General features: G+C 48.8%; 15 protein-coding genes across 15 annotated transcripts; 11 read left to right on the top strand and 4 right to left on the bottom strand.

Moving 5' to 3' along the window:
- Positions 1-43383: 43383 nt before the first annotated feature.
- On the bottom strand, positions 43384-44363 carry LOC128728869 (BTB/POZ domain-containing protein KCTD9). The gene is made up of 2 exons (XM_053822519.1): positions 43656-44363; positions 43384-43597 (listed from the first exon to the last, which is right to left on the bottom strand). The coding sequence occupies exons 1-2, from the start codon at positions 44346-44348 to the stop codon at positions 43478-43480; spliced, it is 813 nt and encodes a 270-aa protein (XP_053678494.1). The 5' UTR covers positions 44349-44363; the 3' UTR covers positions 43384-43477.
- A 1187-nt stretch (positions 44364-45550) lies between these two features.
- On the top strand, positions 45551-46557 carry LOC128728521 (WD repeat-containing protein 82-like). Its single transcript, XM_053822148.1, has 2 exons — positions 45551-46250; positions 46313-46557. Exons 1-2 carry the CDS (start codon positions 45551-45553, stop codon positions 46555-46557), a joined length of 945 nt encoding a protein of 314 aa, XP_053678123.1.
- A 1461-nt stretch (positions 46558-48018) lies between these two features.
- LOC128728520 (uncharacterized) lies at positions 48019-56166 on the top strand. Its single transcript, XM_053822147.1, has 5 exons — positions 48019-48078; positions 48626-48790; positions 52883-53068; positions 53151-53372; positions 53601-56166. The coding sequence occupies exons 2-5, from the start codon at positions 48739-48741 to the stop codon at positions 55337-55339; spliced, it is 2199 nt and encodes a 732-aa protein (XP_053678122.1). The 5' UTR covers positions 48019-48078; positions 48626-48738; the 3' UTR covers positions 55340-56166.
- Positions 56167-57322: 1156 nt separating this feature from the next.
- LOC128728519 (DNA ligase 4) lies at positions 57323-60089 on the bottom strand. Its single transcript, XM_053822146.1, has 2 exons — positions 59958-60089; positions 57323-59896 (listed from the first exon to the last, which is right to left on the bottom strand). The coding sequence occupies exons 1-2, from the start codon at positions 60087-60089 to the stop codon at positions 57323-57325; spliced, it is 2706 nt and encodes a 901-aa protein (XP_053678121.1).
- Positions 60090-60464: 375 nt separating this feature from the next.
- LOC128728853 (UPF0184 protein AAEL002161-like) lies at positions 60465-61112 on the top strand. The gene is made up of 2 exons (XM_053822502.1): positions 60465-60701; positions 60768-61112. Exons 1-2 carry the CDS (start codon positions 60569-60571, stop codon positions 60971-60973), a joined length of 339 nt encoding a protein of 112 aa, XP_053678477.1. The 5' UTR covers positions 60465-60568; the 3' UTR covers positions 60974-61112.
- A 229-nt stretch (positions 61113-61341) lies between these two features.
- On the bottom strand, positions 61342-62313 carry LOC128728518 (inosine-uridine preferring nucleoside hydrolase-like). Its single transcript, XM_053822144.1, has one exon. It carries the CDS (start codon positions 62311-62313, stop codon positions 61342-61344), a length of 972 nt encoding a protein of 323 aa, XP_053678119.1.
- An 8413-nt stretch (positions 62314-70726) lies between these two features.
- LOC128728635 (branched-chain-amino-acid aminotransferase, cytosolic) lies at positions 70727-76953 on the top strand. The gene is made up of 8 exons (XM_053822264.1): positions 70727-70950; positions 71654-71806; positions 74805-75029; positions 75577-75786; positions 75861-76091; positions 76155-76458; positions 76531-76685; positions 76765-76953. The coding sequence occupies exons 2-8, from the start codon at positions 71789-71791 to the stop codon at positions 76951-76953; spliced, it is 1332 nt and encodes a 443-aa protein (XP_053678239.1). The 5' UTR covers positions 70727-70950; positions 71654-71788.
- Positions 76954-80290: 3337 nt separating this feature from the next.
- Positions 80291-82873, top strand: LOC128728517 (ethanolamine kinase). The gene is made up of 4 exons (XM_053822143.1): positions 80291-80446; positions 81300-81748; positions 81823-82266; positions 82348-82873. The coding sequence occupies exons 1-4, from the start codon at positions 80291-80293 to the stop codon at positions 82418-82420; spliced, it is 1122 nt and encodes a 373-aa protein (XP_053678118.1). The 3' UTR covers positions 82421-82873.
- A 667-nt stretch (positions 82874-83540) lies between these two features.
- LOC128728516 (protein timeless homolog) lies at positions 83541-88025 on the top strand. The gene is made up of 16 exons (XM_053822142.1): positions 83541-83966; positions 84041-84807; positions 84873-84996; positions 85064-85227; positions 85306-85462; positions 85524-85669; positions 85740-85820; positions 85887-85987; positions 86066-86143; positions 86320-86371; positions 86448-86589; positions 86659-86891; positions 86960-87057; positions 87126-87775; positions 87845-87974; positions 88006-88025. The coding sequence occupies exons 1-16, from the start codon at positions 83541-83543 to the stop codon at positions 88023-88025; spliced, it is 3369 nt and encodes a 1122-aa protein (XP_053678117.1).
- Positions 88026-88329: 304 nt separating this feature from the next.
- LOC128729151 (uncharacterized) lies at positions 88330-89159 on the top strand. The gene is made up of 2 exons (XM_053822804.1): positions 88330-88627; positions 88714-89159. Exons 1-2 carry the CDS (start codon positions 88475-88477, stop codon positions 88996-88998), a joined length of 438 nt encoding a protein of 145 aa, XP_053678779.1. The 5' UTR covers positions 88330-88474; the 3' UTR covers positions 88999-89159.
- Positions 89160-90984: 1825 nt separating this feature from the next.
- Positions 90985-95431, top strand: LOC128728514 (protein timeless homolog). The gene is made up of 16 exons (XM_053822141.1): positions 90985-91410; positions 91485-92251; positions 92317-92440; positions 92508-92671; positions 92750-92906; positions 92968-93113; positions 93184-93264; positions 93331-93449; positions 93510-93587; positions 93764-93815; positions 93892-94033; positions 94103-94335; positions 94405-94502; positions 94571-95181; positions 95251-95380; positions 95412-95431. The coding sequence occupies exons 1-16, from the start codon at positions 90985-90987 to the stop codon at positions 95429-95431; spliced, it is 3348 nt and encodes a 1115-aa protein (XP_053678116.1).
- Positions 95432-95654: 223 nt separating this feature from the next.
- Positions 95655-96323, top strand: LOC128729211 (uncharacterized). The gene is made up of 2 exons (XM_053822869.1): positions 95655-95952; positions 96039-96323. Exons 1-2 carry the CDS (start codon positions 95800-95802, stop codon positions 96321-96323), a joined length of 438 nt encoding a protein of 145 aa, XP_053678844.1. The 5' UTR covers positions 95655-95799.
- Positions 96324-100844: 4521 nt separating this feature from the next.
- LOC128729185 (syntaxin-binding protein 5) lies at positions 100845-114815 on the top strand. Its single transcript, XM_053822841.1, has 23 exons — positions 100845-100994; positions 104004-104101; positions 104192-104380; positions 104457-104591; positions 104711-104774; positions 104902-105109; positions 105188-105263; positions 105349-105509; positions 105587-106052; positions 106151-106229; positions 106296-106418; positions 106501-106637; positions 106725-106911; positions 108208-108556; positions 110870-110986; positions 111053-111175; positions 111264-111389; positions 111464-111655; positions 111718-111826; positions 112228-112314; positions 112858-112953; positions 113046-113170; positions 113263-114815. Exons 1-23 carry the CDS (start codon positions 100845-100847, stop codon positions 113523-113525), a joined length of 3660 nt encoding a protein of 1219 aa, XP_053678816.1. The 3' UTR covers positions 113526-114815.
- A 256-nt stretch (positions 114816-115071) lies between these two features.
- LOC128729319 (dnaJ homolog subfamily A member 1-like) lies at positions 115072-119722 on the bottom strand. The gene is made up of 4 exons (XM_053822989.1): positions 119654-119722; positions 118741-119073; positions 117875-118664; positions 115072-116511 (listed from the first exon to the last, which is right to left on the bottom strand). Exons 2-4 carry the CDS (start codon positions 119040-119042, stop codon positions 116371-116373), a joined length of 1233 nt encoding a protein of 410 aa, XP_053678964.1. The 5' UTR covers positions 119043-119073; positions 119654-119722; the 3' UTR covers positions 115072-116370.
- A 931-nt stretch (positions 119723-120653) lies between these two features.
- Positions 120654-125551, top strand: LOC128728513 (contactin). Its single transcript, XM_053822140.1, has 4 exons — positions 120654-124004; positions 124078-124480; positions 124550-124633; positions 124797-125551. Exons 1-4 carry the CDS (start codon positions 120654-120656, stop codon positions 124889-124891), a joined length of 3933 nt encoding a protein of 1310 aa, XP_053678115.1. The 3' UTR covers positions 124892-125551.
- The last annotated feature ends 12559 nt before the right edge of the window (positions 125552-138110 follow it).

The raw sequence follows: 138110 nt of genomic DNA, 5'->3' as shown, positions 1-138110 counted from the left end.
GCTCATATTTTTCTGCACACTACGTCCGGTGGTTCGCGATCGGTGTTGGGTTCGAAAAACGGTTTCTTTCACCGCGCGCTGCCTCGTGCCTATTTTTCCCATGCTTCCACCGCCGGCTGGGCGAGATTGGCGCCAGCAGGGGGCTTGGGATTCGCCGGAAACGCACTATGCGCGGCTGAACTACCGACCGCTTAGTGAGAGGGCTTCAGCTGCACACCTGAAGCTCTGCACTGGACACCAGCCACACTGGAGCCTTTCGGGGGGAGTCTTTGATCATCTTTTAAATCGATTTCCGCTCCACTCGGTCGGGCGAACTGTCTGGCCAATCGAGTGGTGCACTATCGCCCTATCCGGTGGCAAGTTGGCACGGAAAATACGGCCAGCACGCTTGGGCCGATGAGATTTGGAAGGAAGGAAATCAAAGCTTTATCGAATGGCGGCCACAACAAGACGAACGTGTTCATTCGCTTCACTGCACGGCCTCGGAGCGAAAGGTGCGCCGGTATCGAATCAGCTATCGGTGCTCCCGCATGTATGCAATGTTTCAATCAATTTCCAATTCGCTCGAGCCGCTCCCACGGCACGCTGCTTTTGAAGGGCCATCCATCGAGTGAGCCACCCCGAGGGGCAATAGGTGCTTGGGTATGTTGAGAAGTAATGGTAGGGAAGGCATTTTATTTCATTGTACAATACAAGTAGGTTGGCCGATTCGAGCGGCTCGTAGGGCGGCTCGTCAAGGAAGGCGAACTAATCGTGCGCCATAATGGTGGTCCCGGCTGGCTGAAGTGGTGATAGATAGGATTCCGGGGTAGCAGGCTAAAGATCAATCAATGCTGGTAATACTTTAAGCCCATCGAAGTCAAACCATCTTCGCGAGAGCTACCATTGTGCCCATCTGCTATAAGTTTAAAGGAGTCCCCAAGTTTAATCTTAGCCACCCTAACAATCGACTCTTTCTCCAGACGTCAACGAGGAAACGATTCTGGCTTCTAATCGAAAAGAGAATCTCACCGCTAGTTGTTCGAGGAAACAACGTTTATTTAAGCTGTTGAAGGAACGGATATACCCCCGAGAGAGGGCTGTTTGAGAACGTCTCTTCGACCTTTACTTTTAACGCCAGGAACTGTCGAGGCGTTCCCTCGCTCTACTACTTAACAACCTAAAGATAGACGATGAGGTTTCGGTGCCAGTTTGTCTGATAGCAGCCGGCAGCGAGCACGAAACTTATCCTCAGTTTAATTTCATCCCATTTTGGGACGAAAACAAACGCACAGAAAAACACACACAACCACCAGCGGCACAAGTAATTGTGATGAAAGTGGCCCCAATGTCGTACTTCTGCTAGCGGAACCAATCTGGTGTACCGAGCTGGGTCGTCTTGTGGTGGAGTGGCTGTTCCGGGCCTCTCTAAGACCGGCTGTGTTTACTTTCCTCATCCACTGACCGGCTAGGGGTCGAGCACCGGAATCTACCCACGCCCTCGTGGTCACTGCTGGACGATGACCCTATTTCGATCGCCGACCACCAGCAGTGCAGGAGGAAAGCGCTTCCGGAAGTGAAGTAAAAGTAAACACCCTTTTCCTGACCAGTCCCGTCACCGGCCCAACCGATCGGCTTGTGATTAACAACGCACCTTAAAAACAAGAAAAAACTGTAAAAAAAAGGAAAAATCGACCAAAGATACGAAAGCTAGATTAAATTGGAGTACCGGCGAGCCGGATTACTTTCCCACCGGTGAACGTGAGCCGGGATTAGTTGACAGTTGTGTCCACGTTCCGGCCGGCCGGAAGGCTCACCGGCTGACATTACACCACAGCGGTTGTTTACATTTTTGACAGCTCAGAAAACCCCGGGTTCTTGGGGATCTACCGGTCCAGCGGTTCCTGACCCTGTTGCGATAAAGGTGTGTTTTTGTGCGCTTAAAGCCGAGTCGGTACCTTTGTTGCATTATGCCAAGGTAAGCATCGCGTTGGATGAGGATTTTACGGTAGAGTATCGAATAACCGGAACCAACACTTAAGCGGATGTTGCCAGCCGAGAAATCCACTAATGAGCATCGGTATGGTGGGGCATTGCTCGTTTAATTAGCAGATCCTCTCATTTCTACCAGGAATTGTTTGTTTGCCAGCTAGATGGAGCTGTCTTGTAGCGAAATTAGTGCATTCGGGTCACATTAAATCACGCAGAATTATCGTTGGGAATTGCTAAACATTTGCAAATTTTCATCCAATAAAACGTGTGTGTTATTAACAAGATTTTGGGTTTTAACGGTTCCATGTCGAAGAATAGAATTATCCTGATTATTCTATGATATTGAAAAGGCAAATTGAAAGAAAAGCTATTGGTTGTACTTCCATCTAAGTTATACCTTGAGCCTTTTGAGTATGTAAGAAAGTTTCCTGAGCTTTGTAGCAATAATCCAATGAACTAAATTAAAACTGCAACAATTCCTGGACAATACCTTGATAAACTGTTACCCTGAAAAGACACTAAATAAGATTCATCCTTTCGCATGACTTTACCAACCATTCCGAAAGTTTCTCAGACTTCCAAGGCTGCTTTTAAAGTTAGTCGTCTTACAACAGCCCAAAAAACAGGTACTAGAAGCTCGAATGTTTGCAATAGACCGACATCGCAATCGAAAGCTCGGTAGAAGTTCTGATGCAACCAAAAACACGTCAACTCACATCCCAAAATCGACACACCAACTCACAAACGTTAATCCCCTCCTCCACCCAGCTCACTGACAGCTCCCACCAAGTACGGCATTGCTAATGAAGTGTCAGCTAGCTCGAGAGCGTTGGCAAACATCTTCTTCGGTAGCGTTGGAATAATGCAGCGAAATGATGCTTCCCACCGGAAGCCGGGAGGCCCCACCAGCGCACAATGGAAACGTAAAACCTCTTACCCTCACCCTTCTCCTCTTTTCCACAACGTGCGCTACCCCCTTTCCGGCTCTTCGAAGGACAAGTTCGCTTCCCAAACAGGCGAGCAACGCCGCAATATCAATTCGTAATTGTGCGGAAGTAAATTTGAAATCGCTCACCACTGTTACCCCTGCACACACACACACACACTCTCTCACCCTCTGCTGTGGGTTTGCAGCCAGCAATAATGGCGCGACGAATCTATCCGTCTCGGTAAGCGCAAAGAAGTTCGTTAGGCGGAGTGAAAAAACAAAAAAAATATATATACATATATATCGCCGCTTCAATAAATGTGATGCGAAGAAACATGAGCATGTCCCGGGAATCCCCGGCTTCCAGCCCCTTCTCCGCTTTTCTTCCAACCCGCCCTAACGCGTGTGTCAAGGACAGCGCTTTTTTTTTTATTTTTCCACCGCCCGATTGCAGCGCACGCGAACGATACGCTCGTATCCTTTCGCCATCCCATCTCGCCTTGTCCACGATCATGCCGTGTCTTTATGAAACATTTTTCGTTCGTTTGATTTGCGTTTCCTTCCCGGCGAGAGCGTGCCCCACGGTGGCATGGGGAATTAATTGACGAGCGAGCGAAAAGAAAAGCGCGCCCGCCCGGAGGGAAAACCAACCCGAACGCGGTCCACATCGTGTTGCGCAAAAGCCACTGCGCTCGAACGGGTGCATGGATGCTTTCACTCCCACAAAGAAAGCTTCGGTGGCGTGTGCGAACCTTTCATGCCCTCAGCCCGAGATAATCATCCGGTGCAATTATGCACTGGAGTGTTCCCGAACCGACTCACCAGCCTTCTTGCCTTTGATGCTTCCCATCCTGCAGGAAGAATGCGCGTGCCTTCATTGTATTTTTTTTTGTGTGTTTTGCTCCAGTTTTAATGACAGCACGGCCTATCCACTCACTTGGTGCCTTTGATGCCTTTGCTTACTCCTCGGGGGGAGGTTTCCGTGCGATGTGATATGACACCTGCAGGCTGGTTCGTGACATGTTCACTTGCATTGGCTGATTGCAGTGTGGGTGGCTTCAGCAACATGAAAAAAAAACGCGAAAAACCTACCCGCGGGTGATCGGTCATGGAAACAATGCCTACTGCCAGCGTGTGAAATGAGGTGGTTCTTTTGTGAAGGGAGCGCATATTGTTCTACGGCAGGGGTTCGTGTGGTGGTACAAATTACTGGGCGCCTCCATTTCAATACGAGGCGAGTGTGAAACAAAACAAAGCAATATCCTTTCATTCGCGCCCGGCTGCAATTTGATAGTTATGATATATAATGAGCACTGCTTTGAGTTGATGATCTAACTTCAATGCAGAAAGATAACTGGATGGTGCTTAAAATACACATAATACTGGGATATATGAGAGCTTTCATTCATTTCATCATTTCTTTGGATACCAGTTGAATCACTATGTGGCAATTTTTATCATCTTAAATAGTCTGTAAAAAGGAAAAGAAGTTCTACATTATTTTTTTAAAAAATTGATACAATTTTGATTATTTTTAATTTATTTTTTGAATGATATTTTGAGAGAGAAAAAAACAATAAGTTATCTTTGAAATGCCAAAAAGAAAATATCAAATCGATTAATAAAGCAACTTGAGCAGCATTTAAAGTTCTAACAATCAAATAATCTACATTAATTCTTCACCAGTCGTTATTAAACCACCAACCAATCAAAGATCATTTATAAAACAGTAACTAATTGACGTCGGAACATTCTACACTTTTGCAAATGTTTGTTCTGTTTTACTCTGCGATCATCTTCAACCCTCCCGACCCACAATTAGTCCCCTTAAATACCACGACCAGACATCTAATGTCTGTTCGCTTCCGCATCAAAACCTCCATCCAACGGAAACGCGAATTTCCACCCAAACAACGGAGAGAAATGGAGCAAAACAAAACTGAAACGCGATCCAACGCAATGGACACTCTCCAAGAAGTGACCCTCTCAGGGCGCTTAATTTTTCGTCCTTCCACCGCTCAACGATGTTGACGTGCCGGTAATCGGTATGCACCGGTCCTGTCCTTGCCATCCTTCCCAAGCCAACCGCACCACAATATCCGTAATGAGCCAATTAAGAGCGCCCGAGGGGCCGCACTGGGACGCCCGGCCAGTTTGTCACACAAACCTCTAATCCACAGCACGTCGGACCATCAAATCCGGCCACCGGTCGCGCTAATGATGCGAAGCTGGTCGGTTTAATTACGGTCCACCAGACGCTCGGTGGTGCAATCAAAACTGCACTCGCAAATTGAATGGAATACATCGCGGATTGCGATTGACGGAGGCGAAGGCGTGGGTGGGAAGGAGGAGGAGGAGGAGGAGGAGGAGGGTGCATACCTGAGGGCGAACGGGACGAATACACACCCCTCGTGGGCGGATGACAGGCGGAAAATCCCCGGAAAACCCTAATTACCGTCGGCATCTGATGGGCGGCATTCCATTGAGGGATCGGGAAAAGCTGAATAAGCAACCGGCTGGACCGTGATGCGAGAAAAACCAGCGCTGGGAGAGTAAATGAGTGAGAGGTCAGAGAGGGCGGGCGAGACAAAGATTTCCAAACCGGGCAAGGAATGCACCGGCTTCAAAGAAGAAAAAATGTTTCACCCAAAACCAACCGGAATGCTACTGATTGACTTGACTTTTGGGGAGGCCCGATTACCCGTGCTTGGGATGTCCGCCATGTTGGTTTCGTTTCGGTATTCTCTTTCGGTATTCTGTCCCGCTATCGTGCCGCGACGTACTGCTTGGCAAATGCCCTAGGGTACGAGAAAAAACACCGTCTCAAACGTAAAAAAGCTCTTTCTCTCTCTTGCGGCAAACTCCCAGACGAATTGCAAGCTTGTTTCCAAGCTGCAGCAGTTTCTTTCTTGCCTCCATTTTGCTCGTGAAGGGGATTAGTTTGGGGTGTTGTTTTTTCTTTGTTACTTCCTTTAAATCAACTCAGCCGTTGTTTGCACTTGCTGCGCTCAACTGACGTTAATGCGTTCTCCTCTTTGCTCTCGGTTCGATCCGAAACAAATCAACGTCAGCTCAGATTTTGGAACCGGCAAAATCCTGGGTCTGAGGCCGGTGCACTATTAAATGGCTCATGACGCATTAACGTCACGGTGATGATAAATCACTAACGAGTGGAGTATTTACCGTGACGAGTTGCGCAACCAATTTTGCTTCGCTTGTCGAATCCGAGCGACGCTGATCGTCCACACTTATAGCCGACATTGGAGAAGGGTGTTGAGTTATCGCGAAAAACTGCAGGACAGTAGAAAGATGTGGTCTATTTATTACTTTCAGCACTACGGGGCAGTATTATTGTAAGCAAGAGTATTTCCCACATTCAATTAGGAATAATATAGTTTCCGAGACATTCTTGATTTTACAAGGATAAATAGTTCCGAAAATTTCCTGCAAACTTTAACATAACATGCATTGTGATGTTGATTTTCAAAACACCATTTTGCTAAAGACCCTGCTTATGAAAATACTAAAACATTTGTCCACATTGCTTCTAAAATTGAATGTGAAAATACTGGAAATATAATTCACATCCATCAGATGGCTGAAAGTACGAAGGCGTACAAAATGCTCAGACTGACATTGACTTATATAGCATTATCGATCAACATGCTATAAAGGTAATAAAACAAGGTTAACATATGAAGAGTCAACATGCAATGCGTTGCTATACCGTAGAGTTTTCCAGAACGGACGTACAAGCCCGTGTACCATAGTTTCTATGACTTCTAACAATGTCAGTACTCTACAAACTGCTACTCCACAAAAAAAGCTCACAAAGGACTATCACTGCCATTTCGTCGGTTTTTTTGCCTGAGTTGATTCGTATGCAAGTTATATTAGATTGAATTATTCCACGCGAAACTCTTCCAAGTGGGTCCGGGTCGACATTGCACTCCCAATGTGAGGTATTGGACTGGGTAGTAGCTGCTTTACGACCACCTCCTAGATATCCTCGTTTGCCCTTATTCAAAGCTCAAGAACCTATCCCTAGTGGTGCAATTAGCTCTCAGTCGCGTCCTGGTGTAGTAACTTCACCGGTTCGTCAGCCACTTTTAATTGCAGCGTTTTATACAGTGAGAAAGTTCGCTGCTCTACCTTCCTCGCTTTAAAACAACCACCTTACCCAGCGATAGAACCGTAGTCGATCCAGTACCCTGACGACACTCAACAGCAGGTCATTACCTCCTCACGTCGTGTTTCTTTAGCCAAATTGGCAGTTAATCCCACTTTCACCCGGGGATGTTGTGCGGCTGAGGACATTTATACCGGATACCGGCGCAAGGGCTAGCTGACAAAAAAGGGACAAGGCACCTCTCCGACGTCCCCAAACTTTGCTTCTCACCAGGGGGCGCTGCACCGAAACGATCTCAACGAGAGTGTATAAACACTCTACGGCGCAACGGATATGGTCACAAAAAAGCTGCTGCAATTAGCTACTCCCAGGGAAGCAGAGAACGAAGCAGGCAAATTATGGCATTGCATTGCAGTGAACTATTCGGCTGACTTCGCTTTCTACCAACTTCCACCGTCACTGTCGGAGTCAGCCAAGCATCCGCTTGGACGGAGATGATTTATATCGACTCCCTCCAACCGGAACAGGCAAAACTTTGAAGTTTTTTTTTTTTTAATCCGGCCTACCAAGGCTCGTCTCAGGCTGGTTGCGGCGTGTCCCCTGCTGGGCTCTTGAAAAACTAGTCGGGAAACCACAGGAGCCAAATCTCGTGTCCGTCTGAGCCTCCTGGGGTGGGTCGACGATTCCAGCGTACGTTAGCAAAACTTTTCGACCATCTCAATTACCGACGCCCTTATTTGGGGTGAATTGCCGCAGGACCGGATCTTCCTGAGCTTGCAAGTCCATAATCGAAAGTAATTAATTTAATCCTCCGACACCAGGGCTATAAATTCGAGAGCTCCCCTGTCCGGGTGAAAGCGGCTCATGCGTGCCAACTGCAGTGAAACCCTCCAACGTGCTGTCGGGCATATTCGCGAGAATCCGTGGCTCCATTTCTCACAAACGCCAATTTCATCGATTGTTGCGAACCACCAGGTTGGGCTTCTGTACCTTCCGCCGAAAGCTAATTAATGTGCCGTATCACCCAAGCGACGCGAAGGTCACACAATAGAGCACGCTCGCAGAGTGCTTTAACGCCCTCGCAAATGCACGACACCGCGAACCAGCACGCAACGGAGTTGTTATTTGACAGCTGAAGAGCACCGAAGCGAAATGGTTATTGTTTCGTGCGAACCGACACTGCGTGAAGTGGCACTTTCCGCTTTACATACCGCGTTAACCGGGGCAACCTCGAAGCCGTGTGTCATGTGGGCTCAACCTGAGCTAAACGAACCGAATCCAACTGGATGGTACGCCTATATGCATGTTGTTTCATTCGCTACGCCACCTGGAGGAGCTGACGCAGCGTTTCCTGGCATTGTTTGGTGGAAATTAAATCAAGACTCGCGTGGAAGAGAGACCACGGAAATTGTCGATTCCGGAAGCTCCAAAACTTGCCGTTTCAACCTCACTTTCAAATATACCGGCATTTTTACAAATAGGCTGAAATACAAGAGGCCAGTCCCGGAAAATGTAAATGATAATGTGAGCCACACAACCCAATGGCACGCTTTTCAAAATAATAGCGCCTTTTACAAGCTCCACAAAGTTTTTTAATCTAGAAATCAATATCATCCATAAAATGTTCATCATTTCTATGAATTTGCTAGACTATAGAAGAGTAACGAATCGAGCAGCCTAAACATGATACTACCATTCCATTGGAAAAGAGTCCTTCTAAACTGCATATTGAACAGCACACCCACATTTACCGATAATTCACCCCCACACCCTTACAGCGGGTTGGCGCATCGTTAAAATACAATAAATCGAAACCGACAAAAAACACGACAAACATCAACCGGCAACTGAGGGAATTGGAAATTATATTCCATAATTGATACCTTGTGCCCATTACGGGGTCGAGCGAAGCCCATTAGCCCTGTTCGGTTGCGCACACGTAAAGGGTCCTGGGGTTCCGACGAGTCCCTACACCACCCAGGAACGCCAGCCAGCCCTTCGACGTGTGGTTAAAGGCTCGTTGGAGCAGGGATGGAATTGCCGGAAATAAATATGTGAGAATAATTAAATTCGTCGCGCATGAATAAGTATCCCGAACACGAACCCTCCATCCCCATCGACAGCCAACTCGAAAATGGTGGTGCGTTCCAGTAACCGGAGATATTTTGAGCACATGCAAATGAAATCGGGTGCTGGAAAACGGGAGCGCAACAAGTTCCCCGGCTGATGGTGGCGTTTCGCGCTAGTTCTGGCGAACATGCGTGCGGTTCGTATTACAGTACGTCGGTTTTGCGGGAAAAGTAGCGCCAGTTTTGGATGGATTGTGTTTGGTAATTAAATTAAACTCATGTTGGAAACCCGATGAAACAAAGACGAGTTAATGCACACGGTTTTCTCTCAAATTTGCTCGGTTGTTCCCGGGAGATACCTAAAAAGCACTCCCCAAAGCAGTACATCAACTCTGCACTGTTATTAGGTGTTCATGGAAATGATATCACAGCGCATTATATTTTATTATAGCTCATTAATATCCTCCCAGTGCTGTAATACGATTTAAAAGAGCTTCCGATGAATATTGTTTCATTGCGGATAATTACAGACCGTTTCATTCATTTGAGCTTTAGATATTGCTGATGATATTCCATCATATGAGTTTCAATTATTGTCGAGTACATTTTCAATTGACGTGGATTTTTAATGCCATCATATACTATTTCTTTGAAGTAGGATTGTTTCCATAACCACGAGGAGTGTACAACATAGTCTCTGATTGAACAAACGTGTAATGGCGCAGTGAAGCCCAATATATGGCTTTACAATAAATTATTCTCAGCCCACATCGCAGCTGAAAAAAAATTTCTTTAAATATTAAGAGTCACAAGTATATAAAGTTATATCTGAATTTTCCCATCATTCTCAATAAATTCATTCCACAATCACTGCACATCTTTGCGGATGGCTGGCAAGACTATTAGCAAATGGAAAAGGTATTAGCTAAAGCAAAGCTACAGCTTGTTCAATGAAGAGCGATGCTTTACGCTCCCTGCCGCTTTCTAAACGACAGAGGATTAAAAATGCCGGCTAGAGTACAGATGAATATTTTAATTATCCGAACCACCCATCACCCACCCGGCATCCGGCTGCCGGCGACGATTCCCTATCCGAAGCTGCAGCAAATGAAGATTCCAATCCCTTACGGCCATCTCTCTGAAGGGAACGTTGGAATCAACCAGCTGCACGCGATTCGACATCCGCAATGCAACCCGTACTGGGCAGAAATTGTGTACATAAAAGAGCGTTTTCAGCTGAGCTTCCGGCAACTCTGCCTTCGGAGACTCCCAACCGATTCAGCATCGCTGGTCAGTGAGTTTCATTGGATCGTTTCGCATTCGAAATGTCCAGTGGACGTGCAAAAGGCAACTCCATTCGATTTCGTGCCATTTTCTCAGCCCAAGACAATCACCGCACGAGGAAGAAGACAATACACCAGCAGCACACAGTGCGCTCCGGAGCCTGATCCGACCACAAACACAAGAGCTCGGTGGCTAGGGACAGTTAATCTGCACTAACTGCTGTTTACCACTTTGCCGGCAAGTGTCTCTTAGATGGGCAACAAAAACCCTCACCGTGTTCAATTCCATCATCCGTAAGAGACGAGAACGGGGTTGTTTCCACGCACCGAGCTTCACATGCGTGGTATCCTACAGCGATGTTCAAGCAACACAGCCGGAGCGGTTGCGAACTCTCGAACAAAGCTGATTTACATCCCACCGCGGCGCAAGGTGCACTTTCACGCTGCCGGAAAGCGATACGATGTTTGGGAAATAATTAACGGTCGACCCGTTCCCCGTCAAGTGGCCCGCCTCGGGAAAGCTAAAAAGGCACACCGTGGGGCCGTGTTTCATTCGCTCGACGGCAGTCTATTTGATCAGATCGTACGCCCGCATCCGGGCCGGAGACCGGGTAAAGGTATGAAATATATACCATCTAATTAAAGCGGGCCAGCATCCATTACCCTCGCAGAAAATTATGACCAAACTGTTGCCGGACGGCTCTCCTTCGGGCTTTTGCTTGGTTTTGCACCAAACATATGGGGTGCGCAATGGGGGCTGAGGGGGTGGAACAACCGCGCGCCCGCTGGAAACCATAATGGAATCTTAAACCCCGACATCGTACCATCCAGCAAGCGAAGCGGTAGTGTCCACTGGTCTGGTGGGACGTCCTCACCACCGGTCCAATTAAAAGAAATTTATTAACACTCATTAATTTCTGACGCTCAGCGAAACTGTATCGCTGTCCTGCATCGAGTGTGCGCCTGGAAGGTAGGCACACCGTGCGGCACCATCGGCAACGCGAGACGCCAGATGATAATGAAGTGCCAGGATGTTAGGCTGGGTGGGTGTGAGTATGTGTGTGTGTGTGTTTTTCCCCCTATTTCCTTTATTACAGCCACGGGCAAGCTGCCAGCTAAACAAGGCAACCTGGGTCAATGGTCAATCGAGTGGTGCTGCGCGAACCGCATACCATTCAGGCGCCGGCCAATTTAAATTAGCATACTTGCTACCGTGCGGCCTTTTAGGCACGGAAAGGTCGCACCAAATCTGGCGAAATCACTCCCACATGTATACTCATAGCATGGCTTCCGTCCGGCTCTTCGTGCTGTCGACCTGAACCCCCATGCTATCCTCCAGCAGTAGCTAAAATGGTCAAGGTACACCGACCAGCTGGAAACCGTCCGGCAGCTAATCGTTCATATTTTCTCGTTCACCCTCGGGTTATTGCGCGTTGCTCGAACGCGGTAATGGCAGGAACGTCGAAGGTGCTCAAGGTTTGGTTTGGTGACGCTCGCACCGAAAATCAGCCCCACCACCCTTAAAGTACCCCCCCCCCTCCCTCCTCCCTCTCCATCCTTCTTCCATCACGCGCTCGCTCCAATACGCGCTAGGTTCGCGAGAAAAGTGAAATATTGAATTACGGCCATTACCTTGGCCATTTATCAGACCGAGCCGCGCACCGGTAGATCTTTCCGTCCTGTTGTGTTGCTGCCTCTCCTCGACCAACTCTGCGTGTCCTGAGGCGCGTTGTGCGAGAAGACATAATGGCGGAAAACCCGTCGACGTCCTGCCCGCGAGGGAATACGAGGTACCGAGAAGTGCCGTTTCCGTCATCTGGCCGAGCACCCTGCCCGGTTGGAAGCCGTGTCCACGGGGATACGGGTGAGCGAAAATGCAAATCTATTTCCCGAACCCCCCCCCCCTCCCCCCCCTCCGTCTTCGTCACCCAACTTTTCCGTCCCATTGGAAGCCGAGCAAATGAGCGGTGAAGAGACCGTACATCCGCAATCCCCCTGTCCCGGGGCGAATTAGGGCCAAATTGGATGCGACTTTGACATCGCGATTTTTGTCTCGCCATTTTTTTTTTTTGCTGCCAACCCACACCCCTGCCCAGTTGCTCGATGCCAGCAGACAATGCGAGCCGGGTGTATTTATAGCAAATCGAAGCCAAAAGAAAAGCGCAACCACTCGGGGTGGAGCAACCTTGCGATGGCAGCTCGAGGAAATGGATGGTCGAGTCAAATCGGATCGATCGATTTGGCGGTCGAATGGAAGACGTCAGGACGATTCGCCGTAATGAAGCTCGGTCGCAAACCCAAACCACGAGCAGTGAGCTGAGCGAAAAACGAAATAACTGCCTTCAAAAAAAAAAAAAAAAGGCCCTCTTGATCAAAGGCAGACTCGCAGCTGACGTATTCGTTGCTGCCTCATCTACATTTATGATTAATTCCGCTACACCAATCGATATAATGGTTGGACTTCACCCCACACTGAAAGACGAATCGAATTTCGCGGAAGGCCTCCCCCCTCTGAGCGGGCAAAGTGAAGGCATTTTCCATTTCCCGAGGCCACCCTCGGTGCGCCTAATTGCCACCGCCCTTTTGGGCGGTGTAATTGATGGCCCAACCTGAAGGCGCAACGCTTTGTGACAGTTGATGCAGCTCGGCTTTGGGATGGTACGTCCACCCGGAGCCGCACCGGAAACCACCGGAAATAGCCCATTTAGCACGTACTTTGCGCGAGATTAGAGCCAAAACTTTGCCCAACCGACTCGAGAGGGTGGTAAATTTGGCGCACGAAACGAAACTGACACTTGGCGGTGCGTTTTGTCCGGAAGTCCGCCATTGCGAGCGCCTCGGTTTGGCCGCGTGTCAACAGGTAGCGCAAACTGGCGACTTACGAACAGCTTCAACCAACAGCAACAGCGTTACAGGTACGGTGGGAGTCAAACACCCACAACGAAGCGATTATGGCGACCAGCGCGATCGATGCCGACAAATTGCGCGGCACCCGGTGAAGACGGTACGTCAGCTGTCAGTGTCAGTGTTGCCGCTGGCGGCCCATTCCTCGTGCGCTGTTTATTGTTTACCGTTGCTGTCGAGCGCTCGAGTGATTGAGGTTTATTTGCGGGCGAAGCAGAGTTTCCCAAGTAGCGGGGAAAGCAACGAAAACGAGTGGAAGGGGGGGGGGCTGTCTCGTTTCGTAATGCACGAACAAAAGGGCCCTTTTTTTGGGGGGGTTGGGGAAGGAAGACGACGTGCCACCAGGCTGGCAGGGAGCAACGTGTTGAATGATGGACGTGAAATGAGGGTCGCTTCGTGTTTGCTGCGGTGATCCAGGTCGCGGTGAGGCTTCGGCGAGCTGACGTATCAATTCGGACACGATTTTTATGGCCCGCCTTCGACGAGGTACTGGTGTGGACGTACTTCTACGACCCAGTCACCCATTTTGAGGATGCCAGCTCCCTGCTCAGTACGATCGATACCACAAACGGGTGGTTGGCACCACGCTGGAGACATACGCCGTGGGCTAATTTTGGATCTTTGGATTTCTTCGCACTCTCTAATCTTTGGATCTTTGGAAACGATTGTCTATGGGCCTACTCCTGGTCTTGTGCCCTTCGCGGATGTGATTGGGTGTGGACGCTCTAGAGTGTCACGTTGCAAGCTAAAACTCTTACAACACAATTTGCGCAATGTCATCGTGAAAAGGCACACCTTTACCTTTTGACGTAAAAAAGAACACAAGACATTATGACCGGAATTAATCGAATTAAGTGGCAACCCTTCCGATTCGTTCTGCCGTACCTTTGCTTCTTCAACAAGGACGCATGGACGTGCGGTAACAATGGCAGGAAGTATCCAGTTCAAGAAGCGAACTGACAAAGTCTTCCGGAATGTAACATTGTTGCGTTTTTAAGTGGCACAAACGACCACGGATCTTCCAGCTCGAGCCCGCGGATGGTGCCCGGTTTTACTTGCTCCACTCACACCCGCTCAGGTGCGCCTTTGTTTGCATTTCATTACACCCTAATGGCCGCGCAAGTCGCCATCACTACGTGCCGCTGACCACCGAGTCCGAGTGGCCACTTTCCGACACAGTAATTGTTCTACGCGTCCATTCGATGATGCAAACGGAAGCTCTCCGAAAGCGAATGGCAGCGCCGCCGGCTCGCGAAGGCTGCAATTCCAAGAGCCCGCGGACTTGAGCACTTGATGGTTGTGATTGTGCGAATTTTACGAGTTCTGGTTCCGTGCGGCCACAGTGTAACTTCTCTAGAAATTCGCCCTATTACCTACCTTCAGGCGCCTGTCTTGAGCTTGCCGTTACGCTTTCATCGACCGGTCGTGGAAAACGGGACACGGGACCCGACCCCAGGATCGCGGCTATTTTCCATTTTCCATTTCACCACCCTGCCCCTCCTCCTCCCTGACTCTCCACCTCCCACTGTCTGCCGAGGAACACTCCACCAAACACGAGGAACATCCCGGGGAAATGAATCGCATTAATGGTGAGGTGTAATTTAATTTTCCAAATTGCATTTTTCAGTCCCATCACTCCACACCCCAGCGTGCAGGCATACCCTTCCCTCCCCTCCCCCCCCCCCCTCATCCACCACTCCTCACCGTGCTGCTCACGCAATCTAATTTAACCGGAATGCTGCCGGTTTTCGTCCGTCCCGGGTGGGTTCTGCCGGATTGACCACCAACCGTCCACGGGATCGCGCGGAAAAGCACCATTTTCGGCACGGACTTCTGGTCAATCTACCCTCGGGGAGGATTAATTGCTTCGTTCTGGCACCAACAGAGAGGCGGGAGTCTGCCACCAGTCCCTTTCGGTGCCGGCTTTCTTCGCAGGATGCTGCCACTTTCTTGCCCCAGTCCCGGAAAATCGGTCATCTTGGGTCAATTTTCATTTTCCACCGGATGCCCCGCTCGGTCTCTCACACCGGGCAACGGTTTTTCCCTTCACCTTGACGGTTAAATATTACCATCATATCCCAGGCGCCACGGCACGGTCGGATGCGTTATTTATTCATCCAAGTCGCGACTACAAAGTGCCGCCCGTGGACTCCCGGCCATCACCGTGTGACCAGCGCACCCACACATGCATCCATGGGCATTCCCTGCGCAATGCCACGAGCGTACCGCCGCGCGTTTCATTATTCAAACTTGTCGTGAATAAATAAACGCAAATTACAGGGAATTGGCCCACTCGAAACGGCCGGGTGGGCTGGTTTTACTTTCTTTCTTTTTGTATTTTACTACACAACCGTGTGCCGAGTATTGGTCGGTGGTCGGCTTTTGCTGCATTCTTCCGCTATGGGCTGCGAGAGCAGGAGCTCTACCGGTGGGTAGAATAACATTTGTACAATGCCCTTTTTACACCCACCGCTTCCCAGGGCCGGTGTAGCATAAAATTAGAACTAGCAAACAAACCCGGCTGCCCACGAGCCCACCAAGTATAGCAGAGCAGAAGTAGCACGGAGGTAGATTCGCAAGAAAACACCCCATCCAAGTGCCGTGGCCAAGACCCAAGGGGCGCCAGGATGGGAATCTTTTGTCGCGTTTTTATTTCTGCTGCCTTCCTCCACTACGTTGGCACCAAACCCAGCTACAACGTGGCATAAATTAACGCACACACCCTCTGCTGGAACACGAGTGGAATTCTCAACGATCGGCTGAGTGCACAAATTGTGCCAAGTGCACTTGTGCAACACGGAGAACTTATCTTTAGTGCAGCCGTTACGCACAGGGTAGCAAAGGGAGGCGTGTTTTCGTCTGCAATGGGGTGGGTTTAGGAATTTGGAGCATAAAAAAGGTGTACTGGTGCAAAAACCAGCGAGCTGGTATGAGACGGAGCCATGCAAGTGACAAACGAGACGGTGGTTGGGTTTTGAACCGTTGCAGTACTTCGTTGACGGGAGCGTCTTTCGGAGTGTTCGATGCCTAAAAGTAGGAAACTGAACGTGTACGAAGGCGCTGACAGAAGCGTTGGGTTTTGACAAGTAGATTGGATGGTTTTTTTTTTGAGTGGAAAACGAGTAGTAATAGCATGCCTCACGCCGTTGAGAAAAGTAGCGACACACTTTCAAGCTAGCACCAAGAAAACCCTATCGTTTGTGACAACTGTTTTTAATGTGCTAAGAGTCACATGTTTGCTTTCCGTCGCGTACCTTAACAAGAGGCACGTACCGGGTCACCCTGTAAAACGGGTTTCACTGGAATCTGTCGCAATACTGCATCCACACATTGTGAAATTTTGCTACATAACACTGCAACCGATCCCGGTCGTCGGGAGCTGAGCTTTTGTTTCTCGCCTGGCGAACATCTTGCCATTTAACTGTCCCTTTGTTCTATTAATGCTCAACAGAGGCGATGGTTTCGTACTAAGCAATGGCTACGATTTCCCGCCATTGTTCGGTGCTTTCCACTATCCTTGACGATGCTAGCCAGCCGAAAAGGAAGCTCAATTTTTTGGCGATCTTCTCACACATGGAAAGCTTAATTTTTCACGCTCTAACAAATATTGCTGAATGTGAGACAACGGAAACACTACTGAGGCATGTTGGCAAACGAAAAAAAAAAAGGAAAAAGGACGAAAATAGAACGACCGGCGCAATACCAGCAGTAAGTTCTTCGTCATGGTTTTCCTTCTTTTTTTTTTCTTATATATATATATCTTTCCAGCTCCTCTGAGAATCACTTATGACCCACACTGCACGGGCTGCGAGTACTTTATTTGCTGAAGCTAAAAGGCTACTCTACCTCGCCCAGTAAACGACGCCAGCCACCAAGAATGAAAAGCGGCCCCCCCTATTCCACGTAGATTTCGTTTTCCTTACAGTTTCCCAGCACCATGCGGCCAACTCTAACCGGCAAGCAACGCTAGCTTCTCCTACTAGCTGTCTGGTTTCGAGTGGCAGCGATTACCCAAGCGAGGATGATCGCGCAGAAATGTTTACCACTACGTAGCAGCGAGTGTATGTGTGCCACGACCTCGATGCACTGTTTGACAGATCGTGCCACAGCACAAGAGCACATTGTTTGAAAGAAGCACTAACGGCTCCTACAGCTTGCCATTTCGGAAGTAGAAAAGACAACTCTAAGACAACGGAAGATTTAATTTGAATGTCTACGAAGCATCAACCCACTAACTTGGGCAGACGTCCTTGCGGAAGCGCATCTCGCTGGTTTGCGAACGTTGGCCTCGGTCACAAGTGTGTCCTCGCGATCTGAACTCTACCTTGGGGCAGGTTCGATGGTCCAGGAATAAAAAAAAAGGATCCCGCCCCAAAAAAAAAGCCACTCTCCCATCGTCGAGTCCTGTCGCGAACTATCGATCGGAAAGTTTCCCATCGGCACCGGAAGTGGAGGAAAAAAAACAGAAAGGAAGCTGTGAAGGAAACTGTTCATCTCGGGAGAGAGAGAGAGAGAGAGAGAGAGAGCATAAATGTGGGAAATCCAGCACCGGATGGACCCAGGCGCAAACCCCGACCGCACATCACAAATCGAGCAACCAATCATTCGAACCGTAATTCAATCCGAGCAATTGTGTTAGCGCACTTCTTCGATTCGTTCCTTCGCAGGCTCCACTCGAAGGGGGGTGAGAAGGAAGAAAGGACAAGGGAGATGGGTAGAAGAGGAAGGGAAAAAAACTGGGTGGCTATTTTCGAACTCTCGCACCCACTGCACCGTTTCCGATCGATGGGCGAGTGAAATATTTCTCCCAGCCTCCGGAAACGGTTTCAGTTTGATTGTTTGCTTCCTCTCGCCGAAGCGGATATGGGGAAGCCCGAGGGAGGGCGCCCAGGGGGAGGCGGCAGTTTTTTTTTTGCATCCCCCTGACGCGCACGTTTTTCCCCCGCTTTAAGTAACAACGAAAAAAAAGCGTCCGAAAGGCAGTGGCGAGAAGAAGCGCAACACAAAAAAAAACCGAGTAAGAGTGAACGATGCGAGGCTGGGAATGTAGAGAAAAATGTAATCGAATAGTGCGATTCCAGCCGGCTGCAGTTGCGACTGCATAAATGGTTGGAAAAAGCGCGTCGCAACGTAGGGCAAAAGTTTGAACGGCTTTTAGTTCGCTCTTGCTTCCCTGTGTGGGAGCGGCTGGTATTGGAATTTTTTTTCCCTCCAACGAGCGCAGATTTACTCGTTCACCCTTGGTCAAGTCAGGAAGAAAGGACCTGCCCTGTGACAAATCGGGACCACGGCGAAGAACGACCCTTTGAAAGGGCACATCCGGTCGATTGCAAGCGCCCAGGTCGCCGCGCTTTTCGCACCTTACCCCCATCGATTTTTCCACCCTGAACGGAAGGCCCATATGGAAATCTCGTTTCGCTCAGGCGCCGGATGGTTGATTGATGTGCTTTTGATTGCCAAACCCCGCCTGGTAATTCTATCTCCGTTTCACCCGCCCATCGGTTCGGTTTCGGTGTGCCATCGCTCTCCGAGATTGCGTTCGATTTTCTACATTATTTTTCCTGCTGTTGGTGTGTTGGTGTTACCCTCCAAAAATAGGCCTGTATTTGATTTGACATTCCAGCGCTGCCGTTCCAGCGCGGCCTGGGGTAGTGTCCCGAAAATCGAATTTATTCAATCATTTCCCGTCGATAGAACAATCGCGCATTGCACCACTGAGCCAATGCTGCAGCACCGAGCCAAATTGATCCGAGCCTGACGCCCGTTGACGATCCCAAAATCCCGCCGTTGGTAGGGGTTACCCAGCTCCCGACGGGCCGTACCGGTATATGGGCTTATGTTTCGCTAGCATAGCAACGCGGCTAGCGGATTGGGAAACGCACGGGTGGTACGGTGTCGATTGCTGGTTATGACAAGCGAGTGAGTGATTAATCGAATCACCCAACACCCTCCGGTGGGTGGTTTCGATATCTCAATCCAGTGCGGCGACAATAAATTGGATTCAAAGCCGAAAACCGAGCGCACCGGCCGCCATCCCGGGTTGGTTTAAACGGTGACGTGCCGGAACGAATTTGTCAATCCTGGGAGGGATGAAAACCGGGCACCAATCCAGCAATACCAAAACCGATTGAGCACCGATAGCGTTAATGTTGCGCTTTTTAGCTCGCTTTGGGCTTCATCAATAATCCGGCGGTGGTGACGTCCGGGAGCGTGCGTGCGGAACCTTACAAATGTTGGTGCTTTGCTCCGTTACCGCTTCTTTCGGGACGTTTATTCGCACCAAATCGTTCGCAGTGTGACTACAGAACCGGTGGAATGGTGATTGCATTATTCATGCAAGACCTTCGAATCTGCAAATTGTACAAACCACTCGCAAAAGGGAGGGTGCATCATGAGCGAACATCAATCAAACGAACGGTTCGCAACGCAGCAACACACTTCGTTAGCGTTTAGCTATTATTATCGTGCCTTTGGCCCATGGATGACTTCCGAGCGTTATGAACCGACTCGCCGGTTCGATGTTAATCTGCTCGAATAGGGATGGATCCTGACACGATGCCGTTCGTAGCCTCTTCACTAGAACGCGTGCCCTTGAAGCGTGGATACGCAATAACGCAGGAAAAGAAAGCTCTTACTGCATTGGCATGTCCTTCCCTCAGTTAGATAAGCAGCACAAGAGCATGCCCCAGTGGAAGGACACTCGGAAGCGGAATATTCAATTAAACGGAAATTCCTTCCACTCCGGAAGCGCCCTATCTCGCGAATCAGTATCGAAACGAACAAGAACCTTGAGTAGGATGAGACCACACGAATAAGCATCACCCGATGAAACGTTCGCTTTCAACTGATGTAAAGCTGATGAGATTTTAATCTTTCTGCTCCATTCGCATTCCCATCCCTGGCAGCCTTCTCCGAGACCCGAAGAAGCTGCAATTTTGAGGCCCTTTCGTCGCATTTCTACCTTTGCAGGAATTTCCATACAGATTGAACCGCCAAAAAACCACCACACCGTGTGGAAACAGGCACCGGTGGGCAACGTCTGCGGCGTCCATGTTGATTTGGCCTTTCAAAATCGCACAGAAATGGAAATGCTCGCCCGCTGAATAGGGTTATTAGTGTAAAATTAAATTTTCAATCACCACAGCGCAGCCACCCTTCGTCGCACTAATCCTCGCCAAACCCAGCCACATCCCTTTTGTAGCCCGCGTCTGGGTCGTTCTGTGATGTTTCCTTCCAGAACCGAGCCGGCATCAGCAAGGTGGTAACATTTCAAGAATATTTGCCAAAAGACACCGGCGCTAGCGGTCTGAATCGGAACGAAATCCCAATCACCACCTAACCAAGCGCAAGAATGAAAGAAAGGACGAAAAAATGCCTTTCGTGCCACAGCCCGATCGTTATTGGCTTTTATGCTTTCGTCTGCCTGTGGGTAGGTTTCGAGCCGGCTATAAATAAGCTCCCGGAAGGTTCCCGAATTGCGGAAGGAACCACCAAGAATGTCGACCCAACAGCGTATTATATGCCAATCTGGATGATACCACGCGTTGCAGGTGCCCATGTGTGCAGGAAGGTAATCAAAATAGCTCGGCAACCCGAAAGCTAATATTGTCCCCGGTTCTCCGAGCTGCGGTGCTGGAATGTGGTCCTGGTGAGCTTGATGAGCTCTCGTCACCGTCACACAACGGTGACAGGCCTGTTGAAAGGTGTTCAAATATTCTCCTCCAAAAAAGGCACTCTCCCATCCATTGTCAGTGCGCTACGTTGACAGCAGGAGACTCGCTTTCAAAATGGACTTTTTCGTCTTCCCGTTACTGGGGAATAATGGCTTCCTTGCGTAGGGTTTTCTTCATCCCAACCACCCGGTGTCATTCGGGTTCCCAGGAAAGGCAACTTGCGCTCGCCCGGAAACAGTGGGCAAACATTTTGAGAGAAATTCCCGCAGGTGCCGGAAGAGTAATTAAAGCGCACAGCCTCTTCGAACACCCGGTTCGAACAGCTGCAGTGTTCGAGTACGCCGGGGGATGTTGGGGATGAAAAACTGCTTTCCCTGCAAAACATCAGTCTGATGAGCGAACGGTGCGAACCAGAATCAATATCTGCCTCATCAACTTCTTCATCGCTGACGGCGCTTTTGCCACCCTATGGGTTGGATTGTGATTGAACCCCTCGCGAAGCAATAGCACGCCATCCTGGCAACCCAATGGTGGATTTTACCTCTTGTCCCTCTTCCCCTGTGACCACCCTGTGACGGCCCGTTCACTCCACCTTCTGCGAAGATGTACGGCAGTTTATTAATTCCGCAGGCGGCGTCTGAAGGTAGGCTACCTGCAACACGCCGTTTGATCTTCGATGGCATTCAGGGGCGTTTGTATTCTGCTTTCCCCCACCACCCTCCCCTTTCCGCGCCCACCCAAGCTCACGTCCCTTAAGAGACCGTTATGAAAATTCATTGATACGTCCGCAGAAACCGTGCTCGAAAGCGAAACAGTCGCACGGGGCGGCTTTAGCAAAGCTCGAGCCTTATTTGAAGCGAAACGCGGGCGAAGAAAACAGACCGGGAAAATGGCGGGAAAGTGCCCCGCCACGTCGCGTGCCACGTGGCAACTTCGGCCGCGCGGATATAAACAACCAAACAAACAAACAAACACATAAATCTACGAATCGCCAGCAGTTTAGCGCGAGGCTCGAGTGCAAAAGTGAACGCTCAGCAGGAAAATAAATGATCGCGCAAATCAGTATCACCGCCAGGTCTGGTTCAGCTCACGGGGGCCCGCTGTGGAAAGTGGTTTGAAAAGCAACCAAAAAAAAACAGAAAGCAACAACTCCCACCGCTAGAATGAATTGGAGCGCAACATTTCCTTCACATTTCGGGCGGTTTTTGTGCCGTTTTTACTTCTGCTTCTTAACTTCCTCCATCGCTACCTTCAGGGCGGGGGTGAACTAATCGAAGAACTTGCACCGTCATCGGATTTGCAAGCAGAAAAAAAATGGCGATATCGTCACTGGAAGCGGAACGGTCCGCTTGTGGAAAAGTCGAGCAAAAAGTAGCGTCAAATTGCAAGAGGGTAACTCGAGGCTAATGTTAGGTGCGCAACTAAGTTGCTACTGTTTCCATTGCAGGGGAACTAAGAGGAAGCTGAGGAGATGCTGGGATGGGGCTAAGGTCATCAAACAAAATAATTCTAACGAGATAAAGTCATCCCGTAAGGAATACCTAAACTTTATATATGGCTCAGCCAGACTTCTATAAAAAACGTATAGTCTACGAGAAGTATTCAGAATGTTTCAATCCATCTAGTAGGCGAAAGGTCACGAAACTTCTATGAAATAAAGATGATTTAAAATAATTAATCTTCTCTCTAATAATATCTTGACTCTTATTGATATTATTAATTCAAAATGAACGACAGCTTTCACAACACAATCATATACTCGGTGAAGACGTATAAAATAAATTTTATGAAATTTATTATACTTCCTCGTCCGCATCCGTTAAGCTAGAAGAAAACTTGGTTTTCCAAAGCAGGTATAAAAATTGAGTTTTATTGTGTACAACATTGTTGTAATACTTTGAATTCTCTCTAAGAAATGGGCTTGAAGCTCTTTTCGACCAGGGCTTGAGAATACAAACAGAATACCGACTTTAATGTGATTTTTCGTCCATCTTAGCTCATTATATTTATCCAGAATCAGTATTCTACTTATAGTACTTTTTATCTCAACCCACTATGTGTAAATTTCTTCCCAAACTCACGAACCATTTCAGAACAAAAGTTTCTGTCCCCAGCATCAGATTGATCCAACGTATCTCGAGCAACAATTGTCGTACTATTAGCGCTCGAATATCCCTGCTCCGACTCTCTTCACAGGCACGTCCACACACCACGTTCCACAATCGCGTCTTCTGCGGCTTGGCCATCCTGTCCAACCCCAAAACGGGCAAACAACGCCAGCAATCACATCCCAACGCCGCTCATCGCTCGCCAGATCGTGCCAGATGGGCAGATAAACCAGTCCTGCAACTCCTTCCACGCCTCACTCGGTGGCAGCAGGCTAATGGAAATGTAACATCGTATCAGCGGATAAAAACAAAGGCACAACCACACATACACACAGCTCGTCCTTTGCCGTCCGTGCAGATCATATCAATTTTCGGAGAACGATTGCGGTGCTGCCCAGCAGTATAATTTACAGCTTTGCGGGTGCACCCGAACCCAGCAGGACCTGCTGCTCGAGCAAGGACACGGGTTTCAACCGGATTAGCGCCACAGGGTGACCCGAGCGCACCGAAGTGACCCACCGCGTCCTGGAAACGGTGCGGGAAGGACGTGCGGATCAAAAACCTTCGGTCCCGCTCGAGGATCCTGGTAGAAGTCTACAACAGAAGCCTTATTTGGCCCGTCTGGTACGACTTTAAAATAGAACCACACGTAACCGGACTCGGTGCTGCCATTTTCTTCGAACACCGAGTGGAGGAAAATTTGGAGAAAATGGGACAACTCCCACATGGCGCGTGCGAGCCAGCAACCCGATCGCACCGAGCGGCAACTACTTATCTTGTACCCATTATGCCGCTGACAGTGGCCATTTTCTTCATATTTCGGGATGGAATTTTGCTACCAAGGGTTGGGGATTGCCTCAAGGAAAGCAAAGTGCGGTCGGTTGTGTCTGACATTCGTGGATTGGACGAGCCAGAGAGAGAGAGAGAGAGAGAGAGAAAGAGAGAGAGAGAGAGAGAGAGAACAAACATGAACGCACGCCACAAACACTCGATACCGCTTGCGAATCCAACAGGCACATCCATAAATCTTTGGAACCATTCTATCGGATCGAGCTTGCACCTCTCTTGGGTCTTTCCTTCTTCGCACGCTTCATCTCTCTCGCCATCTCCATCGCACACTCGCCTCACATTTGCTGCTTTCTCTACTTTTTCGCTAGGATCAATCATGGTTCATGAAAATTCAACAGGCCGGCTTTCCGAGGTTTCACCGGAATCTGGAGCGTCGGTGATGCGGTTTGGTGTCGGGCAAGGACGAAGGGCCATTCGTGCAACCCTACCCGATCCATCACGCGAGCCCCTCGGTGTTCCAGCCCATCCAGCTGTTGCCGGACCCGGCTTGATTGATGAAGCGTGCAATCGAATGGTGATGAGGTGTAGCAAGACGACGCCAAGGACGACGTGTAATTCTCGAGCAGAACCACCAGCCTGGCCGGTTCGCTAAGACGCTTCGGCCAAAGCAACGTCCTCCAGAGAGTCCGCCAGGGAGTCCTCCAGGGAGTCCGCTAGAATCTGGCACAAAGAACCACGCCATTCTCGCGCCAATCGAGATTAAACATCAATAATTCCGAAAGCAACATCCAGGTCAGGTTCATGGCCCACCTGCACCCGAGCGAACCGCGCGTTTATTCGCGCGATGTAAAAGGGCGGCCCTTTGCGAAAGGGCGCGCGAGTCCATTATGATGTACCCGGGTGTACCGGGTGTCAGCTTTCCGTCGCGAGGGCGTGTGGAATCAAATATTCAATTTGTTTCCGTTTTAGATTATCGATCATTACCAAGCCGAAAGAGCGTGTCTCCATGTCGCGTGGTTCGAGTCACTGTCGCATCCTGGCATCCTTCGAGCAGGATCCATCTGTAGCGCGCGCGTTCGAAGCCCGTCGAGAAGATGAGCAAACAGATAAATATTAAAACAGCTCAGTTTACGGTTCGGCCCCGGTGACCTGGGGCAACCTACTGTGCGCTAGTACTAGGCGAGTCAGCCAGGTTTTGTGCTGGCCGTATTTCAATTTTAACTCACCTTGCGGGAATCTGCACACTCACTGCGCTTGCAGGAGCCCGTCGTGGAGGCAGATAGAATGAGAGTTTTTTTTTTTTGAGAACAGGACATTCCAATATATTGCTTCTTCTTTGGATGGGGTAGACGCACAAGTCGAGCGGTGTGTTTCGCTTGGCAACGGCTGGTTTGCGACAATTTTGTGAAACATTATACCAGGTATCCTATGCAGAAACTGGATAGTGGGTAGAAAAAAAAAAAATAACTCACACAAATGCCATCTGAAAATGGCGCTCCATCCTTGGGGCCATGTTCTGGCTTGGCTCGGATATATTCACCAAAAAAAAGCCAACTGCGTCAGCTGCAGGGCAACAGGGGCTCGCAGGATACCGACGCACGCTTTCCATCGCAAAGGCAAGATGGCTGCGAATGCAGTTGGACGGAAGGATTGTTTGCTTTCAATTTTCCGCCATTCCCGTTGCGTTGCGCTGGCCACACAAACACGCACACACGTGTGTCAACTCGAGAAGTCGCCCGTAACCCCGGGAAACACGATCGGAATCGGCAAACACGACCATTGATGGATTTCGCATTTTGCGAGCGTGTCCCGCTGGTTCCGGGCATCACGGCTGGTCGTACCGCGGATGGATGAGCCCTTTGTGTGATGCAATTTTGCGCTGGTTTCGCATGGCACGAAACCTCACATTTTAGCTACCCACAGGGCAGGGAATACCACTGTGCGTTCGGAATATCAATTCATACCGGTGTCTGCGCGGCGTGTGCACCCAGAAAGTGCCCGGAAGCTGAAGGAATAAAATTGGAAGCAAATCGTCATTGTCACTCGAGCCCATCCGTTTATTCTCCCTTCGGATGTACAAGACCAAAGTCACCAAGCCAGCAATCGATAAACGTCTTATCGAGCCTGCGACAGCGCGAACCAGCACCTGAAGTTTGGTGAAGAACGCGGACTACGGAGACGTCGCGAAGGTTGATAGATGAAGATTGGTTTGATGTGCCAGGAGATGGAGGCTGTTGCTAGAAGGGAAGATTAATGATTTCTGGTATCCAGCGGTGGGCATGACCTTGCGGAGTAACCTTGTGGAGAAGGGTTTTCCAGCTCTGTCGAACCCACATTAAGCCGGTACACGCGACCACGAAGTGATCAGTCAAGAAGCTAGCGAGATGTTATTGAAAATCCCCAACTAATCTTGATCGAGTTCACGTAAGCCCTCGTTGAATAGATTGTTAACGAGCGTGTGAGTTTATTGTGTTTTTTTTCTGTTTCTTTTTTCGGCAGCTCGCCTGCTGCTAACTCCTCTTCAATCGGCTCATGAGTGACAGCGTGGGTTTCAGTACATTACTCTTCGTAGCGTAAAAAATGAATCCCCTTTGGGATGGTCGGTTTTAGATCTGAAATTAGAACATTTTAAGTTAATTCTACATCACAGTTCCTGCGACCTGACCGATGGTGTAGAAGCGAACTAGCAAAACGTTCACGTCACTTCCATCCGACACACGTCAGATGAAACACGTCCAGGAAACAGCTCGAATTTCCACGGGCATACGCGATTGAGCCGTACACGGAGGGCATCTCTATCACGCAAAAGACCTCTACGGGTATTTGATGTTGGCGGACGTCGAACTGGACGTCTAACTTCACGGAAGAGTGCCATTGCCATCCCGACCGATAGCTGGCATTCGGACGTTCTTGCTAGAAGTGCTCAGTACCCGTGTATCGTTCCTGATGCAGACCTCCTTCTATGTGGCGATGTCCCCAATCGGTGGGTGTTGCAAACCGAGTTTGTGGTTCATGACCATTTCGTAACCCAGAACGTCCCAAACTGCGAGAGTGTTATTTGCACACCATCGTGGATGCTTGGGTTTTCTGCCTGCGCCAGGATCCACGTGCTCTACGGGTTAAATCACGTCCCCAAGCTCCACTTTCAATCATCACCACATCAATCATCCACAGTGCTGGATGACCTCGATTCAATTGGTGTAATTTACGCTGCTCGGTCCCGGTGCGTAATAGGAAAATCGTTTTTCAATCATCACCCCACAGAAGGCCGCAGATCAAACGGGATGTGGCGATATCGTGCTGACTGGGCCCGTCGGTGTACCGATCCGTGTAGGAATAGATAAGTTAAACGTTGCACCATCAAATGCTTCCGGGCGATGATGAACCTGAAATGGAAACGGAATTTTCTACCCGTTGAAGGAAACCCATCCCATATAGGTGTTCAGGGGATGAAGTAAGAGCGCGAAAGGCTGTTGAGGCAAATTTAACATTCGGAAGGAATTTAACATTCACGTTATTTCGCAAAACCTCATATTATAGAACATGAAAATGACGATTATTGATTGTTCAAAGCTTAGCGCTGCAAATTTCCCGATGAGCTCCTTCTTTGTTCAGCAAAACCTGCACTGGATGTTGTTTGCTGAAGCTCGGTTTAATCATTTATCGATTAATAAGCAATCAAGAACAACAGGTTGACGGTCCTAATGAATAATTTAAAAAAAGTCGATAGACTCCTAGTGGCTTCTCTTTGACCATAATTGATACCAATTTCAGTAGACATTCGACGAAAATAGCTGAGACAAACAAATGCTTGAATTTAAAGGAATTCTTGGTAATTTTCCTTACAAGAACTTCCTGCTTTAAGAATTTCGAAACTCTTTAAGTCTCTGGCACGCAAATTAATGAAGCACCTTTCACGGCAACACTTGTTTTTAACGAGCGCTGGACCGCCAGCACCGGAATGCATTTTCAAACACCGGAACCACCGCAGGCAAAACAATCCGGCCTAGGTTCCGGGTTGCGGCCTCAGCGGCAGAAGTTTAACAGCGACATCAAGAGCCAAAAATATCCACCCTCAATCCATTCGCCACTTTCTGACCCTCTTTTGTCATCGGCATCGTTTTGTTTGAGTTCCACCTCGATGACTTCCTCGGTTTCCCGCCAGGACCAAACTTGACAGCCTAACCTGACAGGACGTCGGCATGGGGGCGCAATTGTTTCATCGACCCCCGGCGCTTGCAGTGCTTCCCCCGCCGTTCACCCTAGGCCCCATGGATCGTAGATTAAGGACCTCGCCTATGCTCACCTTTTGGAGCCGCTCGGGTACCCGGAACGCCTGAATGCAGCTTACTTATTCATGGATTCAGGATCCTGCAGACTGCACGGGAGTTCCGAGATGAGAAGTAGGGTCATGGAAGCACCACTACCTCGGTGCTGGGGCTACGAACCTAAGCTTCTGCACCGCAGGGCACAGCTGCTCATGCAACTTTACCCTGCCCAGGGTTGGAGAAAGAGATAAAGAGAGAGAGAGAGAGAGAGAGAGAGAGAGAGAGAAAAAAGTATGGAAACTAAATCACCAAAGTGCTCGGTTTGAAGCTAAAATACGGGCCCTATTGGGGCTCCGAACGGGGTGCGTTTGAGTGCCCGCCCAGTGCTGACGCAAAATTCCGGTTAAAAAGTTTTCTGGAGACATGGAATCATGCATATTAGATAACATATTAATGGAATAAGGGAGGCAAGCGCTCGGGAGCCCGGGGAACCCTATGCTATGGTTCAAAGCGGTTAAATAAGGGTGGTTCAGCACTATAACCGGGTGATGGCCGTCGGGACATCTCACAAGATGGCGTGCCAGTTCAATCCCTAATGGTGATGCTTCAAAACAGATCGCTGATGGATACGTTCCACACCTGCGGAGAATGTACCGATCAATTTCTAAGTGCCTTTCAACCAGACGCCATTTTGAAACGTTGCCAAATCGCTGTGCGACATCTCGGGCGTATGTTCAAGGAACGGTTACACGGGAAGTCGTCTTGACAGGTGCTATGGCGCGAGATGACAACTGATCACGGGAGAAAACGAGCAAAGCATGTCAAGGTTCAAGCCATTTTGTACTCTCATTATGTGTATCGACGTTTGACAAGTTGTCCGTTACGTACAGCTTCACAGAGTCCATTGGCGTAATTTATGACACAGCGAAATGAACATGGTTCTAAACTTATCCTCCCTAAAGGTAGCGTACTCTATGCTTCTTGTTTTAGTTGATGTCTTCTTGACACAGAAACCATATCCTACAATAATAAAAGATAACTATTGCGCTTTTGGGTAGATGCACATTTGCATTTGACCATCGGCGCTGATTATAGCGCTAAAAGCATACATTCGCTGAAACATGATCCTCCGTCAATAGTTATATGCCACCAAATAGGAAGCAAAAATCGTAATAAAAACGGCCCGCAGCAGCAGGCACGCACACTGATAGGTGGTACGTAACAGAGTATGGAAATTAATGGCGCCCCATCACCTAGCGACTGATCACTACTGCAGCCTGCTGGGTGGTGGAGATCCTTTTGTAGCCAGCCAAGCCAACATCACCATCGTCTACACATCACCATAACCGTGTTCGTCCTTTCCCAAGGGCGTTATCAGGGGTACTTCTTTTTTGTTAGCTCACGTACCCATCAGCGGCTAACCACGGATCACGTTGCGTGTTGGTAAAGGAAAACCTTCCCACGAGCCTTCAGGGGTGTACTCGCGTGCGGCATCCACCATCAGCTTGGCTTGGTACGAAAGCGTTACGTTGTTGGGTGCTTTTTGCTGGCTGGTTTTTTTTTTTGTCTCGTGTTTCTCGTTGGATAAAATAAACACTGCGCCCGAGCCGAAAGCGCGAACAACTGCATGTTGCTCGAACCCAAACAAGACACCGGAACGAGCCCGGAGCAGCACTCCCCAGGAAAACTGCAGCACTCCCCAGCGATACATCAACCCGGCCCTACCCGAAAGGACGTAAGCCGCAGCGATGTAAACTGCGGAAAATGAGCCACCAAACACCCAACCCCGAGGGAGCCCCGTTGTGAAATGCTGCCCTGTGCACACCGGCATGGTTTGACAGAACGAACGACCCCAAACGGCGGCCATTACGGTGAGCAGCGAGCCGTCATTGGTGTGGCGTGCGGTACCGCAATAAATGGCCTCGAAGTGGCACATCATCACGGGAGGATAGCAAAAAGGACCGCTCTAGGGAGCGTGACGAAGCTCGAACCGTCGCTGACAAGCGCCTACCCATGGGTGTAGAGGAGCCCATCATCATTGCCGATTTAAACTTCATCTTCTGTGGTGACCGAAGGGGAGCTGAGAGAGCGGAGTTCCGGAACATTTCGGCACCGGTAAGGATCTGGCGTTATTGTAGAGCATTTCCGGTGCCTCGTTGGAGCTCGTTTTGGTATCACCTTCGCCAGCAGAGCGATCGCAGCTGGCGTGTGATGTACTGCATTTCGAAGACCGATTGGACGTGGATTCATGTATTGATTTATTCATCGTGTGTTTGTGCTGTGGTTGACGTTTTTATTCCAGCGAAAGAAAAAACCCAGACGGACGCCCATTTGTCATCTGACGGCGGCCGTTTGGTTCGGTGTACGTCAGGCGGCAGAAATATGACTGCACCTCACCTTCTCCGGTGTCGTCCGACGGAACCTAAGCAACAAGCTTTAACGTCACAAAGCGCTGGGAACCAAACCATGGCGCTCAATTAAACGTTACCTGCGAGCTGCTACAGAACGCAACCAGCCACGCGATTTATCGTCATTCAGCAGGCGGTTTTTGCTGTTGTTTTGTTGCTTTTCTCCAACTTCTACACTTCTAGCGCTAGCCAAAAAGCGCCGGCACATCACTTGCGCCCCCGAACGTGTGATATAAAATCCGCGACCGTGCAGCACCGAACCGTGCGTCATAAACGCACAACCGCTGGGTGGTCTAAACCTGGCGGACAAAAATAAACTACCAGGAGCCACGGTTTACGGCCAGCTAAAGACAGGCTCATAATTCGCTCACGCCAGTCACGATGCCAGCCAGGACGATTGTGTTCTGGTGTAAGGGATTTTAGGGTCTTTCAGTCTTCGACCAAAAAACCCGCTCTTCTGCCAAACAAATGTGTCAGGTTGTGCCTGTCAGCCAACTTCTCATTAACGGTTTGCAACGTTCCACATCCGGAAAACGCAAGCACCCACGGATGGTGGTGTAAAATTGATAGCCCTTTTCCAACATCCTCGCACGGTGTGTGAGGCCGATTATCGGGCGCAAAAAGTGAAAACCTTCCGCACGAAAAGCTCCAGCCGGAGTTGGGAGAATGTGACAATAGCCTGCAAAAAGCAAACGTCACAACCACACTGCGCGCTATTTCGCGCTCGTTTTGCAGCAAAGTTTCAATTCATTTGCCATTTTTGCTCTACCGAGCAGCTTCTTTTTTTTTTGGTTTGTTTGGTCCCTACACGCCGGGAAGTTACTTGAGTGACTATTTCCGTCTCCGATCGCCGGTTTTGTCTTCCGTGTGTTCTCTCGTCCACCATTAGCACGTGCTTCCGCTGCTGGCCCTCTGGTGGGCGAAGCGTTCTTCTGTTTCTCTCGCAAACCCAACCGTGTTGCGGTGATTGTGTGACAAATTGTGGACGATTGCTTCTGCCTCAACACACTGTGGATGTGCTTGCGTACGGATTTGCTACGAGCAGGTTTTTGTCTCGCTCTATACACACGTTTTTTTTTTATCAAATAGGTTGTCAACCGGCAGTTACGGTTTAAAATTGAAGCGTTCATCCATCGAACTCTCCACTGTAAACGGCATCACGTGTGTTTCAGTATACTCTGTTAAACTTTATGAAACAAAAACTCCTTTTTCGATCATTTCGGTACAACTTGAGCAAGGCAAAGAGCAACTCTTTGTCCCTCAGCGCCTGGTTCCGGTCGGAACTTGGGAATTTGGCGTAGATACACATCGTACACACCGGAAGACAGAAAAGTGTTGCGGAAAACAAACACGCGCCCTTTCAACATTTGCGCTTTGAGGTGAAAAAAAAAATACAAGCGAATTTTTCCCGCTCACTCGACATTTCTCACCTTTCCGTCGCGAAACACTTCCACCGAAAGGACGTTTCGTTCTGCACGGGCTACCAATTCAGCGAAAGGACGAACGGAAAAGCCCAAAACAAAAAAATACTCCCACCATGTTACACGACAATCAGCGTCAATGTACTCCTCCACCTTCGTCCGCTTTTCTCCCTCTCCTTCCCCCTCTCCTTCCCCTCCTACATCATGCAGTTCACCCCGACCCACTCCGCGATGATCTGCCTTCGTTCGTAAGGACCTTTCGATCAGTGAGATCAAAAGCGAAACGTCGTATTCCAGTGGCCCAGTACCTCGCCCTGCCCTTGTTTCACTTCCTCACCTGCCCACCCCATCCCACACCCCCCCCCCCCCCCCCCCCCCCGCTTCCGGTGGCTCCGTAATAGGCTTTCCTGCGACTCCCAATCGCGCCAGTTTACATGGGAAAACTTTTGCACTGTTTTAATTTACTTTTCCTCCCGTGACCTCACCCACCCAGCACGGGGGCCCCTATTTGAGTCGGGAAACGCTCGTGGAAACTCGCGTGCGTGCACCACCGGAAGGAAGGCGGAAAAAAGGGAGCCACCGAACGGTGCGCCCGAAGCCCCGTAAAGTATCGATGGTTGTAAAAATGAAGCCCACGCACGCACATACTCCACGCTTCGGGGGCGCACCCGAGCGGGAAAACGTGAAACTCAATTTCGCTGCCACCTACCACCGCATTCGTCTCACCATTCGCTCCCCCTCCCCCTCAAAAATACCCATTTTTCAAGCGGCACCAGGCGCCTCCATTGTGGAACTGTCAACGGTAAGGGGGCTCGGGTAGCCCTGTCATGACGGCTGTCTCAAATTCTTACCTGGCTTGGGCCCGTATACCTCTCATTCCCCCCCCCCCCTCCCTCTCCTCAGCTTCCCTCTCCCCTACGCTAGGAACACAAATTATGATCGAAAACGAAGGAATCCCTAAAATAGGCTTCCTTTGAAGAATTTCACCCATTTGCGGAAGGACTCGCAAATGGAAGAGAGGGAAGACGGTAGGATCGTGGGGGGGGAGGGGAGGGAGGAGAGGAGGGTTGCTGTTTCATGAGCTGCTCTTTCCCACTCATTCGTTAATAACATTTGAGCAAACCATTTATTTCGCGCTGCTTTGCACGCAAATCTAATTTGGCATGCCTGCGCTAACAACGCCATGCATACAAAGAGAGAGAGAGCGAGAGAGAGAGAGAGAGAGAGAGAGAGAGGGATAGAAAAAAAAGTGTATTAATTCACCGACACGAGACACGTTTGAGCGGCATGAATGCGGCACTTGGGGATGGGGTACGATGCCACGTGGCATTTGCGTTCGGTGCGAAAAATGCGCTAAGAAGACGCGATTTATTTGCGTTTCACCGGTGCGTGGGGTCGGAATGCACGAAGAGTCGTTTGTCTTTGGGATGTTTGTCAACAGCGTGGTTTGGCAGCAGATGGCAACACTGCAGCTGGTAGTAGCACATGGAGGTGACAGTTCTAACCGTCAGCCTCAATACTTAACGGAATGATGGCGATGGAAATGATTACAAAACACGCATGTAATCAACATGTGCGTAATGATTATGATCCTTGCGAATCGAAGTAATCGGTCCGTATATTCCAGAATCAATATGTCAATAAGAATGACTGCTTACGACAAAAAGCCTCAGTTTTATACGACATAAAATTTGCGAGCTTCACGTGTTCGCCGGGTTTTGAAGTTTGATGTCAACTAAAACTCGTCCATCTACTCCGGAAGCCTAACCTATAACCGGCAAATATTAATATTTTCTATTCATGCCACAATTCATTCACCCTCCATTCTCTTCTACACATACTTCCCGACGTGCGCTCTGCTCGCCCACCTGCTAGAACCCAAACCCGTTTGCGATACGCAGCTCGGTAATCCTTTACTCCCTCTACACGACCAAACGGGCTCGAAGCAGGTGATTTATGTTCGCTGCAAATGGCTTCCAGCCCCCAAACCGCCACCCCACCTGCGCCGGCGGCAAATTATCATAATGCTTTTTCAGCGGTGTGAAAAAGCGCGCCGTTCTTCTGCCTACCATTTTTCTGTTCCGGTACTATTTGCTCCCTCATCCTTTGCCCGCCCGAGGACGAACCTGTTACATCGGCTCCACGCGGTCGCGGGACCTGCCACTCATAGCTCACGCTTCCGCCAGCGTGTGTGTTTACGGCCTGGCACAATTATGACAGTTTTATGGCTCCCAGCTCTCTTCCCGATTGGACGCTCCCAGGTCTCATCCGTTAAACGGCTCGCGCTTGACAGCCACCGCAGGACGGTGACGGAACTACTAGCTCGTCTTGACCACGCGCCACTATTTTATAGGCGAAAAACGTCACAGGTGCACCATCGGTTGGTGTTCTCCGCAGGAGGGACGAGGACGCCGCTGGTTCCCGCGTACTACCGGAATCGATCGTGGTAGAGCGGGGCGCCATATTTCACCGGAGCTAACGCGGTTTTACACGCGTTACGGCAGTGTGCAGTGGCGCACCGTAATATTTACAATTTATGGCGTATCGGAGCAAGAAATAATGACGATAAAAACGCCCTTCCGCTCTGCCTTACTGGCAGGCCCGTCGGGAACGGCGAACAAAGTCGATGTGGTAGCGCATAAAACAAAATGCGAGCTTCCGCAAATGGATGCTGCATATTTTATGCACCACATTCTCTTACCCAGCGCCAGTGAGTGGTGATTTGATTTACAAAAATGCTGCCTTCCGTTCCTGGTGGGAAGTGAATGGACAACCGAGTAACAGGAAAGGGAAACGTGCGCATTATTGTCTTATGAGCGAAAGCTTCCACACGCGGTCTTTAAGCGCATCGAAAGGGTAGAGCTAGTAGCATGCGTTACTCGCCGTTATGACTGCCGTTTGACGTTTTGCGCGCGTGATAGCGCGCTTTGACAGTGCACTAACGTGCTTGTTAGTGCGTGTCAATTGGCACCGATGACAGGAAGCGTAATGGGAGCAAAATATTGCACACCAAATTCAACTCCGTCACCGAAACCGAACCTTTGGGGTGGTCACGCTGTGATGCATTTCCCAACGTGGCGTCCCGATGAGCTGATCCGGACCAACGGCCCGACCGTGGCCATCGAAGCGGAAGCGGTAGTACCACCAGTTTATAGCGACCAATTCCCTTTCCGGTCACCTTTTGCACCCCTTTCGCCGGGTTGTTGGTTATATTATTTTGTTTTCCTTTTAGCGTGGCCGGCTTGTGGCGATTGTGCAACGGACCGGTCAGCGAGGGACGGCCGATCCGCGTAACGAGCCGAAAAAGCGGATCGGAATTAAACGAACCGACATGATGGGAAGGATGTATTTTTACGTCCCCCTCCCCCTTTTCCATCCACCCCCCTCCCTCTTACTCCACAACGTTTTTCTTTTTCGTTGAATAAAATTAAAGCTGGCGCCGGGGAGCCGGGTGGAAGGTTCACGCAAAGGACACCCAAATAAAATGCTACCCCTTGCCAAACTCTCCTACCCTTGCACCCTTGTTTTCACTACAAGCGAGCAAAAAAAAGGCCCCCCTTATGCCTTACACTGCTCGTTAGCCGTCCATTGGTGAAGCATCCATCTTGTCCTGTCGAAGGCTTTTGTCTTTCGGGTATTCGGGTTTACGATAAGAGAGAGAGAGAGAGAGAGAGAAAAAAAAAGTTGCGTCCTTTTTTTCTGTCGTCCCCCAACACGCCTATTTCCGCGTCTATTTCCGTTCCATGGCGTCTTAACAAAGCGGCGCGAGCGTTTGATCCTGTCCTTCCAATTTAGGACACTATTAATTAAGCCCCGGAAAACACAAAATGCGGGATACGCAACATGCCCGAGAACAAAAGCGGTCCTTCCACCACCGGAACCTCGCGCTTTTGGACATCATGTCTTTGAGCGAAAAATGAATGGCCAAAAGAACCGATTTTTATAGTTCAACAATCTGCACGATGTCTAGATGGTTAGGTGTAAATACTCGCGGGAAACGATCCGAAATGTGGCGAATAACTGGTCAACAGTGATGCCAAACATGCACTGCGTCTGATCTAAATCTCTTCAGTGGTTGAAAATTACATTTTTTTAATTACAATATTATCCATTAGTCACTAGTTCCTTTAGCAATTCTTGCTCCTTCTGCTGTTATGAGGAAAGCTCTAGAGTTATCGATAAGGATTCGTGCCCAATAGACAGTTTCAGGCCTCTTTTTCAATGCTAATAAGCTTGCTTGGATTATTCTAAAATGAAATCATACTACATTCAAAAACAACCGACAACAGAAGCGACAGGGAAGCTCGCGGAGTCAAATAACGTTGACAAACCTCGGATATAGCCACTATAACTGCTCTTGTGTGAACCCAGCGACAATGTTGCAGGTAATTTTAGTATACATCTCGCGGAACACATCATGAGTGGCTGCTTTTTCGTGAAAAAAAAAACAACCAACATCGCATCCACTGCGGCTTCAATTCATTTATGTTTTGTCAATTTTTTGTGCGGGTTTTATACCATGTTGGTTCATTTTGGCCCTGTTCCAGTCACCGGAACCTAGTGGGGCGTCAAAAAGCCCGTAACGTTAGCCGTAGCTGTGAGAATTGGCAAAATGGGCATAATTAAAACCGTGCCCCAAAATGGTACCTGCACACCAAAAGCTACCTGATACGTTAATCTAATTTGCGTCCCTGCACACGTTTGCGGTGCATTTTCGAGGAATGACATCAAAAGTGACAGCTTGGCGTGGATTGGGGGTGCACGGGAGCCATTTTGGATGCCCATATCAAACCGTAGATGGCGCCATCCTTCGATGGGAAATGCGAGGAGATAGTGGAATGGATTTGCGGAAATCCGTCAATTAACGTTTAAATCCTCAACCCGCCCGTGTGAACCGTGCCTGTGGTCAACCAGGCTGGCGAGAGGTGCGATAAATCGAGCTGGACGTTCGAGCGGTTCGCCATTAGGCACACTAATGGTGAGAAGGCATGACCAAACTGGCTGTAGGTTCCACATTGGAAATGAATCGGGGCCGACATCCGACCAGATGATTCAATTATTCGAGTGGTGGTGTGGGTGCCGGTCGTTTACCTCGCCAGTCTCACCAGTGCTGACTAATATAGGTCTCTAATCAGGCACCGCACTGGAACTGCTGCGCATTCTTCGCCAGGTGATATGCTTAACGTCAACTTATTCAACTTGATCTCGAAATCTAAGCATTCTCAAAGTTCCACAGCGTTTTAATCAAATGTTGCTCATTTATGTGATTGTCTATGTTTCTTTCTTCTCTGAAACAGAAGTACTAGTATCATAAGCAGTGAAGGTACTATTCTTGCTATCCTGAAAAAGTGTGTGCTGCATCTCCCAAGGGCGACAGAAAACAGTGCCCCAAATCTTATCCCTTACGAAATGAAACATATCTGAACATTTCGTCGTGAAAATCAAGAGCAATTGGAAACCTCGAACATGTCAGTAAGCCAGCACCTTGCAGAATGTCCTGCCGAAGTCCGGAAGCTTTCGCGTAAACCATTCTCCACAAGACTTCGGCTACACTTCGTGTTGCGCGGACTCGGTAGCGTTCGGGTATAGTACATTTCATCCACCATCCGTGCAGGAACAGCTGTTATCCTGCCAGAGCTCCATCGCCCGAGCATGGTTTTCATTGTGACGCTTCAGAGCGACGACACAAGGATGCGTGCCGAGTTGTAATGAACCTTGCATCTAAAATTTGAATGCACGATTCATCGATTGGCCTGTTTACATGCAGCCGAAGGAGTGGAATTCTTCGATGAGATAGCCTCAATGTAGAGCTCCATCGTCGCAGAAACTCCACAACATTCCGTACAGCATGACTGATTTCGAACGATGGTCATCGTTGGGAATCTGAGTGCCATCAGAGTTCCCTACATTCCAGCAGCTAGGCACGAACTTGTTGCTAGCCACGACTCGATGCGAACCGCATCCAACCGAGCCCATAGTCAATCGGTTGGAATAATGAGAATTTTCGGAACCCGATGCAAACCACGCTGTCCAGCGCCCGGGAAGACTGAGCCTCACACCACAACGGCACTGGCGCCAACGCTTCCGGCTCGTCCAGTCTCGACAGCCGATTTTCGACAGCCCCATCAAACCGGAAGCGTGCCAGGCGGTTCGAGGCGAAACCTATCAAAACAGCAAACGACAGGCGGGCCTATCACTGCTCAACCGCAGCACAATCACAAGCTGCCAACATCGAGCGAGGAGGCGCTCTTGATGATGTATTCATTAACAGTAACCAGTTGGGAAAGGGAGGCTTGAAATGAGATTAGTGTAATCCTATCTGGATCACCCTTTGTGCGATCTGAGCACTAGATACCTATGTGGAAACTCCAAATAACGCTTCAACTAGTGCTCGTAAAGGACTCTACTCGTACTTATCAACGTGTTGTGCGAATCAACGACTGCGAGATACCGCCACAGATTGATTGTTTGCGCATTTGCGTTTCTTCTGATGGAGCTTCATTGTCAGTGGAAAACTGCCTTCCCGCACGAGGATATAAATGATTTTAATAGCTTCCCAAAGTTGGCCGTAAATAGGCGAGTAATTTGCTGAGTTGAGGGGGAAACTTCTGACGTGAAAGAAGCGCAGTGTCTAAACAGAGCGTGATGGTGCTCAACAGGTCGAACCAGTAGCTTAAGAAGCAAGGAGAAAAATCGTTATTCACCGCGGTTTGATTTGGGCAAAACAAAAAACGGCACGTTCTGTACATCAAAACAACAATCCACCGGGCCATGGTAGGGAATCTCGCTGGAATGTCAGAATGGAGAAACATCTCAGTCCGCTGCAGTGCGATAATCGAATTATTCCGCCAATCGAGTTAATTGTTTGAACTTCTCCAAATAAGTCTACCATGCCCTTTCATCCTTTCGCTTGCTCCTACAAACCCACGTCACGTCTGTCGCTCATGCGAGTCGTTCGAATCGGAGCGCTCAATTACGGACTGGAGCTGTTGGTGCAAGACCCTCCCGACCACTGGCAAACATCACACAAACCTCCCACCGCAGGCGCTAACTTCGCTCCAGAGGATAGGACGCCCTGACGCTTCAGCAAATCGATTGACCGGTCGGTTGGGTTCCAACTTCTGGACGGGTTCAATCCTCTGCCGAATGATACATTCGTTGTGTGTTCAACACTTCGCGCGTTTGTTTGGCTTAGGGATTAACCCGCCCTCACCCTTCAAGTGCGTCGCGTTCCAGATCCGTCACGAGGTCAGACGAAGGATTTAATAACTTCCGTCACTAGCTGGTTGAAACGCAATCACCCTCAACAGCCACAGCCCACGTGCACGCAAGCTCAAATACCATACAGACACGTGAAATGCACATCCGCGTGTTGGACTGTTTGGGTAACTGAATTTAATTTCGATAACGTTCAAAGTTGTGATTGCGTTGGGCAATGACCGGGAGGTCACAAACCAGTGCTGAACAGAACATACCGAGCCTGCAAAGTTGCGTTTTTTGCCTCAACTGCGCATAGAGGAACGGGAGAAGAACGCACTTTGAAACTCTATTAGCTTAACGAATTAGCCAACTGACGTCCCTGGAGCTTTTGGACGTATCAGTTCACAACGAGCACACATGTTGAGGCTAACTTCTGTCACGCGGGAATACCGTGGATCGTGCAGCTGTCAACATTTGAGAGGTGGAGGCGTGTTCCTGGCCAACGTTTTGCTCAGGATCTCCAAATTATGCCCCTTTCTCGGTTATCTACCGACTAGTTCGTTCATTAGCCGTGGTTTATGAGGTTTTGGAATAAAAGAGCGAGGGAGAGATAAAATGATGTAGAATTTAGAGCTTATACACTCTCGTCAGTGACTGTGACAACGTTTGATGTGGATGTGTGTCATGACCACGTGTCACTCTTGCTTCTCCAAAATCCCCATCACCGTACACGAGCTTTAACTCTTAACACTCTAAAGAGAAGCGTCCTGAACATACTTCCGGTTCTCAAAACTGCAGCTAAAAGTGCCACAACAAAGCAACTCGTTCGCTCGTTCTCTCCCCTTCCTTTCCACACCCGTAAGGACATTCCCAAGACGCACAAATAACCTTTCCTGACGAACCTCGTTCGTTCATCTCCACGATGCCTGCGACTTCTGGTGTGGTTTCGTCTGACCAACAGGCCTTGGTAGGCCGGTTCTCTGGATCACACAGCTACCAGCCAACCCACTCCTCCACCCAACCCTAAGCGAGGTTTTCTTCATCTCCTCCCACCCCCAGCACCCGTCAACTCCACTGGAATCGCGTCAGATGGAGGAACGGAACCGGGCAAACTTTTGATTGATCTCCGGAGGGTGTTCTCTGGTCCGGTTGCCGTTTCATTCTTTCTCCAATTTTTTCGTTCTCATTTCACTCCCTTCTCGCGCCTACCGCCGTGTCAGGAAAATTGGCTGACGTAGCGCAAAACTAGACCGAAAGTGTTGGCACAGCTTCCTCCCGTTCGTCCTTTGCGCTTTGTCCTTTCGCGTTTGGTGTTTGTTTCCGTTTCTTTCTCTCCCTTATTTAGCCAACTTGATTGGGGTGCTTTGTGTGAGAATGTGTGTGTGTGTGTCCTTTTTTTAATTATTTGTTGTAAAATCCTCCCTTCGTCAATATTCAAAGCTCCTTCCCATCCCACCCAGCACGGTTTTCCGCGCGGCCAAACCCGCGTAATGGACGTTTGGTTCGCGGTTCATGATTTACCGGATGAAAGTTCGAAACCGCGCCGTCCCAATGGCGTCCGAAACATCCGCCTAAAACCCGCTCAGCCCGAAAAACGGCCCAACGGGCTTTAGGGGTTGGGGTTTTGCGGTTCGAGAAAAGAGCCACCCCAGTCTCCCGCCTCTCCCGGTGGGTGGTGGGCGCAAAACCCGGAAGCAGCGCAAGGAAAACTCATTAACTGTCTTTTCGCCAATGAATATTGATGAGCTGGTGTAAATTAATATTTTAAGACACGATCCGCCACCATTAAAGCCAGCCGTAGCCCGCCGCATACAAGCGCAGGGCGTGGATTAAGCCTACAAAGCAATGATGGGGGTTACGAACCGGCAACAAAAACAAACAAAAAAAAGCTTAGCTCTTTCAACACCACCAAAAAGCACCCCTCTAGAGGAAATGGATGCGGGCAGGCGTGAGAGATCCACCGGAAATGGAAAAGCGCACAGTTTCACTCGCCGGGATACCGTGAGCGAAAAAGCGTGGCCAACTATCGAATAGCAAATGTCGAACAACGAGCAAAGCATCGCTCATTAGTGCTGCGCTTTTCTTTCCATTTTCAACCGGGAAAAATTGGACGGGAAAATGCGAATGGGAAAAAAAACCCTTCCCGGAAACATTAGCTAGGTCCTCAGCGGAGGGTGGCAATTTTTTGGTCCGGCGGAAGTTGCTCTATCCCTGGAACCAGGAGTTGAGCAGAGAAAAAAAAAACATCCACCAAACCCTTCCGATCTGCCTCCTATGTGCCTCCTCGCACGGGACGGTTCCGCCGGAACAGGTGCGGTAATGATTTTCCGGTGGATGTTTCAAAGGATTCGATCCGTTGTTTTAAATCGTCCCTCGAAACCGTCGGGAAAAGGGTTGCGGTCTGTGGCGATTAGTGGAAGGGCACGGAGAGGGCAGCAAAACACGGTCCGGCGTCTCCTCCCTTCAGCCCTTCCGCCAACCCGCCAGCTGGGATGAGCAGCCAAACGAAGCGAAAAAATCAGCCAAGGATGAAAAAAGGGCCGTCCGGCGTCCGCAGCGCGTTAAAGGATTATGTGCGATATTACAGGATTTCCTTCGTTTCCGTCATACGCCGAAGGAGTGGAGGGGTTACGGTGGGGAAGGCTGGAAGAGATAATAGGGACCGGTCACAGGGATGGAGATGGGTAGTGTTATTGAACCACAAACGCGGCACCGAACGCTGCTTATAATCCTACCTTCCTGATGTGCCTCGTTAGAGCCGAATTGCCGGTTGCTACTTCTTATGATGGAAGCAAAAAAAGGGATTCCGCCAAACAAATAGCCCTCGAGATGAGGCGGGGAGAAATTTAAACTTCTATCATTGAAAACTAACAAGATCTAGGAGATGAGAAGTACGCAGATGGATGGACGGAAGAAATAAAACATTTTGGCGGATGTATAACCCGATAAGAAGCTCTCGTGCGCAACGATTCAGACAAGGAGAAACCCCTTTTTCCGTGGAAAGGGGGAAAGGTTAACGAAAAAGATGAACGAGCAAGAGCACACGCAGTTGAGCAAATAGCTGTAACCAGCTCAATTCCAAACGTTTGTGGCTACTTGTCAATCGGCTTTGTCGAAAGAATTGACTTGCGAATAACAAAGGAGAAGGAATCGAATGGTGCAGGCAAGTCATCAGCTGACTCAACCGGTGAATGAAACCGAAAAGGCAAACCATGGCGCGTGGCAGCGTCACAAGGTACTTCAAACTAGACAGTTCCAGATCAGATTCCTCCGTCAGCAATATTGGATTCGAGAGCGTCGCGACGGATGGAAACCAAAGACGATTAAACTCTGTCACATCAGCAACATACGCGCCCCAACGCAACGTCCGGAAGACGATGAATTTGTCTCATCAGCAACGTGCGCACAAGCTGCGCGAACGGATGTTTAGTCTAGGTTAGGGCAATCACAAACGGATGGTAGGGTTTCTAAGGCCAAACATCGACCCTACGGAAGCGTAGAGAACTATCGAACAAAGTCCACTGCATCGACTGCCAACGCGAACAGGAGAACGCTGATAGAAGGGGGGATTTTATATTCCATGCATGCGTATAGATATAGGAAAATAAAATCACTTTTATCACTTAAATTAACTGCGTTACTAACTAGTAGGTAGAACCCTTACCTATGAAACAGGCCATACCTAAATATATCAAACACAACGCTTAAATAACAACGATTGTATATTAAGTTTTCATGTCAATTTTATTCATGAAACAATACAAAGTAAGAAATAAGATATTATGAGCCTCATCGAAACTTTTCTAGTTTTTCTAAGCAAAATTCAACATAATCCAATTCTGACGAGTATGAAAGTAATAAATTCTGGCTGCTGGCTCATGTTAGTAACGATAATGAAATTGTCAGTTAATATAATTGTGAACACTGGAATGATTATCCGTGCCGAGAAAGAAATTCAAACAAAGGTAAGAAAATATAGCGATCCGCCACTTAAAGTGTAACGTTGGAAAAAGAAAATTAATACATTCGTATAAACTGCTGGTATCTCGTTAGCAGTTTCGATGGCATGTCGTTCGTTGCGCCTGTTTTCGCTACCTAACGCTTCAAATGTATGTACAGCTCCGTCCGGTAAGGCAACTCACACAAATCGCAATATTGCTTCTTAACGTGCGGCGTAAAAAAAGGAAACTTTTAACAACGTGGGTTTACGAACGATGTAATCAAAAGCCCTGCATTCACGCTGTGTCGATAGTGCGCTTCTTACTGTTTAGGTTCAGTTCTCGAATATTGTTCATCGCGCGCTTACTTAATATCTCTAATAACAGTTCAATATATATCTATCTGCGTCAGATGGATCGGGGCCATCATCAGCTCTAGCTGTGCGTCCTTTAGGTTGGCACCACGAAGATTTGCACCTTTCAGATTGCTTCCGGACAAGTCGCTGCCCTGTGGATATGAGAACGAATGAGCTTTCCGAAACCACCAACGTTCCATCGAAAATTACCTCCAAGTTGGCACCAGCCATATTGGCATCGATCAGTGTGCAGTTGCGCATGTTGGTGAACTTCAGGTTGGCCACGCGCAAATTGACACCATCCATGGCGCTGCCTTCAATCGTAGCCCCCTTCAAGTTGGCACTCTCCAGGTTGCACGACCCATGAACCGGATCAGTGAAGTCGCAGTTCCGGAGCGAGGCATTCTCCAGATCTGCGCACATCGCCAGCACCGAGCCCAGCTTTGCTCCGTCCAAAATGGCGTGCCGCAGATCAGCGCGCTCCAGCAGGCAGTGGCTGAGGTTCGCGTTCGTCAGGTTGCAGTTCGCCAGGCAGGCAAATTTGAAGTTAATGTTGGTGAGATCGAGATTCGATAAGTCCATGCCGGCGAGGTAAACACCCTGGAAGCGCAGCTCGGACATGTGCGGTGACGAGACGAGGATCCGCATTACGTCCAACCGCGTGAGCATGACGTCCTCTTTCTGGTTGTTGTGGATAAGCTGTATCAGCCCCTCGAGCCCGTAATAGCGAGCCTCCTCTATGATTCCCAGCAGGTTCACATGCTGGTCGCAGATGATTTGTCCGTGGCGCAGATAGTCTAAAATCGGCTGGAAGTACTGCCCGTTGCGATCGATGAGGTACGCACCCTGTGCATCGCGTTCCGACGGGTTCATCTGATCCTGCGCAAACATCCGAGCGATCATACTGTCCGGTTCGCGGTTTGTCAGCGTCAGCCGGGTTGTGGTGAAAATTTTACCACCAACGTTTAGGGTGATCCACTTTGAGCGATCACTAGACGGTCCAGCTTCGTCATTCTGTTCCATTGTGCTGTGTTTTGAAAGACCGATGGGATGCCTTGCTCGCAATGACAATGCCTGTGTGTCACAATTGCGATGGGTTTTTCGAAATCGATCGCGTACGATAGTCGATTTGCTCTTGCTATGAATCACAGGAGGCAGCGACAATACAGCTTACGGTGTAAAGCCTACAATGTAAAAGATTAAATTAATTTCAGTTTAACTTTACTTCGTATTCAAACAACGCACAAAACATACAAATGTTAGGATGAGAAACTGTGTGCGATAACTTCATAAAAAAGCGGGATTTACACAACCAAAAACACGCGCACAATAAACAACGTATTGCAACGAAGGATTGTTTTCACTGGAACGCAGAGATCTGCAACAATCCACGGCATTCAAAAGAATCGTCCACACTGTTCTTTTATATCCACGAATAGCTACTGTCGAACTAAAACGTCAAAATGCACATATGTCACAACCACAGGCCGTTAAATTATGTAGAGAATTATATTTTTTTATATATGATCATTATAAACAAACTATTTCATGAATGCCCTACTATACTTGATAAAAATGCTGATACTTCTCTAGCAAAATATTACGTTTATATACCGCCTCCAAATGTTCGTTTTCCAATTGCTCGACAAATAGACATGTGAGGAATTTTAAAAAAATTAGTAAAAAATAGTTTTCTCCCAATTGTATTGTTTTTTTTCTCTTTTAATAATGCTGTGGAGATAGTTTACTGGTGTATTGTAAGTAAATTGTATTCCAAAAATGTGCCTTTTTTTAATAAATTGCATTTTCCTTAAAATTGACCACTTTGCGCTTCATAGTTCAACATTTCACGGTGCAGCAGGGCTGCTGAAACCCTAAAAAGAGGGGAGTTTGTTTGGTTTTCGTTTCCGCAATTGTTTTGACAGCAAAGCGTCAAGGCACGCCAATTTACTGTGAGTGTTAACCAATGGCAGCTGCGCCGGCTTCCACGGCTCGGTAGTTTCTCTTCGCCGTTAAAACCCATTTGAACAGCAAACAAGCAGTGTCTATGTGTGAATCTTTTAAATCTTTCTAACGCAAAACCGAGATAAATGGATGTACCGAAAATGAAACTGATTGATTCCGTCGTGCGGAGTTTCAAGGTTGCGAAGGTATTCCGCGAGAACACCGATAAAATTAATTCCCTCAACTTTACTGCCAATGGCGAGATGCTCATCTCGTGCAGTGAAGACGATCAGATTGTACTGTATGATTGCGAGAAAGGCACGCAGATTCGAACGGTTAACTCCAAGAAGTACGGAGTAGATCAAATTCATTTTACACACACCAACAACATGGCGATACACAGTTCGACAAAGGTGGACGACACTATCCGGTACCTGAGCCTGCATGACAATAAATACCTGCGATACTTTCCCGGACACACCAAGAAGGTTATCTCGCTGAATGTGTCCCCGGTGGAGGATACTTTCCTGTCCGGTTCGCTCGATCAAACGCTCCGGCTGTGGGACCTCCGTTCGCCCAACTGCCAGGGGGTAATACAGCTGAACGGACGACCTGTTGCAGCTTACGATCCGGAGGGTCTCATCTTTGCGGCCGGTGTCAACTCGGAATGCATTAAGCTGTACGATCTTCGATCGTTCGATAAAGGACCATTCGTTACTTTCAAACTTAACCAGGAGAAGCAGTGTGACTGGATAGGGTTGAAATTTTCAAGGGATGGCAAGACGATCCTTATCAGTACGAATGGGTCAATAATACGACTGATCGATGCATTTCATGGAACGCCTTTACAGACTTTCACTGGTAAGCGCTCGCAATTATACACGTGGGAAGTGTAGCCATAATTCTTCCAAATTCTTCCACAGGACTTTTCAACAACAAGGGAACTCCCATTGAAGCTTCTTTCAGTCCGGACTCACAGTTTGTATTTTCCGGCAGCACAGATGGTCGAGTGCATGTGTGGCATGCCGACACCGGGTATAAAATTTGTGTCCTTAATGGCGATCATTCTGGTCCGGTGCAATGCGTGAAGTTTAATCCCAAGTTTATGATGCTGGCGTCCGCTTGCACTAACATGGCATTTTGGCTTCCGACAAGTGACGACTTTTAGGATAGTTTATATATATATATATATATATATATATATATATATATATATATATATATATATATATATATATATATATATATATATATATATATATATATATATATATATATATATATATATATATATATATATATATATATATATATATACATATATATATAATCCATTCACAGAATGGTTTGATTTGATTGTATTTAAAATTTTATTATTGCGGCAGACAATTACATGCGCATGGTTGAAGCTTAAATAAAATTATGAAAACTGGTATGAACCTGAATCACCACTATGTTTTATGCTGGTAAACCTTAACAGTAATACTATACATGTACTACATAATTTGCATGCTATTATAACGTCATACTGTTTTATTTATAAATTATTTATAAATGTCTCTTAGATGTACAGCAGTGCACCTTAACAAATGTTACATTTTATTTGTTACTATTTACGGAATAGCATTTGATTCAATTCTATCAACGGACATTTCAGTTTATCTTTATTATTCTTTCACGCATTGCAAATTCACCATTTGACGTTATTCACCACTGTAACCTCAAAAATCTTGACATCTCGAAATCAGGGCTACAATGAACCCCAAATAAGTGATGTATTTATTATGCGTGAGCGGAAGAAGAAAGAGAGTGAAACAGATTCAGTTCGTGAGCAAGAGAGACCTGATCCGAGAAGTTCCGTTCAACAAGAGAGCCACAGTGGGAATATGCTGCTTTAAAACGACAACTAATATCGAACAATTCATGTTTGGATCGATTTGATGGTTAAATTAATGTTTCTATCACTTTGTGGTTTTTTTATTTCATACTGGAATTATTGCTAGTCAATATAATATCGAATATGATACATGGCGTGCAATCTATAGCCCCATTTTTCTATTTCTAGTGTTATTAAAAAATCTTTATTTGTTTTGATATTTCATCGTTGTTTGACTTTAAAATTGTTGCGATTAGAGTTCAATTATGTAGAGTAGTAAACAGAATAAATGTAATGACCCAATGACAAACACTCCACGCGCGCGCGAGAGAGAACGAGAAAAAAAACGAGAGAGAAATAAAAGTAGCCGCGTCGCTCGCAACTCGCACACTCGTTGTTCATTGCAACGCATTTCGAATTCTACCTTCAGTGTGCTTGGACGTGTTTTTTCGAAGTTCCCGCGTTGAGTAACGATTTCTAACGGTTCGATCACGTTTTGTCACCGGTCGGTTCCGTTAGGCAAGGACAATTGCATTTTTGCGCTTGTATCATAACCTCGAATATCATCCGCTCCTTGCTATCCTTAATCTGAGCAGTAAGCGGAAAGTCCGGTGACATCGTGCACTTGTGTGTGCGCGCGCGCGTGTGCCCGCGGCAAGGATTTGCGGCTTTCGTAGTGTGCGTGTGTGTGAGACCGGGTAGTATACGTACACGCGAGTACGTAGTGATAAACCCGATATCCTTACCAGGTTACCGACCATCAAACCCACCATCCTAGCAACGGAATTCCGGCCACAGGAGCAAATCAAAAACGTACGTATACGCAGCATCGCGCGAGGCCACGCTTTCAGTGTGTGTTGCGAGCCTTGCTCCCCATGTTTGTGTGCACCGGTAGGTCACCGTTAGGACGCCATCGCATCAATGGCGGGTGCCACGCCGGATGCGCATTTTAGTAGCCATCCGTTGGACGATGCTTGACTATTTCTTCACTCCAGCGGTGTTTCGGCGGTTCCGAGGCAACCATCTAGCACCTACGCAAAGAAAAACGAAAAAAGAAACACGTATGAACATGCACGCACTCCACACCGACGGCACACGCACACATCGGGCCGAGACATTCAAAACGCATACGACTGTGCGCGTGCGAGTCGGTTTCATTTGGATCCCGCTAGAGCGATGGCGAGAGAGAGAGAGAGAGCGCGAGAGTGAAAAGAGTGCGTGCATGGTGCCCGTGTGCGTGTGGATCGAGTGTGTTGGTGGGCTAGGCGAGGGCGCGGGCCTACAAAAAGCATAACGCGTTACAATTTCACTCCGCTATCATCTTATTGCCAATTTTTGTTGTTATTATTGTTCCCCGTAGAGCGCCCGCCGAACGAAGAGAAGAGCGACATAGGTGTACTGATTGTTTCGCACCTTCCAACCACACTCTCATCGCAACTAGCCAGCTGCCCGCAATAAGCGGTACATTCTAAAATGGTCGCCAGCGAACCCGAGGAAGACGTTGCGAAGCATCCGCCAGCGATGGGTAAGTCAAAAACGGTTCCGCCGATCATTCAAACTGCGGATGAGAACTCACAAAAACCGGAACCGGATCGGCCGTGCGTGCGATCTTTTTCGTCGCTTCGTGAGATTTTTCGCCCAATTCGACGCTTGCTTTTTCACTTTTGCATCTAACGCACCAACACACGCTCGCGACGCCGGCATGCATATTGCTCACGGTTGGGTTCTGGCACTCACCACCGAATGGTGGTGAGCCGTGTTTTAGGCCGGCGTAGAAGATGCTCACACTCATCTCACCACTCACCCGCGAAACGGCTATGGTCGCATTTCACCACCGGTTGTTGGCGTACAATTTCGCTGACCGTTTTTTTTTCTTCTTTCGCACTCCATCGTTGCGGTGTGAAATCATTTTTATTTTCGTATCACCTTTGCCCGGAAACGCCCGAGTGGCGGGGGAGGTGCGTCCGCCACCCGGTCCCCCACGCACGCATGCCCATCTCTACACTTTTCCTTCCGGTGAACCGAAATCGCGCGCTTGCGTGTGTGTGCGCGTGTTTTTCCTGTGTTTTGGGGCGCGTGCACACACCCAAACGCACGCACTGGAGAGGCACGCGGTATTTCTCGCGGTAGCTTCGAACTCCCTAATCAAGAAACATCTCGTGAAAAGATGATATTGGTTTATCTCCCCAAAGCTGGAAGGGCGAGATACGAGCCCCGGTGCATGTGCAGGTAAACACACACACACAAACCGGGAGGGAAGACAAATGCCCACTAGCCATTGGCGTGCAATTTCCTGTGTTGGAAAATATAACCCACCCGGCGTGTGGCTGACTCCAGCTGTAGGCTTTCATCGGTGTTGCGTTTAATGGCGCGTGTCCACCTATCGGACCAGGCTGTACAAACGAGTGCAATAAACACCACGTAAGTTTTGCGTGTCCATTACTCGGATCAAACCAACAAGCTCATCATCATTCTGACCGAGTGTCAACTCCCTTATTCTGTCCGATAGGTGAACACGCGCCGTAACACTCTTGGCGCAGGAGTTCAATGTTTTCGCCCGGTCCGTGGGAGGCCCCTGGGAGTTTGTTTTCGCATTTAGCGTAGGCCCTACGCCGTAGGGAATGTGAAATAGAACATTTGCTTGCCAGTTCGATCATCCAACGACGGAGAAAAGTGAGCGTTTAGCCCACATACGCGAACCTGGACCGTTTAGTCGAGCCGTGCATTTTGAATGTCGTATTTATTTGTTTTTGTTTGGTGACGTCAGGCAAAACGTCATGTGCTCGGCAATCGGGCGTGGGGGTTTACTTTTTCGCGATTTATTTTGGCTCGTACCCCATCGTATGATTCATCGAATGATTGGTATTTTATTAACATATTTGTTTTTGCATGAAACTGCTGTAACATGCAGCGATTGTAAGCGTTTTCGAATCGATCTTCACCCTTTGGGAATAGCAACAACAAAAGCGCGTGCTCTCCTTTCGAAAATGGTTTCGTTTTTTTTTGTTGTTTTCTTTGTTCTTCTCTCACTCCTTCGGCACGGAAAATCACCGATCGTGAACCACCCAGCCTCACCCCCCCCTCCCTCCCCTCCTCCCTTACATCCCTCGGTGTTCAGTCGATAAAGCCCGGTGTGCTGCTTTCCCTTCCGCCTGATCGGGTGTGTGCCGCAAAATGGCTGATAATGAAGGCAATCCCCCCCAAAAAAAGGTCGGTGCTACCTTTCTTCTCCGGCGTTCGGGCTACTTACACACGCACGCAAACGCACCCGTCAGAAAACACCGCGTGTAGGCGCGTGTTCGAGAGCGCTAAAAGTGCGTCCAGCGCTGACGATCAATCAGCTAGCCTGGGGGGAAACCAACTCGCTCGGTTGCGCACGCACACCAACGAGAGAGAGAGAGAGAGAGCGTGGACCGTGGTGAGCGCTTTTGGCAGCTTCCCGTGAGCCGTGAGTACCGCTCGTGATGATCATCTCACCACGCTTCGCTCTTGTTCTCACGCTGGGTGAGTGAGTTTGGAGATGCATTGCGCACGCGCGCACACTCCGCGATGTGCAGTGGGTTGGCTTTTTGTTCTTTTGGTATCTGCTTTTTCAATTTTGTATCACAAAAACCCCCACACGCAGCGGAAGATCGATAAATTAACAATCAAATGGCGAAACATGACGGCAGTGGGCATGAGGGTGAGAACCACTGCATGGTGAGAGCGTGAGACGCACGCGTGTACCGCGTGATGAACGCCACCGTTTAATCGATCCTCGCGACCCCATGCACATTCGCGATCGTGTGTGCGTGTGTCTTTTGACGCGTGGATCATGATCATGAGTGTTCCAGGCCCCTCTTCCGGGATGTCATTATTTTTCTTTTTCTTATTTTTCTAATCACGTCACGATGTCATGTATCCATCCAGCGAGAATTCAAACGCTCTCACCGAGCATCCGAATATCGTCAGGAAACGGCACACGGCGAGTGTGTGTGTGGTTGGATTTTCATTGCCCTCAGCTCATCCGAGAAGAGAGAGTGAGAGGGAGAGAGAGAGAGCGGTGTGGGGCCGACCGGTTTCGATGAGATCATTTCAATCGACCCCATTGGGAGAGGGGATGAGTGGGTGGGTGTGTGGTACATCTTGGGCAAGGGAAGGCAGCGCGTGCTCGGAGAAATCGCATCCAACCGCCTTTTCCGTTTCCGAACACCCCCCCCCCCCCCGCCCTACCACTACCCCTCCATCCTCACGATCAGAGAGACCACACCTTTGCAGCGTTTGGTTTTTGCAGTGGTGTGTGCACTCGGGCATATAAGGACACCCACATTCCGAACCGATTGCACGGCACTGCGACCGATTGGGGTTCTTTTTCACTCCTCACAATCGTCTCGGTTGTGTCTCTTTCTTTTATTTTTTGTTGCTTTTTTTCTTCTTTCTTTTGGTTGCATGTAGTCGCAAAAGCGGGGCAGAAATTGCAACTACCCAAAATAGCGCAGCTTCGCTTTCTCATCCCCCGCGAGTTCTCGGTGGGGGTTTTCTTCTCTCCCCCGCCCCCTCTACCCCCTTCCTCATCACCTTTTACCCTTCACGTCCAGCGCAGTCGCTTTTCCCGCTCGGTACATTCTTACATCGAACATACGGGGGGTGTGGTTGAGCAAAAGGTTCCGCAGAACGATCCAGGACCTACCAAAGGCGCAAAGGAAAACGGAGATCTTCCATCAACCACCGGATCTGCAATCAATATATGTTCCTTCGTCTGGCGTCTCAATAAACCATTCTTCCATCAGCCTTCAAGACACAACACGTTGCTGGGGGAAGGTTGCTGCAAAGGGTGGAAGGAATTCAACTATCAACCATGCAAACCTAGCTCATCATCTCACCCTTCCGTTTGTTTTCTTGCATTTTATATTGCAATTTTGCGTATCTGTTTTCTTACCAAGTTAATTGCTTTTTTAACCTCCAGAGAATATCCTTTTCATCTAGTTTTTTAGAAGCTAAACGACGTGCCATCGATTGGAAATATTATAGCATAACTTCCTTTAAAACAAGCATGGAGGGCATATGATGAATAATCGCATTTGTTATTCAAGATTGCGCCGATTGTGGTTTCTTTCTTTGCCAAGGCGAATTGCGGAAAATTCTCTGCATGACCTTTTTTAACCACTCTGCGAAATAAAGCACGATAACTACAGCGAAAGGGCTATTTTGTTTACGCGAGCGTTTGTTTACGCTGTCACGTGGTGGCCCTGATTCAGATGATGATAAAATAGCTCACTCACCATGAAGTCATTCACCACCGCATCTTTTTACGGCATTTATCGCATCCGTTCACACAGAAAAAAATGCACCTCTTTATCTATAAAATGCAATTCGCTGACTGGCAATCCGCGTTAGCGGATCTCGTGAAACTGCAAATGCAATAAAAAAACCGTTAACGTTTCATTTTTCAACCCCCCCATAGGCGGATGTGAAAAGAAAAGAGTCTAAAGTGTCTAAAGTTCACTTTATAGAGGGTGGAGTGAAATGAAACAGATCCTTTCCGCTCGTCAAGAAACGTCCTTACATTTAGCAGCACACTAATCGGCTATTTTTCTCCACTTTCTCTTTTTCGGTTTCCGCTTCCTCTGGTGTGCAGAAAGCAATGAAGCAACAACCCCCAGCAAGGCTTCCTACCGGCAGGAAGTGTGGACGGCCATGCGAATACGCCTCTTCCCGCAGGGTCTTCCCTCGAACAACTTCATCAACAGAAAGATACCGTTCTTCCCGGAAGCGGAACAAACCGCCGAACGGTTGGCCGAAACACCCGAGTTTAAGGAAGCCAGTAAGTGACTCTCCTCCCTCCCGACGTAGTAAGCGACGCAAGGTTAATTATAAACGTTACATTTCCCCTCCACATCTTCCAGAGAACGTTAAGGTTAACATCGACATGGCACAGGAGACGGTGAAGCTGATCGCGCTCAAGACGAACAAAACGCTGTTTGTGGCACCGTCGCAAAAATCCGACTACCTGTACGCGAAGATCAAGATGCCGAAGGGCGGCGGCGGAGAGGAGGAGGAGGTGTCGCTGGTGCAACAGAAACGTATCGTTAAGATGCTGGGCGGCGAGGACACATACGAGGAGCTCGGTGCGTGTTGCGGGAGGTGTGAGGGGAGGGGATGAAACGCTGCTAAGGGATGTTGATAAGACACCGCGCCCTTGAGACGGTGTTTGCAGTTCAACCGCTGATAGCTGAGAGCTGGATGAACATGGGGATAGCTTTTAACCTATTTGTGTGCCCACCTCGTGACAATCTCTCTCACACACACACACACACACCCACCGACTCATTCGTTCCCTTCATCTGCTTTTTTAGGTATCGATCAAATGGAACCACTCGACATGGTTGTGGTGGGTTGTGTGGCCGTTTCGCAAACTGGCCAGCGCATTGGCAAAGGCAACGGTTACGTCGATCTCGAGATTGCGATCCTGATGAGCCTCGGTGCGATCACAGCGAAGACGGTGATCGCGACGACGGTGGCCGACGAGCAGCTGTATGACACGCTACCGAATGAGCTGTTCCAGCCGTACGATTTCACCGTCGATCTGATCGTCACGCCGACGCGAGTGGTGCGGGTCCCGCCGCGAAAGGAACCGCGCGCCATCGGTGTCCAGTGGAACCTGCTTTCGTCCCGCCGGCTGGAAGTCGTACGGGTGCTGAAACGGATGAAGGAACGCCTGGAGGCGGAGGGTCAGGTGATCGTGCTGAAGGAGGAGGACACGGATGTGGAGAGCTTCCGGAAGACGCGCACGCATGGGGGCGCGACCGGTGGTCATTCGGAGCGGCGCAGGACGAACAATCGTCGCCGGCGGTACACCCGCAACGGCCACGCCGACTCGAAGGAGGGCGACGAGGCGGGCGAGGGCGAGGCTGGTGGCGAGCGGGGCTCGGGCAGGATGCGCCGGAAGCGGTTCAATACGCGCCGAAACCGCAACACCGGCCACGAAGGCGGGCCAGAGTACGAGCAGAAGGACGGTGAGAATGGTGGAAGTAGCGAGCCGCGCCCGCAGGACGCACCGAAACAGGGTGGGCGGATGCGAACGGGAGGTAAGGCACGGTCGGGTGGTGGCCCCGGTGGTGGTCCACCGGAAGCTCGCCCCAATCGCCAGCCAAAGCCGCACCTGCAGGCGGGCGTTCGAATCCGCGTATCGAACATGTTCTCGGTGCGCTTCAAGGACTTCAAGGACGAGCTGCGCGCCCGGGACTGCTACCCGGCGAAGATCAACAAGGGCCGGTACGGGAAATGTATGCTCATCTTTTCGAAGCAGGACGACGCCGAAGAGCAAACGCTGGCGGACGAGCTGCTGCAGAAGCTGGCCCACATGCGCATCGCGGTACCACAGAAGGGCGGTGCCGAACCGAAGCAGGTCGAGCTGAAGTGTGAGCTGCTCCAACGGCGCCGTCACGACGGTGGCTACTCCGCCCGGATGGAAAAGGAATCTCCACTGTACGGGGCAAAGGAGCTGGTGGCAAGCGCGGAGGAGCGGTCCGCAAAAGCGGTGGCAGCCGCGGTTGAAGCGGTGTCCCTGACGGGCCAATTCCTGCAGCTGCCCAACTGCCTGCAGGATGTCGCCGAGGTGGCTGACCGGATCGCGGACACGGCCTCGGAAGCCGCCCGCTTTTCGCTGGAGGTCGCCCTGATCATCCACAATGCGGCAGCCAGAATGGCGGCCAAGTTCGAGCTCCCCACCACCGCCATCGCCACCGCCGATAAGCAACCGCCCGCGGATGAACCAGCGACACCGCGGGACGCGAAGCGGGCGTTGTTGCGGGGTGCCGTGCAGGCGGCCACAGACGCGGCCAAGGCGACAACGAGCGCGGCGGAGGAGACGGTCAGTTTGACGTTGGATGTGGCCAAGGTACCGAAGGAGGAGGCGGCGGCGGTGGCCACCAAGGTGGCGGAAGCCGCCAATGTGACCACCAAGGCGGCAGGTGCGGCCGTTTCCGCGCTAAAGACGATGTTGAAGGTGGTGGCGGAGGTCGCGGAAGTGCTGCTACCGGGTGGGGAGACACAGGAGGACGACAAGCTGGACATCAATAGGGTAAAAGAGTAGGTGTCCTTTTTTTTCCCCTACACGGCGGCGACGGCGGCGGCAGCAATCATGCGACATAACCCCAAAAAAACGTTCGGTTAATAAGATAATGTTACCCTCGTTGCTGTTGTCTTAACCACACGCCTACAGGCGACGGAACTCAATCGGCAGCCATTTTGCTATCAACCATCTTTTTTTTCATTAACTTTTCTACGAGCTTATTCTGCTCCTTACTCATTCACGAGATTCAAATTATACACGAGAAAGCTATAGGGCGAGCAAGCGAGAGACAAGTATGTGTATGTTTTTTTTTTACTTTTCGTTTCAAGTTCGCGAGTTTTAGAAGCCTCTTCCAGTGCTTCGTTTATTTCTTTAAATTTTTTTGACTTTTCTCTTTCTTTTCAATCATAAAAGAACCGGCATGATACGGAAATATGTAAGAAAAGTCTCAATCTAATATAACACACATACACAGCTACGACGACGCGTGTGCGAGAGCTCGCTCGAAGCCCTCCCCCCCAATGGATAGGAATTGATTAAAGGAAGGAAACTCAATGCACACTGGTTTCTTTGCAGGCGTTAGAGGTTTCTGGCAGGTTTTTTTCTTCTTTCTTACAAAACGTAAACAACGTTAACGACAAAACAAAAAAACAGAGGGAACGAGAACCCTATTTCAATTGCAAAAGAATAGAAACTAGAGCACACAGAGCTAAAAGGAGTGTATTTGCAGCGTGGAAAAGGAACTTATTTATGCGAAAAGAATTATATTGTTTTGAAGTATACTTCGTGAAATGGAAATACAAACCACAACACTCCCACGTGCACGCTCGGATGCGCGTGGCTCGATACATGTACGCGTGTCGTGTTTCATTTCCATCAAAACGGGATCGTCTAAGGATGTTCCGGTTCTCCTTTTGCGGAGCCGGTGAAAGGGTAGGTGAGCAAGGGATGATGTTCCTTAAAATGGGTAGATTTAGCATGCTATCAAATGGAGAGAAAAAGATGGAAATTCATTTCTTTTTTCTTTGGGGTCTTTACTGTTTGTCTTCGTATTACTACCTCGTTCATGTTTCCTTTCTTAATGTGGCATTTCCGATGAGTAATACTCATTTAATGATACAGATTATAAAAAGGAAAATATTTTTAGTTCCTCTTGGTGCACTTTCCTTTCTGGATTTTTTTTTGCAGTAAAGTATTCAGCAACCGACACTTTCCAAGGGACTTAATTAGCGGCAAGCAACATAGCTCAAATTCTTCGGCCCGTCGAAGGATATATAAAAAAAGATAGTCTTCTTCGTTAAAATTCTGTTTATTTTGGTTTTATTTTGATGGCTCCAATCGGCACAATCGGTGTAGAAAGTAACATTAATGTACAACTACTTGAGCTAACTACCGTGACTTATCCAGCAACTTGAACATTTGAAGATAGCCAGACAGACCTTCAGTTTTACCCGTAATGGTTGTTCAATCATTTATGGAGAAGGCATTAGTGATCATTTTACTGAGTGCACCATGAAGGAGGAAATATAAACCTATAATACTTTACAAAATAAGCATAGATTTTCCCAAAAACAGATACGAACTGCCTGTAATGTACTCTAATTAATACAGCGGGCACATCTCTTAAGCTGCTAGCTTGCGTAAGAAAAGTAGACTAGTTAAATAATAAAGCATATTACCCTGGCCCGTGAAAGGCAATCTTTTAAGTTCAAAGAGCCAAATTACATTTGTTTGAACTGCAAAATTACATTGAAAAACCGTAACAACAAACTGGCTCTTTTCAGTTCAAATCCATTTCCTAAACTTCATGAGCGACATTTTGTTTCTATTCGTTTTTTTAGTTGCAATATGCACTTATTATAAGTATATGAATGGTGCTAACTTAATGCTATATGAATTATGGAAAGCTTCTTTGATGTTCAAGCATTCAAAAACTTGTAGTAATTTTTCGTTCACTCGCTCAGGTGACAGACAGGACATAAGTCCTATCACAGGAGTCCTTGATCAATCGAGTGTGAACCTGTCCGGATCACACAGTCGTCCTTTTTCGAGCGACTGGCCAATCCAATCGGTGGTAAGGATCAACTGTCGGTGACCATTCTTCGTGGGACTTTCAATTTCACGCACCCATCGGATCGCATCCTTCGTGATAGTTCCTTTTCCCACGAACACATACCCTGCCGGACCGGGTTCGGTGTCACGCAACCAGCGGCCACCATTCCGCACAAACCTCAGCAACGCCCGCTGATTCCGGTAACCCTCCACCAGCAACTCGTCGACTTCCGCCCCACGAAACAACCGACCGGTAAGACCCCAGAAAAGGCGCTGGCGAGAGGAGCCTCCTAATAACGCCCGTTCCGCAACAAGGACCTCACCCTCACTGAGTGGGACGTACTCAGCACCCTTCCCACCCCCGGTGCCCATTTGACGAAGAAGAGCGTTAAACGAGGTCGGTGAAACAGGCCGCGTGTATGAGTCACCGTAGCGATCATAACGCTCTGCAAGCCACGTGCGGGTTGGTTCAGTAGCAACGAGCATATCCGCCGGTCGGAACCGCTCCAGATGTCCTTCTAAACCGGCCCGAAGCAACCATTCCGGACGCACCACGTCCCATCGTCCGGTGTCCATGTATTTGCGCACCTTAAATGTCTCCCGGCCGGCTACGATGGCGTATGTGTTACTACTCGGGTTGGCCACTGGTCTTCCTCCGTGCCGCCGTACCAGCCCTTCCAATGCTTCAACCGTCCCCGAACCCGGTGGTGCTTCTCCGCTCATCACACACACGTCTCTTCCTTGCAACATCCCATCCGGGAGAGGCGTCGGTTCGTGCTTTGGTTTCACTGTCTCGTTGTTCAGCTGAAGAGCACCACGTTTCCTTGACGATTTCGATGGTACGGAAGGCGCATCAAGGTCCTCGATGGTGACGTGACGCTGGGCGAGTTTTGTGGCCTTTCGAGTCACCACATCCGATGAGGTGTTCGCTAACCGTTCGAGCTCTTCCAGCGTGCATACTTCATCCGGTAGCTTGTCGGGCCGTATGGCCACGATCCGTGGAAACCGGATCGTGTACCCAGCAGCGTACGCATCATTCCGTACCAGCTCGGAGCCTTTAAGCTGCAGCACCAACGAGACACTCGGTTCGATCCACATATCCGGTGATGTTTGGCCACAATCCAACCCAACAACCGGTTCCGTACGCCAGTGTGGTCCAAGTGTCCTTCCAAGTTGTTGCCATTCGACAACCCCCAATCCACTGGAAACCCTCGCAACCGAACGATAACCCCCTCCTGGGGCCATCACTCCCACCAGCAGCGCATTTACAGACGTCCGCCAGCGACTCCGGAAACCGCCCAACACGAGCAGATCAAAGTCCGTTACCAATCCCGCGATGTAGTCTGGCTTGATTTTATACCAGCCAGTTCCGGCACGGCGATTTGGCTGGTAAGGTGCATCCTCGCGCTTCAGAACGACTCCTTCCTGATGGGCATCAATCGCGCCGTTAACAAGCTCGAGCAGGTGTTCCGGATCACGGACGCGTTCCCGTGAGCAACGTTGCACGAAACCAACCTGCTCCCGGACGACGATCTCGGATAGTAAACGGGCACGTTCGGCGTATGGTACCCCGGTTAAAGGCCGCCCGTTGTAATACAGCACGTCGTACACGCAGAAGCATGGCCGGAGGTTGGCATCACCGACACGCAGCGCTTTTACATCCGTTCCGTCGCATTTATCCCGATAATGGAGGTCGCGCCGATCGAACACCATCATTTCACCGTCAAGGATCACCTCCCGGGCGGTGGAAGCGAGTAGTTGCTCCAGCAAAGGCGTGAGTGTCCCGTCGAGCTGATCCGGTGTCGCACCGAATGCCTTGCTGTAATCGTGTCCGTTGCGTGAGTAATACCGAAACTGATCCCCATTCCGGTGCACCTGAAACCTTTCGCCGTCCATCTTCGTTTCGAGCCAGTATACGCCCCGGCGCAGCAATTCACCGACTTGATTCAGTTCCACTCGCTGGCACAGCATTGGCCGCACGAAGTGCATCAGCTGTATGAGACCCGACTGACCGGCTGGTCCGTCCGGTTCCGGAACATCACCACTCTCCACCAGCTCCACAACCCGCCGCAGATCGCTCGTGGTGTCATAGAGGGTTGGTGCGCTCGGATGATAAAGCTGCAAAACACGCCTGTTGCTCACACCGAGACGTAAATTCCGGAGGACAATCCGCACGATCCAACGTTGATCAAGGGATGAGCCACGCTCGATCAACTGCACAAGCGCATCTCGGGCAGCCTGCCGACCGGTGCCTATCTGATCTAGGTGCTCATTTACGTCCGCTATCGTGAGGTTGCCAACGGCAGGACATCGGCCTTGCAGAAGTGGCCCCAGACGATCCGCAAGATCACGTGATCCGCCAGCTGTGAGCAATTGCTGTACTTCCTCGCTGCGGCGATCCAGCGAAAGGGCGTTGATGTACGCTTCCGCCAAGGTGCGCTCTCGTAACCCGTACGCCTTCCGAATGTGGTCAAATGCGGGCACCAACAGCCGTAACAAGGGATATATCGATGAGCGGGTTTCCTGCTTGGGAAGAGGATCGTGTTCATAAACTGGAAAAGATGGAACGTACGTTTGCTATACTTACCTGTGGGCATGCTTGACGAGACGATTCGAAGGCGGTGTAAAACTTTTGTAACAACACCTCGCTGCCTTTGGTGGACAGCTTCACCTTTTCCAGCAGAGCGGTTAGCTCGCTGAACTGCTGCCAATTCGCCATCGGTGGATTGCTGGGTTATTGCACGGTTGAAAGGTTGAAATTACCACCGGTATGGTGAGTCATGGGTGTTTAAATCCTCACATAAGCACTGCGAATGGGTCGCCCGAGCACCGAGCAACATAACCTAAAATGACATTCTCTTTTAGTGATCTTGAGGCCTGCAGCACTTTACTACTTTCACGGAAATACTTGAAACACCAAGTAATGCCGTGAATGTAGCATATACGGGACTCTTTTTTGGTTGATGACATATACCCGGTGCTTAAACTTGGCTACGGGTATCATGAGCCTCGAACGCAGCGCTATAGACATTTTGACAGTTCCTCTGAACATTGTTCCAAAACAAATGCATACAAACAAAGACGTACCAAGCAGTCAGGTGACTAAATCAACGAATCGAGTGAAAAACCTGGGAAGGCGGATTTTCTATCAACACACTCCATGTAAGGTGATTTGTTCTACACTGCAATCAAACAATCATGCCACCGGAAACGAAGGAAACGAAACCAACCCTGGATAAGCCTGACGACGAGCAGCGAGTGGATGTAGCAACGGACGAAAACGACGAATCCTCCAACGAGGATGGGCTGGATCTTGAGATGCTACCGGCAGGTCTGTATGGGCAGGTTCCGACGTCCCGTGGTTATTGTTTTCTTACATGTCTCTTACTTCAATCAGAGATCAGCGAACTAAACGATCGTCTCGACTCACTAAGCACGGTGCTGGATTGCATCGAGCAGCAGAATGATGACTTGCGTGCACAGATCCTGCTGCTGCTGGATTCCCAGCGCGAGACGCTGAAGTCTTTGAAGGAGGAAAATGTACGCATTAAAGGGCGAGACAGTGAATCCACGGATGGTGACGAACCGATGGAGCAGTATTAGCTATATAGGGATCGAACAGAGGGAAAAGCGAAGATAGTTCATTCCATTCGTTATTTTCAGTAAATTTATTGATTGTCAAACATGGAGTGGTAATAAACTTGTTGCATGTTATAAGGTACGCCGTAGGGTGGAACATTGATCTCGCTTGGCTTCGTTGTGATGAGCATGTCACAAGAATCGCACCAGAAAGCTCAGTACGTAAAATCCTTATAGGGCGTTCATATGGACAAAGGTGTCATAGATTCTATTTGAGATAAATTGTTCATCCACCAATAGGACGGGGTTCTCGTTTCTCTTGTAGCAGGGCAAGACCACTAAAGAATTGTAGCCCACGATCTAAATATAACAGAACTAGTTTGAGGGACAGCTTAATTCGAAGATAAATCGTCAAGCGCTGATCGGCATAGTTCTTTAAACGCACCATCTTCGAGATCTCTTATGACGTGCACGTTGCCTGTCCCAGACTTGCTCCGGTTCAACACCATCTGGCCACGTGTGAGAGCACCCTGCAGTTCCACATCAACCGGACACAGTGCATCGTATTTAGCACATGGTGGTTTCTGGTACGCAGCAACAAGAAATGCGTCACACGGCATCCACCGTGGTCTATCACCGTACACCTTTTGCTCTATCGCGTCTAGCAATGCCAACAAGGCCACAGCACGTGGTGACAAGTCGCCCGCTCCGAGGTCCTTCATCCGCCAAGCCATCGGCAGCTGTTCTGACTGGGACACGCACGTTTCCCACGGCATAATCGTGATCGGGCGATGTATCTTCCGCAGCACAATGCAGGCCGCTTCCGGATCACTATGGAAGTTGAACTCAGCAGCAGCCGTCACGTTGCCGATGCCCTTCCGGTTACCTCCCATAATATAAAGATGCGACAGCTGATCGAACACCTGCGGTTTAATCTTCAAGCACAGCGCCAAGTTCGTCAGTGGCCCAACAAATAGCAGATCGATATTGCCCGCGTGTTCTTCCACCAGGCGACAAATCGCTGAAACCGCGTGCTCCTCTTGTAAGGGTGCTCGGTTGACCTCATGGTCGAATTGGATGTCACCGAATCCGTTCTCACCGTGAAAATTACCGCCAACATGTGGCACGGCAGGCGGCAACAACGGCTCGTCGACACCCTTAAACACCGGCACATCCGTTCGTCCCATTACCGACAGAAGGGACAGCGTATTCGACACCACATTGTCTACGTTAGTGTTTCCGTGCACGCAGGTTATCGCTACGACTTTGTAGTTATACCTGGCTTCACCGTTCAACAACAGTACCAATGCCCACGCGTCGTCTGTACCGACATCTACATCGATTATTACTTTCTTCACATCCATTGTCGAACTCGTTTGTTCTGCGGAGAATAAGCTGCTGAAAACGCCCTACCGGGAACTGGACTGGACACTATTTTCGTTATCAATCACGTTGGTGCCGAAGTACGTACGATTGCTCCTACGGTTAGAAGTAAAATATTACAAGAACAAAAGTTAACGACTATTTGCATACTTATCAATCATACTCTACGTCTTAGATAGGCCAGTCGAGCCCTCTTCAACCTTACAAGAGCAAATAATCTATGGATTACCAAGTTTCGTTATCACCATGCGTTGAATGTAGCGACAGTTTTTCGTTTAAAGATAACTGAAGCGAAATAACTCACTGCATCCGCTAATCCGAATATACAAACGTCAAACAGTCTATAACATCAAAAGAACGCTTGTAATATTTGAAATACGAATTCTTGCCGGCGTTATTCGGAAACATAATAACATTTAAATTATATTCGTGACGTTTAGCTGTCGGTGGGAAATGAGGTAGAAAAAATATGAATCGGCAGTTTCGTTCTACTAAATCAAAGGCTTTTATACTGACCAGCAGGAATAATTCAGAATGCTTGCATCGAACATTATTGAAGCCAATTTTAAACTTAATTCAAGTTAAATTTACTACCCAAGATTCCTTAATTTACTATCAAGCATGTGCGCCTGTTTCCATGCTTTTAGTTTGAATCAGCAACAGTTATCATTGAGAACCGTTACATACGTTACACGTGAAATGAATAGTCTATGGTGATCGTTTTTGGAAAAATAAGAAAATATTAGAATGATTATTTTGAGTAAAAAATGCATATAACGAGTCAAAGTGTTATCGACGAATCAAAATGTTATTACTCATTATTTTACAATCACAATATACAAGTTAAATAGAACTGAAAGGTTGCAAATATTAAAGAAACTTATCAATCGTGACGACGAGTTTGAAAGTATTTTTTTATTGTCTCCTAGAACTGGAACACCCCGAACAAGCGATGATGCACCATTTCCACCAGATGACCCTCACAAAGGCACAGCTAGGATCTTTCTTTCGTTCAAATATCCTCTCCGAATTGAGGTGGCATCCTCCTCAGAGAGAAGGGGAAGCCGTTGAGCTAAATATTCTGATAAAAATGAAGCAAACCAGATAAGCGACAGTGCCTCAACATGTGAGCATAGCTGACGGAGGGTTCCATGCCGGTGGCGGGAATCCGCAGCCCTATTTAATCTACTCGCGTGACACGCCGGCACGTCACAAGTGTCGGGGGGTGTTTTTTTATCACAAACTCCCGAGGCGTCTCATTTCGATATCAGCCATGTTTGCGTACGTTTCTTACGACGGAATTCGACCCACCGCCATTCCCGTGGACCTTCACCACCTGCATGTCCGGCTGGTCAGGTCAAAAGATCCGTCATCATCCTGCGACACGGTTGTTGCTCCCTAGCGGACCTGATTCATGCCCAACCCGTGGTTTTTGGCGACGGAATTAAGATACCTCAGACGCTTACGATTGCCTGTACCTCTCCAAACGCGACATTCCTCAACGCTAGATCGCACCAAAAACTCGTCACCTCAGTAGAGATAGATAAGCAGGCGAAAACAAGGTGTTTGTGCGGTAGTTTCGGTAGGTTATGGGGCTGTGACCTTGTTTTGTGTTTGCTACTTTCTGCGCCTCATTTGACGGGCGATACGCTGACGGAACGTTCTGGAACCTGCAATGGCGCAGGGCATGGCGGAGCACTTGACAGCTGGTGATCGTCCGATCACAAATTACGCCCGGATCACGACAAAAAGGGTGCTTGTAATTTGATCGGCTCGCAAAACGAGGTTAGCTGGTGTGTGCCCTTCCACGTGTCCAAGTACCCGGAGTTTCACCGGGTTTTGAGGGCCCAAGCGCCGATTGGTCGGTTCGCGATCGAGCCCTCTGGCTGGGTGGCTGTATGCTGCAAAATATACGCGAGCGTCTGTGTGTGTGGGTATGCTATTTTAAACCGGTCGTTTCGATTTTTTTGTTGTTCTGCTCTCGAGATCGCGACGTTAAACGATCCCATCTGGGGAGTGAGGAAAGTACGAGAGTGAGAGAGAGAGAGAGAGAGACAGGCCCAAGGGTTTGTAGATGGAAAGAAGTGACAGAGAAAAAACATATTCAATCAACAACTATAGAATAAAGATCACGATCACACCATCAAGAATCTGAAGGTCTGCAGCATCAAGACGATCGCTAGTTGACGGTGGAGGGACAACCACCGGGGAGGGGTGAACAGCGAGGGGTACCACACGCTCGCTCGTTGATTGGTTGGACCGTTTTGGGCTCGCCCGGAACCGGTTCCATATCGGTGTCGCACCAAACCGTATCGCAAATGTTGACGTCTGCGTGCGTCTGATACAGTTTGCTCCGTTTTACGTCACAAGCTTCGGCTGGTGGGGTGGGAAAGGGTGAAGGGATGAGTTTCGGTAATTTCCCCCTCCTCCCCACCCACTGCTGACAAGAGATACGCACACACTGACGTGGAATTTCAATGGAAGTACTTGAATACCAACGTCACAGGAGGCAAAAGGGAACACCTGCAGTACCTTTTAAGACCCTAACCTCCTATCCTGAGCGTCCTGACGACGTCCAGTAATGAGCGATCGGGTCGTTTAAAATTTTTGGAACGTACCATGCGGACCTTTCCCTTCTTCGGTCCACCGTGCGCCTCCACCAGCGTTTTCGGTGGACCATGTGGCAGCAATTTCGTTGTCACGCTGGCTTGCTTCTCGTGCGTCAGACGTGCCCTGCGTAAGCAAATATTATTAACAACGGCAATAAAGACGAGCTCTAATCGAAGAAGCGCCCGAAATCGTACTTTAATGATCTAATGTCAGTTAAACCGGCTCCACGAAAAGCTTTCTTAGGGTACGGGAAAAAAACCAAACGCAAATCATTGTGCAGCTGGCGAATACGATTCTAAAGCAGTTTCACCTTCAACGTGGCGATACTTTGTCCAAGCATCATTCGCTGTTTGCAGCGAAAAACAATCGCAAATGTCAACACCTACAGCCTCGCGGAGAGACGTAATAAACAGAAAGAAAATGAATAAATGAATGCAAACACACGATTCGGGGATCCTGCGGTAAAAACAAAAAAATGGCAACGCAATAGACCTTGAGCTAACCATCTTGTGGTCGAGGAGAAGGTGTGGGGAAGGTAAAAACGCGTCAAATATAAATAAAAAAAAACAAGCTCATATCTTTCCGCCACGAAGCCAATTTATCCATTCTGCCAGATGATAATAAGCAGAAACACTCCGAAATAAGACGGTCTGACAGCGAGAAGAAGTCCAGGACAATAAACGCAAGTACCTTCCGAGCAGGAGGAGTTTGAGGTCCATGAGCGTCTCTTCATGATACCCAAAAGAAGCCCCAAAGACGTGTTAGAGCTTCCGACGCAATGTTGGCAGGGTGGAATAAGGCGAAGTAGAGATAGGAGAACGCGAAACATGTTTGAGCGCAAAAAAAGTTGCCCTCCACCAGAAGACAGGCAAGTTTTTTCGGGGGAGTTCGCACACTTGTACACACAGACACCGCCTCTTCTCTCCGTGGTGACTCCACCACATCCGCTGGTTGATAAAAAGTAAGACGCAATTTCGACTGATCCAACTCGAAATTATATAAGCAGGATGGGCTTGAGGGGGGAGAAAGACGAGACTGAAGAAGTAGAGGAGGTTGCGTCCCCCAGACATACCGGGAAGTGGAGTCTTCGCGTGGAGTGGTACCAGAGGGCGCGAGGGTGGCGGTGGTGAGTGGCGAATTTTTGGACCCTTCCTCTCACATCCCTCGCAAACTTCGTCTCCCTCGAAGGGAGGGGAGAGGGGGTGATCGTAGGGTGAGTTGAAGCTCCCCAAACCCGTTCCGTTAGCATGTTCTCAACCACGCAGATAGTAGGTTTTTGGAGGTTTTTGATTGAATGAGAAGCTGAGAGGCACGCACACACGCGCGCGCTCATTTACGGCAACCGTGTGACGTGGGCAAATGCCGCAGAGACGGGCCCCTTCACCAATATAAACGTGGAGGCAATTTTATTAATTTTTGACTGCTCTTTTAATGTTGCCCCAGGAGTCACGAGCCAGCCATTTTTTGTTGTTGTTTGTTTCAACGCGAGACCCGGTCTACTATCACAACAGTACCTCACTTATCGCATCTAGGATCCTGTTTGGAGGTTTTATTTAACAAAAAAAAAATCACCAGCTTAGACGCATTTGACAGACCCTTTTTTGTGGTTATGCACGATTGCTCTCGAACTCGATTAGCTGCCCAGTGACAACTCTCGACGTCAGACGGCAGACGATCGAGTTAACGCCCGTTCCTTTACGGGAACAACGAGAGATATGCTATCTAAACTATTTATAGAAATTATTGATTAGCAAATTAGGCACGAGCGAATGTCCGGATGGCGCCATAGGATCGTCGTAGCTCAAGTAGTACGATGCTTGATCCTTTTCTTGCGGCAAAAACTTCCCTCATTTTGCATCGAATTTCAAACCTCCTAACCTTGAAGCCCATACACGTTACAGTCCAGCGTTACGGCTGCTGTAGCAACCGAGGGGAGGGATAAGAGGGGGTGTGGTGGTGAGCTAGCATGGCAATAAGGAAGGAAGCAATGTGAGATGCTGCTGATATTAATGACAGCCTCCGAGGGGGGGCCTTTCACATGAACCGTAACGCTTACAGGCACGTTAACGACAGTACATGTGCATGTGCAACCTGATCCGATTCGATCCGATTTCCCCGATCGGGTTCTCCTTGTTTGTTTCCGCTGCCATTGCAACCTGGATTCAAGGCCACCTGAGGGCGAAGTGCCCGATCTTTCGCGTGTTTCGTAAACGTACACCGCGCAGGACTCCGGACTTTCTCCCGAGCGAACCGGACAGCCTACGTTTAGCGTTACCGATCGTTACTACGAGCTGCCCGAACCTGTTACGACATGGAACCTGACGGTAGTACCTGCACTGGACACCCAGTTGGAAGGACTCGCAACGATCGTCCTCCTCGCGTACGTCTAGAGAAGGTGATGTGAGGCGAGCAGCCTGTTTATTGTGCTTGCTAGTTTGCGGTTTTTTTTTGCTTGCTTTTTTTGTTGTACTCTCTCGCCTGTTGTTTGCCGTGCAATGGGGCAACACCATCACACCATCACGTGCGTCATGGTGTTTACGCGACCCGGCAAAAGAGTGCAAAACATGGCGCGAGAACTAGCGTTCAATGCCGTTTACATTAAGCGATTGAGCATTGTGCATCCAGCCTGACACACCGAGATGCCTGCTACCTTCTTCCTGGGCACCCTTTTCTCCACGACAGCGTGTCTTGCGCTAAGCGTTGACCTGCAGGTTGATGTTGGAGAACTTGCCAGCGATGTGAGGTGTTCCACGGTACTACCAAAACGCACCTCAAGGGGAGCTCTGAGTCCCCTTTAATTTGTATTACTCTAACGTGTTTTATTACATTGCATTATTCTAGAGTGCTTTTGGGGGAGCTTCTCTTTCCTTAAAATATTTGCTAAGCCATTTTTATAAAGATAACAACCGGCACTCATTCTGAAGAAGGTCCTTTTGCCGAGATCCTTGAGCTGTGTGTATTTCGAGAGCTCTGACACGTGGTTTACAGCCACGAGGATGTGCATTGGGTAGGTTTATATTAGGTTGAACAGCTTGCTGGTTGATCCTTATGCAGATCAGTCACAACAGTGGCACATGCTGTCCACCATCGCAGTGGTGCAAAACAACATCCTCGCACTTTATTGCGTCAGCACCCGATCGTTGCGACGCCACCTAGCGGACATCGTCATCATTCACGGAATTACCACGCGGCGCGGTTTGCGTTACGCGGGTTTGCCGGAAAAGCGCTACTACGCGGTATTTGCGCGCTGGTGTTTACGCCCCGTTGTTTACTACCCGGGGTTGTCACCGTTACCTTCCAAGAGCTGATGACGAAACAATTGCGACGTTTTTTTTCCTCACTCCTTTCAATTATCGTTTCACCGGAAGTGGCGCGTGCACCGGCGCGGAAAACACGCCAATGGGCGCCTCATAAACAGGTCCTGGTATTCTAGCCCCATAGCGATAACGAAGAACAAAGAATAAAAGCAAGAAATCATCCCGTAAACGTTTGCCGTTCCAAAATGTAACATGAAACTAGAAAAAAAGGTCAAATGAGAGCCGTGCGCTCGAACGAAAGAAAGAAAAAGATAAACGGACACACCCTTTTGCTTTTCGTCCCAATTCGCGCTCGATTGTGAAGCGAATTAAGAGCTGTCACAAGGGAAATGACACACGGGGCAGGTTTCGAGCCCCCCCCCCCCCGCCCCGAAAACGGTGTTGAAAACATGTTGACAAAACAAACACCGACCTGATGCCAGCGAGGCGTTAAAAGAACAAACATGCGAACGTTTAGCGAACAATTGCGAAATAGATAAAATGTTTCCATCGCGCTACTAATCGTTTGGGTAAATGACACTTAAGGATAACTATAAAAAAAACATACTATAACTCCCACCCACCCCCCATTAACTCCCCCCCACCCCTTTAGTAACGGCCTTCACGTAAAGGTAGCCATCCTTGGGGTGGAATTTTGTCGCCTCTCTACCCCACCACGTGAAGCAAGTGAAAGGGAAATTTCGCGAAAGGGAAATACGCCCTCCCTCACTCCCCCCCCCCCCCCCCAGACGAGCTAAGTAAACTTCTAGGTTATGTGCCACGTTGCTGTCAATTAAACCGAACGTGAACCACCGGTGGCAGATCGGCAGTGTCGCCCGCTTCCTACGAATCTCTTCTTTGCGATCAACAACTCAATTTATCCCACTTGCGGCGCAACAATGTTGAAGCTGTTGTTTACGAGCCTCGGTTGGTGCGCCAAATTTGCCAGCAAAATCGAGAACACGCGCACGGTTCTGAAGGTCCCACGGATGCTTCCTTTTGGGTCCGCAATTCAAACAACAACAGCAAAAAAAAACCTGCACAATAACCGTTGTTTGTTTTCCTTCGGGTGGGTGATTCAATTCGCTCGAGATGAACGATACCGCCTCCATTTCACCCTAACCCACCCTACTGGATGAAAAGGCCCCCTTTAAGCCGTGCGCTGACAGCTTTAGACACAAAAATTCTAATTTACCCTCCACATGGGGCGTTTTGAGTGCAATGTGCGAGAGTTCGATGGGCTGAGGGGCAAGTTTGGGTGGTGAAAAATGCGAAATCATCCCCCCACGGCGCGGTTGGGTGGCAGGGAGTGTGGCAGAAGCGCCTGAGGTTATACCGCGTCAGCAGCCTGGAAAAAAGAAACACACACACACACGCATGCCGTCTGCGGTCGCGAGATTGCGATTTAACTGAGCAGCCGAAAACAAAAACAAAAAAAAACACCACCACGCAACCCCTAAAAACCAGACTCGCAAAAAAAACCCGGGGGAGGAAGAAAAAAAAAGCCCCCCCCCCATCGCCACCGTCAAGCGAGAGCTTGTGAAGGGGGCTGAAGGAAGGAAGGTGGGGGGGGGGGGGTGACGAAAGGGGAGCTCTTATCAGCGGGTGCGTGCGGTGGCGGGGGGGGGGGGGGGTTGCCGGAGGAGCGAGGGGCTGCCAAAATGCGCGAGTTCTGCGCCAAACGCACACTACTGTACGTTTTGGGGTGCCGCAGCACGCACTAAGCGGTTGGAGCGCAAGGAGCGTCTGAGAGCCAAAAGGGGTGGAGGAAGAGGGGGGGGAGGGCAAGAAGGCGCCTTTGAGACCCTTCTACCCCCCCCCCCACCCCTCCCTCCTCACCCTTCGTCGGTAGGGGTAGCCGAAGGGTGTAGGGTGGAGCAACCTCGTGTCTTCGGCGCGGCACGATAATGGGTGCCTTCCTTTCACCCCCTGAACTCCTTCTGACTCCTCATCTCTTTTGCCTTAGCACGCATACATACAGGATCTCACCCCCCCCCCCCTCCCCTTTCCGCCACCTTTGCGATCGTGGAGCCAAAAGTTGCAAACTCCAGCAAAAATTCGTACAACACGTTCATTCGGGTCGCTATCGCGGCACGTAAAAACCCGAACGCGTACCCCTGCAAACCCCCTCGTCACTCACCCCCACCCCTTCATCCTCCCCCCCCACCGCTCTTTTACACCCCCCCCCCATCCCCCCCCCACTACCCCCCGCACCAGCTATCAACCCGATCGATCATTCGATCGTACGGCAACAGAGCGAACAAGCCCGAAGGCGTTGCGTTTCTTAGTATTGGTGCCGGTGCGTGCCCCACCGCGTGTTGGTGACGGTGACGACCAGTGACGGCAGGATCATCGCAAACTAGAGTGATCGAAGGGGGGGGGGAGGGGGGTAGGGTGGATGCCCGATAGGGTGGAGGGGGAGCTCGAGGAAGCCGGACACTTTTTATTCCCGCGCTGAGCGCGAGGGCCCGTCAGTTTTCGAGCAACTACAGGAGCGCAACAACACGCCCTTATCCCAAGCGGCCTCGGTGGAGCAAATTAAAAAAAAAAAAGAGAGCGAATTAAAAGGAAGCCAACATAATTAAACAACAAATTGTACGCAAGTGCGAAAAAGATACAGTAGAGACGTGCGAACGGCGCCAAGGAGCACGAGATCCGTACACTAACGGCAACAGCGTTTGCGAGGAGCAAGACTGTGGCATATTTTAAAAGGTACACAAGCAACATGATTATGGGAAAAGAGCGAAAGGCACACGCGTATCCTTGACACCTTAGTGTGCCCAGGTCCACTGCATAGTGAAGCCAGGACGATGCAGCGAGAAGAAAGAAAGCAAAGGCAGGATAGCAGGACACGTTAGCTTCACTGTTGAGAAGGAGCAGCAATTTTCACACCACTCGTTTGAGCTGAGGAAAAGCCTTTTCCCTAGCACCAAGCAAGCTCCGTTTATTAGAATTTTTGTTTGTTTATTTTTTTTTTTGAGTACACTTGTTTTTACTAACTGTCAAAATTGCGCTTGCGTCAAACTCGCGACGCATCCTTTAGTGTGCAGTTACTATTGCTACTGACAGAGGGATTTAGCAGTAAGGCAACGCGGTTTGCATGTGAAAGGGAAAGTGTTGATACGAACAGCGGAGGATGCAGTTTTTCAAGGCTTTTCTCGACGGTGCAGAGCAGCTTGCTAAAATCACTGCTCGGGCGTTTACAACCGTAGCGTTAGCTCCTTTCGATCCTTAGCCAATGATTAGTGAACATTGTGCCTGTGCAAAATGTGTGTGTGTATGGGAAGGAAGTGTTTTTGTTAATTTTGTTTTTGGTTACGTGTCAATGTGTCTTGTACGTGTTCTTATTTATGTGGCTGTGTTTTTATGTGCTTTCGAATTGAATCTCATCTCAACTACATCTCAACCCTTCCAGTTTTGTTCAGCCTGAATCGTGATATTCACCCGGAGGCGTCAAGCGAAACAAAGGACACAATCTCAGTACACAGCGAGGACGAAACCAACGTCAGCTCATCCTCAACAGCACACATAGAAGCTTAGTGCATTCAAGATGGTCCTACGAAGCAAGGTAAGCACGATGCATTCTTCAGGTTAACTAGCAACAGCTCAAACACGGTGGTTTTAACTTGTTACGGATATGGAACTGCTCTCAAACAGCACGTCTGCTGTTACTAGAACGAATAAAACTTTATAGAAGAAGTTCATTCGACACGTCGATGCCCCAAACTTGCTATGATTGATGCCTAACACGGCTCGGTGCATGTGGTGTGTTTATTCCACTGGAGGCTCGACCTCCAGACAGGTTTCTCGTTTAAGCTCCAACTCTAATTCTCCAACGAGTGCAAGTATGCATCTGCCCGGCAGGGTTGTAGACACTGCCGATGGCAAGTGGGGCTCCGATTCCGTGCCTTTTCGGAAGGTCGTCCACCAAAGAAAGGTGTCCGGAGCTTCCTACCGCCCTAGAAACCGGATTGTCAACGTGTGACGAACGCGGAACAGCTAGTTGCCGGTAGTCCTTCGGCATCTGAAGGACACTGCACCGAGCAGGAAGGGTTCATCGTACGTCGAGAAGGTCGGCGAGTGGTTAGATGCGCTGTGGAGCATTTCTAAGTGCTGCAGCAAGCACGATGGTCGATGCCTGTCAGGTACCTCGGCCTAGCTCAGCGCACTGCTTTGCATAATTGTCAAGTGCACTGCTCTAGCGGTGTTCAATTGCTTATTGATCTATTTGTATACCGCCAACACGCTAGTGCATACACCCTAGCGTGTGCCGGGTGGGCAAGACCTTCTCGCATTGTTAATTGCTGACTCCGGGTTCTTGTTCCAGTTCCCGCAGTTACTTGACCTCCAGACGTCCACCGTCCAGTGCGTCCGGTCTTGCTCCGGTGGACTTGTTTTCGTTTAAACCAGTCACCACGGTCACGCTCCTTCTACCGTGGTGGGATTGATTGTGAGGGGCGAGTCACCTGCACTAGATTACCCCTGTTCGCGGGCATTCTTCGCTCGTGGAGGGCAATTTAATTCGCGATCGTTCGCGGACGTCCACTTACATCCGCTAGAGTTGTCTGAGGATGTGGGACATTGTATACTACTATTGTTGCTAGTGGCCTGTTAGTGGCGATGCCTGCTAGGGATGACTTAACGCGGTAGTGTGTCCAATTAGGAGTGCTTGGCAACAGGTGCATGACCCTGTTACATTTCCTAGACGGAGGCCAACTCCATTCAGCAATCAACCCACTTACGCCATCAGATCAACTAACTAACCCGCGCACGGAACGGAGGGCTCGGCCTCCGGGAAAATTCGCAGCGCAACGTCAACCAATCAAACTCACAGACTCGTGCCAGCAGTAGTAGCTCATCTTCGGCAGCTAGGGCTAACCCCGTACAACACGCGAAAACGCAACAAAGAACACCAATGAGGGCATCGGCGGGATTTGCGACGACCGGTGACCCCAACGATGAGCTGCTTCCTTTGTTAAGGGCTCGCCAGACTGAACCTCCCGTTATCTATTCTCCTCACTTTGACCTTGCCGGTGTTGTGCGTCAGGCGAGAGCTCTCTGCGCCAGTTACTGAGGCCAGTTGGCCAGAGGTTAATGAGGGGCTGGACACGACCATTTCTTATCCACCACCCAAATGTCCTTTAGCTTCCTCCAGTGGGGTTGTGTAGTACTCATCTCCCCTATCATCACAGAATAACGCACGTCATGGTGCACTCACATGCCCACCGGAAACTAACAAAAAAAAATGGCGCCAGGTTCCGGCTAACTGACGCGATTTCTCACTTATCGCGAGTGGCTCGCAAATGACGTCGACTTCTCCTGTGATGGAGAAGCCGCAGGCACTCGCTATTTCATCATGCTCCACTATCGCCCGGGACACTTGGCAACCCGCTTGGAATCAGGTTCCTGCGAGGATTCGCAGCTGGGCCGCGTGCTCGTGTGATTGCGCGATGTTGCAGCGAGGCGAAAACAGGCCCAACGGGCCACTCCTGTTTAACTATCGGAACGTATGTAAAACAAATGATTATAGCGCATCGGCAAGGTAAACACCATCCAGGCGAAGCACGGCTTGTTTCGTGCATCCGTGGCAAAATAGTATGATTGATAAGGCCTGTGGCGGGCTTCAGGCCGCCTTATCTGCCGCTGATTGTGGTAGGATGGTAGCAAGGAGCTGAAGTAGAGGGCATGCCACGAGATAGAGGGCCGATGTGGAGGAGGTCCCGATTTAGCGGGCAACGTTTTTTTTTCGTTGTTCGTTCATTATCAATTATTGTTTTTTTGGTTGTGAGCTCAATTAATCAACCGACTGGGGAGGGAAGAGAATGGATCCGTATGTTGTCTACCACTTCTGCCAACTCCAAACCCGACATACAGGGCATCGATAGACTCTAGTGAGGCGATGCGTTGGCAGCACTGAAATCCAAAAAACAAAGCGCCATCTGTAACAAGCAATGTTTGCACAGGTGCCAGATACTTTCGGCATGCGCAAACTGCTGCTAGAAGTAACCCACGATGTACTTAGACGTCACGCGTGGCGATTTCAGCCGATAAGAAAACGGTTTTTTTTTTCAGCAGGAAGAAGGGCTTTAGGTGTTTAATTGCGGGCGTTATTTCATTCGCTTAAGCCTCGATATCAGCTGGTAAATGGGCGCGTTTTTGGGAGCGCCTCAAGAGCACCCAATAGCACGAATCGAAGCCACTTCCTTATCAGAATCGCGTGACCCCCGAGCCCCACTCTACGTAGAGGGGAACAATCAGAGGGCAGCGTCAGATTTTGGGAGGTCCTGTACTCGCACCTGTACTTGGGAAACCCAATCAAACACCGGTGATAAGCGTAATGGGCTCGTAGTTGATATATTTGTTGCCGGGATGATTAGCGAAAACATGGCGCCTTGGGAATGTCAGATAATGCTGGCAAAGGGCGATGAGGTGAAACGGGCCTTTTTTTCATATCCCTTTTGCAATCGTTATCAGCCACATCTCAAAAATGTACTGTGAGTTGCCGCCCACTAGGCGCGTTCGATTTACAAGACTAATCTAACGTTTACGGTCTCTCTTTTCTGCAGAACCTGGTCCGTTATGTGTTCCAGAACCAGCACAAGCTCATCCAGCAACTGCTAGTACAGGGAGGTCAGGTGCGAGCATGCAGCGGACACGGTGGAACTCAGCAGCAAGCTCAGCTGCGTGTGGAGGAAGATGACAACTTCCCGAAGATCGCGGAGGTGCCACCACTTGCGGCTCCCTTCCCGATGACCCTCGAGCATGCGGCTGACGTAGGAGAGCAGTTCAAGGTACGTACGGGTAGTTGTAAATCTTGGAACTATACGTCACACGTGACGGTCAAGTTCCCAGAAGTTAGGTGATGGTCGGTGCTCCTAATCTTGCATCAGCACACCACCCCAAGGGAAGTCCCCATTCCCCTGGGGGTCTTGCGTACGCGCACGAGTGAGCAGAGTACGCTCTAGCCTATCAGCGATGGCGTCGCAGGAATCCGGGCAATCCCACCGGAGGCCATCCTGTAGGTCAATGAAATTCCACGAAACCCTCGTATTGCCCAGACCGTGTGCCAACGAATGCAAATCGCCACCGATTGCCGCACAAACCGGAACCCCACCGTGAACTTGACCCTGGGAGCGGTTGTCGCGCCGAAATGGTGACGATTTGCTGGGATTGGAGCGCACGTTTTGGAGCTGTCTGTGGAAGGTCCCCTTGTTGCGTTGTCCCCTCGTCGGTATTAGAGCTATACCCTGGATAGGGAATTGACGCTGAATGGCTTAAGGGTTTGGGAAGTCATCAATTCCGGTTCTAACGAATGCAACTCTTTGTCTGCTTATCCAGTATTCCGATCTCAGCGTTCGTCTGGCAGCGCCGCATCAGCTGAATCCGAAGCCGGATGTGGATGATCTAGCATTTGGGAAATACTTCACCGATCATATGCTCAAAGTGCCATACCACCGCCGACTAGGAGGCTGGCAGAAGCCGGAAATCACGCCGATGGAGAACCTAAACCTCCACCCTGCGGCGAAGGTGTTCCATTACGCGATCGAGGTAAGCTGTCGAGGATGCTGCGTACTACAACGTGGACCTGGAACAGCTCTGACAATCTCGTTCTTATTTTGCAGCTGTTCGAGGGTATGAAAGCGTACCGCGGATATGATGGTAAGATTCGCTTTTTCCGACCGGAAATGAACATGGCGCGTATGAACGTCACCGCCTACCGGTCTGGCTTGCCTACCTTTGAGTGTGAGGAGCTGATTAAGGCCATGGCCCGTCTGGTCATGATCGATTCGGAGTGGGTACCTCACACCGAATCCGCCAGCCTGTACATCCGCCCAACGTTAATCGGCATTGAGGTAAGTGTGAGGGATGTTCTCCCGACGTTTCCAGACGCTAATTGTCGCTTTTGAACGTCACAGCCAACGCTCGGTGTCGCGTCGTCCGATTCCGCCCTGCTCTACACCATCCTTTCCCCGGTGGGTCCTTACTTCAAACCGGGCGCGAAGGGACTGAAGCTGTACGCCGAGCCAAAGTACACCCGTGCCTGGCCAGGTGGTGTCGGTGATCGCAAAGTCGGCTCCAACTACGGGCCCACGATCCACGTGCAGCAGGAAGCTCTGCGTAACGGTTGCCATCAGGTGTTGTGGCTGTATGGTGATGATCACCAGCTAACCGAGGTTGGCGTCATGAATATCTTCATGCTTTACATGAAGGAGAACGGAGGTTCGTACCACTCAATCGTGATGTTTTAATCATCTCCAAGCTGCATTGTTTAACTTATCGCTTCACTCACAGAACGCGAACTGGTGACACCTCCACTGAACGGTCTCATCCTGCCCGGTATCACGCGTGATTCCATCATTCGCCTTTGCCACCAATGGGGTGAATTTTCGGTGCGTGAGAACAAGTTCACCATGCCAGAAATCAAGAAGCTGTCCAAAGAGGGACGGGTAAGTACCTCCACTGCCAGTTGATTGTAAGACAATCGTCCATCATCAGGTTACTGACGTGATCTTTCATCTCCTTTAGCTACTGGAGCTGTTCGGTGCCGGTACGGCGGCCGTTATCAGCCCAATCGAGCATATCTCCTACATGGGCGAGGACATCTTCGTACCTACCGAAACCCACGACAACCCACTGTACCGACGGCTGTACAACACGCTCACTGACATCCAGTACGGCAAGGTGGAGCACCCGTGGGCCTATGTCATAGACTGATGTGTATCTCGTTCCGAGCCGGGTACCGCAGGATCAAGCTCATCCAGTAGCATAGCGGCAACTAGAACAGGCGTTCCATCCTTAACCCCCTCCTATCCCTACTCACTTTGCCATATATAAATCCCCATAGAATCCGTTCGTGAATTCTACATCTTAGCTGCTGCGCTACAATTCCATCACCTCTGTATATACAATTTGGTTGTAGATTAATTTGATGATTCTCTCGTACAAATAAGACACATATGTTTCCCCCTCCTCCCCCGTATAGCTCCTCCATCTACCGCCTCGGCCCTCTTTCACCTATAGCTCCATGTACAATCCACAGTTTCGTCGCTCCGATAGGTTCCTATGAGAGGTACGTTTCTGCGTTGCCGCTTGGTGATTTCCGATGCTTGCAAAATTTCTTGTGATAGCGACATGTGTGTCTGTATATGTGTGAGAGAGACACAAAGAGAGAAAGAGAGAGAGAGAGAGAAAGAGAGAGAGATCTAGCTAGATAGGTATTAAGAAATATGCATACGCTACGGTGTACACATCTATGTTGTACCCAACCTCTGAGCGTTTTTAACGTGTCCGCATATAAGTACGAACATCGGATTCTAACACTCTAGGTGCATGAGTCCCGATGCTCTTCTCCTCCGCTGGAAACGTGCATTTATTAGGATCGTAAGGTTAGGGCTCTCCGTTCCCTGTATTTATAAATATACACGTGCGTCACACAACCTAACACAGGATCACCTTCGTTTAGGAGCCTAACTGCAGTGGCTCATGCTTCCACGTTCGGTGCGACTTCCCTCAAATAGGTATGTTGTGACCACGTGATCGATAAAGCGTGACAGGATCAAGTCACCCAGGAGCACGGCACAGTAACGCTGAGTTGCGGTACACTCCACGAATAGTTCTGGATTGATCGATTCCATGTCTTATGTTGCTTTCTTTCAAATTGCTTCAAAATGCAAGCGAAGGGCTGCCCCGACGCGTTCGTGCCATGCCGCCATGGCTATGGTTTCTTTGTTTGTGATAGGGCCTTTCTTTAGGTATTGTTTTCGTACTGATAGGGCTTGTGTTTTATTTGCCACTACATTCGCACCTAGGTATATAATATAAACGGATTTTATTTTTCTTGCTTAGAAAAGAAATTTGTCGTACAAATGAAGAAGAAAGTGCATTTCCCCAGATAACTGGCTCTTTTGTACATATAGCGAAAAAGGAGTCACTAGCTTGCGGCAGCATGGTATACATATAATCGTGCTGGCCAACATACTGGCCCGGTGGGCATTTCGAATTTCCGTGTCGTTCCTGCGGTAACACGCCCGGCATGGCCGGTGGAAGCAGTGGAACATCCGGGACACCCGGAACCGGACCGCAGGCATAAGAATATTCCATACATTTAGCGCTAGTGCATAACTGGAGTTTCGTATACCACTGAATGTAGTGTTTTAAAGCAATCAAAAGGTAATAAAATATTGATTTTACACTAAGCTTGGTCTGTGAGGCTGAATTCCTCGTTATAACTTGTTAAACCATCCGAACAGCTTTTCTATTCACCACACGGTTATCTTTATTTTGCATCCAACATGGCGTATAGTTTGGCTGAACTCTTTTAACTTTCCTCCTATCAATATGCCAACAATGCCCGAAGATTGGAAGATAATCGCCCATGACAACAGCATAATTGAAATGGAGACAATTACCGATAATAGCGCAATTTATCAGCTCCAAAGTTCACGGATGTTTGACAGCTTTTACAACCCATGCATCTCGGCCAGCGTGGCCGCCTATTTTGTGCGCCGAAATTTGAATAGTGTTCGACGTAACGGTTAACGTACGAGTGAGTAAAGCCATGGGGCACTGTTACTATAACTGATAAGCCAGAGTTTGATGGAAGCTACTGTTGCTGGAAGGGATCATAATAAGGGAATTTATTTAATTATCATATCAAAGTTGACTCTCTAGGTAAGATACTGGTTATGCAAATAAATATATGATATAAATATGCAAATCTCACTATAATAACTGGTTAGTAATTGCATGGTGGAGGCTAATAATAGCGTTGAAGGTAATTTAAACTTTGATAATCACAGACTGCAGAACATTTACTACCACAAATCACGGCTATGGCCCAGAATTTAAATTCTCTTTTTTGCTTTATGTCATCTAACAACGGTATTTGAGGAGATTTACCCGATTCCGGTTTATTCCACCCCTTCTTTTCTACATTTTCTACGGTGCAGTGCCCTGCCGCTAAGAACATAAAGACTACCATGAGAATTCAACTCGAGTGACTCCTCTCAAGGCCTAAAATTAGTAGGCTATTCGCAGGATAATAATAACATTGCACTTGAAAGAAAATTCGCTCAAAATAACCAGAATTATGCGCTTAATCAAGCCCATGTTTTGACAGTATTACGATGGGACCATATTTTCTCACTCTCTCTCTCACTCTTTCAATGGGTTAAGATTTTAAGGAGAGAAGCGAGGCGCCTGGTTTTTCTGCGATTACTCCTAAATAGGTTTTCCAGCGTTCGAAGAGAGCCTAAAGAGAGCGAACCACAGTCGAAGCGAATGAGTACGAGAGAGATAGAGAGAATGAGTGAGTGAGAAAGGCATTTAGATTACGCTTAAATGGTATTATAATGGTAATATAATAATGGGCATGAGCGTATGAGATGTCCAACAGCTCTCCAGAGTTTCTTAGACGCTCTTGGAAGAGTACTCTCTCTCTCTCTTTCTCTCTCAAATTCACTTCCCCATATAGAATAACAGACCACGTCCATCCTCCCTAATCCTACAACAATACCTTAGTCCCACCATGCTCTCAAACATGCCTGACATCAGCAGAGGCAACCTGCAGTACTACCAGCTAGTGAAACATTATCAAAACCGCTAGTAGTGTGTGGACTCGCGAATAGAGGGGGCATCACCATCGTCAAGGGTTTGAGCTGGCATGGTAGCTCCCATTTTCGGGGCCCAGTACTTGCTGTACAGCCTTCGCTCAGACACACAGCCGGTTCTACCGGTCGTCCTCGTCACCCAAAACCAGCGCACGACCAATTTACCCACCCATCGGTGGTGTTTCAGTTCTGCTTCCTCCGGATAATAGTGCGTGAACGCGTACCAGAACAGGAACACGGTGACAGTACGCCGTCACACATCCAGACCCTCGCTGGGCATAAACAAAACCATCACGCGGGTTGTGCGAGCAAGAGAAAGCGACACGTGTTACGCAGCGCGAAGCAGTGAAAGAGACAGGCTGCGAAAGGCAAAGGAAGTGAAATCGGAAAGCGTTACGTCTACCGGCGGTTAGATTTCCCGCGAGCATCTATCACCCGGCACCATGCTGGAACGAAGTTCAACGGGAAGGGCAGAAGTGGAGGCAGGCGGTGTCCAGCGGGTAGCACTAACAATCCAAGAGGATGCGGTCATTGAAGGTGCCACCGCGATACTGCAGGTTATCAGACCGCATTGGTCCCCCAACAGTGTACGATTTAAGGTCAGTAACTTCTCAACGTTCCTAATCCTTCAACGTTCCCCGTTGCTCTCTCTCTCTCTCTTTCTCTTTCCTGGCTTCCTCCTAACTAACGCGAGTGAAGCAAATTGGCACCAATCAAACCGTGAAGCATCCATTTTTCCCCGTCGAGATGATTCGAGAAGCTGCTAAATAAAAGTCAACGACTCGCAATCCCCCAATCAACGCAAAGCGAACGTCAACCTTGCTGCTGTGCAAATAACGCGACACGTTACGCGATCGACCCGAGGAGGCTAATAAAAATCCAGCTCAAGGCGTCACCACAAAAACACACTCACAGATGCGACCACCGTTAGCCTTGGATTCGCGTCTTGGCTAAGGTGCACGATCGGTGTGGGGCTTCGTGCAGCCTTTGCTGTCAAACACCACGTTGCCGTGCGGAGACGAACACACGGTCAATCTCATTACCGGTGCAGGTCATGCGGATCCACCTGCACATTTTAGGATGAGTCATGGAGGCTCATTTTCGCGCTTGCTGTTTGTGGGACGTGCCTGTGGCACGTTTGACGCATTTAACCCCCTTTCGTTATCTGCTGCATGGTGACATATTTGCTGAGATGCTCGCTTCAGAGCAGGGCATGATCCATCTAAACTGGCACTATTACGGTAGCTGACAGGCGACGTACCCATCCATCTTAAACCGGCAGCGCTGAACGTCGTACATAGCGTAATGACGATAATGGCGATAATGCGCCCGCATCCTGATACGCGGGATTGTTTAATATACCCCTATTGTTTTGGGGAGACGGGCCCTTATCTCTTGTATCCGAACGTGATTCCGCCGCCTTCTAACCTCATTGTGTCCTTTCCGTTGCAGCTCTTCACGGATGGCATCACGAACAAGCTGGTGGGTTGCTTCAACCAGCCACAGGCTGGGCCGGATGAATCGGCCACACCCGAACCGGAGGATGTCGTGCTAATCCGGGTGTACGGTAATAAGACGGATATGCTCATCGATCGGTGTAAGGAGACGGAGAACATTCAACTGTTGCACCGGCACGGTTACGCACCTGCCCTTTATGCGACCTTCAACAATGGGCTAGCGTACGAGTACGTCCCAGGTGTGACGTTGACACCGACTACGGTGAAATGTGATCGCGTTTGGCCCCTGATCGCCCGCCGGATGGCTCAAATGCACAAGGTGCGTCCGGAAGATGGCACGCGGAATGGTACACCAACCGAACCCGTGCCGGCCCTGCCGGGGAAAATTGAGCAACTCCTGCGGCTTGTACCGGATCGCTTTACTGACCCTCTCAAGGACACCCGGTACGTACGAGGTTCTTGTTGTGATGAAGCAGCTTCGTGTTGAAACTAAGCTCAAATTTTTGAACTTTGCACAGCGTGCGTAAAGTGTTCCCGGACGTGGTAGCATTGCGGACGGAATTTGACGACCTGTACGCTCAGCTGCTGCAAAAACACAGTCCAGTTGTCTTCTGCCACAATGATCTGCTGCTCGGTAACGTGATCTATGACGAGCGGCGTGAATGCGTCACCTTCATCGATTTTGAGTATGCAGCTCCAAATCACCAGGCGTTCGATATCGGGAATCACTTCACGGAGTTTGCCGGTATCGATGAGATCGACTACAACCGATATCCGACCCGTGAATTCCAGCTCAGGTGGCTACGCGAGTACTTGAGCGAGTACAGTGGTGACGTAAGCGAAGGAACTGTACAGAGCTTGTACGTGCAGGTGAACCAGTACGCACTTGCGTCCCATTTCCTGTGGGCTGTGTGGGCGCTCATACAAGCGGAACACTCAACCATCGACTTCGACTTTGTGCAGTAGGTTATCGAACATGTTGCTTTTTTTTTTGCTTTCCCGCGAACAGCTAATACATATGCACCTGCGATTGTGTTTCCCAGATTCGGTACAACACGTTTCCTGGAGTATCGCCGAAGGAGAGAGGAGTTTCTAGCGTTATGCTTCACTGATTAGCTTCGATGGCTTGCACCTTTCGTAGTCGCGTCTGTACACTGCCCGTCGGAAGGCGTTCGGTTTTGGATTGTTTTAATATCATTGTTGCTAGTTGGATGTTTTGTTTTATCCAATCTGAGCATATTTCATCCAATGCTGCTGATTAGCGGTGAAAAAAGAACTACAGGTAGGTTATGTCCCGTTTGTTGCATTACATCATATCGAATGCATGTAGTAGATAGATTTCCGTGTATGATAAGAAGGTTTGTTTTCGGTGAATATTTCATTCCGATACTCAATTTCGATGCACAAGGCGAAGAGGAGACTATTGCCAAGGGACCAAAACCCACACCAGAAACAACCCTGCGTTTGTTTTGGTTTCATGTTGAAAATTGGTTTTCATGTTGATTTTTTTACTACCTGCATAAGAAGCAATAAATAAAACTGTAGATTGTATTGGTTACATTATTTTAAATATACTTTGAACGAATTTTGTTGTTGCTTTTGAATGTAAATTATAATATATGCTTTGAGATTGCGAATCCAATCAAATTTGAATTACAACTTATTATTTTTTACTCTGCTTAATTTTATATTATATTTTATTGTTATTATATGTAAATACATAATCTAACGTTGGTTACATATAAATCAAGTATAACATACAATAAAATTAACGGTTATATTTAAACAAAAAGTGTCAATCAGCTGACGTTTAATATACCAAAAAAAAGTGAGTGGCACTCAATTTAAAAAATAGTTCTGCACCACATAAAATCGAAAATTTTCCATTTTTACAAGGCTTTTTCAGTTTAAATTTCAATTAAAATTTGTTTTATTATTTTGTTAACTTTAAATTATATTTTCGTCACGAGAAATCAACAAATAAACGAAAGGAAAATATGACTGATTTTTTTTCTCCCCCTACATTTTTATAGATTGAGTAACTCTGCAAAATGAAGGAAATGATGTGTGACAGGAACGTCAATCATTTTAACGCGCCCTTTTTAACGGATTCTATCGAGGCAAATCAAGTTGGTTCGTGTTCGACTATAAAAGCGTTTTGTGCGTCTTAACTTATCATTCGTTCGTTGATTGAATAATTTCTTGAAAGTTCTTCGTATATGATTGTTTGTTCAATATGGGTGAATTTTTCACCGAAATCGATGCTTTATGCTCAATGCTGGGCTGGCGAGATGGTGACACCTATACCATAGACCCCTCGGCCGTGCAGGGCTTGAAGCAAATAATATGGTTTCTTAAGCAAGACCAGCCCGCCCATGGATGCCGGCTGTACCTCGGTAATAAACGAATCGTTCAGACCGACCTAATTCCAATGGTAATCAACTATTTCGATGTACCGGAAGTGGTTGATGTGTTGTTGCGTTTGCTCGTCAACCTCACGTCCCCCACGCTGCTGCTGTATAATGGTAACTATCCGCGTGAGCCGCTTGAGCAACGGAAGTTCATGTTGCTGAACGAAATAAGCGAAGCCTACAAGGAGGCGTTTTCCGTTCAAAGCTTTTGGTCCGTTTTGGTTTATCAATTGGAGAAGAATCTGTACACGGTAAGGTTACCCCCGACCAGTTCGCGTGCTTCAAAGCTGTTTTAGCTGACTCATGGCGTATCTTTTCATTTCAGGACTGGACTTTGCGCAGCGAGCAGGACGGACTTACTATTGAACGCATTCTGGTGCTGACACGCAATGTCCTGCAAGTGCCGACAAATGTGGACCACGAAAAGCTGCTCGACAACGATGCAAGCCTGCACGATCGGATGGTGTGGGTGCTACACAAAACCGGCATCCTTGACCTTGTCCTGTACATCTTGGGCTCGTCCGAAGAGAACCGATTCGTGATCCATGCGCTGGAGATTGTCTATATCGTGTTTCGCGAACAGTCAGCGCGCGAGCTGGCCAATGCAACATTAGCGCGAACTGCCAACGAAAAGATGAACGACGAAGCGGAATTGACAAAGCTGCTGAAAAAAGGACCAGGCTCTGGAAGCCGCCCGACCACATCCAGCCGAAACACGTGGTTCCGTGGCACCTACACGTACAACAACGTTAAGTCTGTTTCAGACAACGACACCATTTGCCACCAGGGCCTGAACAATATCGTGAAGGACAAGATCGGTGCGGAAAAACGTCGTATCAAACCGAACTTCCGTCTAGCCAAGGAGATAGAAAAACTCAAGCGCAAGAGCGTCCTTCAGGTGCGGCTGTTCCTGCGAGAGTACAGTTTGGAGATTTTGCGCATATACAACAATCTAGTACGCCAGGTCCGGCGGTATCTTGACCAATACGGCAGCAATGTTTCGGAATTCCACGATGAATCGTACCTGCTGTGGGCATTCCGATTTTTCCTCGAGTTTAACCGAAACAATGATTTTAAACTTGACCTCGTAAGGTATGCTTACCCGACGGCAGCTCCTTGCGCGGTAGCATTCAATCTTTTAATTTTTTTTATTTTAGCGAATCACTCTCCTTAGATACATTCCACTGGATTATCACGCGAATGAACATATACAACGAGAACATCATGTTGGACAAAACGCGTAAATCTGTCTGGTGCAGGCGTTTACACCTTACAGTACAGGTAAAACCCGAAGCTTTATTGTGTATATTGTAATGGTAATAAGGTTTAATTTTGCATATTTTGATAGACATTACATGAGCTACTGAAAAATCTACAAGCTTTGGATGTTCACCGGGATAGCAAGGCTGCGTTATTAAAGAGTGTGCTACAGCATAATATATTCTATGTGGTAGAATATCGAGAAGCAGCTACTCATTTATTAACCAGCTTTAAAGAAACGGTTCATAATCGGTGGGTGCCTTGGATAGACTGCCGAGTAGTAAACGGTTGAGCTAGAATCGATATCGTTCTTGTATCTCTGTCTTATAGATCGTACCTTAAGGACGTCGTGCAGCTTGCGCATATATTCTTTAGTATGCTGCAAAAATTCTGCAAAAGAACGATTCGAGCGCAGGATCGCGTTAAACCACAAGGCAAGAAGGCAAAGAAGAAGCAGTCCCAAAAACAAGAGAAAGCGGCGAATAAGGTTTGAATTTGTGGATAGCGTTTACTGTAAAAGAAATGTTTGACACCATGTATTTTTCTAGGCCAACGAACTGGAACAGTTGGAAGGCAAGTGGCTACAGGCCGCTGCTGTTGTTTCGTTCTTACTGGAAAATAATTTAGAACTCCGGACTGAAAATTTGCCTACACCTTTTGATAGTACATCTTCCGTCCCGATCGAAGAACAAAAGTAAGTTTCTATTCTCCTGGAGAGCTGGAGGAACTCGTATAATGCTTCTTATTTTATTTGATTGATGCAGGGGCTATTCGGTAAAGGCAATCTACGCGATGCTGCACGGTGAAAAATATGAAGAGGCTATCAAAATGCTATTTGCCGCTAGGTAAAAATTAGTGCACTGTGTATGACGTTAGGGATAATTGAACAAATCGCTTTATTTCGTTATTAGATCAGTATGGACTACAGATAAAAGCTTTGGTTCAGAAAATGAAACCTCCGACAAGCTTCTGATGATCTTTAAGGATATTTTCTTCGCTCATCTGGCAACTGGTGGGTCACTTACGAGAGGTTTTGTGTTCAGGAATCAGTTGTGCTAATATAGAAATCCTCTCATTTATCTTTCCGTAGATGACGAAAAGGAGGATTCTGAAAGGGAGTCGGAAACAAACGTCTCGTCGGAGGATGAAGCGACTGAAGATTTACATGGTATTGTCTGCTAGAATTGTTTAGTTAAATTTTAATTAGAAATTAATTCATTTTCATTTAGAGGTTTCTGTCGTTTGTACAGCCATGTTGTATAGGAATAACTGACTGGTACTTTGCTCACCATATTACAAACCTAAATCTAATAGCTAAATATAATGTTTGTATTTTTCTAATAGCACGAGCCCAGCACGAAGAAAAGGACTTTAAATTTGAAGATTTTTCTAAAAAGTAAGACCACTAGGAGGGCTATCCATGAGTAATGTACCTTATCACATGCGCGAATCTTTCTAATCTCTTTTCCCAGACTGGTGGATAAAAGAGTGGTGCGTGCTTGCACAGTGGTATTGGAAAATTGGGCACATCTTGAACCATCACATTTGAAAGCGGCTGTAACCCTTTTATACCGCATAGCGTTCGAGCATAAAATGCCATCTATGCTATTCCATGTAAGCATCCATGTAAGCGTGGATCTTGACGTCTGCATTTATTAATCATTGATCTCCACTATTTCCCAGATGGCTTTGTTACGCGTGTTCCGTTCCGTGTTATGTGGCCCAAGGAGTGACGACTCGAAAGAGCTGGCACGGTTAGCAGTCTACATAATTCGCCAGGTTCAGATAAAGGCTGGAGTGATCCCAGACGAAGAAGACGACAGGGTTCTGTTGGCCGAGATGCTGGTTTACAAAACGAACCGCATCGCAGCCGCCATTGATATGGGTTATGATGATTTGTTTGGCCTTTCCGCAAGGTGAGTTTCCAGCGTTTCTTTTAACCGGCTAGAATTCGTTATTTTTTTTGACTGCGTGAATGTTACAGGAAACCAGTCGCATCTAGGAACGTGTGGACTGAAGAACAGGAAGAGGAATTGCGATGTTTGTTCATCGAAAATCAGAATTGCCCCTCCAATGATGAAGGTAAACCAACAGCCCCATCGTACCGTGCTAATATCATGCTCATTGTGTGGAGTTTTGCCACTTCGCAGATGTGATCAATTGGCTGCTGTCGAATATTATCGACCAAACGCGTTCCCGTCAAGCTGTCATCAAGAAGCTGAAGGAGCTGGGACTAATCTTCCGCGCACCGACGAAGCGAAGCAACGCCAACGTTGCGCAACAGGGGAACAAACGGAACACTGGCGATGATGAATTGCTAGACGAAGAGTATAACGAGCTTCAGTTGGAGGAAAACGCCTCGCAGGACAAATTCTCCTTGGAAGCCATCGCCAAGCGTATGTTGCAGTTGCGGCTGATCGCGAACGTGGCCGAGATTTTGCCAACGAAGTCGCCCTATGATCCTTACGAAAGCGACACTGAAACCAGCTCGGACGACAGCAACGATGATGATAATCGCGCCCCCGCCGACGACAACATTTTGCTGGATGATGACAATTTTAAGGAGTATCTCGTCATGAGAGAATTTTTATCCATGAGCGACGAACTGTTCTACTCGCTTCCTTGGATCCTGGAAAACCTACTAAAAATGCGGAAGATGCACAACGATCCGGAACCCCTTTCGGACTTGACAGGTGGTATGGCGATAGTCCCGATTGAGTTTAACGATATAGAATCGTTGAAGAACACACAATTCCAGCGCATACTAAACCTGTTCGGTATGCTGCCACCGTCGCTGGAGGTGAGTGTGTTATCTATTTTTTATGGGAACATTCTAATATCGGCTGCGATCGGATCTTTTTCTCCGCAGCACGTCTATTATCGCGTTCCGTACAAACTCAACACGAGCGCACTGCAGAGCCGTATCGATGTTATCATAAAATTTATGAAATCAAAAGATGAGAGCATCGAAGAGGAAGGACCTTTAGGAATCTATCACAGTGATGATGAACTGTCATATCACAATTACAGAGAAGAAAACGAAGACGTAGACGGAGAAGACAATGAAGATGAAGACGTAGACAATGAAAGTGAAGACTTAGACGGCAATGACGACGAAGAAGAAGACGTATACGCAGAAGACAATGAAGATGAAGACGTAGACAACGAAGGTGAAGACTTAGACGGCAATGACGACGAAGAAGAAGACGTATACGCAGAAGACAATGAAGATGAAGACGTAGACAACGAAGGTGAAGACTTAGACGGCAATGACGACGAAGAAGACGTAGACGGAGAAGACAATGAAGAAGAAGGATCCCCAACTAGGGAAGATTTATATGACGAAGACGATGACAAAAAAACTTTCATAGAATCTCACTTGGCAAAACGCGACATTCCGCCTAACTTGAACACAACATTTGACGAGGAAGCCACCAGGAAACATCTCGAAACACTGGACAAGGACTTGCTCGATGAAGTCAAGTGGATCACTGATAAGATGTTTAAAACGATCCAGCTTCACAACACAAATATCTCACCAACCGGCGGTGAATACATCCGTCCTTCTACGCCTCGCCAATATTCCGCCATTAAAAGGCCTGAGTTCCAGCGACTACTTCGGTTGCTTACAATATATCCACCAACCGTACAGGTGAGTATGCTTGTGATATGCCTTAAGATTTCTGTACGTTAGTGTTCTTAAATCCCGGATGTTTTTTCTTTTGCTTTTCCTCGCAGTGTAAATTCCATCGCATACCGTTCGCCCTCAGCCCACCTATGCTGCGGAAGCGCCACACTGTACTTATTCGTTACATTAAAGCTAACGGATACTATCCGCTTGAGCAGTCGAAGGCGATGCAACTCGGTCTCGATAAGCAGGAAACAAAACCGCTCGAGGAGACTGGCGGATCATCCACCAAGCGTAACCGCTGGGATTCATCAGATTCCGAATTGGAACCGGCGGTAAACCAGAAGAAGCCACGTCGCAAGGCCATCATCATCAGCGATGAGGATGAGCCGTGATCTCGAACCATGAGAAGTCATTTTTTTTTTCAGTATACTAGGTTTAGTGTTTGGTCTTAGACCAGAAGTGGTACAGGTTTAAATCCTGCTGGTCAAATTTTTTTGTTTTTTCTTCTATAATAAAATAATGGAGAGTGAATAATCACATCGTCCAATCGAAACCAACCATATAATATGTTACATGTTTTTTTATTACAATAATGAATGAAAAATATACATCCAATCCCGCCCTGCTTATATAATACGCTTGTTTTTTTTTGCAGTTCATCTTTGGATGCAATACTGTATCGTATTACCGACACTTGCGGAGTAAATTTGACGCCTATACAAGGAGTTGATGAGTGCCGATGTGAGCGAACTGTAGCTATATTTAAATGCCAGCACCGGTAGGAACAATTTAATATCCATGTGTTCGTCTCGGCTTCCCGCGTGCAGGTTTCTTATTACAAATTACCTCAGAATCACCCGAAACGTGCACCGGCGGCTTCCCTGCACCGATGACGCATTATCGGGCTCTCGCGGATCGATTCCGGCGCGTTTTCGATCCAACCAGTCGGTCACGTGCGAGGGCATTCCAAGGCACGTATCTCATGTTCTCTTGCGGTACGTGTCAATACGGTGCTCGAGGAGAGAGGTCTACCGGAACGTGCTCCTGTGATCGGAATAACCGGCCTGGTCGATGAAGTACCAGCGGACGATGTACACCTTGCCTCGATTACTTCGCAGAGCAATCAAAAAGTCAGCAACTATTCAGCAACAGCTTCATTTCGTCCTTGTTCGTACATATGACGTTCGGGGTTTTATCCTGAACGAAGTTGACTAGAGGATAACGACGCCTGAGAGGAGTCCTCTCTTCTCGACATCGACATCCTTTGTCGTTTTCTTTTGCACATTCGGTGGTTGAGAATGACTCGGACACTGTCGAGTTGTGTGGCGAATTTATTGCAAACATTAGCAACCTAGTCCTCAAACTCAAACCCGTTCTACTAGCTCTCTTCGAGCTGAAATGGACTCCCGGATTTGGGAGGTTTGTTCTTCACCTAACTATGGTGAAATTAGTGAAAATGACGGTCGGTAGGGAGTTGGTTTTGATGAAACAAATGAGAGTGGGCGATTTTGATGAAACAAATGAGAGTGGGCGAATTTCGATGCACAAGGGTAAGAAGAGACTATTGCCAAGGGACCAAAACCCACACCAGAAACAACCCTGCGATTGTTTTGGTTTCATGTTGAAAATTGGTTTTCATGTTGATTTTTTAACCACCTGCATAAGAAGCAATAAATAAAACAGTAGATTGTACTGGTTACATTATTTTAAATATACTTTGAACGAATTTTGTTGTTGCTTTTGAATGTAAGTTATAATATATGCTTTGAGATTGCGAATCCAATCAAATTTGAATTACAACTTATTATTTTTTACTCTGCTTAATTTTATATTATATTTTATTGTTATTATATGGAAATACATAATCTAACGTTGGTTACATATAAATCAAGTATAACATATGATAAAATTAACGATTATATTTAAACAAAAAGTGTCAATCAGCTGACGTTTAATATACCAAAGAAAAGTGAGTAGCACTCAATTTTAAAAAATAGTTCTGCACCACATAAAATCGAAAATTTTCCATTTTTACAAGGCTTTTTCAGTTTAAATTTCAATTAAAATTTGTTTTATTATTTTGTTAACTTTAAATTATATTTTCGTCACGAGAAATCAACAAATAAACGAAAGGAAAATATGACTGATTTTTTTTCTCCCCCTACATTTTTATAGATTGAGTAACTCTGCAAAATGAAGGAAATGATGTGTGACAGGAACGTCAATCATTTTAACGCGCCCTTTTTAACGGATTCTATCGAGGCAAATCAAGTTGGTTCGTGTTCGACTATAAAAGCGTTTTGTGCGTCTTAACTTATCTTTCGTTCGTTGATTGAATAATTTCTTGAAAGTTCTTCCTATATAATTGTTTGTTCAATATGGGTGAATTTTTCACCGAAATCGATGCTTTATGCTCAATGCTGGGCTGGCGAGATGGTGACACCTATACCATAGACCCCTCGGCCGTGCAGGGCTTGAAGCGAATAATATGGATTCTTAAGCAAGACCCGCCCGCCCATGGATGCCGGCTGTACCTCGGTAATAAACGAATCGTTCAGACCGACCTAATTCCAATGGTAATCAACTATTTCGATGTACCGGAAGTGGTTGATGTGTTGTTGCGTTTGCTCGTCAACCTCACGTCCCCCACGCTGCTACTGTATAATGGTAACTATCCGCGTGAGCCGCTTGAGCAACGGAAGTTCATGCTGCTGAACGAAATAAGCGAAGCCTACAAGGAGGCGTTTTCCGTTCAAAGCTTTTGGTCCGTTTTGGGTTATCAATTGGAGAAGATTCTGTACACGGTAAGGTTACCCCCGACCAGTTCGCGTGCTTCAAAGCTGTTTTAGCTGACTCATGGCGTATCTTTTCATTTCAGGACTGGACTTTGCGCAGCGAGCAGGACGGACTTACTATTGAACGCATTCTGGTGCTGACACGCAATGTCCTGCAAGTGCCGACAAATGTGGACCACGAAAAGCTGCTCGACAACGATGCAAGCCTGCACGATCGGATGGTGTGGGTGCTACACAAAACCGGCATCCTTGACCTTGTCCTGTACATCTTGGGCTCGTCCGAAGAGAACCGATTCGTGATCCATGCGCTGGAGATTGTCTATATCGTGTTTCGCGAACAGTCAGCGCGCGAGCTGGCCAATGCAACATTAGCGCGAACTGCCAACGAAAAGATGAACGACGAAGCGGAATTGACAAAGCTGCTGAAAAAAGGACCAGGCTCTGGAAGCCGCCCGACCACATCCAGCCGAAACTCGTGGTTCCGTGGCACCTACACGTACAACAACGTTAAGTCTGTTTCAGACAACGACACCATTTGCCACCAGGGCCTGAACAATATCGTGAAGGACGAGATCTATGCGGAAAAACGTCGTATCAAACCGAACTTCCGTCTAGCCAAGGAGATAGAAAAACTCAAGCGCAAGAGCGTCCTTCAGGTGCGGCTGTTCCTGCGAGAGTACAGTTTGGAGATTTTGCGCATATACAACAATCTAGTACGCCAGGTCCGGCGGTATCTTGACCAATACGGCAGCAATGTTTCGGAATTCCACGATGAATCGTACCTGCTGTGGGCATTCCGATTTTTCCTCGAGTTTAACCGAAACAATGATTTTAAACTTGACCTCGTAAGGTATGCTTACCCGACGGCAGCTCCTTGCGCGGTAGCATTCAATCTTTTAATTTTTTTTATTTTAGCGAATCACTCTCCTTAGATACATTCCACTGGATTATCACGCGAATGAACATATACAACGAGAACATCATGTTGGACAAAACGCGTAAATCTGTCTGGTGCAAGCGTTTACACCTTACAGTACAGGTAAAACCCGAAGCTTTATTGTGTATATTGTAATGGTAATAAGGTTTAATTTTGCATATTTTGATAGACATTACATGAGCTACTGAAAAATCTACAAGCTTTGGATGTTCACCGGGATAGCAAGGCTGCGGAGTTAAAGAGTGTGCTACAGCATAATATATTCTATGTGGTAGAATATCGAGAAGCAGCTACTCATTTATTAACCAGCTTTAAAGAAACGGTTCATAATCGGTGGGTGCCTTGGATAGACTGCCGAGTAGTAAACGGTTGAGCTAGAATCGATATCGTTCTTGTATCTCTGTCTTATAGATCGTACCTTAAAGACGTCGTGCAGCTTGCGCATATATTCTTTAGTATGCTGCAAAAATTCTGCAAAGGAACGATTCGAGCGCAGGATCGCGTTAAACCACAAGGCAAGAAGGCAAAGAAGAAGCAGTCCCAAAAACAAGAGCAAGCGGCGAATAAGGTTTGAATTTGTGGATAGCGTATACTGTAAAAGAAATGTTTGACACCATGTATTTTTCTAGGCCAACGAACTGGAACAGTTGGAAGGCAAGTGGCTACAGGCCGCTGCTGTTGTTTCGTCCTTACTGGAAAATAATTTAGAACTCCGGACTGAAAATTTGCCTACACCTTTTGATAGTACATCTTCCGTCCCGATCGAAGAACAAAAGTAAGTTTCTATTCTCCTGGAGAGCTGGAGGAACTCGTATAATGCTTCTTATTTTATTTGATTGATGCAGGGGCTATTCGGTAAAGGCAATCTACGCGATGCTGCACGGTAAAAAATATGAAGAGGCTATCAAAATGCTATTTGCCGCTAGGTAAAAATTAGTGCACTGTGTATGACGTTAGGCATAATTGAACAAATCGCTTTATTTCGTTATTAGATCAGTATGGACTACAGATAAAAGCTTTGGTTCAGAAAATGAAACCTCCGACGAGCTTCTGATGATCTTTAAGGATATTTTCTTCGCTCATCTGGCAACTGGTGGATCACTTACGAGAGGTTTTGTGTTCAGGAATCAGTTGTGCTAATATAGAAATCCTCTCATTTGTCTTTCCGTAGATGACGAAAAGGAGGATTCTGAAAGGGAGTCGGAAACAAACGTCTCGTCGGAGGATGAAGCGGCTGAAGATTTACATGGTATTGTCTGCTAGAATTGTTTAGTTAAATTTTAATTAGAAATTAATTCATTTTTATTTAGCGGTTTCTGTCGTTTGTACAGCCATGTTGTATAGGAATAACTGACTGGTACTTTGCTCACCATATTACAAACCTAAATCTAATAGCTAAATATAATGTTTGTATTTTTCTAATAGCACGAGCCCAGCACGAAGAAAAGGACTTTAAATTTGAAGACTTTTCTAAAAAGTAAGACCACTAGGAGGACTATCCATGAGTAATGTAGCTTATCACATGCGCGAATCTTTCTAATCTCTTTTCCCAGACTGGTGGATAAAAGAGTGGTGCGTGCTTGCACAGTGGTATTGGAAAATTGGGCACATCTTGAACCATCACATTTGAAAGCGGCTGTAACCCTTTTATACCGCATAGCGTTCGAGCATAAAATGCCATCTATGCTATTCCATGTAAGCATCCATGTAAGCGTGGATCTTGACGTCTGCATTTATTAATCATTGATCTCCACTATTTCCCAGATGGATTTGTTACGCGTGTTCCGTTCCGTGTTATGTGGCCCAAGGAGTGACGACTCGAAAGAGCTGGCACGGTTAGCAGTCTACATAATTCGCCAGATTCAGATAAAGCCTGGAGTGATCCCAGACGAAGTCGACGACGGGGTTCTGTTGGCCGAGATGCTGTTTTACAAAACGAACCGTATCGCAGCCGCCATTGAGATGGGTTATGATGATTTGTTTGGCCTTTCCGCAAGGTGAGTTTCCAGCGTTTCTTTTAACCGGCTAGAATTCGTTATTTTTTTTTGACTGCGTGAATGTTACAGGAAACCAGTCGCATCTAGGAACGTGTGGACTGAAGAACAGGAAGAGGAATTGCGATGTTTGTTCATCGAAAATCAGAATTGCCCCTCCAATGATGAAGGTAAACCAACAGCCCCATCGTACCGTGCTAATATCATGCTCATTGTGTGGAGTTTTGCCACTTCGCAGATGTGATCGATTGGCTGCTGTCGAATATTATCGACCAAACGCGTTCCCGTCAAGCTGTCATAAAGAAGCTGAAGGAGCTGGGACTGATCTTCCGCGCACCGACGAAGCGAAGCAACGCCAACGTTGCGCAACAGGGGAACAAACGGAACACTGGCGATGATGAATTGCTAGACGAAGAGTATAACGAGCTTCAGTTGGAGGAAAACGCCTCGCAGGACAAATTCTCCTTGGAAGCCATCGCCAAGCGTTTGTTGCAGTTGCGGCTGATCGCGAACGTGGCCGAGATTTTGCCAACGAAAAAAGACGACAGCAACGATGATGATAATCGCGCCTCCGCCGACGACAGCATTCTGCTGGATGATGACAATTTTAAGGGGTATCTCGTCATGGAAGAATTTATATCCATGAGCGACGAACTGTTCTACTCGCTTCCTTGGATCCTGGAAAACCTACTAAAAATGCGGAAGATGCACAACGATCCGGAACCCCTTTCGGACTTGACAGGTGGTATGGCGATGGTCCCGATTAAGTTTAACGATATAGAATCGTTGAAGAACACACAATTCCAGCGCATACTAAACCTGTTCGGTATGCTGCCACCGTCGCTGGAGGTGAGTGTGTTATCTATTTTTTATGGGAACATTCTAATATCGGCTACGATCGGATCTTTTTCTCCGCAGCACGTCTATTATCGCGTTCCGTACAAACTCAACACGAGCGCACTGCAGAGCCGTATCGATGTTATCATAAAATTTATGAAATCAAAAGATGAGAGCATCGAAGAGGAAGGACCTTTAGGAATCTATCACAGTGATGATGAACTGTCATATCACAATTACAGAGAAGAAAACGAAGACGTAGACGGAGAAGACAATGAAGATGAAGACGTAGACAATGAAGGTGAAGACTTAGACGGCAATGACGACGAAGAAGAAGACGTATACGCAGAAGACAATGAAGATGAAGACGTAGACAACGAAGGTGAAGACTTAGACGGCAATGACGACAAAGAAGACGTAGACGGAGAAGACAATGAAGAAGAAGGATCCCCAACTAGGGAAGATTTATATGACGAAGACGATGACAAAAAAACTTTCATAGAATCTCACTTGGCAAAACGCGACATTCCGCCTAACTTGAACACAACATTTGACGAGGAAGCCACCAGGAAACATCTCGAAACACTGGACAAGGACTTGCTCGATGAAGTCAAGTGGATCACTGATAAGATGTTTAAAACGATCCAGCTTCACAACACAAATATCTCACCAACCGGCGGTGAATACATCCGTCCTTCTACGCCTCGCCAATATTCCGCCATTAAAAGGCCTGAGTTCCAGCGACTACTTCGGTTGCTTACAATATATCCACCAACCGTACAGGTGAGTATGCTTGTGATATGCCTTAAGATTTCTGTACGTTAGTGTTCTTAAATCCCGGATGTTTTTTCTTTTGCTTTTACTCGCAGTGTAAATTCCATCGCATACCGTTCGCCCTCAGCCCACCTATGCTGCGGAAGCGCCACACTGTACTTATTCGTTACATTAAAGCTAACGGATACTATCCGCTTGAGCAGTCGAAGGCGATGCAAATCGGTCTCGATAAGCAGGAAACAAAACCGCTCGAGGAGACTGGCGGATCATCCACCAAGCGTAACCGCTGGGATTCATCAGATTCCGAATTGGAACCGGCGGTAAACCAGAAGAAGCCACGTCGCAAGGCCATCATCATCAGCGATGAGGATGAGCCGTGATCTCGAACCATGAGAAGTCATTTTTTTTTCAGTATACTAGGTTTAGTGTTTGGTCTTAGACCAGAAGTGGTACGGGTTTAAATCCTGCTGGTCAATTTTTTTTGTTTTTTCTTCTATAATAAAATAATGGAGAGTGAATAATCACATCGTCCAATCGAAACCAACCATATAATATGTTACATGTTTTTTTATTACAATAATGAATGAAAAATATACATCCAATCCCGCCCTGCTTATATAATACGCTTGTTTTTTTTTGCAGTTCATCTTTGGATGCAATACTGTATCGTATTACCGACACTTGCGGAGTAAATTTGACGCCTATACAAGGAGTTGATGAGTGCCGATGTGAGCGAACTGTAGCTATATTTAAATGCCAGCACCGGTAGGAACAATTTAATATCCATGTGTTCGTCTCGGCTTCCCGCGTGCAGGTTTCTTATTACAAATTACCTCAGAATCACCCGAAACGTGCACCGGCGGCTTCCCTGCACCGATGACGCATTATCGGGCTCTCGCGGATCGATTCCGGCGCGTTTTCGATCCAACCAGTCGGTCACGTGCGAGGGCATTCCAAGGCACGTATCTCATGTTCTCTTGCGGTACGTGTCAATACGGTGCTCGAGGAGAGAGGTCTACCGGAACGTGCTCCTGTGATCGGAATAACCGGCCTGGTCGATGAAGTACCAGCGGACGATGTACACCTTGCCTCGATTACTTCGCAGAGCAATCAAAAAGTCAGCAACTATTCAGCAACAGCTTCATTTCGTCCTTGTTCGTACATATGACGTTCAGGGTTTTATCCTGAACGAAGTTGACGAGAGGATAACGACGCCTGAGAGGAGTCCTCTCTTCTCGACATCGACATCCTTTGTCGTTTTCTTTTGCACATTCGGTGGTTGAGAATGACTCGGACACTGTCGAGTTGTGTGGCGAATTTATTGCAAACATTAGCAACCTAGTCCTCAAACTCAAACCCGTTCTACTAGCTCTCTTCGAGCTGAAATGGACTCCCGAATTTGGGAGGTTTGTTCTTCACCTAACTATGGTGAAATTTGTGAAAATGCCGGTCGGTAGGGAGTTGGTTTTGATGAAACAAATGAGAGTGGGCGATTTGGGTTTAAAGCACGAAAAAGCTCGCATTATTCACGTTAAAATTGGTACAACATTTGGGAACATTTCGATCCAAACTCCTCAGTGTACAGGAGATGATTTACATAACAAATCATTATTACATTATTGTACAAATATGAAACATAACAGCGTCTGTAAATCAGCTCTGCAGTGTACCGAAGAGAATGGATGAAAAGCTGTAAATAATGTACGGACGTTTCATCAGAAAGGTCGTCGAATCATGTGAAAATTTGCTCCTTTCGCAAGGCAGCTTATCGCACTCTAATCGCAAATGTTTGTACACGAACAACACCCTCCCCCCCCCTCTTCTCCCGTCGTCTACGTTCAGCCTGGCTTGAGGGTTGTGAAAAACCCACCGCCAGGGCAGGTTTCAGGTTCATAACGCATTTCCCGATTAATTGCGAAAAAAGACGAATTCATTAAAGGGCCCACCTGACCTGAGGGTTGCGTTGCATGGTGGGAGGGGATGGGATTGGGGGGAGTTCTTTCGCATCCTTGACACGCTCGCACCGGTGACGGTGGGGTGCAGGGACCGGTGGGGTGGGAAAACTGCGTGAAATAGTGCCGATGATGATGCATTTAACGACCGTAAGAAATTGCCCATTTTGCTATCGCGCGTCACGCGTGGGTGGGTTTTCCTTCGACCTTCGGTGGGGGCGCCCTGGAAAAGCATGTGGGGTGTGTGTGTGTGAGTGTGTGCCATCTGGTAAGTGTGTTTTTCACACACACACACACACACACCGTGAAGTTATGGCCACCATTCCTCGCTTTGTTCGTTGTTTTCGTACCTTTCTCATCCCGGGGCTTTTCCATGGGTATTTTCCCACGGCCACGCGCACATAGTGGGAGGGGGTGGGGGGGTGGTTGGTTGGTTGGAAAAAGCACGGCACCTACCCTATCCACCCCAAGCGTGATAACGCCGGTATGCCATCGTTTTTTCGCACACCACGTGTGTGTGTGTGTGTGCCTTTTCCCTCTTTTCCTCCTTTTTTTCTTTCGGCTTTCTTTTTCTTTTTCTTTCGCGCGAGTGTGTTTTTCTTTTCCCTTTGCGCGTGAATGCACCAGTCGGGCAAGGGGGAGTGGGTTGGTTCGGAAAAAGCTGCCATCCACCGCGGGAAAACCGAGCCGGGAAAGGGAGCGCGCGCGTGCGCACGTGCTGATGGTGTGTGACACCGACACCAACGACGGCAACGACGACGACGACGACGATGACGACGGTGGCAAACGGCAGCCTCACCGTGGGGCACGGGCTCGCAGACACAATTCGTTCGCCTTTCCCGACGGTACGGTCTGCCGTGGCCGGATCTTGTCGTTTTGTGGTCAGTGCTCGCCGGAAGCAGCAGCAAAAGCGCGAAGACAGCAACCGGAAGCCCCGTTTTTTTTTTGCGGTGGCCAACCGGTGCGCCTGCACGAGCAGCAGAAGAAGAAGAAAGGAACAAAAGACGGGCAACTCAGAAACAAACAACAATTCCAGCGGTGCAACTGCAACGTCACACGGCGAAACGTCATTACATCATCAAACAAATCAAACGAAACGTCAGGCTGCAGCAAGGCGGGCGGGTGCGTGCGTGGGAGTGTGCGTGTGTGTGTGTGCGACAAAGGGTGGCCATTTCCAACCCCCTCCCTCTCCCCCTGCTAGTGGGGGGAGGAGAAAGAGGGAGCACCACCCCAACGAGATAGAAAGCGAGCGCGCGCACGAGAGAGAGAGAGAGAGCACAGTGCGTGCGTGCGTGCGACTGTCAGCGCCCTTTAGTGGTGTGTGAGTGCCGTAGACGATTGCGTGCGTGCGTGCGTGAAGAAAAGGGCTGTTCACCGTTGGGTCACCATGACGGGACAACGGAAGCAGCACACCACACCGCTCACCTTTCGCGCTGGCTAATCGCGAGCGAGCGAGCGAACGAGAGAGAGAGAGAGAGAGAGAAAGCGAATGAAAAAGCGAACACGCACGCTCGACTGCGCGTATGACGGCAGCGTGAGCGTGAGCGTGAAAGCAGCAAAAGGCGGTGTCCCTCACGCGAGCCCTCACGAAAACGTGAGCGAGAGAGAGAGAGAGAGAGAGAGAGAGAGAGAGAGAGAAAGCACTCAGCTCGTGAAAGCGAGCGCTAGTGCGCGCAGGCGTGACGCTACGCACCTCAACTCGGCAGTATAGCCGCCGCTTCGGTTCACCGCGCGAGTCATGCACGAAGCGGCGCCCCAGCGATCGGGGCCAGTCTGGAATTGGGCGAATCAGCGAGAATCCGCAGTTTGCTCGCGGTCGTAGTCGCGGCACCGTAGCAGCTGTGGTGCAGCAAGCGCTCCTCTTATTTGCCTTTTTTTCTCGCGGCGTGTGTCTGTGCACCGCGATCATCACAGCGCGGGGACACATGTAAACACGCGTGATCGCCCGTGTGTCAGTGCGCTCTTGTCATTTTTCGTCGTGTCCACGTTTTTGTGTGCGCTTTGTGGCCCCCGGTGGGAACGATAAGAGAAAATCGCGGAAAAGTCTATCGCGAGAAGTGTGCGTGAAACAAAAAAAGAAAACAAAAAACAACCACGAAATCGCGCGCGCGCGCGAGAGAGAGAGAGAGAGCGAGCGAGCGAGTGCGTGCGTGCGTGCGTGCGTGCGTGTGTGTAAGCAAGCATTCACCTGAGCTCCTTCCTCCACCTAGCTCCCCTCCCTTCCGCCACCCCGCACCCTCCACCCACCCCACATACACACACACACACACCTCCTCCTTCTTCTCCTCCTGCTCCTTCTCCTCTTCGCCATCCTCCCACACGATGTGCATTGCGAAAGGAGCGGTCATTTTGGCGACCAAAAAGAACAGCTGGTTTCAGGGTTCTTCTTCGTTGCGCTGATCAAATTCTCGCACACACGCACACGCATCCCCCATTTTTCCCACCCGGTTCCTTTCTTCCGCACGCCAGCACACACACACACACACCCACCCACACCCGCACACCACCACCACCACCCAGCTCCGGAAGCGGCGGTTTCGATCGGAAGGTGTTTTTTTTTTGGTTTTTTTTCCGTTTTTTTTTCTCTCTCGCCAACGCCAATCATTTATCGATCTCCCACCCGAAACGGGAACGATCGATCACCGTGAGAGACAGAGACAGGCACGGCTAGAGGCAGCAGCGTGAGCAAACGCGCCCGTGAGAGAGAGTGTGTGTGTGTGTGTGGTTGTGCGTGTGTGTGAGCCCCACCTGGCCCCAACTGAGGCGCGGCCCGTGTAAGAGGGGCGGTGGAAACGCATTAGGGGCGGACCGCCCGCCCGCCCCGCACCGATCAACTGCGCGCGGTACACACACACTCCCACACAGCCCACCCCCGCAGCACCCCCTCACCCTCGCCCTTACCACCACCACCCCCCCCCCCCCCCCATCCCGCAACGAGCGAGCGCAGGGATGAAGAAGTTCACCTTCAAGGGCGTGCTGGATGGCTTCCGGTCGTCGGTCAACCAGCAGGCGGCGGCGGGGGCTGGCGGGGCGGCCAAGATCTGCGTGGAGCAGGAGATCCAGGAGACGCTCCGCTCGGAGCACTTCCAGCTGAAGAAGGTAAACTTGCACAAGGCGCGCGCTTGTATGTGTGTTTGTGCGTATGTTGGGATGTCCGTTTTTTTAATTTTTTTCTCTCCTTTTTCGTCCTTCCATTGCATCCTGGGGATTGGGGCGGGAGGGGAGGGAAACACTCACTAATTTCGTGCCCGTGAGAAGTTGTTTGGGCGTGGTTGTGTAGCTGTAGAAGAAGAAGAAGAAGAAGAACAAAACCCCAAAATGCAATCGCAAGTGAAAGCACGAGAGAGAGAGAGAGAGAGAGAGAGGGGGAGGAAGAAAGTGAATCAATAGAGAAAGCTTATTTTGTTATCTTTACCTCCCCCCCACCCCCTCAAATCCTCCTCCAGCGCAACCCCCCCCCCTCTCCCCCCTTCCCTCTTGCAATACTTTCCCCGTGAAGTGACGTTTCAGTGCATAAATTGCTCACACTCGGGTACGGGTCGATGGCGATTTGCGTTAGCCTGGACACACACACACACACATACACATACACACACCTCTTTCCGTTCCCATGATGTCATCCTCCATCGACAGACCGGTACATCCGAAAGCGGCGCAAAATGTGCCTCCCCACTCCCATTCGCCGTGCAATCAAACAAAGGCCCCCTTCTGCAAGCAACCCAACAAAGCCCTTTCGACGCGGAGAGAGAAAAAAGGAAGAAGAAGAAAAAAAAGGGCACACATCTATCAAACCACCACCACCATCGCCGGGAGCGGATTGATCGAGCATCCATCGGGCAGGAAAACCTAAACCGCTGGGGGCGTTTCAAATAGGGGAGAGATTTTCCCAACCCCACCCCACTGCCATATTGCGCACCAGATTCATCCCACCGGCGGCGGGATGCATCCCTCGGCGCCCGTTTTGCCCCCCCTCCCATCTCCTCCCCACTCGCAACCATTTTGGATCGATATTTTCCCGTGTGTGGCCTTTTTCCATTTTCGCTCGCGAAAAGCGACTCGAAAGTGTGGTTGCTGGCCGGTGGGGGGGGGGGAGGAAAATCGATGGTGGGAAATCCACGTCTTGTTTTCCTTCCTCCCCCCCCCCCATCCCTCACGCCCCCTTACCATGAATCGCGATCACGTGGGTTATTGCACAGCCTCCCGAGCAGTGCGGAGGAACGGATAACCTTCAAACAAACAAAAAAGAAAAAAAAAATACATTACGGAAAATCGGCTCCTTTTTTAAGGGGAGATGGGAGGAGGGGTGGTAATTTTCCCACCCACCTTCCCTCGTGCAGGGGGGGGGGGCCCTCGAAAAGGACCGGAAGGGCACGTGACGCGTTTTCCATCCATTCTGGGTGGGAGGAACTTCCCCTCGCACCTTTTCCTCATCCCCACCCCCCTCCCACCCTTCACCCGCATTCCAGCCGCAGCCTGATCCTTACACACATACACACACCCATACACACTGAACATCGAGCAAACAGTGCGCATGTCCGTGCTGGGATGGAATCGTGGTTTTCTTACCTTTCTTATTCCCCCTGCTCGTGGGGGAGGGGGGTGGGAGTGTGCAGGGCAAGGATCTAATTTTGTTATTATTGCTAAAAGGCACCCTCTTTCTCTCTCGCACCCCACCCCTTCCCCCATTCTCTCACAAAATGACACGAAATTCGCCACGAAAAAAAAAAACGGGAGCTCTCGCGAATTGGTTGGCGGAAAACAGCCAGCGTTTGTTTTATTTGGTATGTGACCATTTGTGAACTATATCATAAGACACACGCGGCTATTTTCCTCAACCCAGCACCTCGGCCCCTCCTCCGTTGTCTATCTCCTCCCGCTCGTGGGAAGGGGGCTGCGATCGATCGAGGCAGTTGTGAATGAGGGTGGACTTTTCTTCCCAGCGGCAAGGATGCACCACAAAATCAAGCGCTCTCTGTGCTCATCGTGTGTGAGGGAGAGCGAGAGAGAGAGAGAGAGAGAGAGAGAGAGAGAGAGAGAGAGCGAGAGAACAGCGAATTATCACTACCTCACCCACTCATGGCGCGTAGGGCACGAAGGGCTATCATAAAATCGATATCGCGCGAGCCAGAAGGCGTGGAAATCTCTAAAATGCTGATCTCACCGGGGAAAATCTGCTGTCCAACCCCCGCCTCGTGCAAAAGACCCAACCACCCCCCCCCCCCCCCCTCTCCCGGCCGACGACTAAAGAAGGGCTGATCCTGGCGGAAAACCTGCTCACATTCGCTTCATTATTATCTGCCCTACCAATGGCCGGTGCAAATCGTTCCCACAGCGACCCCAGCGCGAATCAATATTTTGTGCCAGCAAATGTGCCCACTCCCCCCACCGCTCCCATCCTCCCTGCGGTTATTTCCACCCTCCCATGTTGTGAGGAAATTTTCCAGCAGCCCCGCAGTGCGCAGATGTCGGATCCGGACGTATCTTCTGCTGCCCTTTCTGCGAATCCGCCACCTGCCGTATTCTGGCGAATGTTGCGAGTGTGCGCACAACACGACCTACTGTTAATGTGTGTGGGTGTGGGTGTGTGTGATGTGTCTTTTTTGGAAGGGGAGTGTGCGGGGGGGGGGGGGGATTTAACATTTAGGAATTTCCAATAAATTAAGCGTACCTCGTGTTACTGCCTTTGGGTTTTGAAAAGTATGCGCGAGAAGTACGCGATGTTTGGGCAGGTTTTGTGAGGTTATGAGCGTTTGTATCCGTGGGAGGATACGCCACGACATGAAGGGCATGGTCATGTGATGGCTGCCCGAAAATTGAGTGCCTCTGAAAGAACTTCTTTGTTCCAGAGGGCTAAAGGTGGAGGAGGCCATATTCCACACTTCCCCGATTCCTAACCCTACTAATCGTTCAAAGCTTCATCGGCGAGTGATGAGCAAGCAATCCCGATGGGTACCAGGGACATTCGACTCTCAACCAGAGGACTATATATTCGATTTGGTTGCGATGTTTATCAACGCCTCCGGGATCTGAAAAGCTTGCCAGCTTATGACCCTTTTCATCTCAATCTGTTCTCTCTTTCTCTCTGTCCTGTTTGGCGCAAATTTTCAGACCTTCCGGCATGGATTTCCCTTCTCACCCACCGCGCTGGCGTTCGATCCCGTCCAGCGCATCCTGGCCGTGGGAGATAAATTTGGCTCGATGCGACTGTAAGTAGCTCCCGGACGGGATTTCAACGACCAAAGAAAAAAGCTCCCAAAAGCAGAATACTGAGCATCCCTTTTTTTCACGGCTCGCAGGTTGGGCAAGTTTGGTGTCGACGCCCACGTCAAGCACGAGGGCGAATCGGCCTGCGCCGTCAACCTGATCGAGTTCCTGGTGAACGAGGGCTGCCTGGTGACGGCCACCGCCGACGACACGCTGCATCTATGGAATTTCCACACCAAAATCCCGAAGGTGGTGCAGAGCCTGAAGTTCCAGCGGGAAAGGTAAGCGAAAGGTGGGCTGTTTCGGTTTGTTCACGGCAGATTCTTATCCCTTTCCTTCTTGTACTTCTGCCAACAGAATATCTCGCCTGCATCTACCCATCGGTACCAAGTGGCTCTACATTGGAACGGAAAAAGGAAATACGCACATCGTCCACGTCGATTCGTTCACCCTCAGCGGCTACGTTATCAATTGGAACAAAGCTATCGATCCGTAAGCCACCTTCCCAGCGTGCTGTTGGTGCCCGAAATAAACCATAACCTCACATCCTTTTTCTTTCTCCCTTCGCTTCCGGTGGCATGCGCGTTTCCGGTGTGTCCTTTCGATTTCAGCATTCGAAAAACGCACCCTGGCGCAGTGGTCCACCTATCCGATAATCCGCTCGACGCGAACAAGGTAAGAAACCTGATCGCCAAGACACGCCACGTGTGCCACCCCATGTGGGCGTGTGTGTGTGTGGTTGAGCAGCTGGTGGAGGGGGTGAGAATTTATTTTTACATCGCTCTGTTCGTCCACCCAACAGCTGCTAATAGGATTCGAGTCCGGTCAATTAGTGCTGTGGGATATGAGAGGCAAATGTGCGGAATTTCGCTGGCTATCGCAAGAGCCGCTCAGCTCCTGCTCCTGGCATCACGAAGGGAAACACTTCATAACATCACACACCGACGGTTCTTTATGTACGTGGCCTTTGAAACTTTCACCAAAACCCTTAACTCATAGTTTTCCTCACGGTAAGTGTTGTGCGGCGCGAACGTCAACCTGGTGCGATCCTTTTTACTTAACCGAGTATGCTTGGCAACTTTTTGCAGCTAAAACGAACAAGGAAGGAAAAACGGAGAGCTGTAACTCAATTCAAAAAGTCGAAGTGAAAACGAATAGAATAGGGTAGGTATTTGTGGTGGGGTTTCGCTTAAAACTGCTGCTTCCGGTCACTGACAGCATATCCGTTGCCTGTGTTCTTTCCCGACAGAGATCAATTTACCATTTTCTCGGGCGGTCTGCCGACGGAAAAATGCAGCCCCAAGTCGCACTGTATCACCGTCATGGTGCAGGGCAAATCGACGACCGTCCTGGAGATGGAGCACAGCGTGGTCGACTTCGTCACCATGTGCGAGAGTCCTTGGGGCAGTGGTAGGTATCCGGCCCGAGCGCAGCATGCAACCAGGCGCCTCCATGACATCCTGACCCAACGGTATATTCCCTCACAGACCTGCAGGAACCGTACGCGGTGGCGGTGCTGCTGCAGAACGACCTCGTCCTGATCGACCTGCTGACGCCCGGCTATCCCACGTTCGAGTCGCCTTATTCGATGGACCTGCACGAGTCGCAGATCACCTGCTGTACCTACCTGGCCGACTGTCCGTCCGACCTGGTGCCCGCGTTCTACTCGGTCGGGCGGAGTGCGGCCACCAACCGGCGATCCGGCTACTCCGAGCGCGAGTGGCCGATCAACGGCGGTGAATGGCAGCCGACGTCCTGCAGCTACTCGGAGATCATCCTCACCGGCCACCAGGACGGCTCGATCAAGTTCTGGGACTCGAGCGCCGGCACGCTCCAGGTGCTGTACAAGCTGAAGACGTCGAAAATATTCGAGAAACCCCGAGTGAGATCGCTGGACAGCGGCGAGGATGACCCGCTCGCCATCTCGATGCTTTCGCTGTGCGCGGAATCAAGGTACCGGTCGCGTTCCTAGCGCTTTGGCGAGGCTCCTTTAACTTCTCAACTCCTACAACTAACCTACTCACTTCACTTTCGTGCCCTGGCGTTTCCAGAAAGCTCTGTGTTGCCTGCAACTGTGGTTACGTTGTCCTGTTCAAGTTCCGGAGAGCCGAAAGCACCGGAGATATTGTGGTAGGTATTGCAGACTGTTCGCTCGTGCGCCGTCTCTCATCGCACCCTCATCTCGCCCCCACGCAGGTTCTGGACATTCCGTTCACCATGGAATCTTTTACCGAATTTGAAGGCAGTCCCGAGTGTGAGTTCATACCTAAATCACTGCCAAAAACCGGTGACTCAGCCGAGAGCGATAAGAAGGTAAGCGTTTTACGTCCCACGAAAGGGAGACGGTTGGGTTCTTGCCCCTGCCATGAACCTATTTCATCTCGACCCCTTCCATTTGCAGAACTGCAGCCTACTGAAGGTGAAAACTGGACCACAGCGGAAGCCGCCCGGGTTTCAAGCCCAGCTGGTATGCGTCCCATCGTGGGCGTGCGGCAGTGTGCAGATTACTGCGCTCACGATCAATTCCAACTACGGACTGTAAGTTGCCCGGACGCTCTTGGCGCTCTAGCTCCCAAAATCCCTAACCTATTCTCGGTTTGTTCTCCGTACCCTGCTCTACTCCAGCATGGCTTATGGCAACGAGTACGGCTTAACGATAGTCGATATTGTGAAGAAGACGTGCGTGCTGAACCTGTGCACCCAGGAGATCTACGGTGCGCAAGATCCGTACTCGCGGACGCCTCGGAGTCCGAAGCGTTTGGAAAACAGTCAATCGAAGGACGATTCATTGCGTTCCCCTAGCATAGACCAGGTAGGTGTCGGACGCTCGGGAAACCAAACCCTATCCCGCGGGAACCAAACACTAACGCTCCACGAGCCAGCACCTATAACACATCATGTACTGTATAATGCATCCATTTCGGTAGCCAGTGGGAGCCTTGTTTGTGCGTGTGCGTTTTTGTGTGCGTATGTGTGTATAACGCATTAACTGTACAATTCTCATAGGGCTGGGGCGCGCAGGTTCACGCCTCTGTGGTAGGTGTGGATCTTCGCACGTAGTTTTGCGGGGGCGAGTTGTTCTGAGCACATCCTGCAGGTGCTCAGCATTCATACGTCATTCGTATGAGCCCTGGGAAAGGTGTGTGCGGTCGGGTCACTTTACTCCTTAAGCCGACACCAGAAGGAGCCGTCGAATGCTGCTTTCCATTCGCAACCGCACACATCTCTCATCCGGGCGTAGGAGGTTTGGGCAGCAAGCAAGGACATTGTACATTAAACGGGACGCGTGGTTGGACAGCTTGACACCATCCATCGGGAGACGCTTGGTTGGCTTTCCCCTAGCGGAGAAGTCGTGTACTAGTAGCTATATCATCTACATTTCGCGTGGAAAGCGGCACCTCTAACATCGTTGGTTGCTCCTGCATGTGCTGGCTTGCTGCGAAAAGGTGTTCTGCAGATTTAACAAGGGATCAGGACATCTTTCGAATGAGAAGGAGAGAGAGAGAGGAAAGAGAAAGAAGCTCATCAATTTCGCCCGCATCATCTCCACGTCACAAATGACAGCCAATTTACATCTATAGTTAGCGACATCCACACTCACACCCACCCACACTAACCGACTGTACAGAATAGTATAACTTACTAACGCGCACCAGAACCATGTACAGCAGTGGATAGCCAGTAGGTGTGCTCTTATCTTACACCATTCGTAGAGTTGGAGTCATGGCCGGCTCCCAGAGCAAACGGGCCACTAGAGGGGCCGTAACACCATACAACACCGTAACCTAGCCGTGCGTCGTGTGCTCTGTATCGTGTCTTATCTTAAGTTTACCAAAAACAAAAAAAAACAACCCCCTTTCACGCCTTGTTTCGTTTGTTATGCGTTCGTTTGCATCCCCTTTAATCCACCGCGTACTCTCGCATCCTCTAGCCTTTTATACATACAGCAAAAAAAAACCAAAAACAAAAAAAAACTCAACCCATCGTAGTAAGCTAACCCTTAGCCGTTGGGTGGTGCGCTTCGCCTGTTAGAGATGGCCGCAATGGGCACCGCGGATGATGATGATGATGATGATGATTACCGAACCAAGTTATCTATTTGCTCCAGACCAGCCACGTTGACTCGGCGCGGCCAGAGGAGACGGTCGAGTCGGCGGTTGAGGCGGAGGAGGCCCCCCCGGTAGACTGTCCAACCATCCCCTCCTCCTCTTCCAGCGCCACCTGCCCGGTGAGCGGTACCGTCGAGGGGCACAGTCCGGGCCCGAGTGGTCCGAGCGCCCCACCAGGTGGCGGCCAGGTGTTGGTGGCGGCAGTGGTGGTGGAGGGTCCGTTGCCGGCACAGGTCCTGGCACCACCGACGGAGGATACGGTGGCCCCACCGGAACCGGTGGGAACTCGGCGGGCGAAAAAGTCTTTCATTGAGTCCTTGCCACTGCCGAAGTGGCTGCGCAACACGAGTAAGTACCCTGTGGCGTGGGCGTTCAGCCCGTCTTCCTCTTACAAACACACACATACACACACACGAGTACACACATACACGACAGCTAACGTATCTGGGTAGTATCATCACCATCGTGTCCTAGCTATACTCGCAACCACGCGCTTCCTACTCTGTGTGGGCCTTTTGGGAAGGCCTTGCCTACTTCTGCATCATCAGCTCAGTCGTCCATCCGTTCATCGCTCTTCTGTCTCAGCGTCGGTTGCTAGGGCGATTTCGGCTGTAGGCTCTGATAGGGTTGCCACGCGCAAACACAACCATACACGGGTACCTCGACTCCTTGACACACGCCGACAGGAACAACCTGACCGCCGAGCGAAACCTTTGCGTCCGCTGTTGGTCTGAGCGCCGCGTTCTTCCGCGTGTGTGTTTGTCCCTGCAATGGCGCTGGTTTTTTGTTTAAGAGGGGAACTTTGCATTCATTATTCGCAGGCACAGGCTCCGTTTTTTTTTGGTTTGTACTGGTCCTTTCTGAACCCAATCTAAGCTTGACCTTGAGCGTGACCTTGACGTACTGGCTTGGGGCCCCGAGGGGGATGCAATGTGCAGTTGCTTTTGCAGGTTCAGGAGGGTCGTGGCTGCAACCATCACCCTTCTCCAGAAGTTCCCACCCTTCACCCATTGTTTCCCCTCTCCCCTCCCTCCTCCACCACTCCTCCCTCTACTGTTGTGCTGGTTTTGCTCTCCCATTACCCACAAGCCAACCTCCTCCTGTTCCGTTTTCGAACACAGATAAATGGGCTCGTCGGTGGCAGCGGTGGCGGCGGAGGCAGCGGCGGCGGCGGCGGTGGCGGTGGCGGCGGGATCGGGAGCGGCACCACGTCCAGCTCCGCGACGACGCCCAACGCGGTCAACTCGAACATGCCGCTGTCGATGTACGAGCGAGGCATGAGCATATCAAGTGCCGGTAGTCCGAGCAAGCGCACTGGAGCTGGAAGCGGATCCACGACAATAACGGGTCTGACAGACTCGGTCAGGAAATCACGATCGCAAGGTGCCACCTGCAAACACCTCCTCTGTTTTATTCTCACCTCAGATACATGCACACACACACACGCGTCTGCGCGCGCGCTTCTTCCCCATCTCTAAGTGCTGTGCGGACTTCCAAAGCACGAACATCTGCTTTATTTATCTCAAATTTTCCCACCCCAGCATCACTGCTGGGTTGCACGGACCTTTTCCCGCACGATTTCCACAGACACACCCAGCTCGATACCGGACATTCTGAATTAGTCGGTGTTTGAGCTGCTGCTCCTTAACCCTACTTTTGTCCTATACCCAAGCACACTACAACCACACGGTGGGGTTCGTTTTTTGTGCCGAATGTCCTTTTTTTTGTCGCATACCCCATGTAGATCCATCTTTCTTCCCCGTTCCTCTCGTCGGCACCTTGTTTTGCATTGTCGTTTGTTTTAGTTCAAAGATTACTCCCTCGACATCTTCGTGCCCGCATGCAAAGACTTTCTTTTCGTTTCCAGTTGCATATTCGCTTTGCTGAGGTTCCTTTGTCGTTATGTTAATCGTAGCAAGATGCGTAGCTCAATACAGCAATATTAGTGAAGTATTATCGAAATATCGGTAGTCTGCTAGCTTTGTGTAGCACCTCACAAGTTTAGAAGGGTCGTAGCTATGCACAGACCGTAACAACACCGTTTTTATGCTTCTGAAAGCTGGAGACGTTTGGTTTTTGCTTCTTTTAGGAAAATGCCCGACTTGTGGGAAATAGTCTCCTTACATTTAGTTCTGCTTTTTAGTTTTATCAAGTAGTGATGTTTTGTGCTAGTTTCTCACGTTAACCATTTAAAAATGGTCTTGTGTTCGTAACTAATCTGCTTGCGGCTGTGTTTTGTTAACCTTCGCAAATGAACAGAACCTGCTGCCGAGAACACAGCGAGCATAATATCTGACGCCTAGTACTTCAAGAGATGCTTGATGAAAGTCAGTTTCGTTGCCTTTCGGTTTTTTTTCGATTTTCGATAGTTCCACAGGTGATTTCGATATCCATCTTGCGGCCTAATACGAACTGGAACTGTTACACGTTCTATAGCACGTAACGCGTTACGATAGACCATTAGCCAGTTAGCTCTTCGCACGCTTCTTTTTTTGTAACTTCCCAAACCTCTGCCCCTATGTTTTCGTTCCATTACCAATAGATGTAACCTCTCCTAGCAGCTGTATGGTACTAACACGCGTCACGGTGCAACCCGGACTGCGGAATTTCTTTATCTCTTTCTCGGTTCATTATCGCTATCTCCGGCCCTCGCAACCACAGATAAGTTGGATAACTCATTCTCGAGATCTCGTTCATCTTCTATGTCAAGCTTAGAAAATAATGCAATGGAGGCTGTGACTTGTTTGGCTTTTGCCGATAGTTATGTAAAAAAAAGCGGTAAGTACAGATAGTAAAAAAGCATACGGAGAATGGCATTAATGAAGGTGTATCCTTTTCATGTAGATCCCTCAATGGCATTGCCTACAGCATGGTTAGGAACCAGTTTAGGATCGATCCTAACCATCTCTCTTTCCATTCCGGAGAACGATCTGAGGAAAGCGAATGTGGTACAGACAGCACCGACCGGTAGGTTTACAGTTGCCAGTTCACCATCCGGCTACTAATGGCGTATGTCTTATTCAAAAATATATCTGCTCGCAACGCCTTTTTCCAGGAGCTATGTTCCGGCTGAAGGGGTCCATCCTTTCGATGTCGCTTCTGGATTGCAACGGGGCGCTCATTCCGTACTCGTTCGAAAGCTGGCGCGAGGATTCGAAGGACGGCAAAGAGAAGCGGGAAAGTATGTGCGAAGGATGTGCCAGAGCTGTGAGGCGTACGCTCGACACTAATCATACTCTCTGCGTTCCGTTCCAGGGACGCCTACCAAGACATCGTCCACCAAGATGAGCCCTACCAACCCGGACGGTTTGTGCGATCGACAGTTTATTGCCATCGCGAGCGAGAAGCAGGCAGGTGTGTTCGCCCTGCCAAGCCAGAACTGCGTTTACCGGAAGAAGCTGGTTGATTTCGACTTCATTGTCAAGGCGGAAATAATCAGCATGAAAGGTACGAAAAGGAAGAAGAGAGATTGAGCGTCCCACTCACCTATGGTTGTCTTGCATTTGCAGATAGCGTGTGTCTGATATGCTACGCATCGAACGGGCATCTCATGGTCTTTACCCTTCCCAGCTTGAAACCCCTACTCGAAGTTGATTTTCTTCCATTGGCCGATCTAAGGTAGGTACCTCCTGATCCATCGCTACGATGCGGTAAAACGCTACGAGGAGCAGCACATCCGGGTATTACTCCATCGCCAGATGTAACGCTCTCAAACATGCCTTCCAATACTCTACGAAGTGTGTCTTTCTGACCGTACCATCGGTTTCTTTCCACACCCAACGACACTCACTTTCACAAATCCCTAACCCTGGATGGCACGCAGTTGGTTCAGTATCATTGAGCGACATGTTTAGAGAGGCTATCCAACTCTCCCCAAGGGTGACCTCTTTCAACATCCGCACCACTGCCGTCCTCCGCCTCCATATTCCAAGTCCCTGAGGACGTCCCGAAACGATCTCGGCATTCCCTAACCTGCACCGACCCAAACAACTAAAATAACTCGTTCTCTTCACACACAGTTTCCAAACCAAGTGTAAACAGGGCGTGGTGGATCCAATGCTGTCCATTTGGGGGCAACAACTTATAGTCAATGAAGATTCGAATGTGTAAGTCATGCCTTTTGCTGCGACAATCCGTGCGCTCTCTGCCCTAGCGAAAGCGGGACCAATACAGAGAGGCAGAGGAACCGGAAAGCCTGCAGGCTTTTCGGGGAGCTGTACCTTTGCGATATCGTTTCTTCGATTCTTCGTTTCTTCAACAACTGTCGAGGGGTGGGGGGCGAGTGGGGGTTTCTTTAAAAAAAACGGGATGAAGCCTTACTTGGTTGGTGTGGATTGCTGTACCGGAAGCGACTGTTTTCGAATGGTTTCGTTTGTACTTGTGCATCGGTTACAGCGCATTCCAACAAGCTTCATCCACCACTACCCACACAAACAACTTACAGTGAATAACATTTGCTCAACCATATATATCTATATAAAATTTTGCACATATAAACATTATTATATTCTATATTCAATGGCGGGATTCCGTCTTCTAACATTGATTCAATATTTGTTCTTATCGGCTGCCATTTTCTGCGTTACTGAGAGCTTTATTTTCTTTCTTCCTTCCTCCATGTTGCCAATTTCATCGGTCCCGATCATCAGGATTTCACGGACGTTTAGCTTTAGTAACAAGGGCCACGGATTGTATCTAGCCACACCCACCGAAATCCAAAAATTTACCGTTTGCCAAGAATTCAGGTAAGTTCGTAGAGATTGTCAAATATTCAGTAGGTGATCGTACAATTGAGAATAGTAACTCACATCCCCTATTATCCCTGTTTGTCACACAGCCACCAATACAACAATATGCTTGGCGATCTCTACGTACCTCATGAAATGCCGGAAGCACCAAAGGAAAGCTTCTTCAAGGGACTATTCGGCGGAGGCATGCGCAACCTCGACCGGGAGGAGCTCTGTAAGGGCGCAGTCCTCGCAGACTTGCCACCGTACTAACCACACTTTTTACCACCGTGCTAACCACACCTTGCTCTCCCTTTTCTATCGCAGTTGGTGAATCCAGCGGCAAAGCGAACCGGTCGGTGGCGAAACACATCCCAGGTCCGAACGCCAACATCCAGGAGCTGAACGCCCGGACGACGTCTGTCACGTCAGAGATCGGCAAGGCCCACCAGCTGATGCTGGAGCGTGGCGACAAGCTGAGCCAGCTGGAGGAGCGCACCGAGCGGATGGCAAACGAGGCGCAGCAGTTCTCCAGCTCGGCCCATCTGCTGATGAACAAGTATAAGGACAAAAAGTGGTACCAGCTGTAAATCTCGGGTGGCGAGAACACAACCCCGTGGAGGGGATGTCGGGGGAACGGTGCGGGATGGGTCGTGTGCGAGATATGGGGATCCGGATGCCGGTGGAGTGGTTTTGGTTGGGGCAACTGCTGCTGTTTGCCCATGTTCGAGATTAGCAACCGTTATTTCTTTTTAACTGGAGCAAGGTCCTGCCACCAGCCTCCGGTTCCCCGGTCGCTCTCGCAGCACCCAGGGTTAGTTTCGTTATTTCCAGACCATTGTTCTCGTTCGGTTGACGCGAAAGTTGAAGAAGCAAGAAGAGATGCCCTCCCCCGCTCCCCTTCAGGAGGCGAAAGAAGAAAACGGAAGAAAAAAAACGATCCCCAAATGACAATGGTGTGGCTTTAAGGAGAATTTTAGGCAGCGTTTGAGATGAGAGAGATAGAGACAGGCGGTATAGGATGTGGTACGGATGAACGATTATCCTCCTCGCTCACACAGGCACACACGTACACACATTTACACCAACACCTCCATACACATGTTATAAATCATGCCGAGGGGAAAATTGGCGATGCGTTGAGGGAATGGAGAGATCGGAGCAAGGATATGAATAGGAATGGCAGGGGTGGTAACTAATAGCGCATTCGGTTTACTCGTTGAAAACTTTTTAGAAACGTAAGCATTAAAAAAAAGCAAGCGGCTGAAGGCGGCAACTGCAGGAGAAGAAGAAAAATAACAAAAAAAATTGGTTGCCAGTGGAGGAAAATTGCAAAACAGCAGATAATACCAAGAAAAACCGGCAGCAGCAGCAACAAAAAAACAATGTTATATTAAATTATTTTTTAACCTAATAATGAACAACAAACAAATAGAGCAGCAGTGAGTCACGACAGTGAGACAGAAACAAGAAAAAGAGGAGAAAAGCAAAAACCAAGTCATTACTCAGAGTAGTGAACCAGCGAAGTCAAAAGATGTTGCAGATGATGAAGAAACACACACACACACATACACAAACATTCAGAGAAACACACGAGAAGATGAAGAAAAACATAGTGAAAGTGTTTGCCAGGCAGTTTTCGGATCACAAGTGGTGTCGCCAAGCGGAGTTTTGCCAGTGAAACTCAGCAAAATGGCGCCGTTTCGTCTTCGGTTCCGCAGGAGAGCGTGTCGATGCGGACCGGGGAAGAAGAAAAACAAGTAAAAAATTACTGCGCGTTGCGTATCATTGTACATAGAACATTTTGATATGACGTGTACTGTACATATGTTGAGAAAAATAGCTATTATTGAAGAAAAAAAAAACAAAACAAAAAACATCTCGCCTTCTATTCGTTTTCATTTGAAACCTTGTGAGAACGGGGAAAGGATCTTGTGAGAAAAGGTGATAGTTATTTTAATGAAAATTAATGGGTAAGTATAGGATCGTTCAGCTTCGTGCTTCATCCTTAGCGATCATGCCATCATGTTAATGTGGCCATTTCTTAACACACCCACCATTGTCCTGGAACGAACATGTGACAAAATAACACTGCAAACTTTTTTTTCCATTTCGACATTTATTTCGAACACTGACTGTGTGTGGTTGTAGAAGTAAGTGACAAAATATCGTAACTGAATTTGACTAACTTATAACGCTCTTACCTACAATGGGCTTCTCTTCCCTACGTCGCTCCATCCTTCTTCCTAACATACCGCATGCACGTAGCATATAGAACCCGCACACGGGCCGAAGGATCTACGAACTAAGGACATGCACGGAACTGCCAATCAGGATTTTATCCGAGCTTTAATTCCGGATGGCACCGAGTACTTTACGTTTTTGAAAGCGGAAAGGCAGTTGGTTTTTGATCAGCAGTATGAAATACCTGTTTTATTTTTACGAATGAGCCTCTCTTGTACGCAGTAACTTAGCAAGCCTTAACAAGACAGCCCTGGACCAAACGATTCATCAGCCCTATAAGAAGTAGTTTTATACCTTGCATCGATACTGTTTATGTGCGGTTGGCGTGCAGGCGCAAGAAGGGAGAATAAGTCCTTCCATTGCGCTTCTCTCCTTCGTGTGCGTTTTCAACACCACGTTGTACGTTTTAAATCTAATCTTTATGGCGCGTGTCCACCTATCGGGCTAATCGAATGAGTTGCCCATGGGACCAGCTGTTGATATATCAATTGTCTAAAATTGTATGGGTTTCGCTTGCTGGTTTGGTCCGAGCAATGGACACGCAAAACTAGCTCATTGCACTCGTTTGTATATTTAGTTTTTCTATTTAAAAACAAATCTAAAAAAATTCAATTAAATATCTCCTTTTGCTATGAAATAATAGTGTTATTGTAAATACAGTTCCGTTCAAAACGTAGGTTCACGACTCTGGAAAACACAAATTGGTCGCTCATTCTCATTCACTCAATTCTAGTCGCTCATTCTTCTAGCTTGGTCCGAATGGTGGACACGCGCCATTTGAATACAGGATCCCTTCGCACACGATGGCTGGGAGAGACGAGAGAGTGCGAAAGGTATCATATTTGGAATCGTTTGGTTTTTCGCGAGGAAGAGAAGGAGGGAACAGAGCGTTCATGCAATGGTGTGCCGTAAGTGTCAAAATAAGGGGAGAAAAACATTAAAATTACATTTACAATTATGCATACGAGTATAGCTGCAACATAATCCACGTTCTTACGGTTCCCTCCAACTGCTCCGTTCTGCTCGGTGAGCCAGTCTTAATTCCGCTCCAGGATTCTTCAGGCGTGCTACTGACCGGGGTGGCTTCGCATGTTTCTTTTTTTTATAAACGCATAAACAGACCGAAACCTTGTTACCCAAGGATTTGGACCATGTTTGTCCGTAAATTTCTCTTCCAGCGGTGCCCCACACTTAGCTCGTATTACACGCTTTAACGTGTACCCTCTCCTTGTTGGGCCGATGGTCGAACGTGAAGCCGCTGTGGCATCCGGCTTCGTCGTTAGTGTCGTCATCGCGGAACGCATTTTGGTACTGATCGATGGTGTAATCGAGCTGCAAGAGAGTCATATAAAATTGGAGATTAAAGAACATATTTTAGAGACGATATCAATAAAATGGTTAGGTTTTTTTCAGAAGATATATCTTAGTTCTAAAAAACTGTGGCAAGGGTGAAAAAATCCATTCAACTGTGTACTTGAATCGATTGTAGAGCAGTGCCACGTATGATCTGCGTACCGTCAAATTGAACAGATAAATTGGGATTATTTGTTCAGTTACTTGTCGTTCCGATACGCGAGAGTAAGGAAAATCTTCTTAAACTTAACCCTAATGTCGATACTATACATAAAAACAATGATAATGATGGAAGGATATGAGAAAGCATACTGCAATATCTCTAAAGTTCTCTCTACAATTAATAAATGTGGCAAGGGTGAAAAAATCCATTCAACTATGTACTTGAATCGATTGTAGAGCAGTGCCTCTTATAATCTGCGTACCGTCAAGTTGAACAATTAAATTGTGGTTATTTGTCCAGTTACTTGTCTTTCCGATACGCGAGAGTAAGAAAAATCTTCTTAAGCTTAACCCTAATGTCGAGATACTATACATAAAAACGATGATAATGATGGAAGGATACAGCGATATCTCGAATGTTCTCTCATCAATTATTAAATGTGGCAAGGGTGAAAAAATCCATTCAACTGTGTACTTGAATCGATTGTAGAGCAGTGACTCGTATAATCTGCGTACCGTCAAGTTGGACAAGCACAAATTGGTCATTTGTCTATCTAATTATCGCACAGGTACACGACAGAAAAGATGATATAGAATATAAAATACGTTCGAAGAAATCGGTGGGATCTGTCTCGCAAGGGAAAGCATACTGCAACATCTCAAAATTTGTCTGCTAAGTCGGTAAATGTGACAAGGGTGAAAAAATCCATTCAACTGTATATTTGAATCGATTGTAGAACAGTGCCTTCGTATGATCTGCGTATCGTCAAGTTGAACAAGCACAGTGTAGTTCAGTTTGTTCAGTTCTTTATCTTTCCGGTACGCGAGAGGAAGAAGATTCGTTTTAAGCTTAAAACGAAAGTTGAGATGAAATAGATAAAGTACGTTCGATGGAAATTATGAGATCAATCATTGAAGGGAATGAAGACATGGGAAGTAAACTGCAATATCTCGAAAGCTCACTTAGCATCGGTAAATAAATGTGACAAGGGTGAAAAAATCCATTCAACTGGGTACTTGAATCGATTGTAGAGCAGTGCCTCGTATGATCTGCGTACCGTTAAATTGGACAATCAGATATGAGTACCAATTTGTCCATCTATTTATCTTACGGTTACACATGAGCTAATACGATAAAATGAAAAATCAACAAATAGAGAAAGACAATTCAAACACCTACCATTTGAACATCCTCGCAATCCTCAGGTATTATGGGTGCTGGTGGGGAGGGCAGATGTTCGCGAATCACAGACACCAGCTCAACCGGCAGCGAGTTAGGAAAGACGACGACGAACTGGATTAACAGCCGACCCTTCTCAGACGGGATGCTTGAAAGGGGCATGCCCTCACCAATGACACACTTGGTTGAAAGATGCTTTATAACCTCGCCCGGATGGGACTGGATGAGGATGTTTCGACCGTCTAGCGTCGGAATCACCTTCTGGAAGCCACACAACGCTTCCGACAATTGCAGCTGCAAGTTCAAGAACAGATCCGTCCCGTTTCGCTTGAACACTGGGTGTTCCTTCTCGTCCAGCACCAGCACGATATCGCCCGGCCGGCAATTCGGTTCCTGATTGCCCTCACCCTGTAGCACAATCCGCTGCTCGTCGACCATGCCCTTTTTGATGTTCACCTCGAGCAATTTGCGCACCCGTACCGTCTTTCGGCCGCTACACTCCTTGCATCGGTCTTTGTCGTCGATCGTTTCACCAAGGCCCCGGCACGTTCGGCAGGGCTCTTCGTATTGGTGCACCATGCCCGGGGCGGTTTTTTGCACTTTTGTGATGACGCCCGTCCCCCGACACGGGGCGCATTTATGCGACGCGCCCCGTTTGCCGCCGACACCCTCGCACGACTCGCAGATGACGTTCTTCTGGAGGGCCAGCTTGCGCTTGGTGCCATTGTACAGATCCTCCAGGGACACCGAAAGCGTGTGGATCAGGTTCCCTGATCGGCGTTCGCATTTGCTACAAACGAAGCGAGAAGATAAAAGGATGTTGCGTTAGGTGAGTGAAGAAAATTAATTTAAAAATTATTCTTTACCGAGTGGAGAAGCCACCGTTAAAGAACATGTGGAAGATGTCCATCGGGCTGTGGAACACATCGGCACCACCGGTTCCGCCCTGTTTGATCGCCGCCTCGCCACCCTCGTCATAGATGGCCTTTTTCTCCGGGTCGGATAACACCTCGTACGCCATCGAGATTTGCTTGAACTTTTCGCCCTCGTTTGGGTTCTTGTCGGGGTGATACTTGAGAGCCATTTTCCGGTACGCCTTCTTCAACTTTTCCGCCGAACAGTCCGGAGTCACCCCCAGGATGTCGTAAAACTTCGTCTCGAACACCATCGTTTAACCGTTTGTGCGATGGTCTGTCAATCTGTGGTTGTTGGGAGAATTCAGTATACATTCCAGATGAAATTACTGCCTATCTTACCGCAGCAAAAAAATAAAAGTTAATGAAGCACGTACACATGGGTAGAGATGCGCTCAAATACGTGAGTCATAACAATTGGTAAGCAAATTTCTTACTCTACAATAGCAAAGCCCGCCCGCAAAAGCTTGCCATTATTATAGACTGTTAATTAGAGGCTTATTTGCTAACTTTTGCACAAATAATAAAGCAGTAATCAGCAGGATGCTCAGCTGTTTTTTCTCTCACCGAATCAGCACACTCGTGTGCTAATACAGTTCAGCTCACGTTGCTAATCTTACCACTCATGCTGCGTACTTAATTCGAAATGAGCAGACAATTCTTCCATGCCACGTTCGCGTGGGCATGACAAGCGCCTCCTACCGATCAGCAATTGTTGCAAGAAAAAGCGATTCCTTTAGCAATCGAAATGGAAACGGCCGCCATACTGTACTACCTCGTGTTTGGGCTAAGTTTATCCACCGTTAGTCGATGTACTCACAAACCCCAGCAATAGTGGTTCACCGGATGCGGTGCCTCAACTTACCTTATTGAATAGACGATTTTGCGGCACACGAACCGTTTCACGAAAGCTCGTGAAACGCACAATTGCTTCTGGCCACAGTCGATTTGCACCGGAACGGCCGTTTAAGCAATAACCTCCCAACCGGGAATAATTTGGACGAGACGGTTCCTTCCTGCTTGCAGTTCTGCCGATTGTTCTGGAAGGATTGGACATACAGGCTTTTTGACATATACACCACAAACGTCAGTTGTGACATTAAATGCGAGTTTTCCCTTCGGTTGAATCATTATAGCAATTTAAACATTCAAAAAACTCGCCGGTTCACACACGACGAGTAGCAATTCATCTTATGGAAATTATAACATTTTAAATGTAGCTTGTAATGCCTTTTAATATTTTCTTTATGCATTTTTAAAATTTGGTTTTTTACGGGTTTCTATGTTGAATCGTTGTTATACTGACAGCTACTGTCAGGTTATGTTTTCACCACACTGCAAAGATTCGTTAATGCTTCACATGAAAATAATATTTCCAAATAAAGAATAAATTTATGTATTCCTTTCTTAATGTTTCAAATTTAGTATTTCACAACATGCAGTAGTTTTTCAAACTTAAAATCACATATGCTCGTTTTTGTTTATCTTTAAGGTCTATTTTTGTTTAATTGTTGAAAAGTTAATGAATACGCGATCCTCTGATTATCTGAATAAGTAAATAAATTTAATTGTTTTAAAGAATTAAATTCGCTACACCGTTTTTGTTCGATTATATCGTTTTACGACATTTATATACATTATATGAACGCTGGTTTGACATGACAGCTGGGTTTGTTGACATGTCAACGGTTGTAACGCTGAATAATATAGGTGTGGTAGGCTGCGGGGTACGGGTAAGGTAAACCACACCCAAATAGCATAGCAGTGAGTCGCGTCATATCATTAGAAGCCAGCAGGAAAACGCCTTTTCAACATAGAATCTCCTGTAACGTGTTACCAATGTTCAGCTGGCTGTGCGCACAATCATGGCCCACCATCTACCAAGTGTCGTTTTGATCGGTGTCCTGTTACACCTGGCAACTGGCCAACAGGGCGGTGTCCTGCGCGGTGGCAGCCCGTTCTTCGATGAACCCGACGACTATCTGAAGCAACGCACGCCAAACAGCATCGATGAGATCTTCCTGCGGGCAGGCGATCGGACCAGCGCCGAGGACTACTTCTGTCCGGAGTATTGGATAGCATTCCGAGGGACCTGCCTGCGGGTGCATAAGTCACCCCGGAAAAACTGGTTCAACGCGCAAAAGATCTGCCAGGCGTACCAGGGTGAGCTGTTGAGCGTGGACACAATCGAAAAGCACTCCTTCGTGGTGAAGCTGCTCGACCGGGATGTGAGCAAACAGAACCGCTATTACGTATCCGCCCGCCAGGTGTCGCCCGGTAACTGGGTAAACGCGGACAAAAGCCAGCTGATCTCGATCGAGGACGCAATCAACTTCGAGCTGATCACGGATTCGGATGCGAGCGATGAGTTTCAGTCTTACTTCGAGGGAGCGAAGGCGAAGAACACAATCGAGCACGACGATGCGGATGATCCACGCCGTTTCTACCAGTCGGACCGCTACCGGAACTTAAATTACCTCGTGCTGGGCTTCAACATGCACAAGGAGAAGTGGCAGTTCTATCCGCTGAAGGGCGAGGAGCAGTTCCTGTTCATCTGCGAGTCACGCACGCTGTACAGTGCGGACAACTTGAACACGCTACTGGAAGATCGGCGGAAATACGATTACGGGTTGGAGCAGACGGACGTAGAGCGGATCCCGCGTGGTCCGTACTTTATCCGGCAGCCAGTCGACACGACGTACGACACGGGCAAGGCGAGCATTACGCGTGATGTAACGTTGAGCTGTCTGGCAGGTGGTTATCCGACCCCTCGTTACACCTGGTACAAGGAGGAGTACGTGAAGGACAACCTCACGGTCATACCGATCGATCCGTTACGAAATGCCCGCCACACGGTGAGCGGTGGCAACCTGATCATCCACAACCCATCACAGAATCGCGATCAGGGCACGTACCACTGCACCGCTCAGAACATCTACGGGAAGGTGATCTCGGAGAGTGTCCAGCTTAACTTTGGATACATTCTTGAGTTCAACCTGCAGCGGGCACCGGAGAAGGGCAAGGAGAACTGGGGAGAGGCGTTGCTATGTGAGGAACCGCAGCATTACCCGGATGTCAAGTACTACTGGTCGCGCAACTACTTCCCTAACTTCGTGTACGAAGATCAGCGCGTGTTCGTCAGCTACGACGGTTCGCTATACTTCAGCTCTCTCGAGGCGATGGACCGGGCGAACTACTCCTGTACGGTGATGAGCACCGTCAGCGATACCGGCCGGAACGGGCCATTCTTCGAGCTGTCCGTTTCGCCCTCACCCCACTATCAGGATCTCATATTTGCGAATACCTTCCCGAAAGCGTTCCCGAAGGTGCCACTCGCCGGCAAGGACGTCCGGTTGGAATGCATGACGTACGGCTACCCGGTGGCATCGTACAACTGGACACGCCGAAATGGCAACGTGCCGCGATTGTCCCGGTTGGAGAACTTCAACCGCGTGCTGTTGATCCAAAACGCGACCGTAAACGACAACGGCGAGTACATCTGCACGGCCCGGAACGAGAAGAAATCGATCACGCAGAGCATCTTCCTGAACGTGCAGATGGAGCCAAACTTTACGATACCGCTTCGGGACCGCACGAAGGACTTCCAGAGCTCGGTGTCATTCCTGTGCGAAGCGTACGCGATGCCTGATGTTAACTACACCTGGTACAAGAACGGCGAGCTGATGGAGGAAGACGACCGGGGTGGCCGATTCAACAGGGACAAGTACACGATCCAGGACAATCTGCTCAAGATCAACTATCTCGAGCCGGAGGAAGACAACGGCATGTACCAGTGCAAGGCGACAAATCAGCTAAAGGGCGTCTACTCAGCGGCACAATTGCGTGTCCTCAGCATGAAGCCATCCTTTAAAAAACACCCGCTCGAGTCAGAGATCTACAGTGTCGCGAATGGGAACACGACGATCGTGTGCGAACCGGAAGCCGCTCCAACGCCCAAAATCGTGTGGAAAAAAGACGGTAATGTGATTGGAAGTGGTGGTCACCGGAAGATCTACCCCACAGGGACGCTTCACATCTCACCAACATCCCGCGATGACGAGGGCACGTACACCTGCATCGCCTCCAACACGCAAGGAATGGCCGAATCGAAGGCACGCCTCATTGTCCTGCAGGAACTTCGTTTCACCGAACAACTACCCCCGAAGCTGATCAAACAGATCGGTGAGATGTTGTTCCTGCGCTGTGACGTTACGTACGATCAACTGCTGGATGTCGCGTTCGTTTGGACCCACAACGGGCAGGTTCTAACCGGACAAGGGGATGACGATGACGAGCGTCGCTTCCATCAACCAACCGGTCCAGCACCGGAAGGTGCTCGCATTCGCATTCACTACAACACACTCGAGGTGCACAATCTCACGCTCGTGGACAGTGGCGAGTACGAGTGTATTGCAAAGTCCTCCGTGAATCGGATCGTTTCACGAGCCACCGTTCTCATTCAGGGTCCACCAGGCGCACCCGGTGCCGTTAAGGTGATAGACATTAAAAAAACGGAGGCACTGCTCGAGTGGACCAACGGCAATGACAACGGGCGGGCGATCCTTTATTACAACATCCTTGGACGCACCAACTGGAACAACACGTGGGTCAACGTATCGACGCACGTGGTTGCGCAGGAAGCGGACCGTTACAATGGCCGCCGTCAGGCGACCGTTACCGGACTAACGCCCTGGTGTGGGTACGAGTTTTCCGTCGTTGCGGTAAACGATCTTGGTCTCGGTACACCAAGCTTACCGTCGCCTTTGCACAGCACCCAGAAAGATCGTCCATATATCGCACCACGGAATGTCGGTGGAGGTGGTGGAAAGATTGGGGATCTCACCATCACCTGGGATGCGTTGAAACCAAACGAACAGAACAGCATTGATGTGCACTATCGTGTGTTCTACCGGCTGCATGGACAGCGTGAGTGGGCAAGCGACGAACTCCAGCGTCAGGGTAACACCGGTAAAGCCGTCATTCACGTGCCAACGGACAAGTACTACACACGGTACGAGGTGAAGGTACAAGCCGTGAACGATCTCGGTGTCGGTCCAATCAGTGAACCTGTCGAGATCTTCTCCGCTGAGGATATGCCGCAGGTTGCACCACAGCAAACCATCGCACGAAGCTATAACTCGACCGCACTGAACGTCACGTGGGTGCCGGTTTCACAGACACGCGAATCCATCCGCGGGAAGCTGATCGGACATCGGGTAAGCGCGGAACGTCTCAAAGAACGTCGTCAGGATGTGTAACTTACCTTTTGCTTTTCTCTCACCTACCCAGCTAAAGTACTGGAAGAAGGAACACCACGAGGAGGACTCGGTGTACTATCTGTCACGCACGACACGCCCGTGGGCGCTGATCGTCGGTCTCGAACCGGATACGTACTACTTCGTGAAGGTGATGGCGTACAACGCCGCTGGCGAGGGTCCGGAGAGTGAGCGGTACCTCGAGCGAACGTACCGGAAGGCACCACAGAAGCCACCGTCCTCGGTGCAGATCTTTGGCATCAATCCATCCACGATCAAGGTCACCTGGCGGTATATCGCACCGTCACAGGATGAGGAACCGGTGCAGGGGTACAAGATCCGTATCTGGGAGAAGGATCAGGACATGTCGAGTGCCAACGACACGATCGTGGCGATTGGGCGCAAGTTGGAGAAGTACATCGACAATCTGACGCCTGGTAAGGGTTTTTGCAATTCGTGGGTTTTGTGGAGTACCTTCAACTAACTCTGATACGTCTGCTTTGTAGGAAAATCGTACAACTTACGTGTGCTGGCTTTCAGCAACGGTGGAGATGGACGCATGTCGAGTCCTCCGATCCAGTTCCAGATGGGTAAATAATCGACCATCCGATTCTCTTTTATTATTATTATCAAGAAATATATAAAAACTACCTCAGAAGCACGAGATATCGGGCCGCCTTTTCAGTACTCGAGCATGTTCGCACGTCTTTCTCGTACCGTTCTCTCTTTCTCACTCTCTCTCTTTTCTTGCAGGCATCACTCAAACCCCGCTGAACGGTGCGACGAGTCTGTACGTTTCCCTCGTTACGTTGGTCGCCATGTTGGGCGTTTTGTTGTGTCTCCCGTAGCTATCTGGCCGCCGTGCCTTGTCCGTGCCTTGATCGACGCCCTGGGGAGGGGAAGGGAGAAGGGAAACGCCCCGATCCTGCAGGGCATTGGGAGAATCTGGAGACGTCGAGTAAAGGAAAAATTCGAGTTGTCTTCTCGATCGGTGAAAACCCTCCATTCTAGTGTAAAGTAGGCTATCAATAATTTTAGGCGAAGGATACACGAGTCAGTGTAAGGTGAGAGGCAGCAGGTTGGCTTAAGGAGGGAGGAAGAAAGCGATATACACGCGCAGAGGAGGTATTACAAGGAGGAGGTGGTTTTGAAAGAAAGTATTTTGAAATAGTAACTTAGATTAACGCAAGTATTTACACCATCCGTCCATACCGAGCGTAACCCGTAAGAGATGTTCCGTCCAAACGCAAGTACGTCAAGTACTGAAGAAGACAATGTTTTTATCTAATTTACAAAGTAGAGTAAGTCGAGCTAATAAAAAATGAGATGTCGAGGTTGGCAGCTACTTCATTTTGATTTTATCTACACCTCTGGCAAGGGTGTAACTTTCGTTTTTTATCAATAAAAGCATCCAAAGCCGTTGCCAGATTATTTCAAAGAACGCTGTATGTGTCCATAAACAAATTTCTTGATCTTTTGTACATCTGCAGTTGCTTACCATAAATAAAAACTGGACATTTAATATCGAAATCATTTACTGTTCAAGTGCGTATATGTTGAAAACTTACGAGAACTTAAGATAGGTAAAACTTCATTGAATTGGTGAAAAAAAAAATACGGCTTCGCATAAAGGGACAGCTGGAATTTCCTCCAAACGTACATCGGAAAACCCATCGTTCATGTTGTCCTTGTTTGCCAATTTTCATGTCTCTTTTTGCCCGACCGCGGGGAAATTGGGAAAATGTTGCACGACAATTTTCGCTGTTGCATCGAGCGTGGAACCAACATCACGCTAAGGGAAAGGGCTTCAAATTCTTTAAGCTCCCAACCCCCTCCTCCTCACCTCCCACACACACATACATACGCATGCAAACTGGCCCTCGGACATTAGTCAGTGTGCCAGGCTTGGAAAGGGTGGCGAGAATGAAACAGGTGAATATGAAAATTGAAAGAAGAACGCTACGAGCCCTTGAGGCTGTGAAGATGCGAGTCAGAAATGAAGGAGACGCCTCATCTGAGCATAAGGGCCATTAGGGTCGCATGGGTGTCAAGTTGCGCGCTCACGAGTTTTAAATTTTATATACTGCTGCACGAGCGAAGAAACCATCAAACAATGCCGTCCATCTATGTTCAATTAATGACTTAGCGATTTCGACGCGTTCTATCTTGCGCCCGCGCGTGGTTTTGCATGCAATTTGTCGGAGAAAGATGCGGCGGAAGATGCTTTTTTGGCCGCATTATATTACTTACTCTTCCGCTTCGCTCTCTCTTGGTTCTAAAAATATATCTAGCTCCAAACAGCCAGCTTTCCACTCCATATTTTAAACGATCACGATTATTTTTAGCTTAAAGTAAAATTTAAATTGGATTTGCAAGCAAAATTGTTGAATAGCTTTGTAAAGCTGAAGGTTTACACCATTATCTTGCTTGAAATAATCAAGCACAGACCAATAAGGAGCAAAATACGCATCGCAATCAAAATCAAATTGCAGTTTTAGCTATCGAATTGCATGCAAATAATGAGTAAATTGCACGCAAGTTATTAGAAAATGGTTTCTTAGACCTTTCCTTTCTTTTATTTTTTTTTCTCCTCAATCCAGCATGACAGAATATGTATGAAATGGTAGTAAGGTATGTTCAACATACCAGTTGAGCAGCGCGCGCATTTCGATGGAGTAAAAATGGAAATAAATAAAACATGAAAAAAAAAAACAAATGCATGGAGTTGTGTGCAATGCGCCTACAGCGTCATTGCGCAACGCAATGACGCTGCATGTCGCTCTTATACACCAAGCGTGTGTGTGCGTGTGCGTCCTTGCACTGCACCACCAGCGTCCTTCAGGTACCCTCGCGCGTCGATGGACGCATCACGAAGGGTAAGGGTGTGCGCGTCCTAAGCCCTACGCTAGCATTCATTTACGCCAAATGAGGGTCAGAGCAAGAACACTAGTTGAAAGCGAAGAAGCAAAAACAACCCATTAAAGCGAAGGGACCTACGCTCATCATTCACAAATCGAGAGTGAGAGTGAGAGAGATGTAAAGCGAGAGAGAGCGAGAAAGAGAAAGAGCGAGAGAGCAAGGGACGCGTCCATCGCGGCACAGATAAGACGCGCTTGTGCTGGCAAAGGGCTGTATCCTGAAGCGTTAGAAAAAAAAAGGGGAAAAACAAAAATCTCAGAATCACGCACCCACCTACACATGAGCAAAACGTGCGCAGGTATTACAACATGATCTGTCATTTGCGAGCAATCGCTCCGACGTATGCATGCTGGTCGCATTTTTTCCCAACCAATTTCTCTCTCGCTCTCTCTTTAGGTGCCGACAAGTGAACGAATTCTTAAACGATTGGCCAGCAGGCGCCCTTCGCGTGCGTATGTGTGCGATGTCTCGCAACGTGCTAGCCTGCAGCGACAAACATTTATAGTTTTTTTTCTTCTTCCTTCTAGTGCCCTGTGTGGGGGGTAAGTTCAGAAGGGAGTAGCAGGGTGGTGGAGCCCGACGGGGTGGCGTGCAATGAGAGGGACGGATACCGTCTCGTCTGCCGGTCCAGTTGGCCACCCCGCACACCCACACGCACACTGCTGCTTCCCTCTGGGCACAGGAAACTAACCGTCCGTCAGGTAGCGGGAAGGCCGCAAAGTCAAAGTCTGACGTTCCAGTGGTCGTCAATTAGGAATTCGGATATTACCCATCTTCTGTCTCAACTCAACCTTGCACCCAATATGCTTCTCTTCCATTCTTCACCGTGCCTCTGTTAAATAGGTTTTTTCGAGTTTTTCGCTAATCTCCTTAACCGATAATTTGACAACTAGTGCGACTACAAAAACAAACACACAGCTGTCAAAAAAGCAAAGCAAATGCAAATCAAATCCCGGGAATCCACCCGGGAGTTTGTCGACCCCTGGACGCCACAACTCCCGGACGCCTCCTGCGTCGCCAACTCACACCCAATCTCCCACCCCCTTCCCCCTTCCTCTCCCCACCTCACGCCTCCTACAAAAAGACGGAGGACTACCGTATTATATCACCAGCACCTCTCTCCGAACGGTCAAGCTCGTCACGCCGCCATTTGGGGCGGGTGAGGTTCGCTGCAACAAGCCGCCCTCGCTCGATTGCGCACTCACACGCACGCACACAGGCACACCCGGGGCGAGTACACCGTCGCCCTCGCTCACTCGCACGGTCGCCTCGCAGCACGCCTCGCTCTCGCGCCTCGAGAACCCTCGAGCGGCGCAGCGCAAACCCGAGCGCGGGCCCTGAACGCGTTCGCAAGCGATAGATACGCCATAGTGTCCTGTCGGGTTTCTCCCTAGTCCGGTCGGTGTTGCCACTGAAACTCGTGCGTCTGTAGTGAGAAGTGTGCAGCGTTTGCCCAAGCAACGGTAGCAGCAGCATTCAGCAGCAGCAGCAGTAGCAAATGTCGTAGCCAGCATCTGACCCGCGAAAAGCGCCAAAGAAGCAAAAGTGAGCAATAAAGCAGCCGTTCACCACACAACAATATCGTTGTGCTTGTTGGTGTGAAGAGGGGGGTGGGGTGAGAGGTGGGAAAGGGGGGGGATGGGGTTGAGGGAGGAAGAGGGAAGGAGGGCGAGGGGCTTGGGTGAGACGAAGAACAAGGGAATGGAGGAATAACAAAAAAAAAACAAACAGCCGGCCGGAGCGCGTGTGTAAGTGAGAGAACAATAGCGGCAACAACAAATGCGGCTCGTTGTCGAAAAGTCGAAAAGCGCCAAAGCAAAAACAAATTGTGTTGTCTGTTGGTTGCAAAGGGGGTTGAAGCGGGGGAGGGGGGGGGGAGAGGGGGAGTCTAGAAAGGAGAGCATCAATACAATCCAGCACAACAGCAACAACAACAAGCAACAACGGCGAGAACAACAACAATAAGCGCTCTCCCGCGTTCGTTGTGACAGTTGGAGAACACAACAAATAGGGGCAACAAAAACGATGCACCATTTGTTGAGCGCTTCTTAGTAGGAAACATATAAAAAAAAGCCAATTCTTTGAAACAAACAAAGAAACGATAACAAAACCGCCTCCTCTCCATTCATTCAGCATCATTTACCCAACGTCATCATCATAAGCGTTGTTTCCGAGTGTTAGAACGTCTTGCAGAGCGAGATAGCACGAGAAAGCCATCTCGTGTGCCATTGCGCAATAGCTCGGGGAGAGCGAGAGAGCACGAGTGAAAGCGAGAAGGATGCTGCGCACGGTGATCGACTATCTCACTCACACTCTCCCACTCGTCGCTGTCTTGCAGCACGCAAAGCGTTCTAAACATGGATTATTTTACCTTACACTCTGTACTTATCAAATCTCTCTCTCTCTTTCTCTCTCTTTCTTTCTTCCTCTAGGCGTAGGTGTTTGAGCGTCCCTCAATTGTGAGTGCGAGTGAGACAGCGAACGATAAAGCGCAGTGCGAGCGAAAGTGAAGCACACGCACACACGCACACTGTGGTGTTAACTGGCGTGTGTGCGTGCGTGCGTTTGTGTGCGTTTTCGATACGCGCGCGATAACGAAACGGGGCGCGCATGTGATTTCGCCCGTCTATTCCTTCCCTCCCACTAACCCCCCTCCCCTCCCCGCACCCAACAGCCATCCTTATCCAGATGTCTTCCTTCTCGCATCATCTCTCATTCTCTTCTCTGTCGCTCTCTCGCTTTTTCCCCTCTGAACTCTCGTGTTGATAAACGGCGTTGTAGCGCGTCCCATCATCAACGTACACACACACACACACACGTGCGCACGCACGTACGCGTCCCTCCCTGGCGTGCGTGGCGATGCCATCCATGGGGTGGGTTTTTTTTGCGGGTGTGTGAGTGCCCCGTGAGTGAATGCGCGCGCGCGCGTGACAAGCGAACGGTGTGTCAAAACAAGTGATGCCAAAAAGGTAACAGGCATCCAGGGAGTGTGAAAGAAAGAGAGAGAGAGAGCGAAAGAGCGTGCACGCTCGCGTGGATTGATTGAAGAAACATTCTCGTCCGTGCGCACACACACACACACATACACACGCGCGTGGATCCGGTGGGCCGAAAAAAGAGGCACCGCGCTTTTTGTTTGGTGCGAGGCATCATTTCACATTCATTGCAATCGGATTCTAATCGAGGATAAACGTGTGGTATTACCGTTCCCCGTTCGATCGAACCGCGCGCGCTCGATCTACCAATTTGGCCCTTCGATCCCTTCCCCGTACCGCCAAGTGACCACCCCCTCTCCCGCCCGTGCCCACACACAGGTTCTTCTCCACGCGCCCCTTGCGGTTTGCGCGCGCGTGTGTGTGTGTGTTTGTATGTGAGTGTTTTTTTGTGTGTTGCTTTTAAAACCCAACTTTTATCCCCCACCCCCACCCCCTGTGGGGGTGAGCGATCGTGCCTCTGTGTGAATGTGTGCGCGCACGCGTGTGTGTGTGTGTGTTTTCCCGGGCACACACTAGCCGTGATTTTGAAAGGCTCCTCCTTACCTCGTCGTCATTCATCCCCTGCCCCCTCCCCCCACCCTCCGGTGACCAGCACTACCCCCTCAACCCATTCCCTCCACTCCCCCCCCCCCCCTTCCCCAACCACCAACTATCTACATATACTTGCACCGGGTTTCGCAAGGGCCGGCCTTTTGGGTGTTTTTTGCACACGCACCGGCCCCGAAATGAACCGCGTTGCGTGACAATTAATCTCACCAACACCACCATAAACCCACCGACCTCATCGCTCCCTCCCCCTCCCCCCATTAAATCTCTTCCTCTCAGCGGTTGTGCAGCTCCTCCACCAGCAACAACACCGAGCAACACGTCAAGCAGCAAAAAGGACACGCATTCTAGCGAACAACATTCAACTGAAACCTCCGCAACCAACAACCAGCAGCAGCAACAGCAGCAGCCGGCAACGCTCAGTTCAGTTGCAGCAGCGAAAGCGCGCGAAAGAGCGAGTGAGAAAAGTGAAAGAAAACAACACATTCACAGCACCAACAACAAAAATAAGCAAAAACAAATCAGTGAGAAAGAGCAGCCTCTCTCGGTCTCTTTCTAGCGCGTCTCTAGAATCGAGTGGCGTTATCAATCTCCCACCTCCCCCACCACCCCCCCTTTTCTTGCGTGCGTGTGAGTGTTAGTGCGCGTGTATTGTCGCGGTTTAGTGACACAAACCACCCCCTTATTGAAGGTGGGCCCCCATTCCGTTTCCGTTGCGTGTTCCCGAGTCTCCTTCGTCCCCCCCACACCACACCATCAAGCACCAGCACCTCCCAACACCCCTGCCTTCTGCCCTTAGATCGTTCGGTTAAGGGGGAGTTTTGGTGAATCCCCCCCCCCCCCCCCCCCAACGCGGGAAGGAAAAACAACGTCTCGAAGCGAACGGCGCAATAGCGAGCGGCTCAACACGGACACACGACAGCCACAAGATGATGATGGTAAGTAACAACCTTCCCACCACCCCCCACTTACACACCCCCTATTATGTGCGTGTGTAAGCAATTATCTATCTATCGATCAATATACATTGTACCACGTTATGTGAGAGTATTTTCTTTTTTTTTGTTTTGCTCATAAAGATCTGTCAAACAAAGGGTAAGGAAGGGGGGTGGGGGGGGGGCGGAGGGTGTGTTCTATGAGGGTGGCACGCAAAAACCCCCCCCCCCCCACCCAACCCACTCTCCTGCCACTCTGTTAGCGATACAAATCTTTGCATTGGTAAGCGAAGAAAAAAAAGGATGAAAATCAAACATTTTCTCTCCTTTTCCCGCTCGACCTGTCAAACCGAATCCGGATACGAATCGTCCCAGCCGAGAGGGGGGGGGGGGGAGGGAGGAGGGAAGGCAACCACCTTCGAAGGGCTCGCGGGCGTGTGTGTGTGTGTGTGAGGAAACGCATTAGCCCGCCTGTCTTAAGCGAAGAAAGGCAAAAAAAAAAACGAGGGAAAACCCTCAGCCTGGAAAATGGTTGTGCGTGGAAAACGGCTACCCTTCCTTCCTTCCCCCCCCCCACCCCACTGCTCCCCCTCCGTGGGTGCAACGTCCGGTAAATCTTCGGTCCGTTCGGTTACATTATTGTCTTAAAGATTAAGTGCCAAAGCAAAAGGGCCCAAAGCGTCCCCGCGGGGAAAACCCACCCTATGCGTGTGTGTGTGTGGGTGTGTGTTTATGTACCTAACACGCGCGTGCACGTGTGTACGGGCGGATTTTCTGCTTTCCACCATCCGAGCGTGCGATGAGCGCATCCCACCACCACCGCCTCTCAAGCACCTTCCGGAACAAGCACACCAAGAAGAAAAGGGCCACACATCCTTGCGCGCTAGGCGGTATGCTGTCTCGTTCTCTCACCATCAACCGTACTGTCCCTTTCTCGCATGGTTGTGCGCTTGCTTTCACTTTCTTGCGCCTCCATCGAGTTGATGGAAGGGATGAATGGGAAGGGGGGGGGGGGGGGTTGGGGATAGGAAGGGGGCTGTGTGGTGTTGTGTCTCGCCCCTTGCCTGTGCTACCCCTCCGCGTGTGCGCGCGCGTGTGTGTGCGACGATCCTTCCATAAGGACGCGGCTCATTTCGCCCACTCGTGCGTTTGCTTCTTTTCTTTTTGCTTTCTTTTTTTTTGTTTTCTTCCACGCCTGATGGTCGACAACACTGACGACATCCCAGCATCATGCCAACCGAAGCGACGCCAGATCCTCTGCCGGTCCTTTTTCCGAATCAGCTAGCTGAAAGAGAAATTTTCCAACCCTCCTGCGGGCGTACCGGGTTGTCGCTCGTGTGTGTGCGTGTTAGTGTGTGAGGAACGGGGTTTTATGGTGGTGTTGCAGCAGCTTTCCATGCTATTATTCGCTTGCCAGGGTTTCCACCCTCTTCCCCCCCCCCCCCTCCTTGCCCTCCAGCCAGCCCCCTTTATTCTTGCAGTTGTGTCACCCCTTTTTTGCCACACAACCAAAGCACCCTTGAAGGGGCGAGCCTGTTACCACTAAAACTACCCCTCCAGGGTGAGAGGGGAACATTAGGGTGAGTGTGTGTGTGGGGTTGGGCGAAGAGGGACGCAAAGGGACGGTCCTGGCGGGGCTCATTTGTCGTGCACGTATTTCGGAGAAAACCGTCCCGTCGTTACTCAGAAGCGCGCGCTCTGCGTTTATGTCCCTTTGTTTTTCCTCCCTTTCCGACGTGGAATCTCGTGCATGTGTGTGTGTGTATGTGTGTGACGCGTCGGTTCACCCTCAGCCAAACTTCGAACCACCGGTGAGCTTCCCGGACGAATGAAACCGGGAATCCTCAGCTCGATGCTTCCAAAGTCCTGGCTCTCAAATTCACCCTCAGCAGCAGGCGTACATAAGCTGGCAAGAGATGTTAGTACACATCCCTCACATCGCCTGTTTTCGGTCGTTCTGGTCCCAAGCACCAAATTCCCCTAACAACAGCTTCTGGGATTTTAATTGGAATGAAAACCAACGACCGAGAGAGACGTTCGCTGTAAACGAAACACCTACAGGTGATACAAGAGGGCTTTATTTTATGACAGGCATCAGAGGAACGAACCCTGTAAGGAGAGCGAGATATCCTAGCTGTCGATTAGCGATATTGTCTGTCATGAAGACCATCCGCTCAAGCCATCGCCGTGTGCCCGGGCGCCATTAAACTGTTGGCGGTGTTTTGTCGATTGCCTACATCTAGGCGCCAGCACCGTCGTGCAGGCGCAAAGCGGACCCTTGCCATCTGCCATTTTAAAAGCCGCCTCTCGACGGTGAGGGAAAGTTTTCCATCATTTCCACATCGCCCCTTTGCGTGTGCGTTTTTGATGGGTTGTGTGTGCATGGCGTCGTCGCCTAGCAACACCACCGACTTTCCACCAGTGTGTAGGGGGTGTGGACAGAACTGCCGAAGCGGGCGAAGAATTTTGCTGACCAGTTATCCTTGGATGGGACGTTTGATAGCAACCACCACCGGCGGGGGGGGGGGGGTGAAGATTTCTATCTCGTTCGAAAGCGCTTTTGCCCAATGGTCGCTCGGTTCAGTCAGCCCTGCTTCACGCACACCCTTCGGTTGCTTTGTCGCGCATGGCTGTGTGCGTAAGCAAACGCTTCACGAATGTCACGGATTGTAAGAATTCGCACCCTCCCTATCTAGCTTTTCCACCGGACACCGTCCAGCTCGGTAACGACGGGAGACGACGCGCAATATCCTTACGCAGCTCTGCGTCCTGCTCACTCTGTCTCAGCCGTTGTGTAAGAAAAGAGTCACAACACATCTTGATCTCGAACCCCTACCCGACCGATGTACAGTTCCGGCGAGGCAACACACCTAGACGTTGGGCTGAAAGTCGTCGTCGATGCGCAATATTCAGGGAAACTCCTGTCCCGTTCTGGTTCGTTGAACGTTGATGTTCCCCCCAATGTACTACTCCTTTACAAGCTCCTGATGGAGGCTGGAACTGGCAGATGGCGGTGGAAAAGCCAGAGTCCAAATAGAACGGTGACATCTACGGTGTACCCGGAATGGACGGGAAAATACTTGCTAACTTTTCTAGCTCGTCCGTGCTTCGATGTGCGTCTATATTCAGGAGGCGAATTGTAAAAATAATGCTGGCTGCATAGATTTAGGCGCATGAAGCAAATGCTAGATGCCATTGGGATGGGAAACTATTTCAAAGAGAGTACTTATGAATATGAATTCCAATTTTCAACGGAATTGAATCCACCTGCGAGCCAATTCTCAGAATTCTGCATCCATCTAGGAATATATTATTGGCAAAGGTTGCATACATTTAGGAGCATGATGCGAACAATCGTCCATTTGGATAAGAAAAGCACCTAAAGTGAGTGTGAAATGTAATTTTTACCGTTTTCCGCCTGTTTTTTTCGTTGCTTTTTTCCGAATCGGTTCTAAATCTATTTTAACGTGAATAATTTTGAGTGCATACAATTAGGCGCTCGAATCATAAAGAATACCACTCTGATTGGCAACAGCGGCTGTAATAGAGTGCGTGCCGTTTCCCAAATAACTTTTGCTCATTTTCCCTTCGTTTTCGTACATGTAGGACATATTTTCCTAAACGAACTATGGGACCAGTTTCCCAACACGTCAACATATCTTTCATGAAGCAGTAGCAAGTGAATACCTTATCGACAATTGCATTCCAGAGGGAATGAATGATACATTTTTTGGACATCCAATTCACGTCCCACACGCGCTTCTCTTCCTATGCTTTCGAGCGTAAGGTCCTATTTTACGCATGAGTTAAATTTTCCGCATCACTACACTCCACTAAGGGGCAGCCCGGAACAAACCGCGGTCAAAAACGTCATGGTGGGATTTTAAAACAAAACCAACATTGATCTTAATGTCAGTTTATAAGGAAAAAATAATCAATAAAAAGTTATCCAAAGCTTCACTCTTAGTAGCTAAATTTTGAATTATTATGTTTCTACTTCGCAATATCAATATGATATTGTACAATTATATATTCATATTTATGTTTTCTAGAAGAAAAAAATATTACTTTTCCGAATCGTTTACCTAGCAAATATTTGTGCTTCTTTCTTATGAAAATTGGAATACTACAAGCCTGTAGTTGTACTTCTTGAAGTACAATTTTTCTTTTTTGTACTTAGTGAAATAACAAATGACGCTTTTCAAGCGATCGGCAATTTGCTGAGGAGTTAAGGAAGATTGAACGAATTTGGAGCTCTGTCATTTCTATCTATCTTTTCAAAAACTGTTCATTATAAACCCAAAACAAACAATCATAAACATTTGTCAAGACATGCTTTACATTTTGAATAATAAAATTAAATATATTTACTTTTAAACTAACTACCAAATGGATCCCAAATAGCAATGCCTCTTCACATATTAGCTGTCGGGATCCTAAGAATGGGGTGGATCGATAGCCGAAGCGTTAGCGTGGGGCACAAACACACGATAGTATTCGGGATCGAATCTCTTCGGAAGCCCCCTAGCGTACGCAGTACTGACTATCCAGGTTACGTGTAATTTCAAGCCATGAAAACCTTGGCTAAGCATAGCTAGCTAAGCTGTACACCAGTCGCCGCAGATGACGCGAATTCCGAACATTAGCACCTTTCAGCAACGGCTCTTGTTCTATATAATTGATTCTAATTTGTAGATGAATGTGTGTATGAGCTCCTGTTTGTGCTGCTCTTAGCTAATGTCCGAAGCAGAAGCCACACTTAGCTTTATGATTCGAATATTTCCAACTCCCCACACGTAGGCATTTTTCACTGTTTATCTCGTGTGGTGCTATTCGTACCAGGAAAGCGGCAACTAGGAGGCATTTTCTGCGTCGTCTGCCTGATTCGTGTACCACACTCTAAGCATTCGGTATTTCCTTTCGCCTGCTTGTCGAGCCCGAAGTGCGAAGAAGACCACACAAAAAAAACGCGACGGTGGTCCCATCGTTCTGGGAGTGAAGTGGACGTCAGACGTCTTACGGAGCCGTTTCGAAGAACTCGAAGAAAGAGGAGAGCTGCAAGAACGTAATGGAACCTCTGCTGCGCAGTTTGAGCTGGGCGCACGTCTTGCTTGAACACACACTGGCACATTGGTACATCTCGCGTCAGATACCTCTGCGCTTCCCAGCTTCCAACCGCAGTTGCCCTTAGGACGGGTCAACTCTCGCACACGCCGCGCAACGAGCTCGGTAAGTCACCTTTCTGAGGTCTCCATCTCACTTTAGTGATTGGAGGAGGAGCAGTACGGGGGGAGGTACGGTGGGGAGCGGCTGTAGCACACCATCCCCTCCCCAGCCCCTCTCCCCACTTCCATCTTCTTTTAACCGCGTGTGTTGACTTAAACCGCATCCAAGAAGCCAGCCAAGTAGAGAAGAACGCAACATCCAAACAAAGGGAGAGAGAGAGAGAGGGAGGGAGAGTGTCGTTAAGCGACGTTCTCGTAAAGAGCGCTTCAGGCCCTGCAACCCTGCGGTCGAATAGAAGCAGCTTTTCTCCACGCGGATCGCTCGTTGGCGTCGAATTTGCCGTGTCAGAGTTCGTGCTGCTTCTTGCTCTCAAACAAACGTCAATCCTTGCACGGTAAGGCCGCCATTTTTCGCTCGCATGTAGCAACTGTCGCCGAAGAAGAGAAGGCAGTTGTTGCTGCACTTTAGCTTGTGCAGATCTCGTCTGCCCAGCATCTCTCCCCACCACCTATGCCGTGTGTGTGTGTGTGTAAAGAGAGGAGGGATGAATCTTACGAGAGATAAAATAAAACCGCCAACGTTAAACATGCTAATACGCGATATTATTGCCTTAAGGCGGCTTCTGTGTACTACGCCGTGCTTCGTTTCTATCGAGACGTTTGAAGGAAGGGGGTCATATCTCAATTTGCGGCTTTTGTAAATGTTACTTCATTTTGTTTATTCACTCCATGCTGCGTTCTAGCGGGGTGGATCGCTCGTTGGATATCGTTGCTGCGCAACAACAGAATGTTGTCTAATCATGAATGCAACATCGTGTCCATATCGGTATGGGTGTATGTTTTGCACACGCGCGTGCGTTGTTTCCTATCGCTCCTTTTTCTATCATTATTGCTTATTATTCCGTCATTTGCTAGCTGTTTGTTTATCTTTTTATTTTTGAATAATCGTGCGCAATGGTAAGCACAACACCACTACATGTCTTTCTATACACTCCTCCTACCCTCTCCCCCCACCGTACCTTCCTCCCTCGTCCTTTCTCTGTCTCTCGCTCCTTCGCTCTCTTTTTCTCTGAGTTAAAAATTACAATTAGAATGGAAAATCAATTACTAATTTTGAAATATGCACACAACTCCTAGCGGCCCTTCGGAGAGGACAATTTCTATATTGATTGTAAATGAAATGCTGCATTTGTTACACTTCAAGGACGCTTTCTTGTCATCATCTATTACCTTTTGCATCTCTGTGTTCGTCGCTATGTTCTTGTTTGATTGAACTCACCCAGCCTTCTTCCCATATTATTTCTACACGCTCTTGCTCTCTCTATTCTCTCTTCGCTTTAGTTTATAAAAAAAGCATTCTCGTTATTCTACAATCTTAGCTGCTCCCAAGCCCATGGGGCATTTTGAAGGAGCCACACAAAAACAGGAGAATTTCTGTGGCTTTCG

Source organism: Anopheles nili, chromosome X (genome assembly GCF_943737925.1).
Source record: "Anopheles nili chromosome X, idAnoNiliSN_F5_01, whole genome shotgun sequence".
Classification (NCBI taxonomy): domain Eukaryota; kingdom Metazoa; phylum Arthropoda; class Insecta; order Diptera; family Culicidae; genus Anopheles; species Anopheles nili.
This window is presented reverse-complemented; position numbering and strand designations above follow the sequence as displayed.

What these genes read in the sequence shown, in the direction of transcription:
- LOC128729211 (XM_053822869.1), top strand. Translation starts at nt 95,800, where the DNA reads ATGTTTAAAACGATCCAGCTTCACAACACAAATATCTCACCAACCGGC. An exon ending in TATATCCACCAACCGTACAG is followed by an intron (nt 95,953 to 96,038) that starts GTGAGTATGCTT and finishes TTTTACTCGCAG; the next exon opens with TGTAAATTCCATCGCATACC.
- LOC128728853 (XM_053822502.1), top strand. Translation starts at nt 60,569, where the DNA reads ATGCCACCGGAAACGAAGGAAACGAAACCAACCCTGGATAAGCCTGAC. An exon ending in TCTTGAGATGCTACCGGCAG is followed by an intron (nt 60,702 to 60,767) that starts GTCTGTATGGGC and finishes TACTTCAATCAG; the next exon opens with AGATCAGCGAACTAAACGAT.
- LOC128728517 (XM_053822143.1), top strand. Translation starts at nt 80,291, where the DNA reads ATGCTGGAACGAAGTTCAACGGGAAGGGCAGAAGTGGAGGCAGGCGGT. An exon ending in GACCCTCTCAAGGACACCCG is followed by an intron (nt 81,749 to 81,822) that starts GTACGTACGAGG and finishes AACTTTGCACAG; the next exon opens with CGTGCGTAAAGTGTTCCCGG. An exon ending in ATCGACTTCGACTTTGTGCA is followed by an intron (nt 82,267 to 82,347) that starts GTAGGTTATCGA and finishes TGTGTTTCCCAG; the next exon opens with ATTCGGTACAACACGTTTCC.
- LOC128728518 (XM_053822144.1), bottom strand. Translation starts at nt 62,313, where the DNA reads ATGGATGTGAAGAAAGTAATAATCGATGTAGATGTCGGTACAGACGAC.
- LOC128728869 (XM_053822519.1), bottom strand. Translation starts at nt 44,348, where the DNA reads ATGATCGCTCGGATGTTTGCGCAGGATCAGATGAACCCGTCGGAACGC. An exon ending in TGGCTGGTGCCAACTTGGAG is followed by an intron (nt 43,598 to 43,655) that starts GTAATTTTCGAT and finishes TCATATCCACAG; the next exon opens with GGCAGCGACTTGTCCGGAAG.
- LOC128728635 (XM_053822264.1), top strand. An exon ending in TGTTCCATTACGCGATCGAG is followed by an intron (nt 75,787 to 75,860) that starts GTAAGCTGTCGA and finishes CTTATTTTGCAG; the next exon opens with CTGTTCGAGGGTATGAAAGC. An exon ending in CAACGTTAATCGGCATTGAG is followed by an intron (nt 76,092 to 76,154) that starts GTAAGTGTGAGG and finishes TGAACGTCACAG; the next exon opens with CCAACGCTCGGTGTCGCGTC.
- LOC128729319 (XM_053822989.1), bottom strand. Translation starts at nt 119,042, where the DNA reads ATGGTGTTCGAGACGAAGTTTTACGACATCCTGGGGGTGACTCCGGAC. An exon ending in AACGGTGGCTTCTCCACTCG is followed by an intron (nt 118,665 to 118,740) that starts GTAAAGAATAAT and finishes CTTCGTTTGTAG; the next exon opens with CAAATGCGAACGCCGATCAG. An exon ending in ATTGCGAGGATGTTCAAATG is followed by an intron (nt 116,512 to 117,874) that starts GTAGGTGTTTGA and finishes ACTCTCTTGCAG; the next exon opens with CTCGATTACACCATCGATCA.
- LOC128729151 (XM_053822804.1), top strand. Translation starts at nt 88,475, where the DNA reads ATGTTTAAAACGATCCAGCTTCACAACACAAATATCTCACCAACCGGC. An exon ending in TATATCCACCAACCGTACAG is followed by an intron (nt 88,628 to 88,713) that starts GTGAGTATGCTT and finishes TTTTCCTCGCAG; the next exon opens with TGTAAATTCCATCGCATACC.
- LOC128728513 (XM_053822140.1), top strand. Translation starts at nt 120,654, where the DNA reads ATGGCCCACCATCTACCAAGTGTCGTTTTGATCGGTGTCCTGTTACAC. An exon ending in CATCGACAATCTGACGCCTG is followed by an intron (nt 124,481 to 124,549) that starts GTAAGGGTTTTT and finishes TCTGCTTTGTAG; the next exon opens with GAAAATCGTACAACTTACGT. An exon ending in TCCGATCCAGTTCCAGATGG is followed by an intron (nt 124,634 to 124,796) that starts GTAAATAATCGA and finishes CTTTTCTTGCAG; the next exon opens with GCATCACTCAAACCCCGCTG.
- LOC128728519 (XM_053822146.1), bottom strand. Translation starts at nt 60,089, where the DNA reads ATGGCGAATTGGCAGCAGTTCAGCGAGCTAACCGCTCTGCTGGAAAAG. An exon ending in CTCGTCAAGCATGCCCACAG is followed by an intron (nt 59,897 to 59,957) that starts GTAAGTATAGCA and finishes CCTCTTCCCAAG; the next exon opens with CAGGAAACCCGCTCATCGAT.
- LOC128729185 (XM_053822841.1), top strand. Translation starts at nt 100,845, where the DNA reads ATGAAGAAGTTCACCTTCAAGGGCGTGCTGGATGGCTTCCGGTCGTCG. An exon ending in AGCACTTCCAGCTGAAGAAG is followed by an intron (nt 100,995 to 104,003) that starts GTAAACTTGCAC and finishes GCAAATTTTCAG; the next exon opens with ACCTTCCGGCATGGATTTCC. An exon ending in GGAAATAATCAGCATGAAAG is followed by an intron (nt 111,656 to 111,717) that starts GTACGAAAAGGA and finishes TTGCATTTGCAG; the next exon opens with ATAGCGTGTGTCTGATATGC.
- LOC128728520 (XM_053822147.1), top strand. Translation starts at nt 48,739, where the DNA reads ATGGTCGCCAGCGAACCCGAGGAAGACGTTGCGAAGCATCCGCCAGCG. An exon ending in ACCCGAGTTTAAGGAAGCCA is followed by an intron (nt 53,069 to 53,150) that starts GTAAGTGACTCT and finishes CACATCTTCCAG; the next exon opens with AGAACGTTAAGGTTAACATC. An exon ending in GGACACATACGAGGAGCTCG is followed by an intron (nt 53,373 to 53,600) that starts GTGCGTGTTGCG and finishes CTGCTTTTTTAG; the next exon opens with GTATCGATCAAATGGAACCA.
- LOC128728514 (XM_053822141.1), top strand. Translation starts at nt 90,985, where the DNA reads ATGGGTGAATTTTTCACCGAAATCGATGCTTTATGCTCAATGCTGGGC. An exon ending in TGGTGGATCACTTACGAGAG is followed by an intron (nt 93,450 to 93,509) that starts GTTTTGTGTTCA and finishes GTCTTTCCGTAG; the next exon opens with ATGACGAAAAGGAGGATTCT. An exon ending in TTGCCCCTCCAATGATGAAG is followed by an intron (nt 94,503 to 94,570) that starts GTAAACCAACAG and finishes GCCACTTCGCAG; the next exon opens with ATGTGATCGATTGGCTGCTG.
- LOC128728516 (XM_053822142.1), top strand. Translation starts at nt 83,541, where the DNA reads ATGGGTGAATTTTTCACCGAAATCGATGCTTTATGCTCAATGCTGGGC. An exon ending in GTCCCGATCGAAGAACAAAA is followed by an intron (nt 85,670 to 85,739) that starts GTAAGTTTCTAT and finishes TGATTGATGCAG; the next exon opens with GGGCTATTCGGTAAAGGCAA. An exon ending in AGCGACTGAAGATTTACATG is followed by an intron (nt 86,144 to 86,319) that starts GTATTGTCTGCT and finishes TTTTTCTAATAG; the next exon opens with CACGAGCCCAGCACGAAGAA.
- LOC128728521 (XM_053822148.1), top strand. Translation starts at nt 45,551, where the DNA reads ATGAAACTGATTGATTCCGTCGTGCGGAGTTTCAAGGTTGCGAAGGTA. An exon ending in GCCTTTACAGACTTTCACTG is followed by an intron (nt 46,251 to 46,312) that starts GTAAGCGCTCGC and finishes ATTCTTCCACAG; the next exon opens with GACTTTTCAACAACAAGGGA.